Raw genomic sequence first — 119,650 nt, forward strand, 5'->3', positions numbered from 1 at the left:
CAGAACCACCTTTAATTTGCTGCAATTGGATTTTACGGATGTCTGTTGGCTCCTTATTTTAAGTTAAGAACCGGGAGATTTGCTTAAAGAAAGTCACTGGGGCTGTTGAACAACTTCCAGGTGTGAATGAAAATCGAAACAAAAGTTTTACGGGAACTTCAACCAAACATTTAAAGAATGCAACAAAGCATATGATGCAAACAAAAACATTTATGGCAACGAAATCCTTCATTGTGACCAGTCTTGTTATTGAGTTTGTCACTTGACTTAGTCAGAACTCGGCCAGCTTAGATTCTGTCACAAAAGGCATTCAGAAGTGGATTTGGAAAAACTGGTTTTCTATTCTGTTCCATTGCAGAGCTTTTAAACACAATCATTTATTGCATACAGAGACAGTTTGCATCAACCAAAACTTAAGCCAAACAGTTATGGGTTGTTTGAAAAGCTTTTCTGCATATCCACATTAGCAAAATGAGAATTATTCCTTGAAGAGAAAATTTGACACCCATTGGACAGATATTCTGACAACTTCTTTTAAGGATAACCCTTTGAGGTCGTTTGCTCTCAGGCATATTTCAGAAGTGGGGCAAAGAGGGGTCCTGTGGGGCAACAATAACAAGGAATTCAGACCAAAGCATTGCCGCTACACTTTACATAGACCACAACTGAATAATTTAAATGTGAAAAGAAAGGCATTAAAAAGCATATGTCCTCTTTAACTCAGACCATCTGAAGCAGATCAGCCCCTTTTCCTTGGAAATGGTTTGCATAACCTGAAAAATTAAGTATTAGGTCCGACTTGTGCAGCTCTCTTTATCCCCATTATTTATTTCTGTCACTGTGAAGAGATTACAAGGTCAACATTTTTATTTCCTTTCAAATGGAAGTCTCATCTCGTGTGATCCAAACCATGACCTCCGTTATGATCATACTCACTCACAGGCTAAAGGTGTTGACGAAGCAGCAAAAGGGAGCAGACTGCTTACTCAACAGAAAGAGTAATTTAGAGCTGATTTCCTCTGGGTGACGGTGCAAGTCCATTTAGAACAAAACTATCAAGACTCTTGACCTCAAAAGATATGAGTGTTTGTTATGAAAAGCCCTTTTTGGGCTGTTTTGTTCAAGTTAAAGTGAGCTGCACCTCAAATCAAACACCTTCATAACATCATGTTTCATTTCTTTCTTTCACTCATGAATTGTCGCCCGATATAAACTGTAAATCCCACTGAAGTTAAGTCATCATGTACATTGTTCCAGAATACTTTAATCCATCTATTGCAGCACATGAAGCACCTTAGCACCCCAAAGCTAGTTTTGAGAAGATCATTTTATCTTCATGCACAAAGGCTTTACTTTACCTCTGAGCTTTGTTTTCATCATCTGCACGCCTCAGAGAGGAGAACGGGGACAAAATCTAAACGTTTATATTTCAGTTGATAAAATATTTATCCAGCTGTAAAATTTTTAATAATTGTAGTTGTGTTCTTTATTTGTCCTTTATTTGCTGTAGGAGACAAGCAAGAGAAACAAATAAGGAGGACAGGAGTTTTGTTTGTTCTGTTATGCTAATGAGGACAGACCACTTGAATAATTTGCCTAATGTTCTCTTTGAGGGACGGATTCAGGACTGATTCTGTTCCTCTCTTCAAAGATGGAGTCCATAAGTGGGAAAAGATGAGTCACAGGCTGTCATGAATGTCATGAATATATTTACCTTGGCCTTCAAAAATGTAAACTGCGGTGGAATTTGCAGCAACATTCAGCAATTGCTCCTTGCTCAGATTTCTGTGTTCTTGTACATGACCTTTTTTGGACAGTCTAAAAAGCACAATTGTAAAGATTCAATTTATTCCATTTTGGTTGCACATGTTCTTATTTATATTTTCAATTTAGTCCTGATTGTATACTTTTTCAAGTTTTTATTCCTGTGTATTGTATCCAGTCACTATAATTATTTTGACTGATGAAGTAAATCCTTACACATCTTTAAATGTGTAACTGAATCACTGGACAGATAAAGAACAGATATTTAAAGGTACAGTCTGTAATTAATAAAAGTATTGCTTTTATACATACACACTCTACTAAAGTCTAACAACATCACATCAAAAATGAAAGCGTTCTCATAACTTAAGAATTAGTAGTTTATAAATACAGAGGTGTCGGTGCACCCAGTGGGAGGTGTCTTGTTATGTTGCTATTTCTGATTCAGAAGCTGAAATATGGCTGACAAGCCAAACTTGTCAGCCATATGTGTTCTCCCTATCTGTCTTCTGTATGAAGATGTGCTGTTGGTGGAGGAGGAGTATAAACAAGCATGGATCATTTCATTTGCAGTTTTCTGTTAAAACTCAGGACCATCCATACTCTTTTTCCAGCGAGAAGGAAGAGAAAACAACCAAGAAAAGAAAAATTTGTAATAACTGGAAGAAAACAAGAGTCTATATCAGCGTAGCTATTATTACCAGGTGGAGAAAATTCATGAGGGATGGGGGCTTCCAAATGGATCCAGAGGTTGCAGACTCTCTGCTGGACAGGTAAGTTAATTCAATATAAAAGTGAATTTCATTTTCCCATGAAAAAACTCGAGCTGGTCTCTTTACTCGTGTTTATAGTCTCTTATTTCAGAGCCCAAATGAGCGACTGCATGTGCAGAAACAAGCCCAGAAAACCACAACTCAAGGAATTTACAAGCAGACTTGGCAACGGTGCCAAAAAGCATTTCACACGATGACCGTAGCTGTTAGCTACAGCAGTAGCTTGGTACCAAATACATCGAGGACATGTTTTCATTCCTTGTCTTTTGCAGTAGTTATGATGCGCTCAATGGCGAGGTCGTTTGTAATTAATTTGACTTGACTCCTTGAGTGTTGACAAATTATGAGACTAATTAAGGCATTCCGCAACTTTCAGACGTATCCCTGTTTCAACACACCAGGATCAAATACTTGTCTGGTCTGCAGTGGTCTGCAGAACTTGATTGCATCTGGAGCATGTAACACAGGCATTTCATTCAGGGACCTAGAACCAGGGATGCATTTGAAGATTAAAGGACTGGACTGTGAAACTCCTGGTTTACAATCTTTTTTGTCACGATTTATCGATACGAGAAGAGGAGGTAAATCGTAAAAACTGACTTCAATAGAAAGAGAATGCAGTGAAGCAACATTAGACGCTGGAACAAAAGAGGATCAGAACCTGACTGAGGAAACTGAGGAACTATTCATACTGGGGAGCTTGATTACAGGAATGCTTGACAGGTGATCTAATGAGCAGATGAGAGACAGCTGGGGAGCACAAAGAGCTGAGACAATGAGGAAAGGTACTGAGTAAATCAGGGGATCATGGAAAGGTATCACTAACCAACCATACACAGAAACTCAGAATACTGCAGACTGTGGCAATTACTTGATGATCAGTTTTATGGCATGAATGCTTGAACATGGCACCGCAGTAAATGTAATTTATTCTGCAAACAGAAGCTGTGCCTTCAGGTCAAAATTCAGTTTATGCATCTGTTAATTCAGTCTGACATTTCCAGGATGACTCAGATGCTGCAAAAAACATCTGATTCAGAGATCTACTTAAACTAAATATGGAACAAAAAGCATGAACATATAATAATGGAGACATTTTGGATGTGCTATAAATCCTTGGGAGGAAGAAAATTGATCATAATATTGTAATTGATTTAGTCCTGTGTAGAAAGTTTGTGTATGAGCTTCAACAATAGAAAACTTTCACACATGTTTGGGTTTGAATTCAGTCTATTCAAATTTTAATGTCATAAAGCTGTTTGAGAATTCAAAGGTTTTACGAACAAAACTTTTGCAAGTTAGAGTTTTTACATAAATTTTCGTTAAAATCTGCCAAGCAGTGGCTCCAAGTATGCGTACAACCAAAACGCTTTTACAATTACGCACTTTGTCATCTGATACGACATTTTACGTGCCAAGATTTGATTTACAAAAATAGACAGATTAACAATAAAGTTATTAAGAACTCTAAGTGTTTAAAAATCAAATAATCAGTGTCAGGAAAAGCAAAGATAAGTTGACAGAAAATTAAAACATTTAAATTTTGAAGAGTTTACCCAATATGTCTGGTTTTCTGTGCATTTTCACCTGACCCTATTGTTCTTGGGGTTCCCTGAACATGATTTATTCAGCTTCAGGTCATATGGAGACATGATACCTGACCTGTGTGAAAAGCTCACCCTTCTGCAGCAGTCTGCACCTGTTTTTACTGTTCCTGTATATTGTTCCTCCTCTAACGTCCCTGATACCTGAGTCAACAGAGCTTTCAGGCATGCCATATCGAACAGAAGAGCCATTTGCGTTGAGCAAAAGATTTAGAGGCAATCTTACTCTGTCACACTCAAGGACATGATGGCATGCCAAGCAAGATTTGACCCCCTGCGTTCCCATTTATTCCAGGAAGTGGGATGATATATGGATGTTGTGCTGATTTGTTTGTGAATTACGTTTTTTTTTTGTGAGATGGCGAATGAGCCGCTGGCTTGCATGCACTTGCAGAAACCCGCAGCCTAATTGGCCTTTCCGTCTTTTTATTTCATAAACTAGAGTGTTTTATGGCTGGATGATGCTCACTGGGAATGCAAAATGAGAAGCGTGCTTTCTGATTGCGTTCTGAAAATTGACAGCAAAAAACAAGAAGATTTATAGATTATCTCACAAGAGCATTTTAGAAATATCCGAACTTAGCCAGCATCAATTCCTGCGAAATTCTTCCAATAAGTTGGTTTGGTTTTCTTGCGGTACCAGTCACTCTGTTGTCACTTGCGATAAGGACTGATCTATAGAGACTGGCACTTTAAGGATGATTTTTGTTGTTGTTGGTGGTGGGTTCAAAAAGGCCTTGTTGTTTTGTTTTACTGCAAAACAATGAGGCTAATGAAATATCTAACAATGGTGTCTCACTAATAACTTATCTACACTATGTTCAATTCAATTTAATTTTATTTATATAGCGCCAAATCATGAAACATGTCATCTCAAGGCACTTTACAAAATCAAGTTCAATCATATTATACAGATTGGGTCAGATTATACAGATTGGTCAAAAATGTCCTATATAAGGAAACCAGTTGATTGCATCAAAGTCCCGACAAGCAGCATTCACTCCTGGAGAAGCGTAGAGCTACAGGGAGAGTTGTCTGCATTGTCCATGGCTTTGCAGCAATCTCTCATACAGAGCAAGCATGAAGCGACAGTGGGAAGAAAAACTCCCCATTAACGGGAAGGAAAACCTCCAGCAGAACCGGGCTCAGTATGAACGGTCATCTGCCTCGACCGACTGGGGTTACAGAAGACAGAGCAGAGACACAACAAGAGAGACAAAAAAGCACAGAAGCACACATTGATCTAGTAATCTGTTCTACATTAGATGGTAGTAGCGGGTGAGCCGTCTTCTCTGGATGATGTCACAGTTAACAGAACGCCAGACCAGGTGTACCTACTATGAAGAAAAAGAGAGAGAGCAAAAAGTTAAAAGCCTAAATGACGACAGTCATTTCAATGTAATGACTGCAAGGTGCAGCTAAAAAAATCTGCCACATTAGATTACATTTTGAATGTTCACAAATAACCTGTTACATCTTTCTACAGTTTTGTCATTCCAAAGGTAAATGTAAAGCTACAAAACAAAAACAAAAATTATATTAGTTTTAACTCATCGCTCACATAGTTGCTGCTTATTTGAGAACAATCACATGTTAAAGGAGGCGACCTCAAGCAAATGCAGTAATTACATAAATGGGGCTTTCGGCAAGCACCTTACCCCTGAAAAAACAACAACAGAGAAACAACATGCAAAGTTTTAATCATATCAGTCTAAGGTTAATTAATGACTGAATATTTACATTTTTGAAATTTTGAGATTTCATGAATCTCAAAAAAATAAAAGAAGAAGCCATGTTCACTGTTGATTCATACAGCTGAGCTCTGAATGGTTTAAGAATAACTTTTTTTTAAACTACAGATGCTCAAATGCTGTCCAGACTCATTAAAAATACCAAATTTGGCCATGTGACGTGTGCTGAATCAGAGACTTCAATTCAGATCGCAGCTGCAGTGTTATGGGGAGGGTGTTCAGCAATTGCAATTCCATCGCGTACAACACGGGGCGGGGGGGGATGGTTACACCCAATGGACTGGCCATGTATATGAAAAAACTGTAAAGTTCAGCTTGGCACAACAGACCTTTGATTTTTCTTTGGGTGGGGGGGTATTAGCACTCATGGTACTGGGTGGTGAGTCATATCACTGATATCACAAGCAATCACAATGCTCACCTATTGTCCATAAATGCTAAATAACATAAGTGAAATGAAATGCTACCCCCTTTTTCCTTGGCTGTAAAATGCCAGCACGTAAATATTTATTCTGTTTATGCTGTTGCGTGTAATTGCATCAGATAATAAAATATATCTTTTATGTCACAGAACCTAAGTAAATACAAAACGTATTTTTCAGTTTAGGATTTTCTTTGCCCTGTGATAGACTGGCAACCTGTCCAGGGTGTTGCCCACCTCCAGCTCAATGACCGCTTGACACAAAACCACAGAGCTAAGGGACAAGAAGCAAAGGCTCTAACATCTATCAGGCGAGTAAAACCTGCAGTGCTCTGAATGTTGTTTTTGTTTCTTTTGTGACCTTCTGGATGGGTCTTCAATAGTGTATTGGAGTAATTTTGGTTGGCTGGCCACTCCTAAGAAGGATCACCGTTGGTCCATCAGTGGATATTGGCTTTAAACATGGTTCATCACCTTAGCAATGCCTTTGTTACCCACTCCAGACTTAGTTTAGGTAAGTGTCCTGTCATGTTTAATGTGTTTGTGGATGGGCAGAAATGCATACAAGAGCTCCTGGAACCACATGATGAGGTGAAGTGGTGATAATTTCTTACAGCAAAACTTACAGGCAGGGTATGTGAAAACAAGCATAAGGGTAGCATGATGGAGGATCAAACTAGGAAGAAGAAGAGCCAGTGGTTTAAATAGGGAGGGAAGGAGCAGAGAAGAAAACGGGGCAGCAGGTGGAAGCAATTAGGGGTAAAACAATGAAATGAAAATGATAAGCTGAAGGAGGGCAACGGAATGACAGAGAAAAGGAGGAGACACAGGATCTAACAAGAATACCAGAACCACAAAAATTAAACAGACTTAAAGTAAACGGACTAATTGAACTAATGACTGGCAGGGAATCAAAGATCTAACAGAAACAGGAACAAAGTAAATAAATCCATAATGAACAGGATGCTAACTAAAAACAGGAAAGAAGAAGGAAAGAACAGAATTTACAGACAAATAAACAATGCTGAAGAGGTGAAAAACACTGACAGACTGCACAATCCCCAGGAACCTAAACAAATACAACCACCTGGGGATCGTGACATTGATTCAACATTAAGAAAGGACAGTATTTCCATCTGTGGGAGATTTCCAAGGCCAGACCAATGCTGACAAAAACAACACCAAGACCCATTTTACATTTGCCATAAAAAAATCGTGTTTATCTTAAAACATCTTTGGAATATATTCAGTAAACAAGCGTGGAAGATCGTAGACGGTGTGCATTCTGTTAAATCTGGTATAAAATTAGAACCCCGCCTAGAGGTGGATCACTTGTTCCTCATCTGGATGGCTTGGTCGGAACCACACACTTTTTTCTCCATGAGAAAATGCTGAAGGAGAATGTCCAACCATCACTTCATGACCTTATGCTGCAGGACAATGATCTAAAGCACACATGTAAGTCCAACTCTGAATTGATAAATAAATAAAAAAAAGGTTTTGGAGGTCTCTGGTAAAAGTCCAGGCAAAAATCTGATAGAGATTCTCTGGCATGAGCTTAAAATATGTTCTTATTGGAGCAGAACACGCTGAATGTCACTCTCAGCTTGCCCTTTGATCAACCTCAATTCTTTTTGGTAACACTTGAACATCATTAGAGGTCTGCACATAGAGGTCTTTTCATCTTCTACGTTTCACCCACTTTTATAATTTATTTGGATGGAAAGCTTTTCTTTTCTTTTCTTTTTTTTGCTGACAAAACTTGGCATGAGCTGAACGGTGGAAAAGTGTGGTAGGTCATCAACTCGATGATAATTTGGTCTTAAATGGGCACAAATGCATGTTGGTGCTCACCTGGTGCCAAATGTTGAATGAACATGGGGTGACGAATGTATTATGTGGTTAACTTGACGCAAAATAACAACATGTACAAATCTATACATCTTGTAGTTTGAGGGCTGAGGTGTTTGTTCTGATGAAGAGACATGGTTTAAAAATTTAAATGTCTTTATTCCTACACTGCAAAATGTGAGGAAACACCAGGAAGAAAAGAGAAGCTGTCCCTCCTTCACATTTGGCTAAGGAGAAGACATGGCGCGCGCGTGTGCGAACATGAACAGATCCTTGTAAAGTGAACCCTGGAGTCATTCATTATTCATTGTGATCAAGCGTTGTGTGACTCTCCGTCTGCTTGGAAGGACCTTGCAAATTTGACTTGACTCCTTGAGTGTCTGCTTCTGCTGCCAAGCCTTTCTCTGAAGACCCCAGGTTCAGCCTACTTGAAACAGTTAGTTGGTTGTTTTTCAACAGAATCCCACGCAGAGAAGATTCGCTTTCATGCTGTTCGTCGTTTTTTTGATACCTCTAAAGTCAGTACAGCAGATGGAAGAAGTAAAAGATGCATGATATTTTTGGCAGGCTTATCTAATTCAGGCTGGACTTTACTGACAAGGTGCCTGTATGCACAACTTTTTTTTTTTGAATATAAGGACAAAGTGAAACATCAAATGATAAATTACAAAACTCATGCAAACGTTTTATTGTAATTTAATCAGTCTGTGACACATTTGCATGTGTTTTGGCAGACTTTTTTGTGTGTGTGTGTGGGGAGGAAAAGGTTGCAAAAACCAAATATCATCGGATGCTTTGATGAGGAATAAGTAAAAGGTTCCAGAGATGCATCTACCCGTTGTTTGTAATGTTTTAAGCAGTTTGCGATCTTTTGATTAACTTTCTACTTTAATTAAGCTGACGGTTTGACAGGACAGGCTGTCTTTTAAAGATAAACGGATTAAATGTGGCATTCGTTTGCACTATTGATTTGGAGGCTCTGATTTGTCTTTCAGCAAATCAAACGCAGAGAATGGAGCCGAGTGCAACAACCAAGGACAAAGACAAAAAAAAAGGACAGCTTCTATTAACTCTTTGGTATTAATGCATGAATGATATGAACTTTATACTCTAAAATCTTACAAGTGTAACCTAAAATGTACATGTAAAAAACATACACCAAAGACTCCTGTGTAATTTTTTAAATTTAAGATATTTATAATAGTATAATTAAATTTTTTATGCATGTTTAAGGAGTAAGTTGAAGTATAGATATTCCTACGCCCACACATGATTCAGGTGATTGCATAAAAAAAAAAAATTATTCTGTTTACGGCTTTAAAACAGCATTTAATTTTCTCATCACATAAAAGAGAAAAGAACAACAGAATTGTTTCTGCTTACTTGTCTAGGCCACAGGAGCTATGTGTAAAAGAGATATTTTATCGGTTTCTTTGTAAAACAAAGGTGAAAAATAAATCAATATAAATTCTGTGTTCTAGTGTGCAAGTAAACTTTAGAAACAAAACTTTTTTTAAACGACCACTCTTATGGTTGCAGGCTGCCTGGTTGTTTGTCCCTTGTGTGTCTATGTTGCCCTGTGATGGACTGGTTACCTGTGCATGGTGTACCCCGCCTCTCGCCCAATGACCGCCTGAGATAGGCTCCATCCCCACTCCCCTGCACGGATAAGCAGATATAGGCAATAGATGAATGAATGAATTGGTGCATGCACGGTTATATGCATCCCAGCTGTTAACACTTTGTACAAACAGCTTTTAGAAGTTGGACACCATTTAGTTTTCTCCTCTATGACACTGATCAAAGTTGAAGCATACAGAGTGAGGGATAGAAGCCACCAAATATTTTTTTAAACTGTCCTGCTATTGCTGCTGTGTACTCTAACAAGGCTCAGAGAGCCTATGAAAAAGAAAAAAGCCCACAGCATCACCCATTCTCTACCATACATGACAATAGGCTTTAGGTGGGTTTTCTTTTTCATTTATTATTGATTTTCTATTCAATAAATTTTCATTTATTCATCCTCTGTCTCATGCCAGAACCACCTGGTGTGTTCAGTACCAAACAGCTCAGCCTTATATCCCTGGCCCACCACTGCATTCTTCTGCTTTATTTCAGTGGAATAGGGGCCGGGGGCGCTGACCCATAGGGTAATAAGAATCAGACTTTACTAAGTATTTGATAGCATCTAGAATTTGATCACCAGATAATGCAGGAGGTCAAAAACCTTTGTCAAAAAAAATTATAAATAAAAACATGCCTTATGAGGCCCACAGCTCTCACATGCAGTGTATACTTAATAACAATAATAATATTCATCTTTATTTGTCATTGCAACATACATTTCAATGAAAACTATCCTGTGCATCCCATTCCTTAGGGAGCAGTGGGCCGCCACTGTGTGGCTCCCCAGGGATCATTCTGGGGCTAAGGGTCTCGCTCGGGAACCCAGAGTGGCGGTCTGTGGGAACCCAGAACCTCTAGGGCGAAAGTGCGATGCTCTAACCACTAGAAACCCCCCCCCCCCCCCCCCCCCCCCAACCAACATGTACACCATTAAAACAGGAGTGACAAAACTGTTACTCAAATATTGAAGCAACGACCACAAAATTCCAATATTTGATCTTACGCTGCTTTATGCATCAGCACACTCACCTCTGAATGCTGGATGCTTGAAATTGAAAATGCTAATATCATCTGATCAATTCAGCTTACAGTTATCAGACCACTTGTGGGCATTCATTTAGAAACTCTGTTTCAAGTTGGACAATTGACCATTTAATGAGTAAAAAAAAATAATGTATGAGACGGTGAAATCATTTAAAGTTTAGCATAGCCTGTCATGACGTAGCAGAACATTGTGAATTCCAAGCAATTTATCTTAATACACATGCTGTATTAAGAAAGGGAGTGCTCTAAAATTGGCACACATATTTTAAAGACATGAAAGGACTTTATACCCAACAATTCCCTGTCATTTCCTCATGTTTAGACCTAAGTAACATGCAGCATACATGGTGAAATTGTCATCATTAGCTTGACTTTGAGTTTAGTTTGATTGTTTTGGTTCCATTGTAGCATGTAATGTTTCATTTTATTTATGTGTTTTAATTTCTGTTGTTACTTCCACCCCAGTACCTCAGTTTCTGCTGTTTCCGACCTGCTCATTAATTTACCTCCGCAGCATCCAGTAATCAAAGTCCCCCCATATAAATACTCCTCGGTTCAGATCCTCCGTTCATCCTGTTTTTCCCGGTCTATTTTATTCATTAAATTGTGTTTTTCTACAATGGCCCCTGCTGTCCTCGTCTCTGTGTTTGGGTCCCCAACAACACCAAAATATCACACAGATAAGAAACTGTGTACCTGCAGCTTTAGTCTCTTCAGACCAAAGTACACGGTTCTAGTTAAAGTCCCAGTGGCATTTGCATTTGTGAATATGGACAGAGAGTTTTTTTTTGGCATACCTCCAAAACAGAAGGTTGGCACAGAAATGTTTAATGATTGTTGTGGAGACATGGTAATCTCAAAAAGTCACAACTGTTTCTCAAAAGTTAAATGAAGATGTGCAATGCTTATAGATTCCTACCAAAACAGACAAAATGTGGAAAATGAATCAATAGGCAGTTTAACAATTTATAAGACGAAGGCTGTCCACACCTATGATTGCACATTTTCCCCCTTTTTCACAAAAAAAAACACACTGAGGGTTTTTATTTTTTTATTCTGTGACTCATCAGTATCAGATTTGGGTATTAAACTGTGACTCAGGCAATGATTTGAGCTCCCTGCTGCTATCCTTAATCTCCAACCTCTGAAAGCTATACTTTCTGTCCTCGCCACAGGGCGAGATATGCAGCTACAATTTCCCACTGCCAGCAGCGCCGCTGAACACGCTGGATCTCTTAAAAGCAAAGTGTAAAGCCTATTTCTGGCCCAGATGCAGTATCCTTCTGGCTGCTCTAAGCAACACCCCAGGATCTCTGTGAGCTCAGTTAAGAAACTGCTCGTCATAAAATGGCCCAGAGCTTGCAATTGTTATTTTATTTTGTTCTTTTAACATGAGGATTCTGAATTAGGGCCAGAAATAGTCAATCCAGTTGGCAGAATAAATAGGATTTACAGATGAGTTTCATATAAGAAGTCAAAAGAACTGTATGACCCCAATGAATAACTTTTTTGTTTTTGTTTCTTCAAGTCTTCTTTGCTGCCTTAGTTAATCAATATACAGCATGATTCTAAAAGGTTTCATGCACTTTTAAAAACCTTAAATATTTCCATTGAGATGCTTTACTTCTACATTTTTGCTTCTATGTTTTGATGATCCCAGCAGAACGTAAGGAGCACTTTGCCGTCACCTCTGTGAATCTCTTGGATTTACTGCGAGACAATACGTTAAATGTTTTAAAAGTCTCTTGCAGTAATTATTAACAAGCTCCACTGGTTTTCTCTCTGTAAGCACAAACACACACTTACCGTGCCATCAGAAAGTGCTTTGCCTCCTCATTTTTTTCAGTTTTGTCACACTTAGATGTTTCAGACAAAACAACTTTTTATACCAGAGGTCGAAAAACCTGAGTAAATACAAAATGCAGTTTCAAAACGGTGATTGAATTTATTTAGTGTGAAAAGCTATCCCAGCCAACTTGGTCCTTTGTGAAAAAAAATATTGATTCATAAACATTATAACTTATAGCTTTTGCATCAATAGAGGGATTTTTGGCAGCTGGTCTTTGTAAAAATTAGTTTAATTCACCCCCATCAGAGAATTTTAGATCTGTTTAAGGTTATGTCACAGCATCTTAATGAGATTTAAGTCTGAACTTTGACTAGGCCATTGCAAAACCATTACATTTTGGGGGCTATTCCGAGGTGGACTCGATGCAGATAGTTTTCCTGCTGTGCAACCAAAGTCCGCTTGAGCTTGTTGATTTATATTTAATGATTGTTGAACGTTCTTCTTCAGGACTTCAAACTGGAGCAGAATTCATGGATCAGATTTAATCGATTCTGCTCCATTTGATTGTTTTCATTCAAATATTTTGGGGGAGGCGTTTGTGCTTATTTTGATTAACAATGAGAGTCTAGCATGATGTATTTCTTAATGCTGAATCATGAACACTGACCTCAAATGAAGCAAGTGAGGCATGCAATGGGTTCTTTCCTGACCTCCTGGAGGAGTAGTTAATGCACTCTTGGAGTAATTTTGGTAAAAAATGAGGTATTTTGAAACTGTATTTTGTATTTACATGAGTTATCTTAGTTTAATGTTAAAATGTATCTGATGATCTTAAACATTTAAGCATGACAAACAGCACAAACAGAAGTAATGTGTTAATTGGGAAAACACATTTGCACACAAGTACTGTAGCAAAGCTTTTCTGCGTTGTCACTCTACATCACATTTCTTCCTTGACCTCAAAACAAAGTTAGTCATTTCAGCACTCAGTTACAAACTGGGCTTGACAAATGCAAGAGAAACGGAAAAAACTCATAACAGACTCTGACCATGCCACAGCACTTGAATCTCCTTGTAAGTACTTTTTTAAAACCTTTTCAGCTTTTTCTGCTAGTTTTCTGTTTACACCTTGGACTGACTGTCTGATATAACATCAACCCTAAGTGATGTGTTTTATGATTTACATTTTCTAGTTACTCTCTGTAGTTATATATATTTATTTTACTTTTATTTTTTGTGAACAATTATTTTTCGTTATAGAATATTATTTCCTGTTAGTAGTACCAGTAATTCTGGTGTCTGATCTGGTAAAATGTTATTTTAATATTATAATAGCTATTTCCTTTTATTTGTAAGCTCTTTTGCTTGATACCCCATCAGCCAGAATATATACTGATGTTTTGTTTGTTAATCCTAAAAGATTTGACCCATTTTTCTGTTTACTTTTTTTTTCTCTGTGACAATTATTGATATGGTTTAAATTTTAGTTTTATAACGTCCCATCTTCTGGAATATTCAACGTTTTTATGAATATTTTCCCCATGCAGTTGATTTTACTTACTGTGGCATATACTCTTTTTCAACTTTAATTTTAATTGTTTAACAAAGCCTTTCTGGTGCCCTATCTACCAGTATTTTTTTCATGTTCCTTCTCACAGTTTAATTGTCCATCTTTGTTTTTTTTTTCAAACATATATTTTTTTATTAGTTAATTTGTTAGTTAATTGCAGAATTTTTTTTCACAACTGCTATATTCTGTTTATTAATCAGTTTTTTTGTGACACCATGAAACAGGAGTATCCCTTTTTTCTTGCAGAAATAAAATACATAAAATAAAGCTTTTGAAAATGTAAAAATAAAAAGACTAGACTGATGATCAAACATTATTTTGCCAAACTGATTATAACAGTTTAGTTTTTGTTTGGTGTGTGTGTGTATCTGCAGTTAGACTATCCCGCCCTCATCGCTGCCATTTTCATCTGCAGCATTGGGGGGACATTTCAGTATGGCTTCAGTGTGTCTGTGATGACGTCCCCCTCTGTTGTAAGTAAAGCAATAAAACAAGTAACAATGCTATTTGTTATATGGTACGATTTAAATTAAATGTAAATTAAATTACTACTAACTGATGATTTTTTTTTTTGATGCATACCACTGAGGAATCCATGTGTGTTTTCCTGCTGCAGTTCATAAAGGAGCTGGTGAATAAAAGTTGTGTGCACAGGTATGACCGAACCCTAAAGGAGTGGGAGGTCTCTCTCATCTGGTCCTTCACAGTGTCCATTTTCTGCATCGGCGGGTTACTGGGGTCACTGACGGCAGGTTCCCTCAATTCAAGATTCGGCAGGTTGGTGCACAATTCCAGCTTCGGTCAATGTATGGATTTGGTGCTGCGGCGCTGACTTGACCCGCGTTTGCCTGTTCCTCAGAAAGCGCTGTCTTCTGATGAATAATTTTGTTGCTATATTTGGAGCCGTACTGATGCTCTTGAGCAGAGCAGCTAATTCTTTTGAAATGATAATGGTGGGAAGATTTCTCTATGGCATCAATGCAGGTAATACCTCGTAGACTTCCGCTTTTGTGTCTAATTTATTACATTTTCCAAACAGCTGGAGTTTAGTGGCATGTTGCATCGTGTCTTAATTGTTTGTGTCTGTGTTCAGGAGTTGGTCTTTCAGCTCAAGCCATGTATCTCACTGAATCGGCTCCTAAGAGGCTGAGAGCGATGGTGGGCGTCACCATCGCAACTTTTTTATCCTTGGGGAAGTTCTGTGGTCAGCTGCTGGGCATCAGGTGAGCTGAGCCGTCATCTTTCTTATTGACTGGAGTGGATGACAGATTCACCCGAGATGCTGCTGGGTCAAATGAAAATAAAAACTGCTGCTGGTCTCAAATAAAAATAAAAACCATCAATGGTCCATTATTTCTCTATTCTGATGAAACTGGGCTTTATGGAAATACAGTACCAGGAAAAAGTCCAAAAAGTTTTTTCCACCTGCTGATTGGGTCTAAAGTTCTGAGAAAAAAGTCAATTTATTCTGTCTTTAAAAAAAAGTTTCCTAATATATTTTTTTCTTGTGCACACATACCCTCTATCATCCTCAGAATCAGAATCAGAAATACTTTAATAATCCCAGAGGGAAATTGCTGAGGGAGAGGATCCTTCCGATCTTTTACAGGGGAATGTTTCTTTGTTTGTTATGCCACTTAGTTGGGTCCAGGAATATTTCGGACAGTTACACAATCTTCATGATTTAAGCTCAACAGAATTGAAGTGCAGACTTTAAAGTTTAATTCAAGGGGTTGGACAAAATATATGATTAAGAAATGTGGGAATTATAGCTATTTTTACACAAATGCTCATCATTTCCAGGGCTCAAAAGTAATTGGACAAATAAACATAACCCTAAGTAAAATGTGGCCTAGACACATAAAACAGTATTGTGTCTGAATTTGAAAGAATACTCAGCAGAAACAATGTCTTTAAAATTTGAGCTTCAGTTATGTTTTTACTAGCAGGCTGGCATCAAGACACAACTACTTTCTGCTGTACTATATAACTCTATAAAAACATACCAGTAAGTACTTTCTGCCCAAAAAAAGTGAGATCAACAGCTGAAAAGCAGATGATAAACGACAGAATGGTGACTTTCACAGGTCCTGTGTCATGTACAGACCCAGTCGATAAATTAGAACAATGCTGAAAAGTTAATTTATTTCAGTAACTTTCACTAAGTGAAACATATATAGACAATCACACAGACTAATGTTTTAAAGGCTCTGTTTTTGTTAATTATGATTGTTTTCCACACACAACGTAATTAAAACAAGACATCAGCATCATTAACAAAATTATATTAATAGAAAAAACGAAAGCTGTTATCCTCAATACAATACTTTGAATCTATCAAAAGAGGCAGATTCTTGTTTACTGAATGCGGCTGCATTTGCTGGATGTTTTCCCCGTTGATAAGATGACTTTCAGATGCTATCAATATGCTGTAGATAGACAGTTGTTGAAGTCTAATCTTTCTTCCTCCACCCTCTGTTACTTTCACAGACGCTAAGGAATGTGCTGCTCATGAGCCACAGCTGTTTGTCACTTGTGTTTGTATTTAGATCATTTTTAGTGTTAGCTATTGTCATTGCGGTGTCTCCATACTAGTTTGTTCTTTTGTTTTGAATTTCCTTGTTCTTTTTTGTGTGCTATATATTATTTTTGCTCCATAATCTACAGAAGATATAAAGCTTGTCGTCAATGAATCAAATATTGAGCACTGCTTAGTTATCTATCCTAGTTATATTATAGCCACAATGAACAAAAAAGGAGAAGTTCAATTCTGCTGTTTCATGAATTTTGTATATATTTTTTTATTTATTTATTTTTTATTTTTTTTGTGGCAAACTTAGTTTTCATAAACTCTTCAGTTTTGGCTTCACCTTTGTTAAATAAATACTGGCCTGGCAGAATATTTGGTGTTTTGTTGGATTTGCGCATTGATTCAAATAACTTCATAGAATCTAATAAAGCCCTGGTAATTCGTTTTAGAAAACAACAGCATGGAGATGGGTTGTACGTTCTGTTTACAATGACTATATATAATTACGTTATTGTTTTAGGTGAATCCTGTGGCTTTAACCAACATTATGATTATGGTAACATTTTAGAAAAACCAGACACATTATTGTTGAATGTTGAATAAGCCAACTTCTGACACAATTCAACCCTGATTATATTATGTCTGATTGAAAGAATGGCCTGCATTAATGATTCTTAGGACTTTGTATTTTAATGAAACCCAGGGGTTGTTTGATGGCCTGATTGGTGCATCATCTCAAAGTAAATTTTTCCCTTATACAGAGAGTTGCTTGGCACGGAGAATAATTGGCCCTGGCTGCTTGGTTTCAATGGTTTCGCTGCATTGTTCCAGCTCTGCACTCTGCCTCTCCTACCAGAGTCTCCGAGATTCCTTTTGCTGGAAAGAGGAAACTTCCAGGCTTCTGAGAACGGTTTAATGTGCCATTTTCCTATCCTTAGATTATCCACTCTACCATATCATTTTGTTTTATTGTGTTACTATTTGATACCAGTTGCACCTAAAGGCACTGTTTTCTCATCATTGCTCAGCTTTTAGGAAATTATGGGGCAAAAACGACTACAACAAGGAAATTGAGGAGTTGCTGCAGGAGAAAGCAGCACTGCAGTGCATCCGAAGCTGCTCAGTACTGGAGCTAATTCAGAACCGAACCGTTCGCTGGCAGCTCCTCACCATTGTTATAGCCTTCACTGCCCTGCAGCTCAGTGGCATCAATGCTGTGAGTTATACTCTCTTTTATGCAATTAGCAATGATTTGCTCAGCCTCGAGAGCATTGTTTTCTCTTAATGCAACAAGTCTTTTTCTGATGATCTGTTTCTATGGATTTACTTTCACCTGCCAACTAAAAAAGGCCGAAGCAGAGAAGCAGATTTGTGATTTCGATCACCAATCACCAGTTTTGCAAAACTCAGGCGTGGGGATTTTAGCTGGTCTAGATATTTTTTAATCATTAAGAACTTCTTATTATATAAATATCAATTTGAGCTGTCTTAACAATGAAAAGTTTAAATTGAAATGCCTATAATGCAGATACAGGATTAAAGCCGGCCAAACGTCTTCAACTACGGAAAACAAGTCCAGTTGCTTTGTTTTTTACTTTTTTTGGAATTTATATTGAAATGAAGAAACTTTTCTCCACAACAGCCTAAAGTTACAGAGCTGCCTGTTTCGGCATCAAAGAAAATCAAATGCAATCATTTTGCAGAAGTATTTCTATAAATAAAAGCCACTTAAAATAAACGTAAACATAGCAGATTATGGCTCACTAAGTCAATTCATCCAGGCTTTATTATTGCTTGTCCGTGTAGGGTCGCCGGGCAGGCTGGTAACTATCTCCAGCCATCACGGGCGAGATATGGGTAGATGGTTGGTCCATCAGGGCAACACAGAAATACACACACACACACCTACGGGCTATTTGCAGAAGCTAATTAACTTGGCAGTCATATTTAGGACTGTGAGGAGAAGCTGGAGTACCTGGTGAGAACACGCACAAGCACAAGGAGAACATGCAAACTCTATGCAGAAAGACCTCAGCCCAGATCTTCTTGCTGCAAGCCAACAGTCCAACCAACTCTTTTCTATATTTTCTTTTGCATGCCTGACAACATCTCAAAGGATGTTATTTTTTTTCCTGCAAATTCCTTTCAAAATAAACGAGACCTTTGTCCAACCAAATATTAGAGAGGAAAACATTCAGATTTGTGTTTATGTTTTAGTTTGCTAAATCGTATTTATTCTAAATACAAGGCAGATTATGAAGTCTCTGTGTCATAAACGGTCATTAATTATTTACATCAGGGCCCAAGTTGGCTTCACTCTTTGTGTGTGAGAGAAAGAGAGAGAGACTGCCCTGCTGGGTGTGTTAATTGTGTGAGGTGATGAAAAACCAGCTGGAGTGCAACAGCAGCACCTCGGTTTGGACTTTGATTATATGACCATCGGGGAGCTGTGCAGTGTCTCCCCTCTCTCCCCTTATCTTTTCTGTGCTTCCCCTCCAGAGCCAGATTAGTTTGGTTTGCCCCTGATTGCATTTCGGGTTGTTTGATTCTACTCACCACATTCAGATTCAGCACATTTACTTATGTACTCTGACATGACCAACGTTGAAGACATCACATCGTCTATGCCTGCTTGTCCATGCGGGGTGGTGGGGGAGCTGGTTCCTATCTCCAGAGTTGCTCTACTATAATTTTCTTTATAATAATAATAATAATAATAATAATAATAATAATAATAATAATAATAATAATAATAATAATAATAATAATAATAATAATAATAATAAAGGAAATTTTATTTAAATATGTGCTCTTTCAAAAACTCTTGTCATGCCCTGTGAGCCAGATGGTTGGAAGTTAAACAGGATTTCACTTCTATGTCAACGCAAATACAAAATGACTAACTACCGGATATTGCAAACTGACTTTAGCATCTCTCATCATATATTTCATCCGTTGTCTTACCTAAACAGTTAACATGATTACCTCTGTTAGGATTCACTGATTAGACATTTAACTTGGCTGGGAGATTTCTAAAAGTCTGACATTTCCTGGTCCACCATGTTCCATGATAAACACAGCTGGACTCTTTTAAAGGACAAAATTTAGCAACTGTCTCCTGTCTAGAAGCTTCTTAAAACATGTGTACTTCCTCTGGCTTTAGTGTTATTTGTCTCACTTATGCTGAAAATAGTTAAATAAGTCATCTTCACCCAGTAAACCAACCTCCACACCGTTTCGTAAATATGCAATGAAGTCACTTATATCTAGTTTAGCCGATCACTGATCAAATAAATGGTCAAGCTTAAAATGGTCAGTTCTGGTCACCACCTGATTTCTGCAAATATTATACTTTTTTAAATTAAATCTCACAAGCTGAAATGTTTCCTTTCAGGTGTACTTTTACTCTTTTGATGTATTTCGAGCAGCAGGGATCCAGGAACACAGGTTAGCATATGCTGCCTTGGGAACAGGCCTGTGTGAAGTGTCCACCTCCGTAGCCTGTGTAAGTCCACTTCAACTCATATTCACTCAGGATTTATAAACTTTTCGACCCATTAAGCGTAAGTAAAACAACCTTAAAATGTTCTGGAAACTGTTAGTTTTATTCTATCATTATCTGTGTTCTGAAGTTAAACACACTGTAATACAAAAAAGAGAAAGAAACATGTTTTTTTTTTCCTTTTACCATTTCAAAATCTTGGTTTTCATGTCGAACTATTCCGGGTCTCTTCGTTTGCGTTGATGGTGCCACCATGTGGTCATTGAACTCCACGCAGTGAGAGCTGAGCGTTGCATTGAGCTAGTAAATCTTATTTAAATTTGCAGTTCATGATAATTGAGAGCATGGGCCAAAAGGGGCTGCTGTTCAGAGGCTACGTGGCGATGGCTGCAACTCTGGGCCTCCTCTCTGTCACCATTTACTTTCAGGTGAGCTTCTAAAAAGCACTTGATAATGCATTTTTCTTTATGATTTGTTGCTCTATGTGACAATGTTCTCTTCTTCTCTGCAGAAAACTGTGTGGTGGATGCCGTACTGCAGCATGGTTTTAGTTTTCCTCTTCATTTTCTTCTTTTCCAGTGGACCCGGTATGTTTTAGTTCACAATACTCATGCAGATTTTGCTCATTTCTGAATTTACACCTTGCAGTGACATCTTCTACTGCTCTATTATTGGATCCTAAGCTGCAACAACAGTTCCTCTTCCAGGGGAGATCTTAACCCAGTCGTTTAAATCAGCCGGATACACAGTTGGATGCACCATTAACTGGATCAGCCTGTTTGTACTGGGGATGCTTTTCCCCATCTTAGTGGCGAGTATCTCTGCACCAAATTGTCCATATGCCTGCAGTACAGATGGGTTGGCTTGTGAATTAACTTGCAATTTCCAAAAATTTCCAGGACAAGTGGGGTAATTTTTGCTTCCTTATGTTTATGGCTGTCTGCCTCATCTGTGGGATCCATGTGAGGTTCAACATGCCGGAGACCAAAAATCGAACGGCGCTGGAGATATCTGCTGAGTTTGACAAGATGCACGCCAAAGATAAAGCCTCAGAGAAGAAAAAGCCCTCAGATATCTGTGAAATCAAAGTACAAGAGACCAAATTGTGATACAGGAAGAGTTTGGTAAGGCCTAAAGCTACCCTAGTGCTGTATTTCAGATTTATAGTTCAGTGATAAGTTATTTCAAATAGGTTTAAGTAAAAGAAGCAAATATTGGCAAATGAAAATCAGACATGTTCAGGGTAACACAGAGACTTCATTGTTCTTCAGTTGTGTTTTCACATGAAGCTGCGTATGTGCATAGAGTGATAAAGTAGCATGATTTAAAAAAAAAAAAACATTGTTTAAATATAAATATTAAACAATGCTTGTCATAATGAATGAATCCAGCTCTGTTCTTGTTCATAAAATTATTAGAATTGTGAAATTTTTTGTATTGATTGAATTCATAGAATTCAATCAAAGGAATGTTGATCTGCTCATCTTTTCAACACATCTTCGGTTCACTGAGGTCTGAACACATTCACTTTTCCAAAGTTCTCCCAAGATCCCATCCCCCATCGGGTGTTGTGTCTGGTGGATATTATGGAGAAGCCGAATGGAGGCAAGACTTTGCTGTGAACCTGATCACGATGAAGGTGGCGTTGAAGAAAGACAAAGTTAGATCCGCCCAAAGGAAGCAAAGGAGCTAACGCAAAGCACATGACTTCTTGTTAAAACCTGGATTCAACCGTGCCTCGGCAAAAACCTTGATTCTTTACTTTTCCACCATCCTGTTGGAGATTTACTGTTGTTTTTTGGGTTTATTGTTTTGCTGCCAGATTTGAGCCACGCCTCATCTGCCAAACGGACTCCAAAAGTACTTCTACAGAAGACAAACTTTAAACCAATTTGTCCAAAATACACTGTTTCAAAAGTCAAATAAACTTACACGATGTTTCTATTCAAAACTGTTGTTTAGATAACCCAAAGAGCCACATGTGGGCATTCAGTGGTTTAAAGCACGCTGCCACTGGACTCTAGAGCAGGGGTTCCCAAACAGGGGGCGGGGACCGCTGGGGGTTTTGCGAGACACCATGTGGGGATCGTAGGATGATCCAAATTTCTGATTTTACAATGTCAGGGATATACTTGTTTCAATATAGCAAATTTATACCTTTAATCATAGAAAAACATGTCTTTCAAATGGGAAATTAATCTCAATATACTGTGTATATATATATATATATATATATTTGTTGCTGAAATCTCTCCTCCATGGCCAATAATTAGGTTTATTTAAACTAAATTGGCTCTAATATAATGTGTTGGGGTTAAATTGATAGAGAAAAATCAAAATATTAGGTGTACAAGAATAAAGAACTTTACAACAATAGTCCAAAATATTAGCCTTCCCTTCATAAAAAGCCTTCCCTGAAGTGTTGAAGCTGTGAAAAGGCTTTTTGACACACTTTAAAACCCTGTAGATTCAGATTGGGATGTCACTGAATATCATCTGTGTGTGGAGGCAGGGGAGCAAATACAACTGGCAACATAGTGTGTTTTTACAAAAAAGGAGCCTTTCTTCTGACAACCCATCCAAAAAGCCATACTTATTATTTAACATGCTGCCTGAGGGCCATAGAGTCTGCAACGTAACCACTGTGTTTTTTCTTTTGTTTTGTTTTGCAGAGTTTCTCTTGTAAATGCCTTGTCTGACCTCCAGGTGAATTTTCACGGATGGCCTCTCCTGGAATGATTGACAGCTGTCCTAAATGTTTTCTATGTGTGAAGAATGATGGACTTCAAGTTCTATGAAAAAGGTCTTCAAAGTCCTCCTTTACTGATGGCCAGCAATAATTGGTTCTCTAAGGTCATTGTTGATATCTGACTGCTTCTATTAAGGTGATCAGTTTTGCTGATAACCTATCAAATAAGATAGATTTATCTTACCATGTCAATAAATAAAAGACAGTCCATATCATATGTTTGTTTAATCTCAGCTGGCTAATAGGGAATCTTTGTAGTGAATAGCCAGACCCTGAGGTTATCAGTGTGCTCTGTTTGTTTAAAGTCAGACAGTTTTCAAGAAGAAAAATACCACAGCTATTCTTTTTATGTACGGACCTGCTAAACTGCATTTTTTCCATCATGAACTGATGCATACTGATGATTACGGTAATAAAATCCACCACTGTGAACAATATTACAGATTTTTCTATTAATGGTATTTTTTATGTGCTTCAGGAAAGTTATGGTCCCTGTCCCCTACACCTTGCACCAGTGTGAATATGACAAATATCTGTATTTTCAGATGCTTAACGGCAAATATGTCCTTTCCTTAAGGCTTTAGAAGTAAGGTCACCAAAAATACTCTCTCCATAATGAAACAATGTCTTTGTAAGGTTATGGATTTAATCAAGAACTACATAATATAGTAAGTGGCTGATTGAAATAACTTCTAAAGTATTTAAAAGGTGCAGAGTAGTCCAAAGTACTTTTACAATTTAAAAGAACCTTGTCAACCATATTATTTTCGATGGTACTTTGTCAAAAGCAGGGCAAGCCCTTTGCAAAAACTTTTACCTTCTGTGAACTTTTCAACATTTTGTCACATTACAAATACAATCCTCAATGTATTTAATATGGATTTTATATTATGTTCCAACACAGAATAGTGCATAAAATTTGAAGCAGAAGAAAAATTCTACATAGCTTTCACTATTTTTTCCAAATAAAAATCTAAAAAGTGTGGCATGTAATTGCTACTCAGCCATCTTTAACCCTGCATCACCTGAATATGAAATAAAGTCCATCTGTGTGTAACCCAGTCGTTCCGTAATGGCATGAGAGGTTTGTTAGAGAACATTAGTAAACAATTAGCATCATTGTGACCAAGGAGCACAGAACATGGAGTCAGTTCAGTCCATCATCAAAAAATAAAAACATGATACCACTACTAACCTCAAAAGACATGGCCATGCAGCTAAACAGGCAAAGTTAAAAAGGATAACACGATTCAGAGAAACAGTCACAAGGATCCTAACTTGAGAGCCACAGCTTACACTCTTAAAGGTACATAGCCATGTTATATATATATATATATATATATATATATATATATATATATATATATATATATATATATATATATATATATATATATATATATATATATATATATATATATATATATATATATATTAGGGCTGGGCAACGATTAAAATATTTAATCGCGATTAATCGCACTGATTAATCGCGATTAATCGCGATTAATCGCATTGTATTTACAAACTCCAAGAATGAATTCAAAAGTAGTGTAAAGAGCACTTGTTCTGCTGCCATATGAACAAAAGTGTTGTAACATTTGTAGCACTTATTTTATACTGGATATTTTCAACCCATCTATTGAATTTAGTGCACTAGTTGATCTTTTCTTCATAAGAGAACAGCAGCACTGCAGCCAAAATATGGCCTTTTTTGACCTGCTGTATATTAGCCAGTCCCTAAGCTTGATGTATCATTAAACTGTTGACCTTTTGGGTTTTGTGGTTTTTATTTTATTATTACAATTAAATAATAATAATAATAATAATAATAATAATAATAATAATAATAATAATAATAATAATAATAACAATAATGTTATGTTCAGTGTTTTTTTGCTAATCCACCTCTTATATATTTCAATCCTTATGTAATTTTGTCTGTGTTGTGTGCACCTGCCTGTTGCTTTAATCCTATAAATTTCCCCGTCGTGGGATAAAAAAAGGATTAGCTAATGTTATCTTATCTTAAATAACACTTTTTAATATATGTACTGGGTTCCTTTAAGATCTTAATTACATGTTATGTGTGGGCTCCAGTAACATCCATCCATACATCCATCCATCCATCCATCCATCCATCCATCCATCCATCCATCCATCCATCCATCCACTGATCTTCCTGGATGTTCCCTGGAGGACTGAAACGCCTCAGTCAGAGACGTCTGTGGGTCTGTCGGGGCAATGAGAGAAGTTTCGTCTCCTCTCTCCGTTTCTGGGGCTCGACGTTTTCATGTTTTTTCACGTGCTTAGATAAATTTGTTGTGTTTCCACTGAAATGAACCGGCTTTTTACAAAACATACAGCTTGATTTCATTTACGGTATTAAAATAAAGCCAAACGGTGCTACTTCCCCTGTTTTTTCGCTGCTGCGGTCTCTCTCAGCTGTTTGTGTATTAAGTTTGTGTGAGAGCTCAGTGGGCGGGCCAGGCTGAGCCTGCGTGCTGATTGGCTGACGCCGCTGAGCCATGTACGAGAGGGGCGGGGGGGCGGGAGAGTGCTTCCGTGACAGCGCGCTGCAGTCAGCGCGCCTGCTGACTGACACTGACTGAAAGCATATGAGCAACATGCGTTAATGCGCGATAAAATAAATATCGCCGTTAATAGTCTAATGAATTAACGCGAAATTAACGCGTTAACTTGCCCAGCCCTAATATATATATATATATATATACCAAAAAGACCAAAATGCAGTTGATGGTGATGATAAAATAAGGCTAAATACTCAAAGCACCCATCCAGATAGTGTTTTGATGGTCCTTTTTCAGCCTAAATGTAACCCCAGCAACAGGCGCAATGAGCAGATATAAACAGATGTGGCACCATCTACTGGCAGTACCACAAAACTATCAGAAAGCCAGATGGTGACTAATAAATCACTACTAAATAAGCTTGACTCTCTGCAATGCCTCGTGGTAAAGTGGCAGCTCGGCGTGATCAAAGACCGACCGTCTTTAATTAAATAAACGCATACACAGCTACTCTAAGAGCCTCATATCAGAACATCACAGAGAAATAAAATTCCCATTCATAAACAGAAACAGGGACACAGCATCAAAGTAAGAATCAATAAATCAATCGATCTATTTATAATGTTGTTTGTACTTAAGACTGTAGAGGTTAAGATGAGCATTGTTATCACAGTTTTAATAAGAACATTTACTCACATCAGTCAACTCTGCAGTCACATCTGAGCGATCGGCAGCTTTAGCTTCCGCTTCAGTGAACACCAACGTTCATACTGCATTCCCAGCACTATTCTAATATTTTCACTCTAGGATTCATATATATTTTTGCATTTTTTTTCTTGGACCTTTCTTCATTGTTTGTTGGGAAATGCTAATAGCCATTAGCTGCTTCCTGCCCACCCGCAATGGCGTGCTTCTGTTGTTATTATAAATAAACACAAAGGGCTTTATTTACTGACAAATTGAGCAACAACAAAGCGTAAACAGCCCTGATAACAGTTACTACACCAGTAGGACATGATAATCTTTCATAAAAACTTTGTATGTGACCAGAGTGAGTTACTGATGTATGAATAAAAAAATGTCAAATAACGTGGCTATGCACCTTTAAAGCAGATGCATCCAAAACAACACAAGCTGTGTCACATTTTAATGTGCCGAATCACCTCTGGGGTAACACATGGTGTGTCATAATATTAACACACAATGTGTTAATTTATAACACATTGTATGTTAAGGAAATAACACAAAATGTGTTATAAATCTAATAACACATTTTTGTGTTATTATTTATCACTTCTCTTATAAGAGTGTAGGTGAGAGAATATTTTGTGTCGACAACTAGTAGTTGTGTGCTTCACAAATGTGCCGTTTCTGGAATAATGTGGTAAAACAGAGATTTTCTATGGGGAAAGAAATGGTCCCAGTTTCCCAATACTGCAATTCCTATTGAACAGAACATCTCCATGGTGAAGCATGGGGGTTGTAGCATCATGGTGTGCGACTTTCCTGCAATGGACAGAAAGAAGGATGGACTAACCCAGCGTAACATTAATGCAAGACTACCGCAGTCCCAAATATATGCGACCAAAGCTACAATAGCACAGTTTAGATCAAAACATATTAATGTGTGGCACATTGAGAATTCCTGGAAAGTTGCGCAAATGGCAATCTGACCCAGAATTAGACACTTTTACAGAGAAAGAGTTGGCAAAAATTTAAGTTTCTACATATGCAAATCTGGCATCAACCCCAAAGACTGGCAGCTGGAAAAGGTAATTCTGCAAAGTAGCTATTATCTCCCTGGGAGCTGAACAATACAGCATCTATCAAAGAAAAATAATTAAAAGAAAGCTTATATCATAATAAGAGATCAGTATTTCGTACTTTTGACATCTTATCTAATAATTATGAGGTATTTTCTCATATAAGATAATGTTTCTATTTTCTTTTTCTTTTGGTGAATGCAATGCGCTACCGTAGACAACAAATGCGCACCACATTTTTTGTAAACCACGTATCATTGTTTTTCCACTTTACAGTAATGGGCTACCTGTGCTGGTCTACCACACAAAAACGAAAGGACCTACGTGGACGTCTGTGGTTTACAAGTAGGCACCAAAAAGATGACAAATCAAAATATCTGAAATATTTTGCTTTGGTGGAACAAACTGAACTTTTTGGGGTCAGAGCGTTGCGACAACCATCGGGGGAACTCCCTCCAACTTACGCACGGACACGCTGCCCCGGCACATGTGTGCGCCTCTGATAACGCAATCAGAGCTGAACGGGCAGCGGCACCAAGGCGTGTGGCCACGGGCGAGAAGCTGGATTGGGTTTGGAGAAAGAAAAAAGACGTGTCAGCTGTGAAAGTAAACAGAAAACACCGAGTGGGTGACGCCCACAACGTGAGCGTCACCCACTCGGCTAAAGTTTGGGTAACTTTTGCCATTTAAAGCCCCCCGAGGCGAGTGAGGGCTGGGAGTGTTGACTGCAGCTGACCGCAGGCTTCCTCTGAGGACGCGATGGACATACTTCCCTGCGTGTCCTTTGTGGACCAAACGGCGCAGAGGGACTTTGAAAAAAAGTGAGTTCTGCTTCTGATACATTAAAAGGGAACAGTCATGACTCGTCTACTGAATTAGAATAAGTCTTTTTGTTTTTGTTTTTTGCGCAAACAACGGATCTGTAACCATTAAATTCTTAAAATAATTTGACTAATCTCTTGCGTAAAGCTTGGCTCGTAAGACTAAAGGAGTCAGCAGATGGACACTTCCGTTGTCCCCCCCTACTCAGTAAGGGCTCCTGCAACATAAACACAGTCCTCTCCGCCTTTTCCAATTTGCCCAGATCCTCTCAGGAGAAACCCACGAAGCAAAACCCTGTGGGTAAAAAAATTTACACCAACTGAGCAGACAAGGGCCTGGCCGACTGAAAGCTTCACAGGAAGTCATTTGCAGTTATATGACTGGGAAAGTGTGTAAACGTGTACATTATTTTGGAAAAAGTTAGTATTTTAAACGGTGGTCATGAAAGCTCTAACCCACTGATAACATCTGTTGTCTCCACCCATTTCAAACCCCCCACTGAAGTGCAAGAGCCTAGATTAGACAAAGGTAATGTAAACAAGCCAATGAAGGAAAATAATAATAAAAAAAGAACAAGAAATTATACAAACTTAAAGATTTAGAGAGTAGAAAGAAAAGAGATTTGAAGTCAAGCATTCCACAGATTACACTTTTACCACAAGTCACGAAGACGCTCTGCTCTGATGAGTAAAACTGAATATTCTGGCGTGTGTGCAAAATGCTGTTGTGGCAGAGAGCTAGCTCTGCTCATCTTTGTGAACACGCTAAAGCCATTGTGAAACATGGGGGTGTCAGCATCATGCTGTGGGAACGCTTTTCTTCAGCAGGGGTTAGAAAAACTGGTGAGAGCTGATAGGAAGACGGAGAGAGCTAAACGCAGCACTATCCTGAAATGAAACTTATTAGAGGGTGCGACAGATTTGAGACTGAGGTGGAGGGACACGTTTCAGCGGCACAGTGACGCCAAACAAGAAGACCCAAACTATGACGGAGCTGTTCAGATCAGAAAGCTAGTTTTGACTTTGAGATTTAGGAGGGATATTTAACCAATACGTCAGTCTGGGATTCTGCAAAAATTATGAGCTAGGACCCGAATATTTAATGGTGGGATGTGAGAAGGGTCAGTATATTGCACTTTTTCTGCTTTGATCATGTGTTCACCATATTTATTGTTTTCAATTGCAGGGTCTTTGTTAACAGGAGCCTGACACTGGAAAATATCAAGTGCTATGGCTTTGACATGGACTACACACTTGCAAGTTAGTAAATGGAATAAGGCGAAAAATCATCGATTCAGAATCAAAGATTTACAGGTAGAACACTAATCGTATATGTGCTTCTGTGTTTGTAGTGTACAAATCCCCCGACTATGAGAGCATGGGCTTTGAGCTGATAAGAGACAGAATGGTGTCTATCGGATACCCTCATGAGCTTCTTCGCTACTCATATGACCCAAGCTTCCCCACTCGGTCAGTCTCTGTACCTAATGGTTCATCAGTTCCTGCAAAGTTAAAGCACATTATCTGTTTATCTGACTCACTATCGAAAATGTAATGCTTTCCCCTTTCTCCTTTCTCCTTTCTCCTTTCTTCTCTCAGTGGAATAGTTTTTGACACCACATTAGGGAACCTGCTGAAGGTGGATTCTAACGGCAACGTCTTAGTTTGCAGTCATGGTTTCCGCTTCCTTAGAGAGTAAGCTCAAAGTCAAATTAAATAATAATGTTGGCATGCAGCTCTGTAGGGTTACATCTAACATGACTAAAATCAATGTTTTCTGTAAGACACCAATTATGCCATAATAATGCAGAGAAACATCAATCAATCAATCAATCAATCAATCAATCAATCAATCAATCAATCAATCAATCAATCAATCAATCAATCAATCAATCAATCAATCAATCAACTGTCTTTCTATTAACAAACTAACAAACCACATGGGCAATTAATTAACCACTGAAGCAATTATCTAGTCCACAATTTAACATTCTAATTGACAATTTAGTAAAAAAGAAAAAAGAACAAAAACAATCAATCAGCCAAGAAGTCAGTAATCTTAACCAACCAATCGGGTAATCAACTAGTCCATCAACGATCAGTTGCCAACAAACTACTCAACTTTTTATTTAACCATCTAACCAATCAGTCGGTCAAGTAACCAACCAACCAACCAACCAACCAACCAACCAACCAACCAACCAACCAACCAACCAACCAACCAATAAACCAGACTAACAACCCAAGAAACAAGTGAATAAAGCAATAACCAAATCAAGCAGACAATCAACTACATAACCCACCATCTACCCAACCCATGATGTACAAAAGTACCTTTTTGACCACAATGAACACGCAACACAGCAACTGTAAATTAAAATAAGACAAAAATAACCAATTTGTGGACAGTTTCCTGTAATCTGTCAAGACAAATACAACAATATCACCTCATGTTTTCTTGTTTTACACACAGGGAAGACATTGATTACTACTACCCAAACAAGTTCATCCAAAGAGACGACACTGACCGGTTTTACATTCTCAACACCCTCTTCAATCTATCAGGTTCAGAATAAACTCTTTGCATTTCTATGCAATTTCATAATGTCTGAAATCTAAAAATTAAATAAATAAAATGAAAATAAAAAGAACTTGTAGGTATAGATCCACGTCATAATGTAACATAAGCAATTCCTCTCCTTTTCATTCTTCAGAGACTTACCTTTATGCCTGCCTGGTGGATTTCTTTACCCGATGCTCCAGATATACAAAGTGAGTAAACATGTTTATTAGTTACTACTATTGCGATTACTCGGCAAGCTTTGAATATGTCCGGATATCGTGCGCATCCTAAACTTTAATTTATGTTTTTAATCTTCTCTCAGCATCCGGAAAGGTTTCCAGCATGGCGACTTGTTTATGTCCTACAGAAGCATGTTCCAGGATGTTCGAGATGCAATGGACTTTATTCACGATACGGTAAGCCATCGAGTAACAAAATAGATTTTTTTTTTTTGTTAAATTTTAGTGTGCATAATAAATAATGAAGCCCAAAACTGGTCCTCTGTAGGGAACCCTGAAAGAGAACACGATCAAGAATTTGGAGAAGTATGTCGTCAGAGACGTGAGTATATGGACGAGCTCATTCACCTGAATGTGTTTTAATTCTCTGAATGGATGAAGCGCTTAAAGAACAAATGTTTCCTCCACAGCCAAGCATCCCTGTGCTCCTGACGCGGATTAAAGAGGTGGCAAAGATCTTCCTGGCTACCAACAGTGACTACAACTACACAGACGTGAGCTTAACATGGGCGGTAGCTGGGTTTAGAGAGTAAATTAGGGATCACTCTCTTACTCTAACATGTGATTTTCAAAATCCCCCTCAGGCCATCATGAAGTACCTGCTGGAAGCTAATCCAAAGGTAAGGCTGGGTCATGTGTTCATAATGTTTTATGAGCTAATTTACTTAAAAGGAATAGACTATTTATTCTGTCTATGCAGCCTGGAAGCCCCAAAAGGCCCTGGCGCTCCTTCTTCGACCTTGTTGTCGTCGACACCAAAAAGCCACTGTTCTTCGCAGATGGCACCGTGCTGAGACAAGTGGACACGGTATGGAAACTGTCTCCCGGTAGAGCTTTGATGAACTATTTCTTGGCCTTTTAGTAACCGTGTGTTGTTTTATCCTGGACACACAGGACACAGGGAAGCTGCGCATCGGGACGTACACTGGTGACCTGCAGCTCGGTACAGTTTACTCTGGAGGTGAGGACCAAATTGCCTGATTATTTACCTCATTCAGGGAGCAAAAAGGGACCTTAAAGGTTACAAAGAAGAGCTGATATTTGGTCTGAGTACATAGATAAGATGTCTTCTCTTGACTGGGTATGTCTTTATCCTGGGCTTATATTGATTTTTAAACTATTAATTGTATTTGTAATGGCTAGAAGTAAATTTCTTGGCCAAACAAAACATTTAAAATACAAAATAAGGAGCCTTTATGATTGGAAAAAAGGGGCAAATATATTTATGACTTTAGACGACTGGAAAAATCTACATTGAATTAATCTTTGAAATTCAGCTTGAATCTACTTTCAAGCCTATAAACATTTTATATCTAATTTAGATCTTAACTTCCGGACAGGGTTATTTGCTCTAAAACTATTCTCTTGCCATTATTTGTACAGCAATACAAGTCTTTGTTTCCTATTTTGCCTAAATAATCGGCACATTCATTCAATCATTGCCTCATTTCCCTTAACTAACATGAGTCAGATAACCGCTGTTCATCACAAGGTCCTCACAAGCCCCACAGATCAAGGTGCCGATTATATTACCTTAGATTGTACCATGTTTGAAAAGCTGTAAGGGTGATTACATCATTAGTGTACGTCTCATGTGGAAAAGCTTCGTTTTGCATTTAAAAAGACACTACCTTGTCATGCTAAGGTGACTCATTTCATTTGCATCTGATTATGTCACTAGATGTAAATAAAAATAAATAAATACATTTCAGAACAGGAAAGTCTGACCTCACAAATGAGCATATTTTTAAAGGAAAATATCTCAGTGCTTTGTTGTATTTTTCACTGTGTATTGAATAGACTACATGTTTATCTATTTTATTAGGAGTTATATTTGCTTTGACACACTCCAGAGAAGCTGCCCAGGGCCTCCAAGGCTAGCATTGGCAGAGTATAGATAGAGTTTATTAGGGATAAGTCTACTTTAACTAGTTTAAAATGGTTTCTAAATAATACAGTTAAATTAATTTGATGTTTATATTTTATTTTATGTGTTAGAATGTAAAAATAATCAACTAATATATAAGTATAAATAAGTATACTGCACTTCCACAACTTATAACCTCCTTTTTTCTTTTCTCTACATAAAAAAACAACTACAAAATAACAAACAAGCAAACACAAAAACCTGTTGAAATATGTGTAGCTAATGTCTGTATGCTGAAGTCACATCCCTTGATTGTGCACACAATCATGGCCAAATAGAGATGGTTCTGATTCCGAAATATACAAGATGTAATAGTCCACAGGAATATGTTCAGTGAAATATCAATTATAAAACTAATACAGTTGACTGGGCAGTGCACAAACTATCAAACATGTAGCATTTGACTGAAGAAACAAGACACAGAGTAACAATAAATAAGATGTTAGTGATGCTAAAAATGGCTGGGAGCTGAAATCCATTTCTGCCTGGAGTCTCATGCCATCTGGAATGCATCTTCTCTTGCGTGCCTGATTCATAGCTTTCTTCTCCATGTGCAGGATCTTCAGACCTCATCTCTGATCTGCTGGATGTCAGAGGCAAGGACATCATCTATGTTGGAGATCACATCTTTGGGGACATCCTCAAATCAAAGAAACGTCAAGGCTGGAAGACCTTTCTGGTCGTGCCTGAGCTCACCAAGGAGCTGCAAGTGTGGGAGGAAAGGAAAAGTGAGTGTCTCATCTCTACATTTTACAGTCACTGTGTTAGTTTTTACATGTTTGCTGATTTTTGTTGTGCTTCCAGATCTCTTTGAGGAGCTGAAACGCCTTGATTTCTTCTTAGCTGAAATGTACAAGTAAGTCTGTGTCTGTATTTGCTCAAGTTAACCTGTACTTTATCAAACTCACTCTTATGCACTCTCATGTTCAACGTTTGCTGGTTTTAAAGGGCTTTATAAAGTTGTGCTCAAACCTGTTTTATACAAATTAAATATTAAACCTGGCATATATCAAAAATGATTTTACATAACAGAAGCTCCCAAACACAGCCGTAAACATGAAAAAACATTTCCTGCTTTTGCTGAGAATGAAGTGGTAGCTTCCCTTTTCCAGCACCTGCATGCTCTTTTGCATAGCTGTGTCTTAAAACAGCACACACCTGTGTTATAAACTGTTCTTATCATTTAAGTGAGTCCAAATAAAGACACAGAACATGTATTTCTCATACTTGAGGCCCTCATGTTTTACACATGATGTGCTGTGTTTGACTTTGGCCACCAGGAGGAGCTGCTTTGCAACTAACGATGTCGAAGCAGTTTGGTGACAAAGACCAAAAGTCAACTCACGAGTTTTCCATTTATGATTAAAACCACATGTAATTAATTAGGTTGGCTTGTTTGCTTTGTTCTTGTGGCTTTGCTATAAAAATGTGTGTCCTGCTCTGATTAAAGGCATTTAGACAGCGGCAGCAAGGACTGTCCTGACATCAGCACCATTCAGACAAGAATAAAGGTAAGTTTACCAAATTACTTTAATTCAATTAGTTTTTCTGGTCCCTCTGCCCTTTTCTGTTGCTGCTAAAGAAATTAAGTATAGTTACAAGTTTATTAAGCACAATTCAAAGCACCAAAAATCCATTATTTGTTAATGAATCCCGCTTTCTTGCAGTAGAGCTAGAAGACAAAAATAGATAGGAGTGAGAATAAAACCTGACGAGATGAGTATTTTGGTGAGGTTGTATTTTCCTATATCTTTCCTAAAATAACAGTTATATCCCCTATTGCCTCTGTGTGATAAGACAAGACCAAGTAGGTTTAATTGTGTTGTACTATTCAAATCAATTACAATTTTATTTATATAGTCCCAATTCACACGTCATTTCAAGGCACTTTACAAAGTGAGATTCAATCAAATCATACAGATTATACAGATTGGTCAAAAAGTTTCCTTTCCAAGGAAACCCAGCAGATTGACAAGCACCATTCACTCCTCCTGAAGGAGCGTAGAGCCACAGTGGACAGTCGTCTGCATTGTCATCTGCCTCGATTGACTGGGGTTTACAGACGACAGAGCAGAGACACAGAAAGCAGAGAAGCACACATTGATCCAGTAATATGATCTACATTAGATGGAAGTAGCGGGTGATCTGTCTTCCTTTGATGATGTCACAGTTAACAGAACGTCAGACCAGGTGTACCTACTATGAAGAAAAAAAGACGGAGAACAAAAAGTTAAAAATTGAAATAACAACAAGCAATGTAAATTGGAGAACAGTAGAACTCAGTAGAGTGAGAAAAATAGACCCTGATGTCCTCCAGCATAACTACAGAGGTAGCACAGAGTAAGCTAAGCTTTGTCAAAAAGGAAAGTTTTAAGATTAGTCTTAAAAGTAGACAGGGTGTCTGCCTCACGGATCAAAACTGCGAGTTGGTTCCACAGGAGAGGAGCCTGATAGCTAAAGGATCTGCCTCCCATTCTACTTTTAGAGACTCTGGGAACCACCAGCAGACCTGCAGTCTGAGAGCGAAGTGCTCTGTTAGGAACATACGGGGTAATCAGAGCTCTGATGTATATTGGAGATTGATTATTAAGGGCTTAAAACGTGATAATAAGAATTTTAAATTATATTCTTGATTTAACAGGAAGCCAATGAAGCTAAGAGCTAAGAGAAATATGATCCCTCTTGTTGATTTTCATCAGAACTCTTGCTCCAGCATTTTGGATCAGCTGAAGACTTTGAACTGCATTTTGTGGACTTCCTGATAATAAAGAATTACAATAGTCCAGCCTTGAAGTAACAAATGCATGGACTAGTTTTTCAACATCACCCTAGGACAGGATATTTCTAATTTTGGCAATATTCCGGAGGTGAAAAAAGGAAACCCTGGAAACCTGTTTAATATGTGATTTAAATGGCATGTCCTGGTTAAAAAACAACACCAAGGTTTTTTACTTTATTAACAGAGACCAATCTAATGCCATCCAGATTAAGTGAACGATGAATACGTTTTTTTTAAGACTCTGGTTCAAAGATGGCAACTTCTGTCTTTGTCAGAATTTAAAAGCAGACTCATTCACGGGGCGATTCACTCCTTCCCAGAAGAAAGTAAAAGACAAAAAATGCTCTCCTTCATGTTCTGCTACACCTTTCAGATTTCCCTTTGTAAAAAATGTTTGAAAATCGTGGAGTCGCTTTCCTTCCACTTTACAAACATTCATGTATCGATCTACCACACGAAATCGCAGTGAATAGCTCATACATATCATTCCTTGCGGGCACTTGTTGCCGTTAAGCATTTAGTCCTGGCTGTTTGCTCACAGGTGCTGACCCACAGAATGGACATGGCCTACGGCCAGATGGGCAGCCTCCTGCGCAGCGGCTACACGCAGACACTGTTCGCCAGCCAGCTGATTCGCTATGCAGATCTGTACTCCTCCACCTGCATCAACCTGCTGCACTACCCCTTCAATTACCTCTTCATGGCTCCCCCAGTCCTGGTCAGTGGTCCTCCCTCCTCCTGAAAGAAGTGTCAGACTTGTGTGAGCGCTTTAGGGTGCCGTTTGAAAGCCTCCTCATTCAGGCTGATCCTTTTTTCAGATGCCCCATGAGACAGCTTCCCAAACTGCCGACGTTTCTCCAGAGCAGTAGAATTTGAACAACCAGGCGGTCATGGCAAACAGCAACTAAGGTGAGCCTTTTTATTAGAATTTGAATTAAAGCATGAATATTTGCTTTGCATTCCATCACAAACGAAGAAGTCTTTTTTTTTTGTTTCTCTTGTTGCACCACAGATGGATCTTAGTGTTTTTTTTTTTCTTCACGAAGCAGAAGGTTCCTGTCTGCAGCAGCACACAGATGCTGGGCTCGTCACACCCCTTTAGGACAACTACTGCGCCATCTGCTGGATAGATCATGCTGTGCCAGAAAAGGTTTACACTGAAAGGTTTAGGATTGTTATTATACATACGAATGTTTTATATCTAATGGGGCAGAATGCACTTTTACTCTAAGGTTTGTGTAATGGTTTTAAAAACACCACTTGTATTTATTCATTGTTTGTGCAACTTCTGCTGAATGAACCCAATAAACCCCTGCTATGAATTGTGTTGACTATTTATTAAACCAACATATTTGGGTAAATGATGTCTGTTTCTGCTTTAAACACGTAAGACTCTCGGCACAAACACCCCTGGGGCTGCTTCTTTGAGTTCAAGTTGTTGCAACAGATTGTTTCATAAAACCTTTTACACATAAACTCATCTCAGTAAAAATAGTTTCTGTTGGGCCAATTGTGTTTGAATATTCACCAGATGCCAGTAACTACCCGAGGGATCCACACATTACCAGTAAAATCTAGAAGTGGAAAGAGTAATTTTCCTACAAACCTACCCACGACCAGGTGCTCCTCGCAAGACAGAAGAGGGAAAGCAAAAAATCAGAAGAGCTGTACAAGTACCAAAGATCGCTGGCGCAGATATTTTTGAAGCTGGTTCCTGGCACCTCCAATTTCAAGGTACAGTTTATCCATGAGGACAAATATGAGTGGTGCGATCAACACTCATGGCCTCTGTGTGCACCCATTGCACAAGACTCCACTGCTCAAGAAAAAGTACGACAAGGAAAGACAAGTTTATTTATAAAGCGCTTTTCAGTAAACAGACGATTCAAAGCATGTTGAAGCTCGTTTGAAGTTTGCTTCAAAACCTTCGGACAAGCCAGTGAAATACTGGGAGAATACGGTCTGGTGAGACGGGACTAAATTCATGTCTTTGGATCTCACAGCAAACATGTCGTCTGAGGGAGGAATGGTCCGTCCCGAGAACACCGTGGTGTGCGTCTGTTTTTATACACATTATTCTTGCAGACTTGAGAAATGACTTAAATGGGACCGGAGATCAAATGCCATACAAGAGACCCTTCAGAACCCTCAAGAATTAAAGAGTTTGTTTGAATGAGTGGATCAAAACTACACACGGGCAGTTCATGGGACTGGTTTATCCACATAAAAAAACACCTTGAAGCTGTTATTTCCAAAACAAGGTGTTCAGCTAAGTATCAGTAAGAGTTTAATTACTTTCCCCAATGTCGGTCAGCTCAGAAAATGTGCTTTTGGTGTAAGCAGTCTTTCTGTATTAAGTTTGCCTGTCCCTGTGCATGTATAGGGGTGTTCTCTGGATTTTGCCCAACCATTTAAAACACACATGTAGAGTGACCTGGTCTCTCTAAATTGCCCTTATGTCTGAGTGTGTGCCTGCACAGTTGTCTATGCTTTGTCCGGGGATGGACCGAGGACCTGTCCAGGCTCCACCCCGCCTCTCTCCCACTGATCGCTGCATCTAAGCACCCCCCCCCCCCCCCCCCCCCCCCCCCCCATACAAGGATTAAGCGGGTATTGACGAGGATGATCTGGCTTGCTGCAGCTCTTCAGTCGTCCACTAGATGGCACTTAATCACTTCTGCATCATACCAAAGGACCATTTCAACACAGATTATCTTCATAATTATATTTTTTTCCCCCATATTTGATACCAGATAACATTAATAATTTTAATTCTATTAAATTTTGTTATAGTTAGTTTTGTCTTGAAACAAGCAACCTAAACTAGTGGGGATGCTTTGCATTTGATCCAATAAACTGGTCCTGAAATACTGCAAGAAATCCATGGATTGGCTTGACAGCCATTACCGGAAAAGCTGATCTAATCAGATGCGATATTTGTATAGCACATGAATTAACATTCATAGACACACTCATGTGTGGTCTTGTGGTACACGATCTGATCCCCCCCCCCCTCCTTCTCCTCGCTGCATGATGTCACAGCTCATGTGTGATTATATATAAGAGCTTCTTTCCCCTCCTTACAGGAAATGATCCAGTCATCTAGCAGGACTGAAGTGTGCAGAGTGTCACAGGTTTCCTGTTTGCTCCTCCTTTTTGATTATTCATGGTTTTTGTTCTCTGTTTCAGCCACATTTTACTCTGAGGCGTTACGTCAGGATTAATACACCCGTAACATGTCCAAGGCTTCATCTTTCCAATTTTTCCTATACTTATTTAAACAGGAGATGTGGTAACCCCTCTCCTTTTCTCACAGCCTCTTTCCTCATAAACACACACACACACTTCCTTGATGATTTCATTTGTTGTATCAGGGGTTATTTTGGGTTTGTTTGGATTTCCCTTTGCCATTGTCTGCTTGTCACCTTTATTTATTGTTGCTGGATCATTTGGTTAATTTTGTCCTGTTTTATTGTCCTGCATGCAGAAATCCTCATCTTTCATCTCTCCTGACCCGTTTAGCCTGCTTTAATCATTTCTCTGCTGTATCCCAGGATGGACACAAGTAGTGATTGTGTTTCATGAAACAAAAGAACAAATTTTTATGCAGTTTTTTTTTAATCTTTTAATACATTTGGGAAGGTAAGTGAAATAGGAGCATTTAAATAGGCAACAATAATGGTTTGTCAGCTCAGTCGGTGTCCTTTGTATGGCATTTAAACAACGCTTTAAGCTGTTTAATTAGCTTCTCGAGTCATGGGAACAGGTAGTATGCGTGTTAATATACACATACAGTATCTATTTTCCTACTATTTAAAGCCTTAGGAGGGCTTGTTACAAATGCCATTGCTCCACTCATCATATTTCAGTGTCTTTCAGATCTGAGTGCTTTAAAATCCTGAAAACTGTCTGAAAGATCAAAACAATAACATAAATAAGACAGTTTGCTCCCTGCCAGCGCCGCAAAGCTGTCTTTCTGACACCATGTGTGCTCCTCTGAGAGCTGAGCAGCAGTGAGCAGAAATGGGCAGAACACTTCACATAATTCAGATGCACAGCGCTTTACCCAGACATTAAAGTGCAAAAGGATCTGTTACTGCAGCACCTGGTCAACTTTAATGGTCACATAGAAGATTAGCCTGTTTGCAGAGTTCATGATGACACAATGCAAGTATTTAATCTAGTTCTTTCTTCTTTTTTTGCAGATGATATATATTAGCAAAAAAGCATTTTTTAAGAATGCGTAAGAAAAAGTTAGCTTTATGCACATTGTAGACAACAAAAGCAGCATTGATTTTAGCGATGCATGTTATTTAAGCATGTATTTAAATTTGTTTCTTCATATCTTCCTGATCTACACGTGCTCAATTTTGGTTATTTCTTTGCAAAATAAAGTGATCCCCCCCCCCCCCCCCATTACCTGTAAATGATTTTTGTATTTATCAGATGGATTTTTCTCACTTAGTGAATTATTTAAACCTTTGGCTTTTATGCCGACAAATCCAGATACTATTAGATTTTTTTTTTTTTTTTTTACAAATTCTACCAGGATTAATGACCTTGCCACTAAACTAAATAATACATTTAAAGACTTACAGAAATGTTAAGGATTTCTGCAATTAAAAAAGGTTCACTCAGTGCTAATTCCTCTCACAGAAAACTTTTTAGACCTTTGATTAAATTATTACATTTGTCTTTTTAGAATTTACTTTTTTTTTAAAATAACCTTTCCACAAAACCATCAGGTTTTATTAAGAATTTTATTTGAGGCAGTTATGTTCTACTCTCTTAAATGTGATTTTCCAAGAAAACCCCCACAAATTCTTAAACATATATCTTTATTTGTCTTTATTCAAAAGAGGAAACACCAACAATCTAAGCATGAAAACAACTAAAAATATTCATTAGAAACACACAAACATGGCTAAAATAGTTTTAGATTTGAACTCTGCATGAACAGAAATTCTCCCAAAGATTTAATCTTTAAACATGTTCTTGAAAGCAGCCAGAAAGCAACACATTTACACCTAAATCCTAACAAACCCATCGACATGAAACCCTGTGCGCTTCACGGGTTCCCTTGGTAATTACAGAAATGCTGATGCTTCATTCTGATCACTCAGCGTCTTGAGCTGAACCGATTCGCATGTTTAAAACCACACTTGCTAAAGCATGTTGGGCTCCAGTGCTGCTCCGTGCAGCCAGATAGCTGCGAAGCACCACCGTCCCCCATTCCACACATTCCAGGATTTCCCAGCAAGCATTGCAAAGCAAGCCCAAACAAGTCACGTTCTTTACCCGGGAGAGAATTTCACACAAGTCAAGTGGCTGAGGCTTTCCTTTCTGCTTTCTCCTTTCCCCGTGAAAACTGAACAAGACATAAAATGCTTTTATATCTAATTCAGAAAATCTTTAAAACTGTTGGTGGGAGCACACAGATACCCCTAACCCCCCCCACCTCCAACAACTCAGGGAAATGTAACCTTTTACTGCAACGCTGCCACCGGAGGCCCCCTTGAACATGTCTGTTTTTAATAATGACTTGAGTGTCCTTCTCAAGGCGGCTTTTAACAGCAACCGGACTGCGGTTAAACGCGTCCACCCACTTTAACGCTGGCACAGTCATCAAAACAAACAAACTTCTTTTGCTCTTTTACCAGAGGGTTCAAACATGAGGCACACAGGAGCACTGACACCTAATCTCAACAGGGAGAGAGAGAGAGAGAGAGAGAGAGAGAGAGAGAGAGACAGAGAGAGAGAGAGAGAGAAAAAAGGGAAGGCAAAATACAAAAAAAAAAAAAAGGGAGGTGGGGGTGGCTGAGAGGGCCCTGCATTCCTGCTGAAGGGCCCCTCCCCCCGCCGACCTGCTGCCACCGAGGATGCTCGGAGCCACACATCGACCTCCAACCCCCCCCCCACCCACCCCCCCCTTCTGCTTCTTTTTCCTGTTCCATCTACTTATCAATACACACTGTGGCAGTGTTTGATGTAACAACAACACGACAGTCACATAAAGAGCAGCAGGCAGGGGAGGGGGGGTTAGGAAACTAGAATCCTGGCTGTTTCAGCTGACTGTAATTTCTTTTCACCTCTACCTTTTAAAAGTATTTGCATATTTTTGGCCCATTTTCAGCCATTCAATGAATTGAAACATGGGTACACATGTGTACACCGGGTAAACACTTTTTAGGAGGCGAATGCTCTTTGCGCCACCACCTGCCATCAGCCATCAACTCCACTTCCTCACACACTGATGTTTTTTTTTTTTGTTTTAAACAGGCCCCTTATTTTCAGCACTGAGGCCAAATGCTATGACAATACTATTGCACTGCTAGAATGGATGGTACAGTAGTGCAACATTGTCAAAGCAGCTGACCTCAGCATGTGTCAGCACGTGGCCCCTTCCTCGCTGACAAACTCAAAAATTGCGTCATGTTTGGAACTTTTTGAGAAGGAGATAAAGCAAAGAGGTTTAAATTGTGAAGAAATTGAAGAAAGGAAAAAAAAAAAATCCTCTGGCTCGGATATTTTCTTGCGCGAAATAAAAGCAGATTAGGACAAAATGTGTTTTCTTGCAATAACTCTTCAAAGCCAGATGCAGGGAACAATTGGCAGAAAATCCTGCTACAGGTTCACTGGCTGCTTCTAACAAAGAAGTACAAAAATGTATATATAAAAAAATCATAATCCTGTATCATATGTATTGTATCATAATTGATGCATTCGGCCTTTGTGGTCATGTACTTATCACAACCAAACATGATTTCCTGTCCATGCCTTTATTTGTACAGAAAATGGGCAGCATATGTTTAGCAACAAATGTACTAAATACAGCAGGTTTCTGCAGAAAGAGAATGAAGCAGAACAAGGAACACAGAAAACAATATGTTTGGCATTTTAGCCTCAAGACCCCATTAAGCTCCATGTGCAGGTCCAGCAGCAACGAAGAGGTGTGGGTCTCCTCTTTTTTTTTTTTTTAAGAGGCAGATGTCCCAGAAACACTTGAATCATAAGGGATACGGTTGGTGTTTTAGGGATATTGTTAAGAGAACCTCGTAAGCTCCTTGCGTAGGTTGAAAGTGAGCAAAGAAGAGGTGTGGGTTTCCTTTCTTTTTAATCATCCAATGCCCTTTTAATATTGCACTGCTCATGTCAGTGTCTAGTAGTGCAACAGAAAAAGGGCAGTGGACAACAACATGGACCCCACCAGCCTCCTCTTCACAAACAAGCTCGATGTGACATACATTTCATGCTGTTTAACACATCTGCTGATTGAATTTGCATTTATCCCACATTTTTTTTCTTTTGGTGGATATTTACCTTAACAAAAAAAAAAAAAAAAATGCCACCATAATGAAACCCAAACAAGTAGTGATATTCATTGGAAGTTTTTTTTTTTTTTTTCCTTTCTCCCCACAACTCAAAGAAGCACGTTAACACTCCTGTAAAGCTTCTCTTCCTGTAAGGTTCGACCTCAAAATGTAAAAGAAAGTGCATCTGTGGGAGGCAAAAGTTAGGATGTGACCGATTAACAATATCACTTTTCACGAGTGGAGTTAAATGAATCCCCCCCCCCCCCCCCCAAATTAAACAGCGCTGCCCCAGCACCCCACCCCTCCTCACCAACCCTGGGAGATTGGGAATTTCCCAGCATGTGGGCCCATACGATTCTCTGCAGTGAATGACATGCATTCTAATTTTGGTGGAGAAATGGAAGAGGGGGGAGTTGGAGAACGGAATGAACGCAAAAAGGGAGAAGGGGTGGGGGGTGCACACACTTTAACAGCTTCCACAAACAGATACGCTTCCATCTAGAACCATACACGGTTGATTTACTTTCTGCGTTGCGTAAAACGAGGGAAATTGATCACCTGAGCTGGAAAAGAAAGGAACTTTACCAAAAAAAAAAAAAAAAAACTAAACTAAAAAGTTGTGTAACAATCAGACAACTTTGTACGCTCAAAACAGTTACACAACCCGCAGAGTGTGAAGCATGGCACAGTAGGGTCATTGAAAATCTCCAGAACGCAATGGCGCTTCCACGCGTTGCAGAAAAGCGTCCAGGTGTTGTTGTTTTATCTTTTACCTGCGTGCGGAGGCTCTAAAGAAAAATCCGCCATACATTTTGTGTGAGCGGCCTATCCGCCTCTCTTTCAGCGCAGGATCAGAGCCTACAACACAAGCAGGCGACTTGTTAGATTGCACAACAGCATGTATGGCCGCACACGCAGAAAAAAAAAAAAAAAAAACACGCGTCCCCCCCCCTTTCGCCAAAGATCCTTTTCAATACGATGAGAGCGCAATAAGCTGTGTCCACGAATCCTGATCGAGTTTTTTATATATATATAAAAAAGAGATGAGCTTCCAGATGCGCAGCGCAACGTGGGTTGACTCAACTCTCGTCGCTGTTTCTGACCCCCCTCCCTCTTATAGGTCGCACACACATATTATATATATATTAAAAAAAACAACTTCCAAGTTTTTGCACCGAGCTTCTGAAATTATTTTACGCAGAAACGGCTAAAACTCACAGCGGACATCCTCTCCCTCCTCCTCCGCCTCCAAACGCATAAATAGTATCTGGCCGAAGGGAGGGACGATCCGTTATGGGCAGAAGAGAGCAGGAGGAAAAAAAGTTGTCCATTAAAAAAAAGAAGAAGAAAAGCAAAGCAACCCTTCTCCGAAAGCCACGCTTCACGGTGCGCTCCTTTGAGGATTGGCGCTGTCATCCTGGGGAAAAGCTGCGAGCGGACAGGGATCAGATCTGCGGAGGTGGGGAAGAGGGGGGAAAAAAAATCCTCCCAGCACAAGCACACGGCCTCTCAGATCCGGACTCCATCTTTGACTACTTGACATTCAGAGCCTGCCGGAGCAAATTCTTCGTTTGCATGCCTCCCGCTGATTGGCCGCTTCTTGCGCTAGTCTTTGCTCCGCGGCGCGCCATTGGCTCGCCATCAGCGTGTTCGACACTTCCAGCAGGCTGCCTGATTGGCTGCATGGGGCAAGCGTCACACGGCACGACAAATGCCTTGCTTAACGTGTCCCATTCACAAATTTCCCATTATGGACTCGTAACTGTATATCTGGATAACTATCCGATTCATTCTGCGGCGCAAACATCTTTGCGCTCTTACGGGGGCGGTTGTTACTAACAACTGATCAGCATTTTTATTTCTACAGGTGTCAATTAGAAATGTCAATTTCAAACTGTGCAAAATAGTGATCTGGCTTTTAGACCAAAGTATTCAAATAATCAAAATGCAATTGCTAATTACACAGGGGCGTATCCAGAACGATTTTTGAAGGGCTAGCCTAACGGGGACCAATGATAATCTTGGGGTGGAGCACCTAAGATAAAAACAGATATTGTGTTACAGACATTTAGGAGCTTTGTTTTTATACTGGATTGAAATGTGGAAAAGAAAACCTAACTCGTTAAGACAAAGAATACAATTTAAAAATAAACAAAATACAAGAAAAAAATAGCCTGACGTTTTGCACACTTACCAAGTGTGTTTTATTGTACAGCTATAATGACTTAAAATGTTGAAAGTGAGCTGTTAAACATCATGCATTGAGCTCTTAAAATAAACAAATGCTAAAAAATTAAATATAGTTAATTGTACAATTCATCCAAAAAGATTTGTAAAACGGCTGCCCTGATCAGGGCTGTAAAAAGCCTTTGTGGGAAGCCACATCAAAACTAAAAACCAGTATAGATGTTATGATTTTTATCACATAATCATAGAGGATGAAGTGGAGTGCTGTCAAGGATAAAACATCAAGGCAGGTATAAATAAACAAATAACATTACTCATTCTTAGTCAATGCTGTTAGCACCAAAATTGGCTTCTGAAAAACAATTTTTTTTAAATACGGACTGAGCTGTGAAGATAATTCCTTAACTCCAAAATTAGGAGAGAGAGAGAGAAAAGGGAATGCTTTAGTTAATTATACAGCGCCACCTCTAGAAAGTTTTTACAGGGCTGGTCTGATCGGGGGGCAAAGATAATGTTGGGGTTGCACACTGGAATTGATGCCAGACTGCCAGTCCTTTAATGTTAAAACAAAAGTAACTCACTACCATCCGTCATCCAATATTATTTAAAACTAAAATAAATGATAAACATACTGTAGATGATCATTACTGCACAATTCATAGTTAAATGACTTCATAGTAAAATAATAATAATAAAACAGTAATTTATAGCCATACAGTTAAATAAAGTGCAGTATATACTGCTATAAATGATTACTGGTGCATTTATCACAGAAATATGTTTTTTTTCTTAAGATCAGATTAAAGAAAATTGAAAAATGACTCAAATAGCCTGTTTTGTTTCAAGATGAATTACTAGTGGAAGTATTATCTTTTTCCTGGTCCTGAAATTGTTACAGCATGGACTGTAACCCTACTGTCACTGAACGCAACTAAATTATACAGTATAGAAATTTTACAAATTATGCACAACTGCTGAGAATACAGTAGTTTTACTGTAAAAATCGCAGCTACAGTGACTTCAACGGTAAAGAAGTGTTGTAAAACCAGTGAGCTGGATGTTAAAACGACAACAAGAAATGTAATTTTATTATAATTAGTTTATATTATTTCGACGTAAAGGGATGGGGATTCAAAAGTGGAGCGCTTTAAAGGCCAAACAAAGAATACAAAGAAGGCAGATAAATAAATAAAAAAAAACAGTTGCAATTAATTGAAACTTCTTTTCTCTGGTTGATTAAAAAAAAAAATTATAGAATAAATATGTATAATTTAGAATTTTTGCTGGGGAGACCCTCCCTCTGCCCCCCTTGGTGGCGCCACTGTATTCAAAAAGGGTCATCTGGTTCTTAAATGTAATTAATTTAAAGAAACATCTCTTCTTATTATTATTATTATGATTATTATATATATTTATTGTCCATGCAGGATGAGCATGGCTGTTAGTATCTTGTGGTGGGGGATCAATGGTCGGATCGGACCACACGGTGCTGGAGGAGGCGGAGCCTATTTGCGCCCCCCACCCTCTTCTTCTTCTTTTTTTTTTTTTTTTTTTTTTTTTTTTTCCGCGCAGCTTTGATTGACGCAGAGAGAAGAGTAGCGGGCTGTGAAATTTGGCATTCCTGGCCAGAGGAGCTGAAATAATGGCATTATCCAGTGGGAGAGGGCCCACTCTTTACTAACCCACCCGACTCCGGGCCACTCAGAAGGGATCTGATTGTGCAGCCAGTCGGATATATATATAAAAAATGTTTGATGTAAGGCGGGGCGGGATGGATCCGGTGTGGGTTTGACCCCCCCACCCCCACCCCAGCCACCAGCCACCAGCCCCCAGTCAGAGAGGCCGCTTCCACACACAGCACTGCAACCTGGCAATGCTTTTACCACAACCATTGGATCTAATTAGATCTTCGGATCCCCACTGATCCAAAAACAATTTTCCATAAATCATATGACCAAAAAAAAAGCGTGTGTGTGTGTGTGTTTTTTTTAATGTTGTTTCACAAATTAAAACGGCACAATTAGCCCTCAAATACACTGATGGGAATCAAATAAATCTGTGTGAAACATAAAACTATTTAGAGGAGAAATCAGTTTGAAGAGCTGAAGGTTTTTACGTAGATCTTTTAAAACTGTTTCAAACTTAACCAACAAGGTTAGAAAAGACTGGAAAAAATGTGAATGCTCATTCAAAACGTTCATTCAGTTTAAAATTACAAATTTTAAACTGAATACAACTTATAGCCTGCATTTTTATATATATATATATATATATATATATATATATATATATATATATATATATATATATATATATATATACAAAGACACACATGTATTTACAGACCAGAAGTGTTGTTGTCTGTTTTCTCTTTAGCTTTATTTAATGCACAAACTAAGCAGAATTGTAACATGTTTAAACGAATTGTAGTTAATGTATTTTACTGATTTTGAAACTCTAATAAATTTGCTAACATCAGTTTCTGTCTATTAAATCAGAACAGGTTTTCTAGAAGAAGAAATCATATTCATACCCCTATAGATCAATGGCTTTAAAAAAGCCAAATAAGTTATTTAGTTTTCAAACTGAACATTTATTTATGGAGGGTTTTTTTAAACCCTACCTTTTATTTTTAGTTCATCGGCCACTGTTATTCTGTCATATATTTCTATTCAGTATCATTTTAAAATGAAAGGATAAAAAAAATCATGCCACCATGGAAGAGTAGAAATATTAGATGATAAAACATGGATTGTGTTTAGATTAGTCAAATAATAAAACAATAAATCACAATAAAACGGTTTGTGTTAATGTCTCTTTTTTTCATTTGATTTTAACAAACCTTTATGCTCACTGTCAAGTTTTATACACAAAAATCATTTAATTTGATAAAATGGGGCACAGCAATTTTAACAGAACAGCAGATAATCTGTGTAACTGTTCATATAAAATGTATTAATGTATCTGAGACAAAAAATCTATGAGATTTAATCAGAATCACTTCAAAACTGGAACTGTAATTTCCCTCTGAGATTATTAAAGTATTTCTGATTCTGAAAAGGGCAGCTCTGTGTTATCCTGTGATTTCTTTGAGCTGTTGTTTAAAGAATAAACTACTCTAAAAACATCAGACAATTCAGTTTAATCTGTTTATACTCAAGTTATCCCATTTTCTTGTGTTTATCCTCTCAAGAAATCATGAATCTCTCTTCTTCTTTTTGTTCTTTGTCCACCTGGACGTGTGTTGGAACGCTTGTTCATATTTTCTCTATGCCTTTTGTTCCACATAATTTCCCTTTTATGCCACAAATCACAGAAAAGATCCTCATCGATGTAATAAGAGGCTCGTGATAATCGATCCGGATTTGATCCACCAAAGATGGTAAGGAGAAAATACAGCCTAAATCTCATGTTTGTATCTATCTACAGGTTTGTGAGGTGAACAAAAAAAAAAAAAAAGACTTTTTTTTTTTGCAGAATATTTCTCCTGATCCTGCGCCTGAGGGGGGGAAATAGCCACAAACTCTGAACCACTCCCTCCTGAAAGCCCTGACTCCAAACTGCAGCCTGTGTGAGGTGTCATGGGGCTGAGAAAAGCCTTTTAAACATGGGAGTCATTGTTCCCTCTCTTTTTTTTCACCCCCTCTCTCCCCCTCCAAACCACCCATCCTCCGAAAATGTACCTCCTTTCTTCCTCTGCCCTTTAACCTCTCCCAACCCCCATCCCTCCGTCTCACATCTCCCCTCCGCGTTTCCTCTCCGCGGCCTGAAGACCAAACAGCCTTGATGGATCGTTCATTGATAATTTCCCACCACGGAAAGGAGGGAAAAAAAAAATGTTAATTGAGAACCTTTTTGGTGGGTGAGAAGAGGGTTTTCCTGCTCCATCCGTTGTTGTTTTTTTTTTCCAGGGAGAAGTAGTAGTAGTAGCTGCAGCAGACCCCACCTCATGGAACCACGGTCTCCTCCAAAGTGGGTTCCCCACCTCACCTTCCCCCTCCCTCTTGAAACAGACTCTATGGACTGCATGCATGACATTCCAGCTGTGTGGGTGGCACTCCTTTTTTTTATGGCTTTCTCCAGCAGAACACCGTGCTCCTGGAGCACAGCAGCACGGGGAACCCTCCATCCTCCCATTCACTGCTTTGCCTCACCTGAGAACGGTGATAAGAAGCTCTGGTGGCTCTTTACCCGACGACCTGGAGGTTCAAAGGGCAGGATGAGTGCAGCAATAAGTCACTAAACAGCACGTTTCTTTACTTCTTCCCCTCAAAATCCAATGTTTTGGAGTCGAGGGATCTTTGAGTTTGGAAAAAAAAAGGTGTTTTCAGCGTTTCATATCATATAAAATAGAAAACAAATTTCCTGTTGCAGTTGAAAATCTTGTGCTTTAAACTGATCTTAAAAGTGTCTTAATTGTCTGTTCTCTTCTTTTTGCTCATTTAAAGGTCTCTGATACCTTACACTTAGACTTAGACAACTTTATTTGCCATTCGGTATGCACAAGGTGCGTACAGAACGAAATTTCGGTTTCGTACAGCTTTTGTAAATCGCAGTAGAAGTTAAATTACAGTTTTAGGTGCGGCAGAGATTTAGAAGTAAACAGTAGATTTTAAATATACAGTACACAAATCATTGAAATGTAACAAAAAAGAGACATTATTTATGTACAGATTGGATTGAGCATGGGCATTTGTGCATGAATGCATTTGTTTGTGCAAATGCATTCATGCTATTGGACTAGTATGAATGCATTTGGACTAGGAGTCCAATAGCATTTTTAATGCTATATGAGCTGCAATGATGCAAAAATGTGCAAAAAATGCAAATGTGTGAATATATGAGCTACAATGATGCTAAAATGTGCAAAAAAATGCAAATGTTGTGCAGAGTTTGTGGGTTGTAGTTACCTACCTAATTACTTCTAAAACTATGAAAAAAACGTATTTTTTCTTCTAGAACTGAAACACCCCAGCTTGAAATGTACCCAACAATTTCATTACCACATTCTCATATTGTTTTCTACCTTTCTGTGTATCTCCGTGCTCCATTGGTTGCTTCCACTTTGCTTCTGGTACACCTGAATTTCCCCACTGCTGGACAATAAAGCCTATTTCTGTTCTCACTTTATTCAAAAAGCTCAGAAGATGATGTGTTTTGCTCTAAATTTATAAAAACATAGTTGGACAATCAGCAAAGAAAATCATGTGTTCACTCACAGCGTGCAAAATATAAACTGTATTTGTTCCGTGATATTCATTGACAGTGGGGCAGTGGTGAAGAAGAAGCATTAAAAACTAAAGGAAAGACGCTCATTTAACAAATACAGATAGCATCTACATTTTTCTTTAAGATTGATAGAAATTCTTCTGTGGACATGTGTATTTCGGGTTGTATAGGCATGCATGAATATGAAAGAAACCACGCCAAGGTGGATGAAAGCTGTGACTGAAAATCTGCAGATTTTCTGCCAAATCTCTTAACACATCAGTACTGTGTAGTTTCAAAATTAAACTTTTGAATGCTTTTCTTTAGCATTTCCTAAAGTCTGAAAGCACTGCATCCTCGCTGTGGAGAATTTCTCATTTATAAATGCTTAATTGACAAGGATTTTATGTGCAATTAGTAGTTTATGAAACAAAAATTGTTTTTATGTCACTCAAACACAAACCTTGAAATGGTAAAAACAAGGACATTTTGCTGTGGTCTGTTATTTTGCTCCAGAGCTGCTGCATCAGTGTGTAGGCTTTCGTTTTGACAGATTTGATTAAATTAAGTCTATTCTTTTTCATTTTACTATAAGAATACCGCGATTCGTTTTAAAGCGTTACATCCTTATCCTAAAACCAAAAATCACAGCATTTTATAAGCTACCAGACAAACAAAATGTTTTCTTTACAGTCAAATCCGGCAAACTTAGGGTTGTTAACACACAATCAACACCAAAGGTCTTTAAAGAAGTTAAAAAAAAGCACTCGGACATGAATGTTTGCTCTGTAAAATTACAGAGACCTTAATTCCGTTTTGTTACACTTTTAAGTCAGCATGTTTAATTATTCCCCACGTGAGCCAAATGGAGCCAATCTGTAGATTAAACTCCCCCACTTGAAAATCAGTGTTTGCTGTTGCCACCCTATGAAGATTTTTTTATTTGAGGCCCACAGCCAAAAGAAGCTCCCCGTTCTCAAACCTGGACGCTTCCACTCCACAACCCAACCCCCCTCCTTTAAATCCGACACTCATCATCTTGCTGGGAAACGTTTTTTTTTTTTTTTTCTGGTAAGGTTCTCGTCGATTTCTAACCACCAGCAAGCGGTAACAAACCCCGTCCATAACTCACAGCTACAAGGCTGTACGTCAAGCTAGTTTTTTCCCCTTCCACCGGGCAGATCCAAAAGATGAAAAAACAACTCAACCCCATTAACCGAACTTCAGAGGAATTCCTCACTTTACATACGGAATGCACATTGGGTCAAAGAGCAAAGGGCCAGAGGGGAATCCACCCGCGCCCAGGCAGGCAGGCCTTATTTAAACAAGCCAGGAATGCTTGGCTGGATGGGAGAAGAAGAAGCAGGAGAAGAAAAGGTGGAAGGGGGAGGAACCCCGGTGCCATTAAAAATGAGCAGGAGCCACCTCCAATAAATACCAACACTTTTTAAATTACCTGCATTGGCTGACTTCATGTGCTGCCCAGATTTATTACTGGCTCTTTTTTTTTTTTTTTTTTTTTCTCGAACTATACGCTCACTAGTTGGAACAGGAATAGATGCCAGCTGCTCTAATGTGCTTGAAAGTAGTGTGCCAGTCGTGGAAGTGCAGTCAGCCTTTTAAACGTACGCTTTCGTACGAGCTGTTTTTATATCGCCGACATAAATCAACCCGATTCAGCCGGAACAAGCCGAACTGGTTGGTCGCAACGGGCCTCTTTTCTGTTCAAGAACTCCTTTTTAAAACGTCATTTTCCAACACATTTTAAACTTAGGGAGAGGGGATGAATGTGATTAAAAGCGCCCATACGCCCACTGTTAAATACAGCGGAGGATGTGTGTTGATGTGGGCCAGTTTCTCTGTCCAAGACGCTACCTACTTGGCAACTGATTGTTTTTCCTGAAAAAAGCGTTTTCTGTTTTACCAACGCAACTGCAAACGTGTCCGGTGTCTTAGACCTCCAGGGGGACTTTAACCAAAACACTTTGCGTTGGTCAGATGAAGCCAATATGAAGGCATGTCATCGATGGGCATTCCATTTTAAAAAGTAAGTGCAGAGCTCCAGGTGGAAATGCACTACTCGCGCTACCTGTTAAGTACAGAGTTCTCACTGTGCACAGGTGTGCATTTTTATTTTAAAAAGTGGAGGATCTGTGATGCTGTGAGCCCGTTTCTCTGAATCCCTGGGAACCATGCTAAATATCATGAATTATGAAATACCAGGACGTTTTAAATAAACTGAAATTAGCTTGCCACTGGCTTCCAAGAGGATAATAATCCAAAAACATAAGAGACAAATCAACAGAGAAGAGCTACACCTGAAACACACACTCACAACAAAAGATCTGGTGTCCTGGAAAAGCACACCACACTCGGTACGGTGTAGGGTCTGTGATGCTGCGGGTTTGTTTCTCTACCCTGGGAACCAACGATGAAGCAATACCAGGACATATGAATCAGATGCACTATCGCGATGAATGTAAAATGGGTCATCATCGAGTCTCTTAGCAGGATAATGAGCATCATGATTCAAAACATATGGCAAAATCAACACAGAAATGCTTCACTAAACAAAAAAAAAAAACCTGACCTCCATCCCACTCCCACCTCTGAAGATTTGTGAGGCGAGATCAAGAGAAGAGAGAATGTGAGAGCTCATGGCGGGTCATGAGAAATTACAGGTATTTAAAATGTGTAATCCACTAAGAAACATACAACACTTCCTCTAACAGAATTCCCTGGCTAACTGAAGCCGGCCTTTCTACCATCATTTTAACAATCAATCAGCCACAAGCTTTTTAAAATGCATTCCACGAAAAAAAAAAGAAAAAGAAAAAAAAAGGGCACCAAGCTCAGATTTAGGACCACCTCGGCAAAAACCTCTCACAAATGACATGCTACAATCCCCATGGCCATGCTGGAATTTCTGTCCACTTCAAGGCTTCAAAGCTGGCCGGGAATCACCAAGCTTCCCGGGCCAATAGGTGCAGAGGGGTGGATCCGGCCCGCCTTGACCTTACCGACCTTCTTCAACCTTTCCTTACACCAACCCCTGCATCCCCCCACATCAGCCTCTTCATCCAACCATCTGTGTGCTGGTCACCCACCAGGTCAAGCTGTGCCATTTATCTGGCAGTTTGATGAGAGCCTTTAATCAATCAGGACAAACTTGGCGGTGAATGCAGAACCAGAAGTGGTAGAGTTCCTCCCAAACTGAGCCATCTTTTCATTAAACTTGGCTGTTTAGTTTAGCAATAGGTATGAAAACACAATCTTAACTTTTTGCATGTGCTATTAAGGCAGACATTTTCCTACCAAGGCTCAATGAGATATCTTGCTGCCCTGCAGGAACCAATTACTGAACCTTTAATTTCACGTAAACCGCTCCATCAAGGGCTGATTTCCTTTCTCTTAATTCACCCTGATTCTGCAGTTTTACTTATCTTCCATGTGGCTCAGCATTAGCAGCTCACACCTTTAAACTGCAGGTGCATGTTAGCTTTGAATACACCGAAATATTCACATGAAAGCCAGAAAGGAGAATGAACTGCAAAGTCTTGTCCGAAAAGCTCAAATAACATCGATCCATGGAAGAGGCTCAAAAGCGTTCCCAGTTATTTTAGTGTTTCGATATTTATGCTTTGCTGCCACCAGGTGGTAGAAGTTGGAATTGCAGCTACTTGAGCACATTGACAGTGGAGGAATTTTTCTGCTGTGGTGGAAGCAGCACCGCCACTTTTAGACGGGAAAGAAATTATTTGAGAAGAAAACACTTATCAAAAAAATTAATAAATAGTACAATTGACAAAATAATCTAATTTTCTCTATTTTAGTCTAAGAGTTAACAGAAATCTCATACAACAAGCATGGTCAGCAAAACTGCTATTATTTTAGGAATAACAGCTGTAAGCCTTTTATGTTGCATTTAAGGTTTTTCTTTACTGTGAATTACAAAACTATTCATGCTGCTGGGGCTGATTCATATTTTTGCTATGTTTAATTGGGATTTTATGTGATCGGACCAACACCAAGGAGAGCGTTAACTGTGAAGCAGAATTGAAACGAAACATTGCGTTTCGTACAAATGGAAATCCAAAATGTGTGGCTTGTGGATTTGTGAATACATTAGAAAAGCGCACCACAATTTTCAGGTTTTATGTGAACACAAGTTAGAAAACCACAAAATTCACAATTATGTTAATTTACCACATGGAATCCCAACAAAATACAACATAGTTTTGTGACTCTAACGTGATAAAATGTGAAAGGGTTAGATGGGGAATCAAGATTGTACTGAAACAACAATTTCCCTCAGGGATTATTAAAGTGTTTCTGATTCTGATTGTTGCAAGGCATTCTTTTTTTAAATGTCCGTTTAACTATTTATGGCATTGTCAAAAACAGAACTGCAATCATGTTTAATAAGTTCTGCTGCCGTACTTCAGTCCCACTGCTGTATTATTCTGTAGCTGAATATGTTGTTATATTTACCATTGCATTTTAGAAATACAGTTTTGAAAAGCCCTTCTAGGGCATTAAATTAGCTAATGCTTTAAGCATCATGATGCACGAATGCTGCTTCCAAGGTTTGTCCCTATCAAGGAAACTCAAAGTCTAAAACATGTTTCTTATACTTTGATATACATACTTGATTTAGAAAACAGTAAAACACTTAATTCCCCCTTTTTTCAACTGAATACACATAAAAAAACACATTGAACTGAAAAAGAAAGCAAAACAATTCTCAGGAGATGGAGCTGCATCGTCTCCACAGGGATATTAAGAGTCAACCTCTGGAGTGTTCATGAAACTAAAAAGACACACAATGCTGTGACAGTTAGTTTCAGGTTTATTTACAGCAGAATCCTGAACGAGGATTTAGAGGAGACGCCACATGGGGGCGGGGATGTAACAGCCGCTTCAGGATTCATGGTACACAACACACTTCTTTTTTTTTTTTCTTCACCGGGCTTCTATACAGAATCCACTCCTCCTTAAAAATCAGAGCATTAATGGAGTTGAAGTCCTCAGCGGAAGAGCGGAGGGAAACTAAACTCAAGTTTTAAAGGAAAACTATTAAAAACCAGGTGGGTTAAAAAAAAAAAAAAACTTCCATAAAAAAACATTATCAACATCTGGTATTTATACGTGTATACACACACATACACAAACATATGTATATATATATATATATATGCATATAAATCTATTTATTTCCTTGCCATGTCCATAAGTGGTGAGGTGGCGTTTTGCGCCAAGCGTCCAAAACGTGATACCTCGATCTTCAGCCTTTATGTGTCAGAGGAAGTCCCAGCTGACCAGTAAAAGAGTCTTTCCCACCTGCAGCATCTGTTACTCCGCTGATGAAAGCCCACAGGTCCAATGCCACAGCTCAAATCTGCAGAAGCCCTCATCTGGGAAAATAATACACTGTACACCTGTACACTTAACATGCACAGACAGCATTAAAAAAAAATGGAAACATGTTGTATATTTTGTTGCAGTAGCATTAGATCACAATGGAAAACGTAAAAAAAACAAAACAACCCAAGCCTTAGTTTGAAAGCACATTTTGAGTAGGGAAGAGATCCAGTGTTAGTTTTTCTTTTTCAAATGATACCCCTAATAGCCCCTTTAAAAAAAAATTTAACAACCATTTTTTTTTTACATTAAAACATGCTTTTTCACACTGATCAGCATGTCTAGGAACTTTGTTTTCTTGGGGTATAAATATGACGCAACACAAGAGCTCTACATCCATCAGGGAGTTAAAAATAAAATCTCAGAAGCTTTATATTAGACCAGATGCAGCTGATGGCGGTAACTTGGGGGTCTCCAAATCACCATACCAACAGCTGGTTGTTCAGAAGTGATGACAGAAACAAAGGCTTTACTTTCCTACCATCACAAATGTAAACGCTGAGTTAGCAAAACCCCACTGTGACCTTAATTGGAACCATACGCTTTGATCAGATGAGACTAAAGTCCTGCCTTCTGGCAACAAACGCTCCAGTTGAATGAAAACTCTTTGGAAGAGCGCCTCATGCTCACTTGTAAGTATAGTAAAGGATCGGCGATGCTGTGGGCTTGTTTCTCTACCAAAGGTCCTGGGATCCTTCTTTAACAGCAAAGCATCATGAGCTTTTTAAAACAGGATGTTTTAAATTATGAAATAAAATCCGATAGCCTTTGGCGGTGAAACATTAAATGAACAAATAGATGTTTCACAAATTAAAATGGGCCCTTTTTCATGATCGCCAATATTTCCAAGTTGAAATCCTACCAGCATCAGAGAACCAGGCCTCTGGATGATGCTGAGAGATTATTCAAACCCTGTAAGCTCTATCAGAAGACAAACTGCTTCCCTGTTTGCATAAATGATGGCTGTACAAAAATATTAACAGGATCAAATATTGTGGCAGATGCGATTTTGATAAAACAAACAAACAAAAAAAGCAATTCTAACTTAATATAGGATTTGCTTCCCTACTAATGGCACTAATGGTTGTGCCATCCTGAATTTAACTTTACAAGAATAAAAAGTTGTATTTAGTTTGACACCCTGTTGCACATCTTAACCAGATTGCAAACGATTTGTGGCCAGAACAGCATCTCTTCCTTTTTTTTATGGTTTCCATTGTACAGCTGTTAATTGAAAAGCAAGTTTGAAAGTGAGAATAAAAAAAAAAGCATAATAAAAGCAGGACAAAACACCCAGGGCCAATTATGTCTGAGCTCTGAAGGGCATGACTGATTCATAACTCTCTTCCATAGGTCCAAACAAACTGCATGATTAGATCAGGCAAACACAAACACACCCAGATTACATTATCAGGACCAAAACATCCATCTATTCACTGCATATCTTCCAAACCCATTTATCTTCGTATAAAAGCTTAGAGTTTAAACTCTGACAATAGTCAGGTCGTCATGGGCTGAGGTCAAACGCTGGCATTTCCAAAACTCAGACGAGTTTCCCGGTCTGCAGCCTGCAGCACCCCAGAGACGCTGCTTCCACAGCGCCGACAGTTTTTAAACGCCCAGATTAATGTGTGATGCAGTCGCGGAGTAAAATAGACCGGAGAGCTTATTTAACATTCATTTATTTGGAAGAAAACAGAAAAAAAAATAAAAATAAAAACACTGTTTACATTTCTGCTGTCTGCAGAAAACTGAAAAGAAAAATGACCTCTGTGGAGTTTCTACATTTTTTTTTCTTTTTTTTTTTTAAACTTACATATTTTTTTTTCTTCCTGTTTTTACAAGATAAACCGCTTAACATGTGTTTCATGTGCTTGACACCCTTTGATCCAAACACACAGCTCAATGAAAACCTGACTATTGTCATTTTTAAACATGATTTCAAATTAAAACAGAGTAAAATAACCGCCTGCTCATGTGTTTTTGCACTCACGCACACACACACACGCACGCACGCGCACTTTAAGATCGGGGCGGGAAACTGTCGTCCGCCTTCCATGTTTACACTTTCTCCACGATGTTTCTATTGCACAAAGTTGCGTCCGCACTCCGCCAGTCCGGGTAAAAAAAAAAAAAAAAAAAATCCGGCCGCTGCTAGACATCAGTTTTCCGCCCTCTTCGACATGCTCTCGAACACAAATAGAAACTCATGATACTGCAAATACATGTGTACACATATATACAAATAAAAGCGACCCCCTCCGACTCCCGGTTTGTTGGGGGGGGGGCGGGGAGGGGAGGCGGCATAACGATTTTTAATGCATCCTTTCTGTATATGCAAAGAATAAAACTTTTCTAAATAAAATACATAGTTATCTGTTGGGGTGAGGACAGCAGATGAACAGAAGACGGAGGGCGAGGGGGGCGGGGCGGGGGGGGGGGCACAGGGGAGTGTAGGAGGAGGGCAGGGGTGATGAAGCAGGGGAGGCTGAAGAAGAGGGAGGACTCTGGACTGCGTTGCCGCTCCTGTGCCGCCGCAACACTCCCGACCCTTCTCTTCCGCTTGTTAAAGTTCTTCGATAATATTAACATTAATTATAATGACCACGACAATGCTAAAAAAATACATATAAACCCCAGCCATGTCTCACAACTGTAAGTCCACAAAAAAAAGGGAGGTGTGGGGGGGGGGGAGGAGGAGGTCCATTTAGTTCATCAGAGAGAGGAAGGAGTCCAGAAGAATAAAATAAAAAACAAAAGACATAACAGGGGGGAAGGTGGAAAAATACGAGATGGGCCATGTGGAAGGGAGGGTGGGCGGAAGAGGGGAAAAAAAAAAAAAAAAGAAAAGAAGGGAAACGAGACAAAGAAGAAAAAAAAACACAGCACAGGCAGGATGTGCTGTAATGGACAGGAAAGAAACAGAAAGAGGAAGTGGAGATGAAACGGGGAGAGAGGATATGGGGAGCACAAGATGAGTCGTGTCTGGGCGTTGCAATCCACACTCTGGTGTCCTTTTTTTTTTCTTCTTCTTCTTCTTCTTCACAGATCGGTGGAAAGCATGAAGTGATGACAACATGGCCTCATGGTGAGTGTGCCCTCTTTTCCCTTCCTCCGACGAAGAGGAAAAGATCAGCAGTCGTCCCCGCGCTGGTTGTTCGTCTCCGGGTTGCATCATACCTCCAGGAAGCGAGAGCTGGTGGCCTTGGCGTGGAAAGGCTCGGACCACATTCGCCGCAAATCCCCCTGCACACGATCATCAACCAATTAAAAACGCACAACAAGGCTCTGGAGTCAAAAACTGTCTTTGCTGCTGCACAATTTATCTGCTGTCCATCCTCTGACAGCATTTATTTAACATAGCGCCCTGGAAAAGTATTCATACCGCTGGAACCTTTTTCAGATGCAATTTTAGAGCGACATACTTCAAGCATTTTATCGGAATGTTTTTTTTAGGGTAAAACAGCACAAATTGGTCAATAAATGCATAGAACATCAGAGAAGTGTGGCATGTATTTGGATTGAGCCCACCTGAACACCATATTTTTCAGACCATAAGGCGCACCAGATAAGGCGCATTAAATATTCTTCCTGAATGTGTAATATCACTCCACTCCTCCACATCCACAGCTCTCTTCTCTGAAGTCACTGGCCGCCATCTTGCTACTCCCTACTCTCACAGAATCCCATAGGATTTGGTTGCAACAACAAGCAGTTTTCTGGCTGAGTGAAAACGTTTCACAGGTAATTCTACAGTCAGTGGATGTACTAACACTATCAACTACTAGGAAATTAGGTGCTGAAATATTTTACATGTTATTCATATTAAAAATATATATAGATATATATATATATATATATATATATATTATAAATGATAGATAGCTATATATATATATATATATATATTTATAAATTATATATATTTATAAATTATATATAGTATATATATATATATATATATATATATATATATATATATATATATATATATATATATATATATATATATATATATATATATATTTAAATAAATAAAATGCAAAATATTTCAGCACATGACTTTCTCAGTACTTGATAGTTTTAGAACATAACATGAAAGTATATGGCATTTGACATTTTAAAAGTCTTAAGCCCCCCCTGAACATGAGAAAATCCTCGTTATTCGATGCTGTAGCGCACATATTCCCTAGTTAGTGGAGGAAAATAGGGAGTACCAATATGGCGGCTGGTGGCTTCAAAGCGACTCGTTCTAACAGCGGGCGATTAGCACTCCAGTGTATTATATAGCTCAGTGGTAGTGACACAGTGTACCGAAATGCTCTGAATATCCATTGAATGGAGCGGCTTTGTTGCTAACCAAAGTCGTACTTACACATTTTAACAGATTTTTGAGCACATTGTACAACATAAAATCAGTCAGGAAGCACAACGGTAACCACATATAAGGCGCACCATTAATTTTTGCGAAATGTTTTGGGGATTTTACGTGTGCCTTATAGTCTGAAAAATACATCACTTTGTCAAACTAGCTTTCAGTGCAGTTACAGCTGTCAGACATTTGGGGTTTCACTCCTTGAGCTTCGAATGTAGAGACTGAATTTGTTGTTGTTCAAACTAAGTCAGAATGGATGGATGGAGACCATATGTGGAAAACTATTGGCAAATCTTGCCACCGATTTGTAATCGGTTTGTCCTTCATACACGGATATGCTTGATCTAAACCTGAGGTTCCCCATACTGGTCCTCAGGAACCCATGTTCTGCATGTTTTAGGCGTCTCCCTGCTGACGTACCCCTGACTCACGGTTATTAAACGGATTAAACGGTTTCTCTTTCAGCATTTGACAGCATGCTGTGGACGTAAAGCAATCATTTGAATGAGGTGAGCTGCAGCAGAGACGGATCTAAAACATGAGAGACAGAGGGATGTAAGGATCAGGATTGAGAAGCGCCGAGCTAAACGAATCCCCTGTTGCTCTGGCTGTTAAGGATTGTTGTCCTGCTGTTAGGTGAGCCCCGGCTTCACATCTTTTTGCAGCCACTGGCAGGTTTTCTTCCAAGTTTGCCCTTTATTTATCCCCCATCAACTAGGACCAGCTTCCATGTTAGCGTCTGAAGATAAGCCCCCCCCCCCCCCACAGCAGGATGGAGCCGTCACGTATCACCAGGAGGATGGTGTGCTTGTTATTCTTCTGCCAAACAAAGCGTTTTGTGTACGGGCCAAAAAAAGACAGACCAGAGCCTCCTCCCTCCTGCTGTGTCCCGTACCGGGCTTGTGGTGACCTACAAACAGGATTTATGTTTTTCTTTTTTTGCCGCTCTTCCACAAAAGCCAGATGTGTGCGGTACAAGGCTAATAGGTTATCACACCTGAGCGGCGGCTCTCTATAGCTCCTCCAGAGTTACCACAGGCCTGTTGTGATCATTGGCCCAGTATGTCACGTCTTGCCAGGTATTCATTTGTGCCTCTTCACCACTTTAGCCCCGACTTGTCTGCTGTGTTCCTCGTTCTTCACGATGCCTTTTATTCACCGATGTTCTCTGAAACCTTCCCAGAACAGCTACATTTATGCTAAAATTAAAATCACCCACAGGTGGCGCTTACTAACTTATTAAAAGGGAGCCCTGAAGGCAATTGGCGGCACTGAATTTTATTTTATGGCGTCAGAGTAAAGGGGCTGAATGCAAAAAAAACACGCAACACTTCTTGCAGGGTTCCTACAGCATAAGGCAAGTTAAATTCAAGACTTTTTAAGACTTTTTAATGCCACTTGAAATAAAAAGTTAAGACCAACTTCACGATAAACAAGATAAACCTGGTTGCGACAACTTCACCCAAATGTTTATTTTAACATAAACCATTACTTTCTGGCCCAGTAGACATGTTTAAAATTTTGAAAAACATTCCATATAGGAAGAAAGCTAAAAAACACACAAATTACAGATATATTTTTAACAACTACTGAACTGAATCCACAAACTTTGTTTTGTTCCCTACTAAAATAAACTATAAATCAGTGCCAACTCTTTTTAACAGCTATAGTCCAGCTGCAACAGTTTTTTTTTGTTCCGCTATCGGGACGGAACCAATAATGGTTACATTGAGCTGTTCAGTAAATTGAAAAAAATGTAATTATGTCAATTATTTTACTGTTTGTTAAGGATTACAAAAATAAAATCCTAATTATGACCTGGTAACAATTTTAAGACCTAAGAAAGACTGATTTAAGACATTTTAATGCCAATTAAGGCCTTACTTTTATATTATAGAATTCAATGCCTTTTAAGACTTTTTAAGGATCCGCAGGAACCCTGTCTTGTATTTTTTTTTGTTAAAAAGTTTGAAAACCATGAACCGTTTTCATCCTCTCCAGTCAATAAAAGGCATTTAAGTTTGTTGCTGGGTTCTGAAAGGTTTACGGACCATACGGTCAGTCAGCATAAAAAAAAAAAACTTTGCCGGCTTTACGATGTAGATTTGGTTTAGCATTTAATGCTGGAAGACTTGACATCTAAATTGAAAGGGCGTTACGGTAAATAAACTTTACCAACAAGATTTTTGTTATTATGGGCAAAACCCAGAAGAAGATGAAGAGCTGACATCTTTCTGCGGGAATAATTTAAAGTACCTTCAGGTAAGCCATAGTGAGTAGAGGCAGCAGGGTGAAGGGAACCAAGTAGAGCAGAGCGGGCTGAGCGGCACGATGGATCCTCGAGGCCACAGTGGCAGTCAGCAGACCTGTTGAGACACAACATGTTCAAAATCCCTAAAGTAAACTAAAAGTCCAAAGAAAGACAATAGAGGAAACCAGTCCTGCAAGGAAAGTGGCAGACTTATAAGTAAACCTTAAAAAAAAAAAAACACAACGCTTGACCTTTTAGGGCCAACTGTTCGCTGATTGGCCGCTTACCCACAAAGTATCCGATGAGAGTGCAGTGGAAATAGGAGACGCGCTGCATGCGTCCAGACATGTTACCGGGCCCCGGGACCTCCCCGTTCGCTTGTTTCTTGTAGTTATCGTAACGCAGGACGAAGCACAGCAGCAGCCCCGGCATCACGATGTCTCCTATTCCCAGCATTGAGAAGTGGCTTCCTGTGGAGCTGCACGCAGGAAGAGAGCGGAAATGAAGGTGAAACACAAGAACGGACAGATGGGGAGCATCACCGCGGTGGAGTTCACGCTGATCTACACGTCACTGCTAATTCCCTCTTTTTCAAACTGAAAGACTAGATTATGTTTCAATACTGGCCGCTTTAAGAAAGGCCTAGGCGCCAAGCAATAATTATAATTATGATAATTAAGGCTACAAACATCCTGGAAATTTTTAAAAAGGGCAAATATTTTTTAGAATCTGATGGTGTTTATATTAATAATAAAAAAAAAAAACAACATAACTTTATATAGAATGGTTCCAGAAATCAAACTTAAAGGGGCCTAGACACGTATTTTGACCCAAACGAGAAAACACAAAAAAACATATTTCATCTCAAAATAAAAACATAAGCCAAGCTTTCATCCTGATAGGGTTAACTTGTCCTTTTTGAGCCTGAAAAGAAAACCGGGAACGACCAGCAGACATAAACCTTGTTGTGCCATCTGCCGGCAGAAGCTATCAGAAAGCAAGTTGGCGACAATTGACGCAACTACTGTAAAAGCCATTAGAGCAAAAGTGACAGCTCAGCGTGGTCGAAGTAACCCCAAACTACAGGGTTAGGGTTACTTAACGTCTTTCTTGGACGTTGCTGACTCGCTCGGCTCCATCGCAGACAAATATACAAAGACGTCTGAATCAGACGTCGACTTCGCCGCCATATTGGAGCGACTCAAAGAAGATGCCTCGTTCATCTGAGCTGCACTGACCGATTCTCCATCCAAGCCAGATCTCTTGGCATTACCGTTCAAGTGTAAGAATGAACATATACTATTTATTCAATATATTGTCATTATAGTGACCATAAAGATTCTTCTTCTTCTTCGGTCATCAGTCCTGGGGTTTTAAATGAGTGTCCTTTTTGTAGTTTGTCCGAGAGCGTTTTTCATGTTTTTATGGATTGTGTATGGTTAACTAGTTTTTTTTTTTTTTTTTACATTTTTAACATGCATTTTTAGCCTCTTTGGCGTGGTTTTTAGCAATTCCGTTTTTATTAATGGTGTACATCACAGTCGAACCACTAGTTTTAAATCCCGGATTTTAAACTTTTTGATAGCCGAAGCCAAAATGGCTATTTATATAACACGACGGGACAAAATGCAGGCTGGAACTCAACTTGATGCTGTGGCTCTGTGGAAGTGTAACATTAAGGCCAGGTTGAGGTTGGAGTTTTGCTTTCACAGAGCCACCGGGAATTTGAAGGGTTTTTTACAACTGTGGGGTTTTAATAATGTGTTGTGCATCATTTCCGATCAGGGAGTACTAATTTATAACAAGCTGTTATTGTAAATATTTATTGTGTTTTTTAGTATCCTTGATCTGATTTTGTAACGATTTTTTTGTTAAATTATTGTATAATAAGTGTTTTGTTAAAAATAAAAATAAAAAATCTTCTTCTTCTTATTATTATTATTATGTGTCTGTGGGCTCCATTGATTCTCCTTACTTACTCTTTGCTACTCTTTCCGGCTACGTGGTCTTCTTATGATAAACATACACAAAAGCGCTCATTTTACTAACAATTAGAGCAAAAACAAAGTGTAAAACACAGAAATTAAAAATAAACCAACAGGGTGCGACAATTGAATCGAAAAGCCTTTGTATGCAAGCAGATTGAGCTACTGCCGTAGAAATTCGTAAAGTCGTAGTACGTGACTAGGCCCCTTTTTATTGGCACCTACATTATTGCATTTACTACGTTAGAACCACAACTTCAAATCTAACGGTAAAGTATGTTCAACAATAATGTTTAACAATATCGAATAAATTCTTTCAAAGTGGTCTAACTTTTTTCAAAATTACAAAATAAAACCATTTCACATTTTTTCAAGACAGCGTAGGAATCCTGCATAAAGGCTTTAGAGAAGAAGAGAACCTGGTGCTAACAGGACAGCAGAAGGATAGCTTTTGTTTAGTTTATATTTATTTTTTTATTGTTTCATGAGGCCCAACATGTTTTATGCCCATGTCTTTTATTCCTGGTTCTTATAACTAAGGAGCAGGAGCAAACTGTGGTTTTGTAACCAGCTACTAGAAATCCAACAGTGTCAACAAACATTTACATTTGCATCTCCAAACGGATGAACACAATTAGAGAGGACGCCAACATGATTTGAGAAGCTTGAAATTTAGCCAACTTTAGCTAATATTAAAGCAGTGAGCCGGGTTCAGCACTGCATGTTAAAGCGCCACTAACGTTGACCGCTGCCACGTCTAGTAGCCGTCTCGCTGCCTCGTAAAACAACAAATAGGATCAGGGGAGGATGCGGTACATTGTGTATGGAAAGGCTTTGATGCAGGCAAAGCTTGAGCGCCGGAAAGCCCCGTCACGTGAGTGGCTACATCAGAACCGACACTTAGACAAGGTGCTGATGTTCCTGCGCACAAACGTGATCCGGTCATTTCCGAATAATACTGAAGATCTGCCTGTTCTTCATTCTGTAAATAGCCTCAGACGGTTCCTCTCTAAAAAGAAGAGCAACTCTAGCAGAAGCTTCGACCCTTTATGCAGCAGCTCGGGGGAAGAACTGCATGAACTCATCTCTTCTCAGAGTATTTAGCAAAGCTGCAAACACCTAAACTGACTCTCGCCAGATGTATGTCGCTCCGCCTAGCTTCACTCACATCCATCTGGGACATCTCCCATACAGAGTGATTTCTCCAACCAATTTTATTGTCTAGCCAATCAGGACGCAGGGCTGGAGTTTCATAGATGTGACGTAGTGGAGAAGCGATCGTGAGACTGTTTTGATTCAGACAGCAATGGCGGCTCGCATCGAGGAAGCAAGCGTTAACATTGATGCTGCTATTTCTTCCGTGTTGTCCAATCTACCTAATATTGTTTCATTAAAAGAACATCAGAGAACGCTTCTGAAGGCTTTTGTTGGTGGAAACGATGTTTTCGCCCTTCTCCCGACCGGGTTTGGCAAGTTTTGTTTTCCGGGCCGCGCCCGTGGCGGAGCGGTTAGCGCGAACCATGTTAGGAGGCCTTTAGTCCTCAACGCGGTCGGCCCGGGATCGACTCCGACCCGCATCGCTTTGGCGCCTGTCTCCCCCCCCTCTTCCTGTCAGCTCACTGTCAATAAAACGCGTGCCACTAGAGCCGCAAACACACACAAAAAAAAAAAAAGTTTTGTTTTTTCCTGCGTCGCTCTCATCAGCGTCATGGGTTAGCTTCGGTGTGAGTGGTTGAAATAGCACGTTGATAAAGATGACAGACAAGTGGCTTATCCAATCATATGCAAGTATTTTTGATAAGGCCCAGCCTTCAGTAAAGGCAATTCCTATGGAGAGGTCCCAGATGTATGTGAGTGGAGCTAGGCGGAGCGACATACATCTTGCTAGAGTCAGGTTAGCAAACACCAGCAAAGGCACCCCTTACCGTCCCCCGTGATTACAGTGGTGCTGGAAAGTTTGTTAACACTTCAGAATCGTTGATATGTTTCAAACAACTTTTAATGTTATTACATGAAAATCCCAAAGCGTAGATGGAGGCAAAGCCACTAATAACGCTTAAAATATTTGAGTTATTGCATCATTTTAAAAAAAAAAGAATAACCAGATATTTTGTTCTATTTGTTTGGTTCACCTTCATCTACATTTAAGCCTTGTGTGAAAATCTGATGATTTTTTTTTTTGGTTTTGATAAAGGTCGCCGTTCTGATAAAGGTCGCCAAACTTTCCAGCACCACTGTAATGTGAGTGTTACCTTGGGAAGACCAGTTTGCCGGGTAAGGAGAGTCGGGGTACGTCGCGGCCCATCCCCGGCCCCAGGTGGAGCTTCCTGGAGAGAACGTCTATGGGGTTCTCAGCAGGCTGAGTGGCGACTTTAACCATCACATTACTGTTGAAGATGTACGCTGAGAAGAACACCTTTAGGAAGAGAGCAGGAGAGAGAAACAGGCCATGAGCTGTGCCGCCAAATCATTCCCCACGCTTCTTAAAAACCAAAACCCGCATCGTCGTTCAGCTTAGATCACAAGTGAGAAAAAAAAATAAATCCAGATTTTTTTCTATTAAAGCTTTAAGGCGCGAGGCAGCTTTCACCGGTCGGGTCAAACGGGTCAAAAGGATCAGCAGTTTTAGTCATACAGAAGCCGTATTAAAGGATGTAAGGTAGGGAAAAACTCTAATTGCTTGCATCTAGGGAAATTAGTGCAAAAAAACAACAACAATTAGTCTTAGGAGTAAATAGGTGTGTAGAGACTCCTTTGTGAGAAATAATTTCTCTCTAACGAGTGAGTTTTTGTTTTAATCCCCTCTGAGGGGAAAGGGGCTAAGTAATAAAAGCTCTCATGTATGAGACAGAGGGGTCTTCACTGCCTTAAAACTAACTGCACACAATTAAGAGCAAAAAATAAAGTTAGTTTGTGTGCAGTTTATCTATCTATCTATCTATCTATCTATCTATCTATCTATTTATCTATCTATCTATCTATACTTGAATATGATCAAGTATATTAATAAACACAAATTTACTATTTTTTTTTGCAAAAACAAAGCATAAAAAAACAAAATAACAACAAATACGCCAGCACGATGTGATAATCTTTCATAAAACATCTATTTCCCATATTTGCTGACATTTATGTCATTGTAAACGTGTGAGTTTTTCACAGCATACGATATTAAAAGATGGAAAAACTTTTAAAATGTCAATGTCTATGTCAATAAAGCCTGGCATGAGCCATTGCATCTTTAAAAAAGGATTATAAAGCGTATTCTTTAGGCCACTATTTGTCACTACGTTACAGTAGTTTGTTGTACTTCGCATATTGAGACTGTGGTGCAGAAACTTCGAAGAAAAAACAAACAGACCCAGATCAGAAATAAATGATTGATATTATGGAGTTAAAGGAGCAATAAGTAAGAAATTTACTGTAACATTAACCAAAATCCTTTTAATTTGTCACCCCGGATGGAAGTAACATTCCCTATAAAGAAATCCGTCCTCTCTATCAACAACGTCTTAGTCAGGTTTTTCTTTGATTAAACGTAGAGGTACGGTGCGGAACCACTTTGGTGCAGTGAGTAGTAGTTCCCAGGGTTTTTATTTTACGCTGGCAAAAAAGCCAGCCTGCAAACATGGAAGCCAGTAAGAAAAACGGACCAGAAATAGTCTCAACAATACTTTTTGGGCGAGGTGTTTATACAACAACGTACTTTGGCTTCAATTGTTACCTTGAATTTAGCTGCGCAACGTTCTCATCTTGCTAGATTTGGCAACCAACAAAAAGGGTTTGTGTTGTTCCAATTTGAAACACTAGGTGTCATTATTACTTATTGCTCCTTTTCCAGTTTTCCTTCGTGGCTAGACCACCCATTATTGATTTTTCCGAGCTGTCTTTAAACGCACCACGAGTGTACAGATGCTAACGCCGGCTGGATCACTGGAGACGTGCAGCTCATTTTCAGCAAACCAGCCAGAACCAGCCAAACAAAAAAGGAGAAAAAAAAACACTTTTTCCCCCCAAACTGTGTAAGCTGAGTAACGCTGTAGCATACAGATGTTATTTAAATGATGACAGAATATATAAGCTAATTAACCGGAATACTAACGCTGTTGTTACCCATGTTACATCCCTTGGTAGTTAGTTCATGCAAGGAGTAAAACCAATCCGTGCAGAACTTGTGCTAATTCTGGCTTTCCACATATTTAAAATAAATCCTTATTGCCCCAATAGATAGAGCAGAGTCACGGAGGAGACATTTCATCCTCAGTGTTATTTAGCACTTAACGATGTGGCTAATTACCCTGTAGATATTCAAGGGTCATTGTGACAACTCAACAAGAGTTCAGCAGCTAAAACTTTCTATTCTGTTAGTTTATAGTTTAAAGGACTAACGTCGGTCCACTGGTGATGTCCTGCAGCTGTTGGTCTCTAAAGAACCACATAATCACTAAGGTGAGGTGCCAGAGGATGATAAATCACCTGGTAGAAGGAAAAATGTATCCCCCTCATATCTGAGATGATTGTTCACCCCTTATTGTATCCATGATGCCAATTTCCCCCCCCCCCTCTATGTATTATAAAAGTTGCTGTTTAGCTCAAAGCTGTCCGTTTCTATAGCTTGCAATCGCTCCTTCGAGCACCAAGGAACCCTTCTTTAAACTCTTTAAACCTCTCTGAGCAGTAGGAAGTGGCTCCATATAGATGACAAATAAAAGCTTTCAGAAACCCGAATCGCTATCGTTTTGCGGAAAAAAACTCCCCGAGTCGACGTCTTTTACGGCCGCGCCTCCTTTCTGCGATGCAGGTAAAGTTGAGAGTGGGATCGCTTCTTACCCAGAACACATCATAAATGAGCAGTCCTGACAGCAGCAGGCAGGAGACCTTCAGACTGGGAAGCCGAACAAAGGCGATCATGGCGACACACAAGCCCATGGCTAAAGCTGCAACAAGGAGAAAGGAAACAAAAAAATAAATAAAAAAAACGTGGCATTTCAAAACATATTTCCACATTTAGGTAAAAACAAGCAGACATATTGAGGTCAGTGCAGATGTCCTATATTTTATTTATCAAAATCATATTTCATTCATATTGTTTCTTGAAAGAACAGATATTTTGCAGAATATTGCATTTCAGACTCAATTTATGTCTTTATATTTTATATAATAAAAGCGGCAGCTGCACACTCTGCATGTGTTTAACTTTAGCGAATATAAAACTTTTAACTTTTCCAGCCGTGTATTAACATAACTGGCAAAAAAAAGAGAACTCCACCAAGAGTTACTGAATTACATTTTTAAATACAGAACTACACAGTTTTTTTTTTATCTATTGTCTGCTGTTCAGGAAGACAATGATTTGCATGAAGCCCATTTAGCCTGACTAACACGGCTCCTTCGTCTCAGAATGGAAAGCTAGAAGATAACACAACATAACACCGTGTCGCTGTGAGTCAGGCCCGGTTCCTTCTTCAGCAGACGATAAAAACGGCGTTTTCTCAAGCAACGCATTAAGCATTAAGTGATCTCTGACACAGCTAGGAAATTCCTATACAGATGCTTTTAATATGAAAAGACAAGTCTGCGCTGATACTCAAATCCTTTGAGTCGCTGCAGGGTAACATTTTATGTGGAGCAGGATTAATGTGTAACAAACTCTTATGTGTTGGCTCTCCTGTTAGAGCTGCTCAATGAAACCCTGACGTATGTTTTTAACTATACACTGATGTTCCCGCGGGAGGAGAACTTTGTGTCGTGAGCTCTGACTGAGCGACGCACCGTCCATGAGGAGCCAGTGTCCGGTCAGCACCCAGATGAGAACCAGCATAACGGAAAGCGAGAACGACAAGAGTTCAGCCAGGGTGAAGCGTCCACAGCAACCGAATGAAATCCTGCAAAGCAAAGAACGTGTAAAGGAGAGAATTTTTTTTTTTTTTTACACAGAACAATACATGAGAACACGTGTTTGTTTTTTTTTTACGGTTCAGAAATATGCAAAGAGAGGCTAAGTAGAGGCTGGAGACTGATAAGGAGGGACAAATATTTTACATGCCAAATAAGATTTAATTGTCTCTTTGTTGAATATTTGTACCATAAAACCTGACAAACTAAAACAATTTAATGAATTGTTTTCGTACAGCAGCAAATTAATGAAAAGGTACTGGTTCCTGTTCAGGTTGGCTCTTTTTTATAAAGGCGCACTTAAAATCCTTACATTTTCTCAAAAATTCACGGTGCGCCATATAATCCGTGTGATTTATGGTCCAAAAAAAAAAGGTTAACGTTTGAGATCATGAAACTAATTTTAACATCTGACAGTTTCCAAGTGATGACTGTTGGTGTTCGGAGAAAGTAATCGACTCAAACTGGCCTGGCCCTAACAAAGCAGCTTGTGAGGAATGAATTGTCGAAGTCTCGGGCTTTGACTAGGCCACTTCAAAACTTGTTTTTGAGCCATTGAGAGGTGGACCTACTGCTGCTTTGTGCTTGAGCTTAATGTTGTCATTCAGAGAGGTTTTCCGCTATACAGCAGAAGTACTGTTTAAATCAACGGCTGGTAAGTCAGTGATGGTCTGTGGTAAACCAGCCACAGACCATCACTCTGCCACCAACATGTTCAACTGTTGATATAAATGTTTTTTTCCTGAAAAGCTGTTTTAGTTTTGCACAAGATGCACATCTTCCGCTTTTCTCAGTCCTCTGAATACCTTTCTACAGGTCTTACTGATGATCAAGATGATTTTCAGCATGTGTGGTTCTTGTTCAGCAGCGGTTTTCAGCGTGAAATTCACCCATAGACGGCATTTCTACTCGGTCTGTCTTACTAATCAGTCCTGGATATTGACTTTAACTGAAGTAAGTGAGGTCTGCAGTGCTTTAGCTGCTGTTCTGGGTTCTTCTCTGACCTCCTGGATGAATCAAAGAAGCACTCTTGGATTAATGTTCGTAGGGCGGCCACTCCTTGGAAGGTTAACCACTGTAGTCTTCTCCAGTCGTGGACAATCTCTCTCTTTTTCTTTTAAACACTTTTGTTTCTCACATGCTCTTCATTTGTTTTCAGATCAGACCCGAATGTTTTTCTTTTTGGATCTTTAAGCCTAGTTCATTTTGTCAAGCAGGCTCTATTTAAGTGATTTCTTGATTCAAAAGGTTGACCAGCAGTGACACCTGTGTGTGGCTAGCAAAGCAGTTAATTCATGATGGACCAAGATGATGAAAACATCTTCACATAGGTTTGGACAGATATTAGTAATCATTTTGAAACGGCCTTTTGTATTTCTCCGGTAATTTTTATCTGACATAAAAAAATGTCGTATGAAGCAATGAAATGTGTCAAGAAAACAAAAAGAAGAGCTCTATAGCAACATTGCACTGCTAAAAAAATATCACGGTATCAAAATAAATGTATCTTTTAAGTTTGACAACTTCTTTGATATCTAGAGACATACAGCACTAAATATTTAAATGCTAACGCTACAAAGCTGGCTCGATAATGATATAAATAAACAGATTCCTGGAGCGTTCTGAAGAGTTTGTGAGAGGAACAAAACAGCATGGAGGAGATTTCAAGACCCAGAAGGCCACGTGACTTCCTTACTTGTTCTGCGGGGAGCAGGGTCTGGTCAGATACTGGCACATAGGTAACAACAGGAATGCAAATGCAATTGTAGCAAGAACTGAGGAGAGGAAGAAAAGCACAGCGGTGAGAGCTTCAGCCTTAATACACCTTGACAGCTTGTAGGAGTCATTTCTGCGTGTTAAATGGGGCAGCTAATGGTCGTCGGTTTTTAAAGACATTCTCCAGGGTGTAACTACTGAACACCGACGGGGAAGCCTTTGTAATGATGCTACATGTGTGGCGCTTTCGTGTTCCCCCCCTCCGGAGCCGTATAGTTACCTGCAGTGCAGATGGTGAAGACCACCTGAACCGAGTCGAAAAAGAAGAACATGACTAGCAGAGACACGGAAGCTCCTATCGGCAGAAACAGGGCCTGCGTCGAGTCTATAGTCTGAATGCCTGGAAAACAATTCAGATCATGAACACACAAACTCACAAAAAAAAAGTGCAGGACTTAAACGGCAACTAAAACATTTTGTAGAGGCCTCTCCACTTGGACACTTACTGTTGTTTGTGTTGCTGTTATTAAAAGACCCTGCTGGTGAGGGGTTACCATCTTTATCCTTCTCCTGGTTCTCACAATCCATGTTTAATGACCTGCGAAAGCAGCAGAAGACGGAGTGGTTTAGTCACAACATTACACTCCATCTTCCGTCTGACACTGCAAAAACTCCTGTCTTCCTTTTAAGACCTGCCCTCAGAGTAGGAGTTCATTCAGGGTTCAGAAAGTGTAAACTATAGACAATGCAAAAATTAATCTACTTTAACCTCTTCTCTACATTCATTCTTTTCATTAATATCACAGAATACAGCTTTCTACGAGCAGCCATCTTCTGCCTCTCTTAACCTTTCTCTTATTTATCCATCCGTCTCTCTTTTTATGTTTCTGTCTCCATCATGTATCTTTATACATGATTATGTTTTGAAGGCTACCTGCCTTTCTTCCCTCCTACATCTTGATTGAAGGAAAATCTCTTTAGAAATCTGGATCTGCCAGAGTTTAGAATATTTTTCAGCGTAACTTTATAAAATGTAATTATTTTTGAGATCTGCTTCTGATCCATTCATGGGTCTGTCTAGCAACAAAAAATGTGTTTTCCACAAATAAAGCAGCCATCTTATCTCATCGATGGACTCAGGAAGGTGGATTTTTGTGTCCAACAGACAGACTTTTGGTGATTTGCCACAATCAGACCAAATAGTATTTTGTAGGACATCTGAAAATGACCATAGAGCCGTTTACTTGTTGAAAACTTGCTGCATTGAGCATTAATGCTTATAATAATCCAGTTTCAACAGATGTGTCAGGCAAACCTTCACAGTATACTGAAGTAGTCAGGGCACCACATGAAATAAACAAATGCATCCATTTCTGTCGTAACGCAACACACTTTCCAGTCTTGATAATTTAAGCGTCTCTTTAATGACCACAGACTCTACTGACGTCTTCACGGGTAGCAGACGCTCAGCGCTCCCAACTTCCATGGGACTTTTTAGTGCAGCCATTCTCAGAAACTAGGTCCGTTTAGAAAACAAAGAAATATGTTGTGACTCTGAGCGCTCGGACAGGATGCGATCTGCCATTTTTTAGAGAGGCCAATTTTTAATAAAATTAACCGTGAACATTCACAGATGTATAATGATTACTGCCCTGACCTTCTTGGAGGGGACAATATTGTTAGCGGGGCAGGGCGTCCCCTCTTTGTAGAACAGAAGAGGAAACACTGCACGGTCCTTTCCCGAAGCAAACTAAATTATCTAAATTTATATAATTTCCACAACAGCATGTCATTTCCGCATCTAACATGGATGTGCCTCACGACGAAGTTCTGCAGGTGCAGGTTAGCCCCGCCCTCTGCAGCCACTCACTTGACCAAAACAACGAGGTTCTCCTGGAAGTTTTAATCACTGCTAATATCAATCAATCAATCAATCAAATTGTATTGTCAATTACAATTTGCATTGCAATCGAAAAGTCAGTTCCAGTACAACCGTCCATCACATACACTTAAACAAACAAACATTTTGGGGAGAACGATTGACTGAGGCCTTGCGTTGCCAAGGAACACAGCCAGTCAGCCGCTGCTAAATAGCGCAGCCGTCAAGGCCACATTCCTCCAAACAGCCCCGAACCCCGCCTACACAGAGTTCACGAGGCGCTGCCCTTAATATGGCAACTATATCCAAAAAAGAGGCCAACACAAAGCATCGTTCAGGGGTACTTTCCCTATGAGGCAGTGGGTCAGGGAAAAAATGGAATGCCGAACAACAGCCTATGCTAGCGATACAAGCTAATGCTACAACACTAATGTTACAGAGCAACTTCTAAAAGGCACCCATTAACCTCCTGTATGTGCAACAGTATAGTAGTAAACCCCCTGAAAAACATAAGCTAGTGCTATCAGTCTGAATATTAGCTTCACAGACCCAATGACAGTTAAACCCGCTTCCCAGGTGCGCCGTTCCAAGCAACGCAACGCTCTGTTCTGCTGCAGCAGGCAGAAAAAAAGCCCAAGACTTGGTCGGCTAGCATACAGAGAAGCAATTAAACAAACCAATATATCTCCCCTTGTTAATTTGTAGAGGGATGAGAACTTGATGTAGCTAATATCGCCACACGGTGGAGCTAGGCTGAAGCTTACAAACAGAGCAAATAAAGTGGGAATCCGTAGCTGCCTACTCCGCTGCTGGAGCTGATCACTAAAAACAATATTCAGCAAAAGTACCAGAAACAGAAGTTAGGGCTTCTGGATACATTTGCAGGGACCAGATATTTGTTTTGTATGTTCCAGATTCATGTTTGTTTTGAAACAAAGTTTATTTAAGTACAGAATTACCCTCAGCAATAACTGTTAGATGCATCAATTCCAATAGACACAAACATGGAGGCACACGCTGGCTCACTAAAGATAAGCAATTACAATAAAAACAAAAATAATTACATGACTGAATAAAAAGTGGATACTTCCATACAGGTTGTAGAGCCTTATTAAGTGTTATCTTGACAATTACATTAATTTGATATTAGTTTTCTTTCATTAACCTTTTCACCTTTCTTTTGGTTTTAACTTGCTGAGACTTCACATATCAGAGCCAACGTCAAGCATTAGTAGCATCACTTGGTTATCTCGTTATGATTAGTTCAGTGTGTGCTGCAGGAAGTGTGTATGATTTCAGGCAGGAATACTTCCTCTCAAGGACAGTTTTTCCAACAGGATACTAGGAGCATACAGATCAACACCTGTGCAATTTGAAGACAAATTAACCTTTCTTTCAATTTATTTCAGCCGGAACTACAGCTGGCTCCTTAGTTATAAGAAAACTAACATAAAACTACCTCCAGATGATGGAGAAAAAATATACAATGTTCAACCAGTGGCTGAAGTGCTTAACGTGACCATTTAAATCACTCACCTGAAACTGCCATAGACGATTAGAAGGATGGAAATCAGGAAGGTGGACACCTGACTGGAGTCGACTAGGGAGTATGCCCTAAAAACATGAGAGAGAGAAAGAGACATTAGAAAACATGGTTTAAATGTCTAAGTAAAAACAAGTGAGTAATAAATGTTTAACTATTTAGGTTTAAGTATAGAAAGCTTTAGAAGGACCTTGCAATTTTTTTTTAATCAACACACCACCATTTAGTCGCCTTTATCAATAACAATATTGTTAGTAGGATTGTGGTCAGGCGTTTTAAACATGCAGTTGTCCTACCTCTAAAAAGGAAATCTGCTCTAGATCCTAAGGTTTTTGACACATTATAGGCCATTCTATAAACTACCATTCTTATCTAAAAACCTTTGAGATGTTTGTTTATCTCCCATTAATGACCTTCCTGGAGGAGCAGAATATTTAAGAGGTTTCCAGTCTGGGTTCAAAGCTTTACACGGCTCTGATCCAGCTCTTTAAATGGGTTTTTATATTTTATATTTCTAGCTCCTGAAAGTGGTAATTGTATTTTTCTTGTGTTTACGGATTTAACAGCTGCATTTGATACAGTTGATCAAAGAATTTAAATCTCTCGTTTGGACACAGCACTGGAGTGTTTCAGATCTTAATTGGCAGATCGATTTCTATGTTTGCCTTCAGAAACGCGCATCTTCCTCTGCTTCGTCTTTTGTGTGGTGTCCCACAGGGCTTGATTTTAGTCCCCCTTCTTTTCTCTCTTTATTTGCTCCCACTCTACTCCACAGTAGGAGAATATTCTGTGCCTTTCCACTGTTACGCAGACGACACTTAGATTTTATGTCCCGCAAAGAAAAATATATTATCTGTGCTACATCACTCAACTTCCTGAAATTCAATGAAAGTAAAGCTGAAGTCATGGTTTTTGGCAGAATAGCTGAAACCCTCCCTGTAGATATAGGATCCTTCACCACCTACACTAAGACAACCCGATGAGTTACGATTTCAAAACCTACATTTACTTACATCTGATAACTGATATGATCATTTATGCTTGATTAAGCTGTTGACATCACTAATCTCTTAGTTCAAGAGGACAAGGAGCTTAAGTTCGATACTCAGATCAGGGCAGTCGCCAGACCAAGTTTTTATAATTTAAGGTAGTTGGCAAAAATTAAAACCAATTATTTCCCAAAACCACTTTGAGATTGTAATTAGTGCCTTCATCACCACCCGCTTTTATTACTGCTATGGATTTTATACAGTAGCTGGTGGCTCTTCTATTACCAAGCACCAGAGGGTACAAAATGCAGCAGCGGGTCTTTAAATATGAGCTCATTAAGCCATTTTAACTTCTCTCCACTGGCTGGCAATACATTTTAGGTTTAATTTTAAAATCCTTATATTTGTTTTTAACGCCCTCGATGGTCTCGCCCCATCCTACCTCCCAAACCCTCTGTTCTCTTGCACAGATCAGCTCCTCTTTGGAGGTCCAAAGACTTAGCATAAGCTAAGGCAGGACTGAGCCCTTTTGGCTGTAGCTAATAAGAATAACCTACCACTCCAAATTAGACAGGCCTCCTCTCTCTCTCTTTTTAAATCACTTCATTAGACATTTCCTTTCCTTGCCTCAATGCCTGTTTTGTATGTTTTGTATGATTGCTCTTACCCCTGTTTAATGTTTCTATGTAAACTAATCTTTGTCTCTTAATATGTAAAGCACTTTGATCTTGTATGGCTGAAAGCACTTTAGAAATAACACTGGACGGGTTTAGACTAGATTTGTAAATGGACAACTTGTAAGCCCTTCATTTTTTGTTAGATGAAGTAGTTTGTAATCCATCAGCGGACACGCAGCTCAAATGTTCTTTGAAGGTCTATATTCAATTGCTGAATGAAACTGAAGTTCCCCCAAATTATTTTCATATATGAAATAATCAGATGTCTTATCAATGCATTTGTTAAACCCTTCAACTTTGCCCTATGGTTCATATGAGCACAAAAACACCCCTAAGGTTTTACGGATAAACTAGTGTTTTGACACACAACAACCACCTAAACCAGACTAGCATAAAATAATAGTTTTACATGAACAAGACGATTTCCAAAGTCATAAGCTGAAAAGCTTGCATAAAAGCCTGTAGGTGTAGCGAGTGTGGATAGAGCAATCACAGCTCAACTTGATGCTGACTTCTGTTGTTGGTCAGCATTAATTTGTGGGTCATTTGAGATACTCTGAAATCTGTTAATAAATGTCCTCATGGTTGAAATGTAACAAGCATATCCGAACAATGAACTCGCTGAGTTACGATTTAAAAACCTACATTTACTTACATCTGATCACTCATATAATCGTTAATGCTTGATTGAGCTGTTGACAAGTTTATCCCGCATTATAACCCATTTGTTTCTCTTTCCTTGATTTAATCTACATTTTTCAGCATCACTGTACTTTCCCCTTTACCAATTCTATGTAAGTACAAGAACAACAGTTTCTTGGAAAACTGTAAGACGTGCAAATTCCATTCCAGGAACTAGCATTACACCGCTGACTTGCAGGCAGATGAGGCAGTGCCACACCTGTCATTATGGCAGGTAAAATAACACCGATGAGATAAGATCAGTTCCTTCATGAGACTGTTCTATAAATGTATGCATTACAGTATTGGGCTGCCGCACAGTGGCACTGAAGGATGGGTTAAATGCTGAAGACAAATTTCATTGGAATGTATGTGGCAATGATAAATATTAATATTGTCATTTCAACATTCTTATCGTCGGAATAGTTGAATTTGTGGCAGTGAGGAGCCGTGCTGCAGTAAGCCCATTGCGGTCTCTCTTTATATCGCCAACATATGTTTGTGTGCATGTAATACAGATGCTGGCGTTCCAGTATGTTTATGTTGGGGGGTGGTGAGTAAAGCATGGTGGTCTACCAGGCTTATAATACGGTGGGGGACACCTGAATGTTATGACATAAGGAATATTACAAAATGCATTCATAGATTTTATTACATTTAGCGGCGATTATTACAAAACGTGGTTTAGGTGACTTTTATTACATTGTGAAGTCTGAATTTATTACATTTAATATAATATAACAGATCAGCTAAAAATTGAGTTGATTAAAGGATAACTAAAGGTTTCTAAAACAGCTAAATGTTTAAAATTGAAGTCAAATTTGAAATATTAGTTTATATCTATTTGTACAACCAACTCCAGAGCTGTCAGTGCTTCACCAGTCATGATCCTCACCGCACGTCACTGCACTACGCAGTACAGTATGCATAAACTAACCTAGCAGCATACTCAATTCAAACAAAAGCTTTTTGCTACGCATATGAACATAACTGGTTCAGCAACCACAAACCTATTATGACAATAATAGCTTGGGCTGTTACTCAGAAAGAACTGTACAACTTTTACACTGCACAAAAGGTATGTTTTTGAAACAATTTCCCTGAAAATGCTCATTATCTGAAAATGCTGAACAGATTTTTGTCTCCTGTAATCACGGCACCCAACAGAATTGAGCCCCGAGTGAAAAAAGTGAGAAACAACTATGTGATAAAATTAGAAACTACGCTTAAACTTTTATTTTGTACATTAGTGTAACTGGGGAGCAAATGACTCAACAATAATTGGGAAACGAGTGAAGAAATACTTTCAAAATGCCGAGGTTTGGTTGCTTAAAAAAAGGCTGGGTTAGGTTTGTGAAAATGAGAGTTCATCAGAATTGTCTCATCCCTGCCTAAATGATTATTCAAATAAAAATATCTTACTGTAAATCCTATGACGCTTTCTTTAGCCCACTCAACAATATAATGAATGGTTTTACATTAGACAATCATTTCTTTGACTTTCACATTTATCTGACTGATTTGACAGAATTATGAAACCAAAGGGAGAAAAGGGAGCAGGAAAGGTGCCTGAGGAAAGAGGTAAAAACCTCTGAAATACAAGATGATGTCGACTATTATTAGTGATTTTGTTGTGGGAGTAAATACTTTATTATGTAAAGAGTTGTGGTATATATTAACGCATTTGCAAAGAGGCGTTGAAAGTCAGATTTCTCTGGGCTATTTTAATGTTATGCAGCTAAACAATAATAAAAAAATAGAATATGTTTGAAAGTATTTTACACAAACTAACGTAAATATTCTGTTTTATGGCAATGAATGCACATAATCAGAAATTACACAAACTTTTCTCACAAATTTCATATCAGCAAGACATTGTCTTGTTAAAGAGTTCAAACTCACTGGACATTTTTTCACATTTTGTCATTACGACCACAAACTTCAATGCATTTTGTTGCGATTTTGTACTATAGACAGGACAAAGGTACAATTGTGAAGTGGAAGAAAATGGTTTTCAGCATTTTCTTTTGCAGTAGAAATTGTGGCAAGCATTTGCATTTAGCACACTTAAATTTGATACTCTTAAAAAAAAAAAAAAAAAGATCCAGAACAAGGCTCAGAAATGGGAAAATACCTCCTGTGTGTAATTTAATGCCTTTCATCTAATCATTGAGACAAAGAAACACACCCAACAGATCCGGGATAAAGTTATGGATAAGTTCAAAGCAGAGTTAGGTTATAAAGCTCTTATAACGCGTTCAAACCATCTGAAAATGAAAAGGATGGGACGACAGCAAGGCTACCAAGAGATAGCTGTTCACTCAATCTGACAGTAAGCACAAGAAGAACATTATTCATAGAAGAAGCCAAAAGGCCCATGGTATCACTGTGATCCACAGCTCAGGTGGCAGAATCTCTTGACTCGACATAAATGCTCATGCTACAAATACAGCCGGAAGTGTGATAATTAGAAAGTCAGAAAAAACATGTAGGTGGCTCAGCAAACATGTGAAATGGGGTTTTAAGCTCATATGAGACAAACCTACAAAACACTGACGTGGCAGATATGCAACACTGCACATTCCTCTGATTTTTTCCATTACTAATGATGTTTAAACCCGTCTGTCTTTGCCACTGTCATACTCGATTTTCCCCATTGTGTGACAATAAAGGAATTTCTGATGAACACACCCATCCCCACTGCAAAACACGGTGGTGACAGCATAATCCTATAAGAATGAAGCTAAATATAAGGCATGTCTGCATCCAAACCTTTAAGAGGCTCAGGGCTGGACGATATAGAAAAAAAAAGCATATCGATAAAATAGAAATCAGATATCGATAATTATCAAAAAATTCAAAACATATATTTGATGTGTAGCCGGGGCCATTTCCTGCTGTTGCTTAATGTCCTGTTTTTAAATAAAGAGCACTGACTTCAAACACAACCCTTTTTCAACCAACTTTTACCAAAACTGTAGGTGTTGAAAGTAGAAAAAAAAAGAACATCTCTCTGAACTCTTTGAATCTTGGTGAAGGAGCATCCCTGGGTCTGCGTTTGTGATTGGTTGGGTGTAAATGACTGTAGTATTAACCAACATGATAGGCTACAATGCACAAGGAAGGAAAACTGTTCTTTGATTGAACATTTTATTGACCCTTTTCTTTCTTTAATGAGCTACACATCTATCGATCGATATATATCGTTACTGAATTATCATCCAGCCCTAAAGAGGCTGCAAAAGACTTTAGACTGGGGAGGAAGCTCACATTGGAGAAGCAAAACAATCCCCAACATACAGCCAGAGCTACAATAAATAATTTAGGTCAAAGCATCCATGTGTTAGAATGACCCAGTGACGGATCAGACTTAAATCCAATTGACGTGACGCCACCTGCCAATCAACCTTGGAGGCTCGTCGGCAACTGACCAATCAGTGATCCCAATTTGTCCCAAAGTGAAACGGCCCTTACCTATAGAGTGATTTCATTAAAAAACATTGGTAAAAAATGATCAAACATTGTCCGTAGGGAACGTGCAATTCAGACACGCGTCATCACGAACCTTTAGAGGTGTTTATTCCTTTCCTGAAACCTAAAAGGGAGTCTAGTGAAATGTAAAAGATGGAAATGCGGCCGACCTCGTTAACAGCTGAACACAACAGTGATCATCAGGGAACTACCGCATCTTTGTCAGTATGAAGGTGGCTCAGATTTTGTTCATAAACATTATATGGTTAATTTTTAATTGAAAGGGTAATGCTTAACTGTAGTTCCGCTGTGTTTTATGTGTTAGGAATTTCTGCACGCTGCAACTTCTGGTTCCCTGCGTTTTTTTTTTTTGTTGTCTGCTTTGATCAGTTACCATTACTCCGATTTTGCAGCAATCATTTAATAGGTAAAGTAAAATTCACACTCCTAATACTGAACTTTACTGTAAATTCTTGCCATGGATAGCTTGATGACAGCATGAAAGCATCTACTGCAGTCTGCAGTAGAGATTTTAAGTTATAATAGATATTTTAAGTTGGGTATTTTAACAGAGGAGTGATCTTACAGTTGCCGGCACGTCGATTGACAATCTGTGTCAAGATTTGAAAACTGATGTTCCCAGATGCTCTCCATACAATCAGACTGAGCTTGAGCTCCATTGCAAAAAACAAATGGGCAAAAGAAATGTCATTCTTTAAATACAAAGCATGCCAGATTTTTCACATCTTTATTTGTGAAGAATGTTAAAAAAAAAAAAAAACTGATTCGTTTTTCTTAATATTCACAATTCTGCACTACTTTGTGTTGATGTGACTTCTTTACAAAAAAAGGGCTCCATTAACAAGTCTTCATCTAAAAAAACAAAACAAATATCAAGGTTTATTTTGGAGAAATTAATTGGCATCTGCGTTGGCATGTCTGCGTTTAGCTGAGAGATGCAGACTTGACTTCATTAAAACCTGCTTCCAAAGTAAACGGATAAAAATAATGAAACATTGTCTTAAAATGACTATTTAATTTCCCTTTGGGATTGATAAAGTATTTTTGAATTGAATCTGAACGCAATATTAAAAATTAAAAGCGTAAAACTGATTCCAATAGCGTCCTTTGCGGCCCGTGCGTTTTGGTGCATCAGTTTCATTCATCCCAGGATTTTCCTCACGCTACACCAGTTCTCGCTTAGAGAACTCGTAATATGAAAATAAAATTGTTCACAGGCCACCGGAACAATGTTGCATTGCAAAGCTGTTTGTCCAACACCGGTCTCCGCCTGGAAATTACACTATAGCCTTTATCCTAGACCCAGGATTTAGGTCACAGTAAATGTCTGACAACATGTGCAGCCCTTTCATGCCACCTGACGTAATCCTTTGTGCCTTTGTTTAAAGGTCCGTACCTAAAAGTGTTCCGTGTCTTACAAGCATTAAAATAAGTGATTAAGAAAGTGACCTTGCTCTCCTGCATGCCAACATTAATTAGACCCACAGACTCCCCGTCAACACAGCGAGCAGCTAGTTTAATCCACCACAGACCTCATTCATATTCTGGTATCGAACTGGTTTGTCTGAATTCTGTGCACAGAAGCCTGGAGAACATGAGTGAGATAGATGAATGGAACATTTAAAAACAAAATACAATCCCGGACTGTTGAGAGCTGGCGGACGGCCCGACGTGCCATAAGACAGCCTTGTTCGCTGACAGACTCGGTTTTCAATAACAATTCCAATACCGTCCTCCATCAAAACCAGTTGCACGCATTATTTGAGCACTATGGGCCAGGTCAACGTGCCACAGAGAAGATTAAGTGGCATTCTCCGGTTCTGTTCGGATGCAGCTAGATAATTCTGGATGAAAAATGATCAGCCCCCCCCTCCCCAACGGAAAGCTAAATTGGATTTAATAGCTTTTTCTTTCCGCTTTAAAACCTTGAACTTTAAAGCCCGAGAATGCATTTACCAATCAACCCTGCCTTCAGGTCAGTAGACGGCCACTTTGTGTGAAGGAAATAAAAAAATAAAATAAAAAAAAATCTGCAGTATTTCAATAATGACAACATTAATGGTTGTGGCTTCCAACTCTAACTTTAGTTTCAAAATAAACCCCATTCTCCTCATCATGCCTGACAACCTTTTCTGCTTCAAATATTTTTGGGCAGTGGTTCTTTTTAGCAAATTTTCTCAAAGTATAAGTCATTTTACGTTCAGTGCCTAAAGGCTGAGTAATACTTGCGCGTTGGGGAGTCGCGCAGGTCTGAGCAGACTGCGCCTGAGCCAATAGCAGCACTCTATAGACATTTATACTTGACGTGGACGGTATTCTCCAAAAAAAAAAAACACAGGGGGCAGTACTCAACCTAAATGCCGTAAACAAGAGAACAGTTGATGTCACACACCCAAAATGGCTGCGTGCAGTGTCGTAAACAATCAAAGAATATTTGGTGTGTTTATGGCAGCTAAACAGAAAAAAACGAAGGGTTAGAGACATAGAAGATGGTATGTTCACCCAGAGGATAGAGAAGGCCATGAAGATGGGGAATACAGCCGTTCTGTAAAGCTGATTAGCATTTTTTTTTAGAAAAAACAAACGTCGCACATATAAAGCCCTTAATAATCAAGCTCCATCATATATCAGAGCTCTGATTACCCCGTATGTTCCTAACAGAGCACTTCGCTCTCAGACTGCAGGTCTGCTGGTGGTTCCTAGAGTCTCTAAAAGTAGAATGGGAGGCAGATCCTTTAGCTATCAGGCTCCTCTCCTGTGGAACCAACTCCCAGTTTTGCTCCGTGAGGCAGACACCCTGTCTACTTCACACTGAGCCTTATTCTGCTGGAGGATTTTCCTTCCCGTTAAAGAGGAGTTTTCCTCTCCACTGTCGCTTCATGCTTGCTCAGTATGAGGGATTGCTGCAAAGCCAAGGACAATGCAGACAACGGTCCACTGTGGCTCTACGCTTTTTCAGGAGGAGTGAATGCTGCTTGTCAAGACTTGATGCAATCTGCTGGGTTTCCTTTACTGTGTGACTAATCTGTATAATCTGATCCAATCTGTATAATCTGATTGAAGTTGAGTTTGAAAAGTGCCTTGAGATGACATGTTTCATGAATTGGCGCTATATAAATAAAACTGAATTCAATTAAATACAAGATGAAGGCTTAAATAAAAAAAAGACAACAGAAGTCAAAATTCCAGTTTGTACCCACAAACTTGGCCAATAAACTCACCCCTGAAAATATCCCAATAATTTGTATATGTCGTTTTCAATCAGAATAAACAGTGACAATATAGCTTTAGCAAAATTGTGCTGCTTGAAACTTTTGTGCCATTTGATGCCAATGCAGGCAAACTTGCTCGGCGAGGACTCTGTTGAATGAACCCCATTTTGAATTCCCCCATTATGAATGAACCTTGCGACTGCAATTCAGTCACTTTCTGCGGGCACACCATTTCGCCTTGTTCAATGCATGGAGTGCAATCCTAGCTTAAGGGCAGAGGATTGCCATTTGTTGCACTTTACATCACACGACACAAATCGTAATGCAGGATTGAGGAGAGCAGCTACATTTGAGGCGGCCATAGCCCAGAGGTCTGCATCCTGCAATACTGGAGCCACAGGTGGCTCTTTGGACCTTCTGCAATGGCTCCTAATAACTTTGTCAGGTTTTGGCAGTTTTTACATGGAATAATTGCGTTGGATTTGCACAACAAAACAACACAAAGTATCTGTAATTTATTTTCTTGTCACTAGGTTGGAAACTATGTGCTTTTGTTTTACATACTCTTCCACAAATATTAAGAAAATGCATCCATTCTGTTCTTGCCAAAGGTTTAAGCTTTTATTTTAAAAACTAAAAAATATAAATAAAATAGTGGTTCTTTAAACCAATTGTTATCCAGGGGATAATAATCGTTTTTTTGTGTGTCTTTGAATGCTTAAACAGCTTTGGCATGACTGTTTACTCCCTTAGCCTCTAAATATGCCGTAAATAGAGCTATTTGCGTCACCTGATTGATTTAAATAATAATTAGATATAAATAACTCCTCATGTAATTTGGTGTCCTTACAGGAAGCACCACCTCCCTACCTGGGTTGTTGTCTAGGGTAGATTTCTGCACTGGTTAAATTGCTTTGGCCCTGGAACCTCCCCCCAAAAAACACCCTGGTTCCTGAAAAAGGTTCTGGCAATGGGAAACCTATTTTTAGAAACTGACATGTACGGTACATGCTTCTTCTTTCTGAACCACCTCTAATTTTATACAGGGAAATACATGTACAAAGGTTATCACTTGTGGCTTTTGCAAATAAACCTGTCTACCCTGGGTTACTCTAAAACTGGCAACATGTGCTTTTTATTACAGCTTATTCAAGCAGATTATTCATGCTAAGACAATGTGTTCTCTATTGTAGAAGGGCAAACGGATTCTTAAGAGTTAAAGCTGCTTATCTCCCCTATTATCATTAGAGAACAGCTATGTTGTGCAGAGATACTTCGATGCAAAATATAAATGCATCTCCCTCGTAAGACTTGTGAAAGTTATGCGGCAAGAAATTCTTCTAAAAACACATACAAAAAAAAAAAAGTACTAGATCCAAAATGTAAAACCAGATGTAAAAATGCTTTAACTGAACATTTTGAACAAAATCCACCCTGTAATTGTTTACAAAGATCTAGAATTATTTTATTTCCAGATAAAATGCAAACATTTCTGAACTTTTTTTTTTTTTAAACCAACACTGTTGAGCAACGCTGGAATCTTTCAAAACTTCCTCTAGATGAAATTTTGGACTTTAAGTGAATGTATCGTCAATTTAGCAGAAGCAAACCACTTAAGCAACTATTTCCTTTTGCTCGGTGTCTCATCAGGACATGAAGTGAAAACATTCGGTGACATTATCCTGGCTACGTCTTTAAGAAAAAAAATAACAGTATTGAAATTCAAGAAAAGCTAAGGCAACAGCTCCTAGTGGCAAACTACTATACTAAAAATCAATGTCTTTTTAAAAAGGTATATTCAGAACTAATTTCAGGTACAACTTATGATTCATGAGAACAGAAAGGCAGAATGTGTAAAAGGAAAAAAAATAACGATCGGCACTCGTTTCACCCTTGTTCCTGCATGCGAGACGTTGTGAGGCAGCTAAAATTACACAATTTCACACAAAAAAATTTAATTGATTCCTGGATTCTTTAAAATTAACATCTACCTCATGAATAACAGAACAATTAATTTTCAACCTTCCTGGGCTTGGTTCCCCGAGAAAAGAGATGTTCATCTAGAGGGGCCTGCGGGTTAAATAAAAGTGATCAAAAAGAAAAGTAGTGTGTGTATATATATATATATATATATATATATATATATTATATATATAATATATATATACTATATATATATATATATATCTATATATATATATATATATATATATATATATATATATTTTAGAGCCTTCTATCACGTTTTCTTTACAAGACTAAGGCTAAGCCTAATAATTGGACGAGTGTAATCCAGAAAAATCATTAATACCTTTAATAGCATTTTTAAGTTTTAAATGCAGCCATCCTCTCTTTCTGTGTTACTGGAAGAACTGAAGCCGATTGGATTTTAAGACAAGAGTTATGAAGAAACTGCAATGCGTCCAACCACCACATCTTCAGAACTACCTCAAAGTGGGGTACTATTTTAGTTCATTGACTCATCTTTATCATCAGTCGAAAACTTTTAAAGCAAACAAATGCTCATCAAACGGGCCAGAAAAACAAAAAGCAGACAGAGTCAATACCATACATACGGGGCGTGGGCTGAAACGATTCCTCAAGTGATTCAAGCACCTCCACTTCAGGAATGCTTCATAAACTATATGCATTTATTATCTAACTATTCAATGCACTGTGTTCCGGTTGGGCGGTTATTTGTGTTGGACACTCACTTCTGCTGCCGACACGTTGGTGCCTGGTGGGGTTAGCAGCTAGGGAGTTAAGATGGTGAGGGGCCAAAAGATGAACGAGTGCGTGAAGCGCAAAGCTGAATTAGCATTCTACAATGAAAAGTCCCCCGATACTGAAACACCTGAGCAGGAAATATCTGCTGCAGCGGCACCCTTTCCTCCCTGAAGGGACGACCAACCCCCCCCCCCGGTGATCATAGTCATTGTTATACGCAAAACCTGCTGCTCCGCGAGCCGAGGCCCAGCGCTGCCCACTGCACAACTTTGTTTTGATTGGCCAGCTTGGCGGCTATGCGGCCAATCACACGTGAGGGTGTGGTTAGGAAATTTGAAAATAACCTCTTTGTTTGATACTGTATAAACTCAAACTAGTGTCGCTCATCCTTTGCTTTCCTGCAAGGTCAGAATAAAGATAGAAGCTCTTTGTAGGTTGGGCTGGATATCCATTTAATTTCAAGAATCGATTCGATTGCTATTCTTAAGATTTAGAATCTATTCTTTTGGATCCTTGTCAGATCTCAAATTGGATCCCTGGTACTAAAAAAAAAAAAATTTCTGCCGTTTCAACAGGTAACCTTTATTTGATTATCCAGGTAGATCTTGTTGAGATTAAAAATCTCTTTTTCAAGAGAGACCTGGCCAGAAATGGCAGCAGCACATAATTCCAAATCAAAAACTACAGGGATGGAAATGTATTAAAGATACAATTTCGGCAAAATACGATTAAAGATTAGGCAAAACATCTACAAACAGAAAGCTTATTTATAAACTGGTTTAAAAATACCTTATATATATTAACAGAGACCAAATCCTTCAGCTTCAAGTCCTTCTGCAACTGATTCCAGTCTGAGGGAGCAAACTGGAAAGATTTATATTTATTGATACTAGTATGATATCAACATCGAACAGCAAATTAATAAAGTAATGGTAGTTGATGGCAGCTGTAAGGACCAAACCCTCTCCCTGAATATTGAGATAGTTGCTTTCATAAACAAGCTGTGGGGCAGAAAACCCAAACAGATCCAGTGTAGATAACAGAGACGCCAGAGACATATACAGATGCTATTTGAACACTAATGTACTGCATTATTTAAAAAAAATGACATAAAAAATAATAAATCTCCCGGAGTGGAGTGTGAACAGGAAATGCTGGCTCACATGTTTAAGTTCAAAGTGGAAAATGCATATTTAGAAAAAAAAAATTATCTTTGCTTATATGAATCAATCTTTAGGAATTAAAATAAGAATCGATTCAGAATTGGGAAAATCTTTTCTTTCAAAAGTAACATTTTGATATCTTTAGGCTGAATGCCTATTATTTATCCCAATATATGTTTTTCTTTTTTTTATAAAGTAATTACAAAAAGGCATCCATGAATCAAAGCTTTATCCCAAATGTCTCACAGGCACATTTTTGAACAAACAGCTGTATATGAGAAACAGCTGAAAAAGAAACCACTGGAATACATGAAAGCATAATTATAATGCAACATAGACCATCTCAATATAAACCATATAGTCTCATCTTATGTCTCTTTTTAAGAAATCTCGACATCTTTAAAATCTCGATATGTAGCCCAGCCCTACTTTTTAGTGTACCTGGTTAAAAGTCTGGGAGGCTTTGTGTGATAGTCGTAATCTTCCAGGTACGGACGGGATGGAGTTCTCCCTAAAGTACAAAGGTTAAACCTCCAACGTCAACATTGTGGAGGAGTTTTAAATGCCTACTCATGAGAGCCAAACTGAAGATTTCCAGGCCTCTTGCTTTCCTTGTTTTGTAGTTTTATTGCGGCCGTGTGACTGAAGAACACAAATATAAGCGAGAGGTTTTCTGTTGTAGTTAGAGCAAAGCAAACGCAGAGGCAGAGCAGAGGGCTTTTGACACTGGTGTCTTCTGTTCTCCTTCTTGTAAGGGAGAAAGTGCTGGTTGACTGAAAATCACTGATCTTCTTTCTTTAACCAGCTAAAAATTCACAATCACATTAAAATGTGTCCAGATTATAAAACTTAAAATAATCAGACTGTTCTGTTTATGTGGGCACACAATCAATTAATAATATAATGTACGTTTATAGAAACCTGGCTTTATTCAGAATAGAACCGCTCTGACATGAGCTGTTATAAAATTATCCTGAAAAACAAAAACAAAAACCCAACAACAACAAAAAAAAAACAGAAGTTGTACTTCAATCTTTGCTGAGCAACGAAAAATAGTAAACAGACTAATATTGTATGAGTTTGTGTGTCTTCCGAGCGCCCAGGCAGGACTTGCACCAGGTTGTACATTCAGAATAACTTGGTCCTGACAAGCGTCTACATGCATGCCGATCGGATTGCCAATCGGCATAAACCATTCCTCTCATTCGGAGTAGTTCCATTCCGAACTACACAATAAGCTTAATGTGTTCACAATATTCTGATTGCCGTGTTTACAGGACGCATTTTTCTTCCAATCGACCCTTTATTCTGATTACTTTTGTCCATGTAAACCTGGCTATTTTATTTAACTTTTTTTATCCAATTAACAGGGTTTACGATCGTACCGTTGGGTGAAAACGGAGAAGGCAGACGCTCTAATGCAAGTAAGAGCAAGTTCCACCTGAAACCTGCATAGACAGCTCAGACCCTCCTAAAGTGCGGTTAGAGGAGAGTTTGGTTCTCTTCTGTTGATTTGGTTGCAGATTTTTTGTTAATTTGTGCAATAAAAAAAATAAGAGTAACTTGACAGTCAATTACACTACAGGGGTTCTATTTTGTTTGAATGACATTATGCTTTTTGATGTAAAAAAAAAAAAAAAAAAAAATAATTCTCTTTCATAATCCAGAATTCAATATGCAAGTGATACATTGTGCATCTTGTTTTTGTTTGTGGCCATTTTTACTACAGAGGCAGCTAGCTCTGTGTTGATGTTAAGTCAACCAGAAAGGGGCTGAGCTGTTGACAAGTTGATCTAGGAAGGTTTTTCAGCTGCAGATGCATCCTCTGCGAGTACACTAAAGACAGGCTATGTTACTGCATTTTACACAATAAAATGTTTATTTTCTTCTTCTTTTTTAAAGAATTAGATTTTAAATTCCATTTTCTTTTCCATGTATTTTTGACTGATAAATAAGGTTAAGTAGAATTAAATAAATGCTGAATGCAACGATTTTTCGATCCAATTACTCAATCATCAGAATAATCGCTATAATACTTGATTATTAAAATAATTGGTAGCTGCAGCCAGACAGCTCTGTTAAATAGCATTTTCCTCCCCTAAATATTTAAAACGTACCTCCTTGTAGTATTAGACACAGATGACCTCAGTGAATACCAAAAATGCAGTTTTCAAAGATTTTAATCTAAATTTGTGTTTTGACTTCACTGATCCAGAAATCGCCTAAAAAGAAACTGTCCAATGACAAGAAACGAGGCTAAAATACCTCAAATAGCAGGACGTCATGCCTCGCTCTAAAGAAATGCAAGAACAGATGAGAATCAAAGTCTCTAACCTCCATCTACTTACAAAGGATTAAAAAGCATTTCTAAGGATTTGGAACTCCAACAAATTACCGTGGCGAAAACATGCAACCGTTTCGAACCTTTGCAGGAGTAACCGACCTACCAAGATAACTTAAGAGTGCATCAACGGCTGAACCCCGAGGTTGTAAAAGAGTCCAAAGCAGCATTTAACTAACTGCAGGCCTCAACTGTCTCAGGTAACGGTAGAGTCTGCGATTTTTCCGGAAATGTAAGTAAGAGACGGCCAAGTCCCTTTTTGAATAACTGCACATGCTCAAAACCGTATTATCTTACGCTCCTCAGGGGGATCGAGTATAAAAAACCTGTTAAGTCCAATCTGGTCTTATTTCTTTCTACTGAAGCCTTCCTGTTCTTATCATAAACAAGTACGCAGTTTGCTTCTTGCGATTCAGCTCTGTTCCGAGTATACAGTGAGAGCAGCAGAGCTACAATGAACGGCTAACACCGAAGCTAACCGCTAAGCTAACCGCCAAGCTAACCGGCTACATAAACACTAGGCGTGCGGATGCGCAGGTAACAAGAAACATGCACGCACATTGGAGATGCGTGCGCACGTCAGAATGATCGGCATGTGGGACAACCAATAGATAATATCTTGACATTTGGGAAGATATTTTGTTGACTAAAAAGATAAAAGTAAAACTTTGTAAAGGTGTGTACCTCATTATGTTTACTGCATCTTTACCAGAAAAGATCATACCAGTGGTCAAACATGGTGGCGGTAGTGGGATGGTCTGAGGATGCTTTTCTGTCTATAATGACTTATTATTAATTGTACCATGAATGCTGCTGAAGGGAAATGTCTGCCCTCCGCGTTTGTAACCTTCAGCTCTGATGCGTTTCTGCTATGCACTTATTAATTTACTGGCCCTTAATTATAATAGCAGGGTTTCCTCTACATGTAATTGATCATGGCACACCACCACACCAAAATAAAAGCCGCCATACCTTTGGAACAAATCAATAAAATTGATAAAAATCGACAATTAAAGGCATTGCCAACAAATTTTTGATCCGTTGTGTCGCGCGATTAATGCGTCACTCGCCACGTCGCGGAGCTGTTTACCTCACATGCTGGCGGTCGCCTATGCTAGCTGTCTGGTTGCAGAGCGATGTAAACGCAGCGAGGAGGAATGGATGCGGCATTTTCAAATACTGCTCTTTTTGTAGTAAATTCTACAAATGACGACAGAGAAAAGGGCTCAAACCAAGTTCTCAAAAGATAAGGAGCATGTCACGCTTCACAAAAACAAAAAATAAGTAACATGTCAGATTTGACATGACACAAGTGCACCACAGTGACACGGGACCTAAAACAACATGGAGTCAATGATGATGGTGAAGAAAGCTAAACGGCAGGGTAAGTCATTTCTATATTTAAAATTTGTTCTGTTTCAAAGTGAGGAAACGCCAGTAGCGCTGGGCTCGGGGCTGTGAGCGGTCTTAGTCGTGCTTCAGGGTGTCGCCTTAACATCAGTCTGGTAGCTCATCTAATATGACTATCAGCGTGTTAGCTAGTTAATGTCAGGAGCTCGTTTACATGCTCAGCTTTCCCTGATGTGATAAAAATGTATTCGGGTTAAAAAGAGTATTCCAAATGGACTGTTTTGATGGGCTGAAAATTATATAATCCGATCATGACGTGTGTTTACTTGCTCCAAGCTTTATTCAAAGGAGAAACTCTCCGACATTAGCAGAGTTGTTGTATTTCCATAAAACAACCGCAGAAGTTCATGAGGAAAAAAAAAAAACAACAAACGCAGAGGTGTGTTTGTTCTGACTGCTCTGAGCGCATATAATGGACCCGCACCAGGTTCTGAGATGGGTGAGAACTCCTGCTGTTCAGAGAGCGGGAGGAAATTATGATCCTCCCAAAATGTTATTAGCTCATTAGTCTTATTAGCTCTTTTAGTCCAAATGTTACATTTTAGAAAAGAGAAATGGAAATAAAACTTTTTTTCCCCACCCGATTTATCGTAAAAATAATCAACCGATTAATTGATTATTAAAATAATCGTTGGTTGCAGCCCTAATATAGTTAGTATATACACTGATACTAACCACAATGGGAAATAAATATGACACAAGCATAGTTTTAAATGTAGTCTTTTTCTCTCTGTGAAACTGAAAATAATTCCTTGAAATTTGTTTCACACCAACTTGCAATCACTTATTCACCTTGTTCACCATGTGCCTCTTATAACTGTCTTTTTGTCAAATTTGTTTTACGTAGTGTGGATTCAGGCAATGTATTAAAATTCATAAATTATTTTACACTCCTAGAGGAAACCCTGAATGGTTTAAAATGACCGTATGGCATTGCTAAGGTACCAAGATGTTAAACAAGCACCATGAAGCAACTGGAGAAGGACTGCACTGCTTGGGGTAAACTTAAGAGTAGTTACCAGGTATTGGTGGATTCTGAGAGTGCTTTAAACTCAAATCTAGGGCTGCATGATATTAGCAAAAGTTGCAATGTGTGATAATATTATTAAATGATATAGCTTGCGATAAATACAGAAAAAACATTAAAGTCTTAACTGTCTTTCTGCTTTAGGATCATAGCAAACAAACTGCAGATAATGAGTAGTTTATCCAGCCACTGAAAGCTAAAACATTTATCATTTCAATCTCAAACACGTTATAATGTAAAGGCTGCCTCTGTCTGTCTTGTAGTGTTTTTGCAATGAAACAGATTAGGTGTAGCATCTCATCAACTTCACCACCTTGTTATCTCACAAATGTTTTATGTTGCAACAAACAACAAATGTCACCACACACATTAGGGGCACTGAGAGCCAGAATGGAGACTGCTTAAATAATTAGCTAACACTCCAGGCAGTTCTTTGTAATATGCATATTGCAATTCACAATAAATTTGTGATATATTGTGTAGCTCTACTCAAATCCCGATTGTTTATCATATTATTATTATTATTATTATTATTATTATTATTATTATTATTATTATTATTATTATTATTATTATTATTATTATTATTACTACTACTACTACTATTGCAGATAATGAACACAGATTTCAAGATGAAAAGGCTGCAATTAATATGATTTCCTGCTGAAATTGACTATTAAATTGAAGCGGAACAGGGGACAATTTATCAACTTAGCTCTAATTATTGTGCATTTGCTTTTTTTTTTTTTTCAAATACATGACAATATAAAAACATTTGCTAAGGATAATTTAACAACACGAACATAAACTAATCCCCCTGCCTCTCGCCCAATAACTGCATCAACCCCCTGAACCCAGACAATGTACAGAAAAGCGGCTAAAGACGATGGATGATGAACTACATTCATTTTAGTTTTATGTTGAAACTAGTAAATTATGTTTACATTTTCACTTATATCAGCTTGCTGCATGTCGGCACGCTATAAAAAAACAAAACAATAAAAACCCCCAGAGGGAACTGTTTATCATGCAGCCACAGCTACAATAATTAGCACAGAGTGAGTAAAGAGTATATTTAAAGAGTATGTTTTCATAATTACTAATAAATCAAAAGTTATTTTCTCCTCTGAGATGTGCATCCCTATTGTCATCCGAAGCTGTAAGCAGGCACGTTGAAGCATGCTGCAGGCCCGAAAGCTGGGTGTAGTGATGGACTCGGACCTGAACCAGGATTAAAGGACTAATTTCTCAGAAGGATCTGGAAAAACTAATCCATGCGTTTATTTTTAGTAGAATCAATCACTGCAACGGTGTTTTCACAGGTCTGCCTAAAAAGTGGATCAGACAGCTGCAGCTGATCCAGAACGCTGCTGCCTGCGTCCTCACTAAGACTAAGAAAGTAGAGCACATCACCCCAGTTCTAAAGTCCTTACACTGGCTCCCTGTATCTCAGAGAATAGACTTTAAAATACTTCTGTTAGTCTATAAATCCCTAAATGGTTTAGCACCTAAATACATCACAGACTTGTTATCAGTGTATCAACCATCCAGACCACTCAGGTCTTCTGGCTCCAGTCTGCTCTGCATACCTAGAACCAGAACCAAACAAGGAGAAGCAGCATTCAGTTCCTATGCTCCACTTATCTGGAACAAACTTCCAGAAGACTGTAAAAGTGCTGAAAGCCTCAGTTCCTTTAAATCAAGATTAAAATCACATTTGTTTAGTACTGCCTTCGACTGCTCTAGTTAAATAGTTTTACTGAAACATCATTAGTTCAACTTTTTTTATTCCAACTGTTCTTATTGTTCTATTTTGTTTCTACTTTTTATTCCTACTTGCTTTTATTCTGTTTTATTTTCCTATATTTTAATCATGTAAAGCACTTTGCATTGTCTCTGTACTGAATTGTGCTATACAAATAAATTTGCCTTGCCTTGCAGAATTATCCATCCACAAAATGCTTTGTGTCATGTGCACAGAGAAACACCAAAAACGTTTTTGAGCGGGGGGAAAAAAAAACAACAATGTCAATCTCCATCACTAAACGTGCTCTTCGCATATTGATGCACGCAAAGTGGGCTGGCTTCAGAAGAACTGCTTTTAAAAAGATCAGCGACGGTTTGGACAGAACTTTAAGTCCCAAGTACGAAATGCAAAAAGCAAAACAAAAAAAAAATGGCCCACCTCTCTCTAAACTTCACCTAAAATGTGACGGCAATGGGAGTTCAAGCCCAGAGAGCGTGCAGTTTCAACAGCTGCAAAGATAAAGGAGAGGAAGAGAAACCAGACAAGTTTTAATGCAAAAAGCTTGGAGTCATATACTTGCTGCTATAAAAAGCTGGTGAAAGTGGCATCAAACCGTGACTGACCGTGTTTTGCAAGTACACACCTCTGACTGTAGACATGCGCCGCTCTTTGACATAGGAATGAATGTAGCTGTTCACTTAGCATCTATATTCCCAGGGAGCCTCAACATACGCCAACAATTGCAGCAAAAATAAAAAAAATAAAAATAGTAATGGCATTATATAATAAATAAAATAAATAAAAGTAAAATAGTAAGGGCTTAGCTTAAAAGAATTCAATATGTACATGCAACACTAACATTTTCTTGAAGAGGACCTCCAGAATCAGTATGTGAGAAGCATGACAACATAAAGTATAAATATTTGTTTTCAAGACAACAGGAGCGGTGTTAAGACATAACAGCCAAAAATCCGACGCAAACATTAGCTGCTTCATTTTAACAAACGAAGGAGGGAAAATACTGGAGTTCCAAAAAAATATAAAAAATTAAAATAATAATAAAGAAAATTAAATAATTTAGATTGTGAGATATATATATATATATATATATATATATATATATATATATATATATATATATATATATATAAAATCAAAATATAATCAAAACTGCTGACCAACTAATGTTTTTTCAGTAACATGGACAATTATTTAGAAGCATCTTGCACACAAATTGTAATCCTCTGTATTAGATTGGGATTAGAAGCAGTGTTGTATTTAACTGCCTATGTTCGGCTGCAAATTTAAGATAAGAGATAAGATAGAACTTTATCGATCTCACAATGAAGAGATTTACTTGTGACAACGGCTCTTATAAGCAACAAAAGGTGCATAAAAAGGAGAAAAGAATTTGAGAAATTACCAAGTAATACGACTCAAATCATTCCTCGTGTGGCTTTAACGTAAACCTGCTCGGAGCGATCTTATGGAGCTCAGTTCACCAACTGGATCACAATGATGAAATAAGCCAATTTTGCGGTCAGATACTGGAAAGTTGTCTGAGTTAAACTGATACTTCTTTTAAATGTATCACGAGAAAGATACATTTATTTTCCTACCAAGGTGGTTGTGACTGATCTCTGTTTACATTTTCCAATGTATTCTAATAGAAATGGTGGTGGGAAATTATCCTTAAATTGCAGATACATGTTTTTTTTTTTTTTTAAACATAAAGAGCCAGGGAGATTTTCTTGACAGCCAATTGCATCCACTTGAACTCTGAAAATCTGTATTTATAGTTTATCATTAAGGGAACCGATGGTCCATATCTTTAGAATTACAATTTTCTCACAGCACAATAAAACCATGTCTAAAATCTGTTGTTTGAAAATAGGAGGTGAAAAATTGCAATTGAAAGAGATGTGTGTAGTTTTTGCTTTGTTCGTGTCGAGCAGATGACTCGTCTTTGGTCCATCTTAATAATGAAACTAGAACTAAAAGCATAAAAAGGGTTTTAATTCCCACATTAGTTGAAAGCCATTTATTTATATATTAATATCTTAAACTTTTTTTATGTAAAGCTGTACAGAATCCACAGCATCCTGACCTAGAACCAGAATAAGAATCAATATAACCCTATATATTTTCAGGACACAGCCACAGTGCACTGAGCATTAAACGCACGCAGAATGCACAGGAACGGAGAGCAATTGTACGCATATGTGCTGGCAGTAGAGTTCAGAGGGATGTAGTTGATATTAAATTCAAAGTTTTTCTTACAATGTTAATCAGGTCCAGAATCGGATATGGAGATTTCAAGCAATGAAATTACGGTCAAATATTGGAAGTAGAATATAATATTTGCTCTTTAATAGCAGGATTTTCCTGCTGCTTTTTTTCTTACCAGTAAAATGGATCAGCATGAAGAGTGTGATCAAGTACTCTTGCAGTACGGTGTCGCTCACATATGGCATTAGTTTGCATTTTATAATTGTTTTCAAATCACTTTATAGTTGATTTTACATTTTCTCCATGGCAGATTCTTTCCAGAACGAAGCAGAAAATCACCTGGACCGCTCCATTTGAATCCGTTTGGGGAAAGGAGGGACGTTCAGCAGAACTCTCTGAGCTGATTGGGCAAAGCGACACCTAATGCCCGCCTACAAAAGGTTGATTTTAGCCAATAACGGTATCAAATTAAAACGTAACGGTTGAAGCCGGAGTGGTACAAGATGGATTCTCGTGTGTTTGTGAACACGCGCAAATACCGCGAGAATTCATCTTGCAGACAAGGCTAAGCAGAAAAACTTGTAGTGACGTTTGACAAACAACTTGGTGCATTACTGCCACCTACTGTTCGTTGGTAGCACCTAACTCCAAAATTAAACAAAAACTATTTCCCTCTTTTTAAAAAGATAGTGGCATAAACTTTAAATTTGTAGGCTTAAATGAACATTTGAAATGATTATTGCATTTTTATTAAGCATTCATTATTATTAATGCATGCTTATTTCCGTCTAGCTATAGATAGAATGCAAATATGACAAAATGCAAATAAAAATACATAATATCTCAACCATGACTACATACACATTAGATAAGTGTTTGTTGGCATCTATTTTGCATGTTAAGCCCTGGTTAGTGTGACGCTAATTAGAAGATGACAACAATGCTTTCAAATACTTAAGTGTGATAGAAAAAAATTAAAACAAAGCAGAGGGAGGGGGGGGACGGGGACGTTTTTTTAGGCCTTAGCTGAAAATGGAAAGGCCAGGAGAAGACATCCCTGCAATAAAACAAAACAGTTTTTACCCTGGTACTGATATTGTTTAGCTTATCCACTACCTCACGACACATTTTACATTAAACACGAAACGTATAGTGGTCGATTTTTCCAGAAATGTAGGTACAAATGTCCAAGTCAATTTTTGAAGTGTCTGGTCTTATTTCTTTCTTCTGAGGTCTTCCTCTTCTTCTCGTAAACTGGAAAGACATTTTGCGTCTTGTGAGGTGAAAGGAGTGGAGCTACAATGAACGGCTGAAACTGAAGCTCACTGGATACATAAACACCAGCAGCAAGAGGAAAACTATCAAGGAACGAGCGTTGGCTTTGGGTGAGCGCGTCACAATGATTGCCGTGTGTGACAACCGATAGAGAAGATGATCGCCACAGAACTCGAAGCCGAAAAAAAAAAAAAAAAAAAAAAAACATTGTCCGCTATACCTTTTAAATAAAAAAAATTGGCGTCACCATGGTTGCTAAATGAGATGAAGGAAATGTGCTTCTTAACTGACTAAATGGAGAGGTCAGTGGCCTGAGCCTACATTAGAAGTGTTATTAGTTATGCTCCAGTCAATCAAGCTTAACGTCTAATTTCCCCCATTGCGGGACAAAAACAAGAATTTATCTTATCTGCTAATTCGCATCTGCTTGGATCTCTGACCAACAATGAGCAGGACAAACAGTGAAAAGTTATTTGTCATGTTTTTTTGCCCTGATAATTTTATGCATTCAAACTTAAAACTCACCCTTTTTTTTTATTTTATTTTTTTGGCCTGTAAACGAAGCAACACAAAGATGCTCTTTGATACACTTTCTTTCTTTAGCTCAGTCAGACAGACATCACGGATATACGACATAATCTTGTAATCCCCCGTACTTCCAGTTAGATTCAAAGCTACGACTTCTGTCTGTCAAGGAGCCTACCGTTTGCTTTGATGGGGAGTATTTCCACCGAATTGCTGTATCAAGACATAATTATGTTGAATGAGTTTGTATGCATTACAGTCCAAAGAATGAAAACAAAGACTTTACAGGTCCGACTTCAAAGAAAAGAGAGAACTAGTATCTGGCCAGTAAATCCTGATCAGTGCATCTCTAATATATCTGTGTTAGTTCATGCGTCTAACGTGCTGGTATTTACCCAAAACAGATGCGTTACTAGATAGGAACCACTATGAGGTTCTCATGGAATGAATATAAATAAAAATAAAATGTTTTTACTGTCTCATGTATTTTAAAACGCATTTAGATCGCTGTTATTTACAACAAAAGTCCAACAATTATCCCCACGGCTCCTAAAATAAGATAAAACCAATTTGTCAGGTCAGTCAAAATTAAGTTTTCAAGCGCTCAGTGAGTCAAATATGATCCCTTTCTGCTCAAGCTGCTGTGAGGATGTTCAGTCAGTCCCAAATATTTCACCATCACAATATCGGCGTGCGCAGCACTGATTTCACGGGACGGCTCCCAATATTTGTAGGCTATTATATTCCGAGTGTTAGGAATTTAGTTTAACAAACATATATTAGCAGTGATTAGTCAGGCTATTTGCTCAGGCAGCCAATCTGCAGCAGAGCGCTTGACAGACACCAGAATCAGTGTTATTTAGCCATGATTGTGCACAAAATTAAAGTTATTTGACCATGGTTACAGCGCTCACAGCGTACAGGCATTAAGGAATAAATATATAATACAGCAGTGCGCTAGTGCATGTGCTTTTAATCACATGTAAAGGAAAAAGAGGAGCTTATGATGCATGAAATATGCATGGACAAATAGCAATGCAATATGCAAGGACATGCCACCTGTAGCATACCAACTGTAGTTTTAAAACAGTGTTACTATAGCACTAGCAATGGCTGACACTACAACTGGGCATTATTCTGAGGCCAGAAATATTTCCAAACTATTTTATTAGGCAGTGCGTTTTTGAAATTTTGGTTTATTTGTTACACAATCTAAACAAAAAAAAAAACAAAAAAAGTTAATACAGCGTGCAGAAGGGGGAGGGTGGGGAGATCTGGTAGGCTTGACAAACTCCTGATGCTCTCTGCAATTTCAGAAAATTGATGTGAGAACTGAATTGGGCAGAAGGGCTTTATGATCTTGATGGAAACAATCTCAAACCAAACTTCTGCTTTAAGCAGTTTCTTACATTGAATGAGCTGATATATGATAAAGCAACCCATCTAGTAGTTGTACAGGTATTTTTAGCGTAAACAAGTATTAATCCTGTTAATTTGATCTGTTGTTAAAGGTTTGTGGTGTATTTAAGTTGCTGCCCCTCTCACCGGGGTCTCGTAAGCAAAATACATAACCTATACTGGTTATAAGCCATGTATTTATTTTTTTTTGGACTATACGTAGTTAAATAAAGGTTGGAAATCAGATGAATAAAAAAAAAAAGACAACACAAGAAGAAACGTGCTACTGTTCAGTGTGAGATTATGGCAAAGTAAATCCGGTTTTATATATATATATATAAAAAATGTCTGTCTTTCTCCCCGCTTTACTGGAAGAAATGATAAATGAACATTAATCAAATGGGCCTTTACAACGTAGACATTTTCATTCATGGAGCTTACGCTCTCCTTTTGCTCAGATAATTCGCCAAGTCCACACTTCCCCAAACACTGGCAGTAAAAACCAGCTAACTGACCCGGGACGCACTTTGTCGCCAACCCAAAAAAAAGACAGACCATCTATGATAACCAGGGGCCATGTTTGTGGTAGAGAAACAGGGATTGTTCGTCTGTTAAGACTGCGACGCTAGTTTAGCTTAACCTTTGTTATTGTGAGCTGTGGCTCGACGACAAAATGCTAGCCAGCTAAAAAAAAAAAAAAAAAAAAAAAAAAAAACGCTAGCACGGCACGGCTAGCGACAACTGTACCGCTTGGCACTAGCTTGACAACCTGCATTTATTGAACTGAAATACATCGTTTCCGTTCAGCCATTTGCGTTTTTAACAAAGTGAAAAATCCACGCGCAGAAATAAAACAGATAAATAAATAAAATCCCCCCCCCAAAAACAGCACAGCGTAGCCTTCACACCGGAGCCAGTTCTTCATTCGCTTTCAATAGCATCATTCGATTTGACCGCAGCTGAATAGTTAGCACAGCGTTAGCCACCGCTAGCTAACCAGATGCGGGGGGGAATATTTGTATATATTCCCTTATTTGGTCTATGCGCGGTGATAAAGGTTGATTAAAAAACAGCAGAAGTGGCAACAAGTGTGTTTACATGGACTGACAGATATAGTTCATCGGCTTTTTTTTTGACACGGTGTAGTCTGTGTTGGCAGTAGCCGCGGCTAATGTTAGGCAGCCGCTACTAATCGGTAGCGCAGCGCCTGTGCGCACTCACCAGGATGAGTAGCCTTGCTCCGCCATATCGCCCGAAAACAGTGGGTTCCGCGGCTGTGGCTAACACAGATTCAGGACCCGGTGTCAGCCCGCTGGGACCTGGGAGCGAAGGGTCTCTGCTGTAGCTTCACAATCCGTCGTCTTAGCAGTTACTTTTAGGTGACAACATGATGATACATCCCGGCGGCAGCTAGTAATCACTAGCTGAATTTCGTACAATTGAGATGGAAATGATGGGCTTGCTATCGTTAGGTGGACAAGACAAAGCACCCCGAGGAGGAGAAAAAAAAAAAGAAAACCAAAAAAAAAAAAAAGAAAAAAAAACACAACAACACAGATGTTATTTTTCGTCGATTTCGCGAGGTTCCTGCCGTCACTTCGGCCGAGGTGGCTCGGTCTGCAACGATGCTACACCCGCTGTAGATCCATATTCTGTGCGATGTATCCAGAATAAATTCGGATATTCCTCGAGTCTGCAGCCCTAGCTGATATGGAAGACGCTCAGCTTTGTTTTCTATAGCGAGTCCGCGGGAACGCGCACTATCGCCCTGCTGTAGAGGTTTACAAGTGGGACGAGCACTGGCACGCTGTCATGCACTGAAAAAAAAAAAACCCGAGTGCAATTATTCCCTTTTTATCTGACAGCATTGCAGCTTGTAATGCACACTTCCCACTGAAGGCTGGGCATTACATAAATAGTAAAAAAAAAAAAAAGAAATAAAAGAATGCATGACTGGATTTAATAAATAATCAATCTTTTCTGAAAATATAATATTCTGTGACATCAATCACAAACACATTAGATTTTTTTTTTACATGTATCAGAGAATCCGGGTATTACAAATGGGTTGCATTAAAAAAAAAAAGTAAAATGTGATGCATGCATGATGTTAAATCCAATTGTTTCACTGATAACCATAGCAGTAAATCTGACAGACCTCTACTGTTGTAAGAAGTCTGTTGATTAGTATCTGAATCGGGTCATTTCAAGTCATTCTGCTTAGTGTGAGAATTTCCCTAGTCAGACACAGATACACACTTAAAACCCAGTACACAAGAATACAAGTCATACATTCACATACTTTGTAAAAATACACTGATATATATATATATATATATATATATATATATATATATATATATATATATATATATATATATATATATATAGATGCATATATTTTTTTTCTGACATGAAATCAAGAAATTGGATTTTTTTAGGTCAGTTTGAATTACAAAGATTACAAATATTTGAATTCCAAATCATAAATGGCAGAACAATTAAAAATCTAACTTAAAAATGGTATTACTCTCTTCACCATCGACACTTTACATCGTTAGATTACTATGCCTCTAAACATTTTTGGGAAAGTGGCTTTAGTAGGCTCTTATAGGTGAATTTACACATTCCGCTTAATTGGAGGCACATATTTTGCACTGTAAAAAAGAAAGAAAAAAAAAAAGAAAAGTTGTCAGAACTCAATATTTAAAGGCAACAGATTTCAGGAATGATTTAAGTTTAGGAGTTTATTTAGGAGTTTGCCAAACTTTGAATTTTATGTTTTTGTAACTCGGAATCCTAATTTTTTGAAATTTATTTGAAAGTAGCAGTGACTTAGAAAATGTAATGTACAAACTATTATTGTAGGACTGGATGATTTAGAAAAAAAAAGCATATTGATAAATCATATTGATCGATATCGATAATTATCAACAAATTCAACACATATATTTTAAGTGCAGCCCCGGGCATTTTATGCTATTGCTTAGCAACTTATTTTTAGATACAGAACACTAAAAAACTGAATTCAAACTCAACCATTTATTGAACCAACTTTTTACCAAAACTGCAAGTTTTTAAAAAAAAAAATATGTGCTCTCAGTACTTGTTGAAGGGGACTAAGCGTTCCTGGGTCTGCGTTGTGATTGGTTGGGAGGATGGAGTGACTATAATATTAACTAACATGGCTAGAATGCAAAAGGAAAGAAAACTGTTATTCTATTGAACTTTTTATCAACCTTTTTTTCTGTTATCGATGAATGTCTGTCAATCGATATAAATTGTTATTGAATTAATGTCCAGCTCTATATTATTGGTCTTATTTCTCATTATTTCAAAATATAATACTTTTTATTTAGCCCTTATTGTTCCTCAGCGGATAAATTTGCCATCATCATTACAACCCATGCTGTCTAACCACTGGGCCACCATCTAATAGTTACAAACCCTAGCATCTGGTAACTTAAATATTTGCTGTAGTAACCTTAAACTTACATAAGAAATAAATAATTAGCTTTATTGTCATTGTACAGCAAGTACAACAGAGTTTTGTTTGGCAGCATCTCTTTAGCAGCAATTTTTATTCCTAAAATTAAACATTAAAAGAACACTCAGCTGCTAACTATAAAGCCAAAAAAGAAGGTTTTCCCACATTTCATAACAGAAACAGTTAGCAGGAGTTTCACAGTTGAAATAACGTACAACTTAAAGGCGTAAGTACTGAAAACTCACTCAATAATGTTACTGTTAACCATGGTTATCTGAACTGACTTAAATTATTGTTTCTACATGTCACACTTTCAACTGAAAATAGGTTTTAGTCCAAAAAAGGAAGTTATATTTTTTAGTGTGGTCAAGTCAACATGTAAAAACACACTGCCTCCTTCTGACATCACAGAAGAAGCTAAAGAAATCAGGAAGGACCTCATGAAAAGAACTGTGGACTTTCACAAGTCTGGTCCATCCTTGGCTGCAATTTCCAAATACCCGGAGGTGGCATGTCCAGTAGTAATGGTTATACACAAGTATAAACAGCATTAGAATATTCGGCCATGCAGTCTTCAGGAATGAACATGTTTTTGGTGAAAAATTTGCGTTTCAATACAACAAACGCTAAAGACTTTGTGAAGATGCTGGTTGAAGATTGCAATAGAGAGCCATAACAGTTGGGATATACATTCAGGGACTAGGACCTTTTTAGGAGACATGTTCTTTGCTCTTGGTTTGGATAAAACTGGTGAACTTGAGGGGCCGCATCATGTTGTTTGGTTGTTTTGCTGCAGAAGGGGCTGGTATATTTCACAAAATAGAGAGCCTGATGAAGAAAGACCATCCATCATGTGGAAATATTTAAGCAATATCTAAACACATCAACCGAGTAAGAAGTGTTTGGGTATAAATGGGTGTTTCAATGCCCAATGACCATAAGGATATATAGTTGAAACAGTTCTGTCAGGAGGAATGGGCCAAAATGGCATCAAACTGTTGCAAGGGGCTTGTGGGATGAAACATAGAATCTTCATAATTTGAAGTGGAAAAAAAAGTAAGCTATCTAAAAAAAATCTCTCTTCCTCATTATTCTGGCATTTAGCAACCGGAAATAAGTTTGGTAATCCTAGCTGACTGAAAACAGGATTTAATGTTTTGGGTGATGCACTGATTTAATGTTTCAGTTGTACATAGACACGCTGCAATCCAATTTAAACCCAAGAAATGTATACGACATACATGTCATATACGTCTGTTTTTTTTTGTTTGACCTGTTTTACACTTCTTTGTATGTTCCCATTTGTGTATGGACTGGCAATATTGTTAAGTTGATAAATACATCAGCAAAAGATGGAAATAAGTTAGTGATTAATCTATTTAGATAGAGTTTTCTTGCATTTACCTTCTAGTATCCAGGGAATTGCAAAAATATTCAACCCCTTGGGATCTTTCCTGTTTTTATTGCCTCACATTCTGGAATTAAGACGGCTCTACTTTACCAAATCAGTGGAGACTCTGTTCTGCAATTACAGCTGCAGGTGGCTTTGCAGATCCCTCCATGAAGTATATTTTTCCACTGGGATTTTTTCCCATTCCTCAAGAAAAAACTGCTACAGTTCCTTCATATTGGATGGTTTTTGCGTGTAAACAGCAATCTTCACGTCTAACCATAGATTCTCAATTGGATTGAGGTCTGCACTTTCACTAGGCCATTCCAACACCTTTCCATTTAAAGCACTGAAGTGTTGCTTTTGCAGTATGCTTTGGGTCATTGTCCTGCTGGAAGGTGAACCTCTATCCCAGTCTCAAATGACAGGCAGACTGGCAGGTTTTACTCAAGAATAGCTCGGTATTTAGCACCAACCTTTTTTTCCTCAACGCGGACCAATTTCCCAGTCCCTGCTGTGTTCTTTGTGTTACAGGATGTTTTGGGTTTGGGTCAGACAGTGTCTTCCCTGGTGGACGAAAAATTAAGTTTTAGTCTGATCTGACCAGAGCTCCTTCCTCCATGCGTTTGGGGAGTCGCCCACATGTCTTTTGGAAAACTCCAACGGTGCCTTTTTATTTTTAATACTTATTCATAGATTTGTTTTCTGACCCATTATCCATAAAGCCCAGCTTTATGGAGTGTACAGCTTACTATGGTCATATGGACAGATCCTCCACTCTCTGCTGTAGAGCTCTGCAAGTCCTCCAGGGTTGCCTTTGGTCCCTGTGCTGCCTCTCTGATTAATGCCTTTCTTAGCCAGTCCGTGAGTTTTGGTGGGTGGCCTTCTCTTGGCAGATTTGTTGTGGTACTATGTGCTTTCAATTGAAGATAAGGGATTTGATGGTGCTCCAGGGGAATGTCAAAGATGTGGATATTTTTTAGTAAAAAGACTTCTTCTCAACAACTTTGCCCCTGACTTGTTTGGAGAGCTCCTTGGTCTTTATGGTGTGACTGAAAGCCATGTGACACTTAGATTGCACACAGGTGGACTTCCTTTCACTTTCACTCTAATTTTTGGAATAGTTGTGGCAATGTCCTTCAAATATATGAAACATTTACTGTAAACTTCTTATTAGATGATTTAAAAAAAATGTTTTGTGGTGAAAACACCAGAGAACCAATCAAAGCCACGTATTTGAAATCTAGTTTTACTTCTCCTTCTTCCATTAGATGGAATCATTCATCCAAAACTTTCCGCTAATTTGCATCAGTGAATGGGACAGGCAAAGGTAGGATACATACTCTAAACCATTCTTACCCACATTATCTTCCAAAAATAAAAGAATAACTGAACTTGATAGGCTTTAAATAACTAAGTTTACTGTCATAAGGACTTTGTCATGTTGCTTATTCCATACCCAGACACAGGTCATAATGTATAACCTTTTCAAAGTATAGTACTTAAATGCGCATAGCCACGTGATTTGACTTTTATTTATTTATACGTCAGTAGCTCACACTGGTTGCATACAAAGTTTTTATGAAAGATTATCACATCCTGCTAGCGTATTAGTTGTTATTTTGGTGTTTCATGCATTGTTTCTGCTCAGTTTGTTAGTACTGCAGAGTGCACTGACCTGAGTAAATGTTCTCTTATGAGGCTGTTAAGGTTTTTAATTAATGGTTAATGGTTGGTCTTCGATTTCAGTTTTTTTTATACCGTAAGCATATTATGTGGCTACATACCTTTAAGTTAAATAATTAGAATAATAATGGTTGCAGTCAAAATAGAACATTCCTCTACTGTGTTTTTAGGGACCGCATCCTTGGCGAGGTAGAATGTTATTGTGTTTGCCAAGGCGTCTCGACTGCTGCTTGTAGATTTAGCTGTGGATGTTTAGGGTGTGTATCTTAGCTTAAGACATTCATGGTACACTAAAACGTGTTTTCGTCTAAGGTGGTGAAGAAAGGTGCAAGTGTTACCACCACCGGCTACCACTTTAGCTCGACAGCATTTGCAAAAAAAAATAGTAATTTGTTCCACGTCAGACTTTTTAAGGCCTATAACCTTCCTAACTACAGACGTGGCCTCTCTTTTTCGAATTAGGTTCTCTGGGTCAACAACGTGTGCTTCACCTGCAGCCATTCTCCTTCAAAACCTTCCTTAGCACACACTGTGGTGTGTGTTTGCAGCAATGAAATCGGTCCCCAATTATTAATTTCCCACCGTGCACGTTCTGGGCACGTTCGGTATCGCATTATATGAAAAATTAATTTCATATTAAAAATAAAAGCCAGTTGTCAGTACGATCCACTATACCACACAGGCATTGTGCACTGTCCTGTTTTTGTCCGCACAAAATCTCTGTTTAGTGTTGCATATTATCACAGAATTTAATGAGACTGGCACAGCAGCCTGTTATTGATGAAAGGGGATACTAGTGAATTCTCATCATCTAAAAAAATTGTATAGCTAAATGCAACAAACTTTATAGCTCCTAAACTTGTTTAACAAGCCTGACGTTGAAGTTTCTATATATTTTATAAAATCCTTGTTATAACGATGGCGTTTTCTTTTCACATGAAACCCTCATTTTTGGCATTTTGCATGTACAAGCAGGACCTTTTTGTAAAATATATGAAACTCACCTTTAATATAGTTTGTTACAATTAGAACATCATGATCAGTCCAGTCGTCATGTTTGTTTGTCATTTTTGTCGTAAGTTGTTATTATTTAATCAAGATAAAATCTAAAACCTCTCCAGAAAACAAGCTTTCATACTCACGTGCCTCTGGTTACATCACACAGGCTTACATCAACTGATCAGTTTTTCTTTTTTTCTGTTTATTCAGCTGTTTTTAATCAGTTCTCCATCCAGTGTGTGTGCTTATATCATGTATGGCTGCAACAAACCATCTGACTTATATATGCATATAAACACGTGTGTATGTACGTACTGTTAGGATGATTTTCAAGTTTATGTTTACTGCACAATAGTTGTGTCACTGGCTACTTCCACCTAAATTTGTTAACAGTTGGATAGATTTTTATTGAGCCTAATTGAGGTTGTCGGAGTAAAACCGTATCAAGTAAGTTTGAAGGAATTGCAACTCTTATGCCAGTTGATAAGCTTGATCCTTTTAGCTGCGTGTGATGTCATCAACATTCTTCACTGTGGCCTTTTTTAAATTGTTTTGTGAAACATTTTGGGAAATCCTGAAGTGGAAGTCCATACTTTATCATCAAGCAATGCTTTTATTGTTTCAGTGTACATTTATAATAGAAAGAAATAGTACTCAGGTGGTTTGTATTTTTAATATCCAACTTTTCAGCAGCCTGTGGAGACTAAAAATTTGCTACAAGAAAAATGTTCACGATTATGAATGTTAAGGTTTTGCTGATGCCAGCCAAATTTTTGCCTCTACGGTAGATAAAGAGGTCAGTGGGGTTTACTAGGAGGTCAGCCGGATTCCCTCAAGTCAAACAGAGTAGGAATTAGCAAAGTGTGCAAAGAGCTGATTTTCTTGCAGATTATGTACAATCTGTTCCCAGTAGCGGAGACCCATTTTTGCAGCACCCAGAAGCTGCATAGGAGCTTATTGAATTCAAAGGCAAATTGGATAATTTCTGCAGAATCACCTTTTTTACTCAACTGTGCTTTGGAAAGTTCAGCCTTTTGCTTTGCAGCAGAATGATTATAATCTTTACAATTTTGGTTGTCAGTTTCGGAAACAAAATACAGATTTCATCCCATATTCATAAACACCAGCTGCAGAGGTAACCTTTTCTATTCAGAAGATGCAAAGCAATTCATGAAAAGTGACTAAGACTGCCAACTAACTGCTAAACACTAGTGCAGATGATCAGATGTTATGTGATATTCAAAGAAGCTCTTTGTAATCACGAGTGCCATAATTGTCACCGTCACTTCAGATTTGACAGAACCACCTAAATAACCATATGCAATGTAATGCACATCAGAAGTATGTTTACTATGTCGATGTTCTCGAGTAAATGAGCTGTTACCTTGAAGAAAAATGCTAGTCTTTGTAGGACTTTAAAGTCTTACTTTATTTAAAGAGCAAAATGCAAGCACTTGCAGATTTTCCTAAATCAACATGTTTGTGAATAAAATATGAATAAAAAATTTAGAAACAAAAAACTAAGAGTTATTGTGCAATTATTTATGATTGATTGTTTATTAGATTTCATGCTTCAGGTAGACAACATTCATTTAAAAAAAAAAACTCATATTGTGTACATATTTTTGCCAGACTTATGTAAAAATGTGTACACCCATTGAACTCTTTTCAGCCTTTTTTTAAACATTAAACTACAAACTTCAAAGCATTTCACTTGGATGTTAAGTGACTGACACAAAGTTGCTTACTATTGCGATGTGAAAGGAGCAAAATATGTGGTTTTAATTTTTTATATATAAATTACCAGCAAAAAAAGGTGTTGTTTTATCTGTAAATAGAAGTTTTAGTAGAATTCAGTGCAATTATAGCTGCAAATCGATTGGAGTATGTCTCTCCAAAATTGTGTGTGCAGGCAGATACTATATTTTTGTAAATTTCTCTTGACAAAATGGCTCAATCTCAGTAACATCAGATTTGAAATCTTGCCACAAATTCTCAATTGTAATCAGGTCTGGACGTTTATTGCGCCATTCTTGCCCACGAATATGGTTTAATCTGACTAAATCATTTGCATTATACATAGGGTTTAGGGTCAATAACCCTCTGCTCCAGTCGTAAGCTTTTTGCATTTTTCCCCTTTGTGGTTTGCACCAAACTGCACAAGGCACTTCTTTAGGCTTTTTTCATAGTGGCTTTTTTTCATGCCTCTCTTTCATGAAGGCAAGGTCTGTTAAGTTAATGAATAAAAGTTTTACTGTCCACAGATTCTCCCACTTGAATGGCATGTCATGGCAGCTTTTCCAGGGTGTATATGGGGTCTCTCGACTGCTTCTATGAGTAATTCTATCATTGCTCACCCAGCTTAGTTGTAGATTTGCCGTTGTGCCATACACCATCTGTTGTTATAGATACTCAAAGTTTTGAATGTTTTATAATATAAGTCTGCTTTAAACTTCCCATCTTTATCCGCGACCCTGTTAATGCTCTCAACATTCAACACCGCTTATCGGTGTTGAATGTAGGGGGAGGGGTTGGGTTAGATTCAGACAGGCAGGCACTTGCACCTTAGGGCAATTAAGAAAGTTCAATAAATCTAGGAGTCATGTTTTTGGACTTTTGGAAGAGTAAAGTGACATGGCCACGCGGCCAGGAGCAAGACACGCAGCTCTGGAGAGAGAAACAAACTCTCTCTCTCTCTCTCTCTCTCTCTCTCTCTCGCACATACATACATACACACACACACACACACACACACACACACACACACACACACACACACACACACACACACACACACACTAAAACCCTAACATTCAGAAATTTGTTTGTTGAACATTTAACATAACCTTTTGCTGACATACAGATTCATGCAGTGTTGTGTTGCTTCATCACATAAAATCTCAATAAGATGCATTGAAGTTTGTGGTTGAAATGAAAAAAAAAATGTCAAGAACTTCCACAGGTATAAAATACATTTGAAAGGCAATGTAATAGAACCTGATGTAGCAGTCAAATCTTTGGACATCCATTTTTAAAATGAATGTGTGGGTGTGTTCACATTTTACTGCTCTTATATGGCCCAACGCTCAGGATCCATGTGATAATGTTTTGGACTTTTTAAAAGTAGCCCAAGAATTTATGGTTCTCTACTCTGCAAGGCTGCATGGAGTAGTATCATGAACAGAAGAATTGATTTTATGAAACGCAAAGGGCCACATACGAAAGTAATTTTTTATTTTCTTTTTAGTTTAACAGATGGAAAGTGATCTGTCGATCTGACAACTAGAAAACAGGTCTTAAAGGTGCCATGACCTCACTGTATAAACCATTTCATGTGGTTGATATTGCTGCATATGCAAATTCTCCAAAGAATTTCATTAACAAATAACATCAGCTTGTTGTTTTGTCAGGCCAAATGTCCAGCGTCAGTAAAAGGCTTGGGTACTTTAATGGTATGCGGCTCAACCAAGTTGACTTCACTCTGATTGGCTACAACAATATTTGGAAAACCGGTCAAATGTGGCCCCCTGCACACCACTTTCCCCTCCAGCCACACTACACACAACACAACACTCAAATCAACATTATATTTTTATGGTTGAAGTGTTTGTGTTGCAGGATGTCGGACAGACGAGGCCAAGCTGACCAAAAGCTTTGACCTGGCGCCGCTATTCAACACAGTGGGACTGAAATAAACAGCCATATAGGCTGCGGCGTGGTGGGGAGCTCGCGGCAGCGGCATATATGCAGCTGGGAGTCAGCTCCCTCGTAGTACCGCAGTTCGCTGCGGCAGCAGTGATGCAACACAGGAATATGCAGTTGGGAGCCGCGACACAGGAACGTTATTCAGCTGGGATCCAATTTACACAACAGTTCATATTTAACCCCCAAAAACCTCAGAAAAATTAAATTGGGTGTCATGCCCCCTTTAAAAGCTGCAGTCTGGGCCATATGAAGTGTTTTGGTCCGGTTGGTCCTGTAAGTAGCATTTTATTTGTATACCACTTTTCACAGACCGAATCACAAAGTGCTTCACAAAACACAGAAAAGCGCAGCTAACATAAACATCACATTAATTAAAAGCCAGTCTGTACAAATATGTTTTAAGGTGCATTTAAATATAATCACTGGAGTCGATGAAACATAAATTCCACATTATTTTGTTATGTGGACCTGAGCTTGTCCTCACACATAGATTGTTTGTTCATGTGGCAACTCAAGAAGTACAACCTTCCACATGAGCTGCTGGTGATCTTCTACACTGTCATCATTCAGGCTTTCCAGTGTTTGCCCATCACTGTGTGCTCTGGCTCATGCACATTACAGGACATGTCCAACCAGAAACGAATTATTAGGTCTGGGGGAATATAATCGAGGGCTGACCTTCCCTCCATCCAGGACTTGTCCAGGTCTAGGACCAGGAAGAAGGCTGTATCTCTGCAGACCCCACACATCATGCACACAAATTGTCTTGACTTTTATCCATGGGTTGACGCGAAAACCAGCTGCCACTGAGATGGCGTCTTTTCTCAGGGTGTCTCTCAGATGAGCACAATGGACATTTTACAGCCAGATTAGTCACTAAGACTGCCGTGAAACAGATATGTAGATTGCACTTTCACACCCTTCCCTCTGTCTCTTCTTTCCATAAAAAACAAAACAAGAACATAACGTTTTCAATGACACTGCAGGGAAGCGAGTCAGCAGCATCTAATTCCTGGGAGTGCAGATCACTGACACACTGACCAGGTCTCTCCTCACCTTTGCTCTTGTGAAGAAGCACAGCAGCGTCTCTACTCTCTGCGTCGGATGAGAAGAGCAACCCCCCCTTTTCCCATCCTCACCACTTTCTACAGAGGGACAGTATTGGGTACCAACCAGCTGCATCACTGTCTGATCTGGGCTTGCACTCCCTCAGAATGGAAACGTGAAGAGAGAGTGGTGATGACAGCTGACAGAATCATGACACTGCTCACAGACACTGCATGACCAGGGCTCAGACAACCATAAAAGACCCCTCCTACCCCCATCATGGACGTTCACTCTGCTGCCCTCTGGCGAGAGGCTCAGCAGCTTCAAATGGAGAACAAACCAAAACAGCTTCATTCCACATCTCATAAGACAGCTAACTCCCCAATAATCACCCCTCCCATGCATACAAAACTAGTCGATTTACATGAACACTGTGAACTCTATTGCACTTATTGTAACTGTACTATCTGCACAATCGTTTGGTCCCATCATTGTTGCAACATATCCTGCTGTTACTTGCACAATACTTGCACTATTCATATTGTCTTACTCATCATATTTCTGCAAACATAAAATGTCTTTTTTGGTTTGCCGCAACGTTCCTGACAAATGACAAATACTTATAATGTTTCTCTTTTGGCTTCTGTTTTTACTCGGAGCCTTGAAGAAAAATTTTGTTCAAACGAACATTGTGGCTGTGCAGCTGAATGACAATAAAGTCCATCTAAGTCTGTTGTATATACCAAATGTCTGCAAACAAATGCAAATTCCTTGATTGTTTGCACAATCACGGCCAAATAAAGACGATTCTGCTTTAGCTTAAAAGTTGCGTTCAAAAGGTAATCTGAAAAATGAGCCTCATTGGAATGCATACTCAAATTTACTGAGCTGTACTTGAAGACTCTGATTTGTGTTGTGGTTTTATCTCTTTTGGACCATCGTTCCCGTTCTACTGTTGTACTCATTGGTTTTCCATGTGTTTTGCATTCTGTTCACTTTCTGTTCCCTAATTTAGCTGCTATATTAGTATACAGTACACTTTAATGTTAGCTTGTTCCGGTCTGCACTCTGTTATGCTTTCTGTATTCCCCAAATAATCATGTATTATGTTTATTAATAACTTTACCATTTACTTTCTTACTTCCTACAGTCATTCTGTTTATTAGACTAGACTTTGTTCACTCTAGTAATTAACCTTCCTAGAATTAAGTCACTCATTTATTTCTGAGATATAGCCACAGATTGCCTTGAGCTTCAGCTTGGTATCAATATGTTTAGACAAAAAAACTGTTGATTCATCACAAGACTGCTTCCTTCCTGCCTGTGTTGGAGTTGTCAAACAACACAAACCATGACACACGCAGTGACACAGCTGCTAAAGGACGTTGAAGCTCACTGTTAGAGAATTGCAGCAGTTCTATTTTCTGTTTGAGAGTGCAATTAATTAAGTTATTTTTAAATGTGTTTACACATTTTTATTTAATGCAAATGAAACAAAAGGCCAAAAACTTGAGTAGCACAAATCTGACAGTAAATAAACACTTAAATGTCAGAACCAGTTTTGATAAAGGGATGATGTGTGATGAGGCTTTGGTTGAAGTCTTATTGGTTTAATTAATTTTGAGATTATTTTACATCACAGAAGATGCTTATGCTATTTTATGATCTGAAAATGAAAAGTTTTCTTTCTGTCCTAGTGTTTCATTTGTGTTTAGTTAATATTGTACCCCCTTTTCTGGAAAGGTGGGTGGGCTATATAGTGGAACAATGGTTAGTATGGAGTTTGCATGTTCTGCATATGCATGTGTGCAGAGCTGGCTCTAGACATTTTGGTTTATTTAGAATTATGATACAAGTTTGCATTTAGGCCTGGGAATACTTAGCTGTTGCTCAGCAAGTACTGCATCGGCGCATCCGCACATCTCTGCAGCGTTCTTCTACACACTAGGCCAGGGTGTGACACTGTCACCATAGACTGAAGTGCTACTAACTTTGCAGCAGGTTCACCCCAGGAGGTCTCATAAGACTCTCCATGACTTTCACATAGGTTATGCAGAGCACAGCAGGTCAGGACCATAGATCTCACCAGCTGGGTATCACGGACATTCCTTTAACAATTTATACGCCATCTTTCCTTTAACCTCTCTAAAGCATTTTCAACAACCGCTCTTGCTCGACTGAATGTCTGGTTGAACATGTGCTGTTCTGCATTTAGTTGTCCAGCGTCATGAAATGGTTTTAAGAACCAGTCCTGCAAGGGATGAGCAGAGTTGCCAGGGATTTAATATCCAGTTGTCACCGTAGCAATGTTCCTGGTGTGAGCCGGAAATAGATTAGAATTAGCTTACCCTTATGTGGCGTCTGGCCTGTATTATTTTGTTTTTGATTTGATACCACTCTATGAATTCCCACACGCTCCTATACTTTTCACGTATGTTTCATCTAGCTGCCTGCAACCTTCTGCTGGGTCTCCTCTCTCGCCCTGTCTACTCTTTCTCTCTGAATAACCCTTAAGTCTAAGAAAAAGCTGTAGATTGCTCAACAATGTTTTCATGTCCTCCATTGTCATATTGTGTTTTTGTGTCGCAGACACATCTCGTCACGGTATGTGTTGAATTCTCTGCACCACCTTGCTATGTCGACCGCACCCACATCGGCGTGGTACTCAGTTCAAATGGAAAACCACCCGTGTAGAACTTAATGAAGCCGACCCATACTCGATCGATGTGTCACCATGGAAAAAGGGGGGTTAAGAGAGACTGTGGCTTGTCGCTTCCCCCTTCCCCTCAGCCAAAAATGTTGGGCCTAGGTGAGCAGCTGTATGCATTCAAGGATTCATTATGGTGACATGCTATTCAAGCTTTATAATGTTATGCAGAAAATTTAAACAATTATTAATGTTTGCAGTCTCTGTCATGATTAGTGTCTGTTTGTTTCTGCATTCCGACACTCCCACCTGCAATCAGCTTATTGCCTGGTCCCCGGGTTAGAATACTAAAATGGTTAGTGGCTTTTCATATGAGTCTTTCTCTAGTTTTGGAGTCTTTTGCAGCCACCAACATGCCCTCTCCCTTTTGCAGAATTTCTGCCCTGCAGAGGTTTCCTCACTCCCACCAAGCTTTAATAATAAACCTTTTTAAATGCCCTCTGTTTCTGATTTTGGAACCACAGTCTGGTTAATTTCATAGTGTTATCCCTGTGAAGACTATATTTATCAAATATATCTTAATTCACAACTCTTAGCATAATAGGATCAAAACTGTATTTAAAAAAAAACAGATGGATGCAAACCATAAATGCTAATGTGCCTGATATGATAGTAAAGATTTGTTTTTTTTTTTTTAGTTCATAATTTATTTTCTTAATAGCCTCTTTAGGCTATTTAAAGGAGCAGATACTGTCAAACATCCATTCAGCAGGTAAAGTCATATAAGGCTGTTCTTACATTATTCATTGCTTTTTCAGGTGGAAAACAGAAGCTGTCGTCTGAATCGTAGCTTCCAATTCCACCATTAAATAAGTGAAACTGCTCTTGCAGAAGCTACAAATCATATCCTAACTTAGGCTGTACCAACATCAAAACCCACCTCCCTATATTATTTGGCGCTACTATAACTTACAGTCAGTGTTAGAAAGGTTAGCTTTCACTCTTTAAATTCATTTAAACAAACTAATTATTGACCACATTAATTAGGCCCATTGGATCAGCTGATTGTGGTGCATTGATGGGTAGAGTCGGCACATTAGGTTGACAGCACTGGGAGGTCCATCACCATCAGAATGAGGAACAACAGGGCACAGGGGATGGGATTGCTGTTTTATTTTCTGACTGTTTATTTTCAACAAACAGTAGCATGAGAGAAGAGTGTAAGTCAGAGCTGCACATTGTTGCTATTTATTTCATTCTGTTTGTGGCCTATGCCAAGAACCGCCGTGTGTGGATTCTCTTCAGGTTCTCATCCTCCTAAGACTTTACTGTTAGGTTATTCTGCCAGGTCGTCAGCGGTGCCAGTCTTCAGCTATGAAGGACTTTGGGTGTGAAGTGAGTCGATGCCTCATGTGGAGGACCTCAGTATTTTGGGAGCTTGGGAGACCAGGGTCAGGGTAGGCAGCAATGGCAGACTGGAGCGGTAAAACAACACATCTGATGCTGTGCTGAAGATAGAATCATATGATGATTCAATTATTTTTATTGTCATCTTCTGTGGGCATTAAAGAAGGACTACAATTGCAGTTGTTGAAATTACCTTACTCTAAATCCCTATTCATTTATCTCGGATGAGGTCAGAAGGCTGCTTTTGTTTTCATCCCTTCCTTCCCAGGATTTTTTTTAGGCCACATCTCACCAAGAAGAGACTTCAGGGTAAATCCATGACTTAGGGAAAATTATAGATTTTTAGCCGGTATGAAGACACATTAATTATCCCCCGAGAAAAGCCAAGAGTTGGTCAAGAAGAACAAGAAATTCTAGAAAATCTCCTCAGATCCTTGGAAACCACATCCCTAAAAAGAGGTAGGTAATTTATGAGCTGGTAAAACTAGGATGTGATAGCAATAAATTCAGGGTTATAGAGTGGTCATGATAAGGAAATGTGATCATGGGAACCAATAGCAACGCTGATAACTCACCCTGCTCTGTCTAACTCTCAGTATGGACTTTGTACCACTAAAACATCCCCTCATGTTTTTCCCTGTGCTTAAAATGGTTCACAGAGAACACTGATTCAATAAAACTTATAAACCGGTTGTAAAAAGCTGCGTGCCTAGCCACTGCCTCTTGTGAATTATTCTTTGTTTACTTTTTACAAGGTAAAGTACAAGTATCATTTGTCACTTTTTCAATTTTAAAGCTGATGGATTAGTGTTACCCGATAAGAAATATTGTTACTCATAAATTATACTGTGTAATCTAGTTCATCCACCCATTCACTTTCTGACCCGCTTAATCCCTGATGGGGTCGCGGGGGTTGCTGGTGCCTATCTCCAGCATCTAGTTTTTTTTTGTGTACAAATCTACTATACTGTTTTAAAAAAGCTAAACCATTGTGTGTTATATCAGTTTGGCCACTAGAGGCCACCATTCTCTATGTGAACAAGGTAGATGCACAGAAACAAACTAAGAGCACTATGCCTGCAGATATTTGTGTTAATTACAAACACACAGTTATTCCTAGACAGACTTCTCATACGATTCCAGAATTCCTTCTGAGCGTTGCGGCTCCCTTTGTGTGCATCCCCAAAAAAGAACAATCAAATAATTATTTACAAAAAAAAGGAAACACATTTTTTTCTGCCACTTTCAGTTGAAGAGAGGAGTTTCTTGAAACAGGTGGCCTAAGTTTAATCAGGGACATCTCAAAACTACATCCTGTACACCGATGGGTCTCACGAACTGCTTCCTTCGACTGGCTGATTTAAAGAGCCCGTTCACACTTCTGAACTTATCAGACAGGAAGTGAGAGCTCGCTGTCAGCACTGTTGAGGATCTGCAGAGAGCTCAAACCTGCGGCCCATGTGGTTTTGAAAAGGGTAAAGCATAATGCATTGCTGATGCTCCTTCTGCAGAAATGTTTTGTGTATTCGAAATATGACGTCCTGCAAAAGTATTCACACCACTGGAACATTTTCCCGTTTTGTCACGTCACAGCCAGCGCCTTCAATGTATTTTACTGGAAATTTTACATGAAAGACTTACTCAAAGTAGTGAAACATTGTCGCATGGAGAAAAAGTGGCACATGATTTATTTTTCTACATTTCCACTAAAAAAAATGCAAAATAAAAAGCTAATAATGTTGCAGTGCATTTGAGGTTTACCCTATCTCTAATGACCCTAAATTAAATCCTGTGCAAACAAATGGCGGCAGAAATCACAAAATTAGTAAATAGAGTGCACCCGTGTATAAACAAAATGGCTTAACTGCAAATGTACAAATACATGAACATCATAAAACTGATTGGCAGAGGAAGGAAAACATTAATCAGAGAAGCAGCCAAGACGACCCATGGCATTTCTGGAGGAGCTGCAGAGGTCCACAGCTTAAGTGGGGGAACCTGTTGACAGAATAATTTACTAGTTTGCACCCTAACAAATTTGCCCTCTATGGAAAGATTGCAAGAAACCATTGTTGAAAGAAAGTTAAAAGAAAGAAGCACTGTTTGAAGTTTAACCACAAGCCAGACAGGACAGACCATAAATATGTGGAAGAAGGGGCTTTGGTCAGTTAAAAACCAAAACTGAACTGTTTGACCCACATGCAGATCACTGTGCGGTGAAAGACTGACCGTGTATATCAAACTTACCATTCATGCTGTTTTCTTTAGCAGAGTGTAGAAGTTGGTCAGAAGTCAGGAACATAGATGGACAATCCTGAAAGAAAATATTTTAGAGGTTGCACAACAGTTAAGACTGGGTTGGAGGTTGTCCTTCTAACGAGGAAACATCACTAAACAGTGGTATGGCCTAAATCAAAGGATATCCATATGTTTTAATTGACCCAGCTAAGGCCCAGACCTAAATCCATTTGAGAATCTGAGGCAGAATTATAAAAAAAATATATATGTTCGCAGTTGCTCTTTGTCCAAGCTGACTGAGCTTGGACAAACAACAATTTATGGGCATACATTTTAATCGCTAGATGTGCAAAGCTGGTACAGACAGAGCTCAAAAAGACTTCCGCTCAAACGGTAATGAAAGGTAGTTCTGCCCTAAGCGAATATGAATGCATGCTGTTCTTTTGTTTTATTTGTCAACAAATAAAATAAAAACATGTTCTATTTTCTTTCCACTTTCAAATAATGAAAATTTTTCTGTGGGTCTATCACACAAAACCTTAATAAAATACATGTTTCTGTAGTTGAAACATGGTCAAATGAGAAAAAGTTAAAGGGGTGTGACTATTTTTGCAGTCTGGAGAGAAGGAACAACTGCATGTATATCAAGCCAGCAGGTCAGCTCATGTTAATGAATTGTAAAACATGTCCTTATAGGTGTCGTGCTTTGACTTTGGTACCTTTTATCGCAAATTTTCCTTATATTTGTGCAAGAATGTATCTTTTATGAGGTTCCAAATCAACA

General features: G+C 38.7%; 3 protein-coding genes across 10 annotated transcripts; 2 read left to right on the forward strand and 1 right to left on the reverse strand.

Annotated features, from left to right (window-relative positions):
- Positions 1-2,442: 2,442 nt before the first annotated feature.
- On the forward strand, positions 2,443-23,411 carry slc2a11l (solute carrier family 2 member 11, like). 6 transcript variants are annotated; one of them, XM_036133917.1, is made up of 13 exons: positions 2,443-2,537; positions 14,568-14,666; positions 14,810-14,970; positions 15,053-15,177; positions 15,287-15,416; positions 17,485-17,633; positions 17,752-17,939; positions 20,118-20,228; positions 20,552-20,653; positions 20,737-20,812; positions 20,909-21,036; positions 21,125-21,349; positions 22,898-23,411. In XM_036133917.1, the coding sequence occupies exons 2-12, from the start codon at positions 14,649-14,651 to the stop codon at positions 21,332-21,334; spliced, it is 1,398 nt and encodes a 465-aa protein (XP_035989810.1). In that variant the 5' UTR covers positions 2,443-2,537; positions 14,568-14,648; the 3' UTR covers positions 21,335-21,349; positions 22,898-23,411. The 6 variants fall into 6 exon arrangements, with proteins under 6 accessions (XP_035989810.1, XP_035989804.1, XP_035989807.1 ...); XM_036133911.1 differs by lacking the exon at positions 2,443-2,537 and adding an exon at positions 13,655-13,697; XM_036133914.1 differs by lacking the exon at positions 2,443-2,537 and adding an exon at positions 13,655-13,697 and having other exon boundaries at positions 20,737-20,809; positions 21,023-21,036.
- nt5c2l1 (5'-nucleotidase, cytosolic II, like 1) lies at positions 22,939-36,916 on the forward strand. 3 transcript variants are annotated; one of them, XM_036133918.1, is made up of 19 exons: positions 22,939-23,028; positions 27,542-28,086; positions 29,273-29,346; positions 29,439-29,556; positions 29,686-29,781; positions 30,560-30,651; positions 30,801-30,858; positions 30,972-31,065; positions 31,157-31,210; positions 31,299-31,382; positions 31,473-31,508; positions 31,589-31,696; positions 31,783-31,849; positions 33,373-33,543; positions 33,620-33,671; positions 34,266-34,326; positions 36,136-36,312; positions 36,413-36,503; positions 36,607-36,916. In XM_036133918.1, exons 2-18 carry the CDS (start codon positions 28,025-28,027, stop codon positions 36,461-36,463), a joined length of 1,455 nt encoding a protein of 484 aa, XP_035989811.1. In that variant the 5' UTR covers positions 22,939-23,028; positions 27,542-28,024; the 3' UTR covers positions 36,464-36,503; positions 36,607-36,916. The 3 variants fall into 3 exon arrangements, with proteins under 3 accessions (XP_035989811.1, XP_035989812.1, XP_035989813.1); XM_036133919.1 differs by lacking the exon at positions 22,939-23,028 and having other exon boundaries at positions 28,025-28,086; positions 36,641-36,916; XM_036133920.1 differs by lacking the exon at positions 22,939-23,028 and having other exon boundaries at positions 28,025-28,086; positions 36,644-36,916.
- Positions 36,917-57,389: 20,473 nt separating this feature from the next.
- sppl3 (signal peptide peptidase 3) lies at positions 57,390-102,057 on the reverse strand. Its single transcript, XM_012876419.3, has 11 exons — positions 101,482-102,057; positions 75,361-75,438; positions 72,452-72,543; positions 72,226-72,345; positions 71,926-72,004; positions 70,107-70,219; positions 69,165-69,271; positions 66,587-66,750; positions 62,637-62,827; positions 62,355-62,464; positions 57,390-58,969 (listed from the first exon to the last, which is right to left on the reverse strand). The coding sequence occupies exons 1-11, from the start codon at positions 101,505-101,507 to the stop codon at positions 58,898-58,900; spliced, it is 1,152 nt and encodes a 383-aa protein (XP_012731873.1). The 5' UTR covers positions 101,508-102,057; the 3' UTR covers positions 57,390-58,897.
- Positions 102,058-119,650: the final 17,593 nt, after the last annotated feature.

The sequence above is a fragment of the Fundulus heteroclitus genome, unplaced genomic scaffold (assembly GCF_011125445.2).
Source record: "Fundulus heteroclitus isolate FHET01 unplaced genomic scaffold, MU-UCD_Fhet_4.1 scaffold_70, whole genome shotgun sequence".
In the NCBI taxonomy this organism is placed as follows: Eukaryota; Metazoa; Chordata; class Actinopteri; order Cyprinodontiformes; family Fundulidae; genus Fundulus; species Fundulus heteroclitus.

Coding starts and splice junctions, on each gene's coding strand:
- slc2a11l (XM_036133911.1), top strand. CDS start 13,674: ATGCCACAGCACTTGAATCTCCTT. Junction 17,940..20,117: donor AGCTCAGTGGCATCAATGCT/GTGAGTTATACT, acceptor GTTTCCTTTCAG/GTGTACTTTTACTCTTTTGA. Junction 21,037..21,124: donor TGCTTTTCCCCATCTTAGTG/GCGAGTATCTCT, acceptor AAAAATTTCCAG/GACAAGTGGGGTAATTTTTG.
- sppl3 (XM_012876419.3), bottom strand. CDS start 101,507: ATGGCGGAGCAAGGCTACTCATCCTG. Junction 72,346..72,451: donor TAACAGCAACACAAACAACA/GTAAGTGTCCAA, acceptor ATTGTTTTCCAG/GCATTCAGACTATAGACTCG. Junction 66,751..69,164: donor TCATTTATGATGTGTTCTGG/GTAAGAAGCGAT, acceptor CTCTTCCTAAAG/GTGTTCTTCTCAGCGTACAT.
- nt5c2l1 (XM_036133918.1), top strand. CDS start 28,025: ATGGACATACTTCCCTGCGTGTCCTTTGTGGACCAAACGGCGCAGAGG. Junction 28,087..29,272: donor CAGAGGGACTTTGAAAAAAA/GTGAGTTCTGCT, acceptor TTTCAATTGCAG/GGTCTTTGTTAACAGGAGCC. Junction 33,544..33,619: donor AGTGTGGGAGGAAAGGAAAA/GTGAGTGTCTCA, acceptor TTGTGCTTCCAG/ATCTCTTTGAGGAGCTGAAA.